The sequence below is a fragment of the Saccostrea echinata genome, unplaced genomic scaffold, assembly GCF_033153115.1.
Source record: "Saccostrea echinata isolate AGI-Se365-2 ecotype Australia unplaced genomic scaffold, CSIRO_AGI_Sech_v1 ptg000009l, whole genome shotgun sequence".
NCBI lineage: Eukaryota > Metazoa > Mollusca > Bivalvia > Ostreida > Ostreidae > Saccostrea > Saccostrea echinata.
The window spans coordinates 28711145-28846104 of NW_026889758.1; the positions used below are offsets into that span (position 1 = coordinate 28711145).

A 134960-nucleotide genomic window follows, 5' to 3' on the forward strand; every position below is an offset into this window, starting at 1 on the left:
TGCTGGACCCCTGACGTTGTGAGGATGCTGCTAACACTCCTTGGACCATCTAATATCTGAACAATTTTCATGCACAATGAACAGTTTTCGACTTATAAATAAGTTTAAATAACCATTGAAGCTGCATCTACTGTCTCAATATTCAATTTCAACAAAACAAATTTATCATGGTTTGGTTCCATTGATATATTCAAAAAACTTCCTTAGTTAAAGCTTCATCTAAAATCATCTACGTAATTCTTTAAATATCACTTTAAATGCATTCTCAATTTATACATTTCCTTGAAAAGTGGTACCAAGGGAAGGAACGATTAAAATAATTTGCGGGAAGTTAGACACAAGTTGCATAATAAACAAAACTTTGGGCTAAAACTATATTTATTAATCTTTGAAAAAATAAAGACTGTAACTAAATTTCGAATTTCTCACAATCAGGGACCTTATTCACCAGTGGCGGATCCAGAAGCTCATGTGGGGGGGTTTTGAGGCCCGCAGGGCCGAAGGGGGAGGGCATGGGAGGGGGTGTCCCCCTCCCATAGGTGGGGGTTCGGGGGGCCTCCCCCGAGAAATTTTCTTTAAAAATGGCTCAAAATGGTGCATTTTCCAGCATTTTAGATTGAATCAGTAAGATTTTGGCCACTTTTTTTTCTAGTTGTTTTTCAAGACCGACCTACCCAAATTTTCAATAATTCAAACAAAAAAATTAAAATTTTGGGATTATTTTTAACTTCCATGTAAACATGAAAAATGAGACTTTCCTAAAAATAAATGTAAAATCTGATAAAATTAGAAATATCGCCATGCGATATATAATATCCAATTCTTCATTTTAAAATGCACGTCCAATGAGTCGCATGTGAAACTCTGACTACCAAAATACAACTGATGTGCAATTTTCCAACATTTAGAAAATTTGGATTCTGTGTAGAAACCCTTATTACTCTTTTCAACTACTTGACAATACTGTTCATATAATTTGCAATATAAACAAATAATGATATTTTATATTGAAAAATAAATATAAATTATTTTGGGAAATTGTTGGAATTATTGCTTATTCATTTTTTTTTTTGGGGGGGGGGGTTAATTATAATTTCTAACATAGATGCACTCTTTAATTCTATTTTTTCTTACCCACTTACCAGACCAATGTTTGAAAAAAAAAGTTTTGAAAACTAATCAATAAAAAAGTGACCAATTCTTGTTTTGACAGGACCTCTAATTTATACGTATCAGTTTTACCACAATTCATTATACAAAGTTGTAACCGTTAGATGGGTTTTATTATACATCATTCAACTGTAATTAAAAAAATGCAGTTTTTTTGCTTTTTAAAATTGCATTGTAACTTCCATCTACAAAATGAACACTTTCAATGTGCTTTTTGGTACAGGTCACAACGTAAACAACTAGTATAGTACGTCCTTGATGTATTATTTTTTTCTAAATAATTATAATAATAATCACAGTTTATTCACATAGTTCAATTAAGTATCATTCAATTATCGAAGAAAAAAGAAAATTCTTGAAAGAATGTTGCTTTAGCAATACCAAAACAATACCGTAACTATGTGCAGTTTTGGTTGTTAGTGTATGACCTTGTGCCATCACTACATGTAGCTGCACGGACTATCACGATCTCTGTACTGTTGATTACTTGTGTATTGTGTGCGTTCAAGCGGAAAGGGTTTTCTCATAGTGGCTGTATATTTCACCTCTTTGTGTAAAACAATGGGCTTGGATAGAGTCTCTCTAATTTATGAAATATATTGTTAAAATGACACTTGTGAATTTTTTTTTTCATTGGGCGGGGGGGGGGTTCCCGAACCCCCCCAAACCCCCCTGAATCCGCCACTGTTCACAAAGCCTCCGTAAAGTTACCGGACCCCTCAAACAATGCGGAAACGTTCCGGATTGACAAATTTGGTATTCACGAAATCACCGTAAATTCCGAATTCTTTAAACGTTGCGGAAAATCTCCGTAAAACGTGCGTTTATTTTACGGGAGGGTATGACTATCCGTAAAGATTCCGAAAATGAGCACCTGCTAAAATATTTTTATGATTAATTAAAATCTAGTCTTTTCATGTGAATTCAAATATTTAAAAATGCACTTCATTTCCTGAAAGGTTTTTTTTTTTATCGCCAAACCCCCTACGTCTCTGCTCCGTCACTACCCTAACTCCATCACTTTCGGGAAACTCCGCGCTGTTTTTAAACGAATGCGACCGTCACGGTAGCACAGTCGGTAGAGCGCTCGCTCCGAGATTGGAAGGTCGATCGTGTGTTCGAATCAGGGCCGCGACTGACCTAAGTCGATAAAAAAAATAGGTAGCAACCGTTCCTTCGTCAAGCGCTCGGCACTTTGAGGTTAAAGTTGCGGGTCCTTCGCATGGCCGTAGGAACCGGCGGGGGGGGGGGGACACGGGGGGGCCGTGCCCCCCCAATAATTTTGCCGATATATAGAATACTATAGAAAACTTAGGTACTATATACTTGTGCCCCCCTCCATAATAACATCTTAAATCTGATGCCTTTTATTTTTTTTTTTAAATTTTTTTATTTATTTATTTATTTTGTTTTGCTTGACAAAGAATTTTGGTAGTTGATAGTGCCCCCCAACTGAAATTTTTTGGCTGTGCCCCCCCCCCAACTGAATTTGCTTCCTACGGACCTGCTTCGGATGAGATCTTTAAAACCGAGGCCTTGTGTCATGGTAGGCGTTGGCTAGATAAAGAACCATTACTCTCAATGGCCCTGAGTGCCGAGTAAACTGTAAAGGTCTAAATTTGAAGCCCTTTACCAGTATAAGGTGACGTTTGTTTCTATTTGAGTGAAAAATTCTCGAAAGGGACGTAAAACATTAATAAACGAATGCGATTGTGACGTCATTTTTACATGCTGAAGATCTACAATCAAATGCCGAGAAATTGTTACAGTCAAGTTCAAGAATGCGTCAAAAATAATATAAGGCCATCTTTAAAAATTTGTTTGGTTGTCCAACCGACTGGCTAAAAATGGACCGAATCAATTTTTTTTAAACCTCCCGGAAACAATTATTTTTTTTTATGCAATCCGGAAAATAGATTTTGAAAATTCAGCATGGATTTGAAATTTTTCTGTGAAAAAAAATTTCCCACCTACCTACCGACCCAAAATTTTCAGCATGAGTCTGGAAAGGGCAAACAAACATTATTTTTAAGTTGGCCTAATATACATTTAATGCATGATCGTGAGGGAAATATGAAGATTTATTCAGCTAAGAAAAATCATTTCCCCGAGGGCTTCGTCCGAGCTCGAGGAGAATATGATATTTCTTGGCTGAATAAATCTTCATGTTTCCTGAACATTCATGCAATAAATTGTTAACTGTACTGAAACAAGCAAAAACTTTAAAAATAAACATAAACTTTCAAATTCGGTACCGCTCTTAAATTCACTTTCAATGTTAACTTAATGTTACTGAAACAAATTCCAGAAGTCCATCAGCAATTTTGTGACGTGAGCCAGGCTCTTTTCCACTACATGTAAGACTGCGGAGGAGTAAGTAGCATTTTAAATTACATGCTATTTAATTGAAAATCATAACCAAAACATAACAAAGATGATTGAAAATCACAAGGCAAATACATTTCGATGTTTTGAATCAGATATTTTTTGTGTGTTCATTTGCGATTATTGATCTTCCTGTTGAAACATTCATCTAATCCAATTCCAATGTTTTCAAGGAGGTCCGCTCTGAATCTATTCCCGTGTCAAATCTTAAATTTTGACTGTAACAGATGAAACTGACATATGCTGTGCTGTATATTATCAATCTTGCCATGCAGTTAATAATTTTTGGTCCTTACTTTAAAGATAGACCATTGACCATTGCACTTCAGACTTCAGTGTATTACGTCTACTGCAGTGCTTCATAACATATGTGAAAGGCAAGGGTTCCCTGTTAAAATGCTGCAGGATAACGACAACAATGATACCGACGAAAGAGTGGACAACGATGTTCAGGATCAAAGTGGACAGCTGATGAGAGCCATGATTATAAAGAAAAAGGTTTTAGGTAGTACGTCTCTTTAATATTTCAAATTCGAATTCTCTCTCTCTCTCTCTCTCTGCAGAATGTGATAAAAATAGAAGCACACATAATATCTTCTTTTTTTTTTTGCATTTAATTTTTGTAGATTAAAAAGAAGATAGAGATAACTACGCTGTCTAGAACATATTTGATCATTTATTTTATTCCTTTTTCTGGTAAAATACATGTATTTACCAGTTACAACTTACGTGTTGTATAATGAATCATTGTCTGTTACCACACCGGAAATTATATATTATATGTTTATGACCATTTGGACCCTGATTTGGTAATAAATACTTTTTTATTCTATTCTATGGAACTTTTTTCACTCATGAGACAGGATTTTTTGAAATTTTCACTAGTGATTGGCATCGAGAAAATAATAATAATAAAAAAAAATCTTGTCTCACTCGATCATTCAGCAGTGAAGGAGTATCTTCAGATTTCAGAAGTACTGTACAACAGTATATTCGAGAAGTGGTGTAAATCAGATGTGCATGGATACTTAAAAACTCCAAGGAACTTTTAGAAAATTTGAAATCACAAAATTTAAACAAAATCAACAAGCATCCTGAGAGTACTGCATTAGCAATACTAGTCCCCTACCGGGATTCCCATTAAAAATTGAAAATGCCACAATTCCGTCAAAAATCAATGAAGCGCAACGAAATGCGAATTTGATCTATAACTAATCAAGGTAAAGTCACATGCCAAAAATCAGCTCAATATCTGCAAGCGTTTAGAAAAAAAGTGCAGAAAACCAAGTGTGACAGACAGACAGACAGAGGGACAGACAGACGGACGGACAGACTCAGAGGAAACCTATAGTCCCCTCCGGTTTCACCGGTAGGGGACTAATGACATCAAAACGTACGACTTTTCAACACTTCATACAACCATTCCCCAAGATAAATTAAAGTCCAGTCTTTTTGAACTCATAGACAGTTGCTTTTCAATAACAAGAGACCCAAGGACCTTGAATCGTTCTTCTGATAAACTGTACAACCTATCACTTCTATTTGAAGCCTCTAAGTATTCTGTATATTTAGATAAAGCCTTGAAATTCTAAAGGTAGGTCTTCATGACCTACATTTTAGATGAAACACTCTGAGATGATTCTAAGCCAGTAAGTACCTGAGAGTAGGTCATGGTGACCTACTTACATGTATCACTTGTCATTCTCTGAGGACACAAGATGCATCAACTAATTTTGATGATTCTAAGCCAATTAATACCTAAAATATTTTTAAAATTATATCCATAAAATTTCAAAATAGGTCACAGTGACCTACTTTTCAGATGACACACTTTGAGGACCCAAGATACATCAACTGACAAAGTTTGATGATTCTAAGCCAATTAGTACCTGAAATATTTAATTAAAGCCATGAATTTTCAAAAGTAGTTCATGGTGACCTACTTTTCAGTCGACTTACTCCAAAGATCCAACATGCATCAACTGACAAAGTATGATGAATCTAAGCCAATTATTAACGGAAATATTTAATTATAGTCATATGAATTGAAAAGTAGGTCACGGTGACCTTCTTTTCAGTGGACCTACTCCGAGGACCCAAGATGCATCAACTGACAAAAGTTTGATGATTCTATGCCAATTAGTACCCGAAATATTTATTTATAGTCATATTAATTGAAAAGTAGGTCACGGTGACCTACTTTTCAGTTGACATTTTTCGAAGACCCAAGATGTATAAACTTTTATAAAGTTTTATGATCATAGGCCTTAAAATGTCCAAATTATGCCTCTTTGAAATCGAATACCTGCAAAGTTCAAAAAGTAGGTCACTGTGACCTACTTTTAATAAATATGATTTATGGCCCCAGATTGCATAATCTTACAAGATTTAATGATTCTAAACCTCTCAGTATTCGAATTAATGACCTTAATTGTTTTGAAAAAGATTAGCCATAAAATTCAAAAGGTAGGCCAAGGTGACCTACTTTTTAGTCGACGTACTCCGAGGACCCAAGATACATCATTTGACAAAGTTGGATGATCATAGGCCTTAAATTGTTCAAAACATGCCTCTAAATCATTTTGAAAAATGGCCGCAAAAGTTAAAAGTAGGTCACCATGACCTACTTTTGAGTCAACATGATATGAGGATCTTAGATGCATCAATGACAAGATATGATTATCCTAGTCCTTATAGTAAGCAAAATATCAACATTTTAATAAAATGTAATTTTTGGTCAACTTTGAAATGCCTTGAGACCACGCTCTTTGCCCCAGGGTAAATCCCCGTGCAAATTTAAATCAACAACATATCCTAAACCTTTTATGTAAGTTTGGTGATAATCTGCCCAGTGGTTCTTGAGAAGAAGCAACCAGTACTTTTGGTTTTATTTATCTAATTATCTCCCCTTGTTTAAGGGTCACAACCTAACTTTTAGTAAAAACGTAATGCCATTATTTACACATTGAATTGTCTACGGATTTTCCCGTTTTTCCTGATCAAGACAAGGAGCACACGGCGGGTGTGACCGTTCGGGAGGGGATGCCCTCCATTGCACCTGATCCCATCTCTGATGAGGAGGTCCGTTGAGGAGCTGATTTGGAGGTCTGTGTTTGCTCCCGATTTGTTTTGTCTAAATGGACTTTGAGCTTGAATACTGTTCGTTATCTCCATATTTCATTTCGTGAAATAAATTCCATATATAACTACAAAACATTGAATATCCTCTATCTATCTTGAAACTGTAGGAGGCGTTTTCCGGGCAAATGATGTACCCTAAGTTCAACAACTGTTATTTTTATCATTATCAAAAATCAAAGTCCAAGTAATATGCACATCTCTGATATATTTACAATTGATCTGCAAAATAAAAAAAATGTTCCTATCTTGAAAACTGGAGGAACTATCCGGACAAATGATGTACCCTTTTGACTGCCGTCCGTCGTCGTTTTCACCATTTCAATAACAGGATTTTTTTCTTACAAAACACTTGGTTAAATATAATAGATACTGTCATAAACCAATAACATCTGCACCTAATTGTTCTAAAGTTATCCTCCTTCGTATCTGGGTAACCAGCAAAGTAGACATAATAGTAATTCTAAAATAAATATACGAAATCTTTTTTGCTAACCTATGTCATACCATTCTGTTACATCTTACGCAGTGGCCAAATCATCATTTGGAATATGAGTTCAGGGAACATATAAAAAAAAAACATCGTTTTTCAGTCCTCCCCCCTTCCCATTGGCCTCCGGATGAAAATTCAAAAACCTTATAGCACATCTATAAGACACCGTCAAGCTTATTATTTGAGATAGTTTGACTACTGACTAAATGTAAGAGGAGTTCTGGGAATCAAGTTTTTGTAGAAAACGATGCCCCAAAGTGTCCTCCCAGATTAAAAAAAAATGCAATTCTGAAACCTTATTGCAGATCTACAGGACACACGCAATCATATTCCAAAAGTTGACTTTGCTATTGAGAACAATGTTAGAGTTCTTAAAACCAGGTTTTGTAGGGAAAGTACCGTTTCTCGACTCGCAAATGGCATATCAATTTCTAGGATGATAATGGAAATTCCAAAAACTTTATTACATGTGGGATCTAATCTATTAAAAGAAATCATCAATATAAACTTATACATTTCTACAAGACGCCACAAGTCATAATCCTAAAAGATGATTTGGCTACCAGTAATTAAAACAAACAATCAGAAGTCTCCTACGAGACCGTAGCTCTACTCCTTTGTAATTATGATAGTCCTCGTTTGGACTCAATCTTTTGAATCGCATCAAAGCATAGTCTCCATGTGTACCAGTTTCATTGATATCGGACAAAAACTAAAGATGGAGCAGTGTTTTAAAAGAATATCACAGAAATTAACCCATCAATTCTGATGATTTTAGCCCAAACCTTCAGACCCCAGAAGAGCGGGGATCATGAGATTCGTAAATTTTGTTCCCCTTCACTCAGAGATGCCATATGCTAAAATTGGCTGAAATTGGTTCAGCGGTTTTAGAGAAGAAGCTGAAAATGTTCAAATGTTAACACAGGACGCACGACAGACGACAAATACATGTACATGTAGCAATAGGTCACCTGAGAACCGGACGGATATGAAATTAATGTTTCTTATGGAGGGATTCTTGTCTGGTTTCTAACTAGACGAAATATTCCAAGTATATTTGCTTATGTGTCTTTTATACGTAGCTGTAATGTACTTAAAAGATCATATTTTTCTTTACTCATCATAATTGTACAATATTAGATAGAAATGGTAAACTGAGTTTGAAATCCAGCAGGGACTATATTATTGGCGCAACTGCGGCATATGAAAATATCTCTTCTGCCAATCAAAATCACTTACAGAACAATACATTTAGTTAATTTTTTTTTAAACAATCAAAGACTTAAAGAAAGAGGGTGTTGCAGAAATCCGTGATTATGCCCTATATCGAGAAGGACATTTAAATACCCACGACGTATGAAGAGTTATCTCTAAATATAGATAATGCTATACGTAGATGACTTTATTTATACGACGGGTATGTCCAGCTTGTTATACATGTAACTTCACGTTTATTTCATGCATATTTTTTCCTAACATAGACTAGCTACCTGTAAGTAAACTTTTTTCACATCTATGGTCACTGTCGCCATATTACACGAGAAAAGTTAGAACGATAAAAATCACAATTAATGGCAAGTGCACCTCGCACATCATTTTGAAAGATGTACTGTAGACTGTGTGCGTTAATATTTTTCAGTATATAAAAATGTGTCCAATAATCACGCCGTTGATGCAATATCCAAGAATTCCATTGAGTCATTTCAATTTTAGTTGTTTCAAGTCAAATCTGAGCCATTAATTAACAGAACAATAATGAAACGAAATGCGTATGAAAAAAATAAATTATTTAAATTGATAGTACTTTATTTTTTAAGACACCGCCACTAAATAATAACATATATATATGTCTTATTAGTTTTAGATCACAATATCAAGGAAAACAATTTAATTCTGCATGCATTTAAAATATTACCCATTAATTTTCTGACATTCTCTCCCTCTCTCTCAAAAGAAATGTTACATTGTACTTCCAATATATAAGGAAAAAAATATGAATATATATACCAGCCATTCCAGGATTCAAACCCCATTCTCAGGTAAAAAAAAATCTTTGGATAGAGTCCACACGCTTTACCACTAGACCAGTTCCGACTGTGAAGTATCATGTTGTATTTTATGTGCACATTTTGCATTTCGGATGGATAATAATTTTCATTCGATTTTTGTGATTTTCAAAAATATGCCTCTTTGAAACAAAAATCGGAAATGGCAGTTTTGAAGAAAAATCCTGTATCTTAATGCGTATATCAAATTTATTCTGTTTTAAGGAGGCAATTTTTCAGAGCAATGGAGATTCCCTATTTGAAAAATAGAAAACTTGACTTATTTTGCTATGTGACTAATTTACACTTCATTTAACGGCAAATTGGAAGTCGATATGCAGTTTCTAAATATTGTTCTACATTGTGCTATATATACCGTTGTATCTGAAAAAAATTAAGACCGTTTTCTGTTACTTAAAATTTTCTTTTAAACTGCTACAACTTTAGGGAAAATAACAAAAGAACTGCAACACCCTCTTTTGAAATTAGCTAAAATTAATAATAATGCCTTCAAGTTTTAAACTATAGCAAATAATAATGATTTTCTAAACAAACTACAATCTTGTTAGCTTTTGAAAGTGTCCATTCTAAAAACAGATTTGAGCAAAAAATCAGTAAAAAGTGTTTTTCTCTCTTACTAAACGGTCAAAGCTTTTTGTTTTAATATCATTTTGTATATTTATATGACTATTTTACCATATCTGAAAATAAATATTTAAATATAAGAAGTACATAAAAATAACTAATATATTCTAAAAAAAAAAATTAAGAAAAACAGAGGAAATTCGGATTAGCCAATATCTCTTTAGTTAAATTATGTCAATAAATGATAGAGTCATCTGATAAACCCGATATGGTAACATCTTTTTGTGCAATAAGAAAAACATTTTAACTTTTAAAATCCGAAGTAGGCGTCACATGATTAGAAACAGTAATTTTTTACTCTAAATGTCAAGGGAAAAGATAATGACCTTGACCTGACCTTGCTTCTAAAATAAAAAAGGTCAAATTCAATCTAACTTTTATCATTACTTAGTAATAATATCTTCTTGTATCTATGAAATTTCATTAATTTTCAAATATAAGAAATATAAGAATCCCTCCTTAGGAATGTTTTTAGCTTTTCGGGTGTTATTATAGTGTGTAAATCACACAGACTTGTCAAGTAGCATATTTAATAAATATATATATATATATATATATATATATATATATATATATATATATATATATATATATATATATATATATATATATATATATATATATATATATATATATATATATATATATATTTTAGGGATGTCAAATCGGTCAATATTTGATACTCGGTTACTCCGAAAATTTTCCGATCGAGTAGCCGGGTACTCGGAAAAAGTACATGTAAAAGTTTGTTGATTTAATTGAGACCTGTTTACTCCATCAATTTTTTTTTTCATTTATAAAGCATGTACATAAATATCGAGCCCAACGAAAACGATTTCTGGTACGTAATTTATGTATCAGACAAACACAAAATGACATGATCAATTAATACATCAATAATAACAAATGCTAAAATACAGTTCTTGGTAAGAAGACAGTTTGATCCGTTCAGTTCACCCAAAACAAAATATTGGTACATGGGGTACATTAACAAGATATATACAAAACTGGTCAGAGATACATAGGCCAATACTAAACCATAAACCAAAAAAAAAACAAAAAAAAAACCAACAACATCAACAAAAAAAAACAACAACAAAAAACAAAAAACAACAACAAAAAAAAAACATGACAGAAGATTGAGGAAATAAATAATTAATATCAGAGGGGGAAATATATCAAGGAGGACAGACAGCATCATTAATTTTTAAGATAAACTACATGGTTTTTTCAGCACTCTTTCGTTTTGAGTTTACATTAATTCCATGAATTTAATAACATTCGGTCTGTGGGAATAATAATTGCCCAAGTAATTTTATCTTACATTAGCTAAAGTTTTACATTCTAAGATATAATGAAATTCATCAGCAGTTTGAGTATTATTACAAAGTGTACATATTCTAGATATCACACAGAGTTATACCATACCATCTTCCAGTCTCTACTGGTAGATGTTGAAATTTTATAAATATTTTTTCTAAATTTAGGAGATAACTTATCAATGTAATTTTCAAATCCAAAGTTTTGTTAAAATATTGTGTAAACTTTTCCTTTTGAGGAATTATTTACATCACTACACCATTTTTGAATAAATTGATCTTGTAATATTTGTTTTACAGTAGCAGTTATCAACTTGTAATTCATATTGACACCCTGTTCGTACCATACATTCGATAAACCACACATATTACATATTTTCTGTATGCAATCTAATCATGGGTTTGTTAAATTTCCAACACAGTACAGTTTTAAACATATGTTTGTATAAGACAAATACAATTTTATTTTGCGGGCCTGAAAAAAGCTTTGCACAATATGAAATCATTCTACAACATACCGAGATATACAGAGGAAAGCGACCTGTTTCACCATAGACCATGTACAATGACATGGAACTTTTCAAATTAAATACATGCTTTAAAAACTTCAAGTGCAAACGTTCAATAATTTCAAGATTTTCATATCCCCATACTTCAGAGCCATATAGTAAGACCGGTACTACAATCCTATCAAAAAGATCAAATTGACAGTCAACTGGTAATTTAAATTGTCTATTTTTTCTTATAATGCCATACATCGCTTTTCGTGCTTGTTTATATAAGTGGTTTTTTTTTTGTTTTACAAAAGGAACCTGTGCGTGAAAAAACAACGCCTAAATATTTAAATTCTTTAACATTTTCAATAACTAAGTTGTCGTAATAAAATATTCTTTTTAACAAAGGACCCTTTGAAAATACTAATATCTTTGTTTTTTCGACATTCACTTTTAACTTCCATTGTAAACAGTATGTCTGAAATTCGTTAATTGCACTTTGTAATTAATCGGCTGAATCAGCCATAATAACAGTTTCATCCGTTTAAAAAAGAACCAGGAGGTTAAAATACATTAATAATTCTTTCTCAATGGTACTTGAAATACTTTGTAAGCCTATTATATTCTTGTTGAGTAAAAAATCTTCAAGATCATTAATATACATTGAAAATAAAAATGGTAATAGATTTTCTCCCTGCCTTACTCCTACATTACAACTAAAAAATTCTGTGGACAAGCCATTCATTTTTACCATAGACTTAACACCTTTATACATATTTTAGATATATTGGAAACATTCGCCCTTTATTCCGCTAATATGTAACTGGGTCCAAAGCCCACTCCGTCATACAGTATCAAACGCTTGTTTAAAGTCAACAAAGGCACAGAATAATTTTTTCTTTCTTTGCATTAAAATATTTGATAGAAACTGTAATGTTAAAATATGATCTAGTGTAGTATAGTTTTTCCTGAATCCCGCTTGATTTTCTTTCAATAAATCAACTTCATTTGCATAATTTTCCAGTCTGCTATTTAGAATACATGTGAAGACTTTTCCTAAGCAGCTAAGTAAAGTTATAGGACGATAATTAAAATTTCATTAATTTCTAAATATAAAAAATATGGGAAGAATCCCTCCTTAGGAATGTTTTTAGCTTTTTGGGGGTTATTATAGTGTGTAAACCACACAGACTTGTCAAGTAGGCATATTTAATTTTATATATATATATATATATATATATATATATATATATATATATATATATATATATATATATATATATATATATATATATATATATATATATATATATATATATTAGGGATGTCAACGAGTACCCGGTTAACCGGGTACTCGATCAAACGTCCGAGTATCGAATACTAAAAATGGTACTCGGTTACTCGGATGTGTATTTTTTCTTATTTCAAAGTACAATTTTTTTTTTATCAAAAAATAACTTAAATATGCATGTGCGTGTCGTCATCTACACCTGTAAAACACCCGTTATCGCCTGTGGCTGTGTATATACAGTAAATAGTGACCAGTCACCCAGCTGTTCTCACCTATTGTAGTCCTTAATTTTTGGATGGCTTCAATGATTGTTTTCAGTGAACATCGATGGTCTATTATCTTCAAATCATTTTAAAGTTATTTAGTTAATATACGGCAGCAAAATCGAACATGCATAGAAATGCCGCTACCCACTTCAAAAGTGAAGAAATATTTTGAAATAACTAAAGATTCAAAAAATGTTGAAAGTCAGTATTCGCTGTAAGTTTAGTGTATGGGAAACAATCAACATATGAAATATTAGACTAGCGATCCACTTCTCTTTCGCTAGTCTAAACAACACAAACATGCTTAACAGATTGTCCTCCTTTTGGAGAAATAGATCCTAAACAAGAACTGTAAACAATTTGTAATTTTTGATGTACTAATTGTGTCTTTTGTGTTTGATAAATAAATTTAACACCAAAAAAATCGTTTCCGTTGAAAACACTGTTTATATATATTTATAAACGTGATAAAAACAGCTTTGGGGGTTTAACAGAGCTTAACGGGACTCAAGAAAACTAACACACTTGTATTTACATTTTTTTACCGAGTACCCGGGTACTCGATCGGAAAAACGTCCGAGTAACCGATTATCAAAAATTGACCGATTTGACATCCATAATATATATATATATATATACATGTATATATATATATATATATATATATATATATATATATATATATATATATATATATATATATATATATATATATATATATATTACCACTTATACGAGCCTGGTCTCGGATAAGTGAGTTTATTTCAGTAACCTAGTAATAGTTATCTATTCCGGATAAGTTACGTCATTCGGATAAATGTAAATTTTCACCCTTAGTCACAAGCTATTATTCCGGATAATTTAGATCCATTTGTATATAGTCTAATAATAAGCCTTTCTCGAAGAATCGATTAAACGGTAAGGTCATGGAAAATATTGATTGTTGATTGTGGGGCAGCCCTGTGGTAGCCCCAGCAAATTGATCACCGCGGCCAGAAGCGCCAAATTAAACAAGCAAAATAATATCTGTTGTTTGTTTGATTAATAGGGAATCTGCAATAAATTAGGGATGTCAAATCGGTCAAATTTGATACTCGGATACTCCGAAAATTTTCCGATCGAGTAGCCGGGTACTCCGAAAAAGTACATGTAAAAGTTTGTTGATTTAACTCAGACTTGTTTACTTCATCGATGTTTTTTTTTTTTCGTTTATAAAGCATGTACATAAATATCGAGCCCAACGAAAACGATTTCTGGTACGTTATTTATGTATATCAGACAAACACAAAAGACATGATCAAATTAATACATCAGTAATTATCAAATGCTAAAATACAGTTCTTGGTTAAGAAGACAGTTTGATCAACGGAAGAGAAGGACGCAATTAACTTTGTTATGATTAGACTAGCGAAAGAGAATATCTTTGGGAATGGCCGTTGTCGTAATTGCGACATTTATTTACATTTTCAAATGTTTCTCTGTGATAACTCTGAAAGCTAAGTATGTTGATTTCTCCATATTTACAACTTCACCCGTTATGCATAAATTATCCCACGTTTTCAACTGCCGTTGATGCTCTGGAAAACCCAACATACTGAAAAATGATTCCTTAAATTTACTATGCACGGGTGACTTTTAACATTTTTCTAATTTTCGGTTATTTTAAGATATTTCCTCGCTTTTGAATTGGTAGTGGTACATATTTCTATATACACTGTATGCCCGATTTCGCTACCGTATTCTAATTAAATAATCTATAAAATGGCATTCATATATTTCATAGTTGACTTAGTTTAAAAAAAAAACAAAAAATAATACTTAAGTAAGATAGTGAACGGATTAATATACTTAATAAGTATGCATCTTATGATACATATGAAAGTCTTTTTATCACATGCTTTGAATACGAATTCTTTGTTCATCAGTTTCTAGCATTGTGCACACTGCATTCCTCAGAGAATCCAAGTCAGCATCCCCAAACGCCTCAAAATGATGAATAATGTACTCATCACCTATCAAGATGTCATCATAAAACACTTTCAAGGAGTGATAAAATGATAAACATTTTGTTTTTAATATTCACAATTATATACAGAGAGAGAGAGAGAGAGATTACACACCTTTAGATGTTTGCTTCAATTCAAGATATAACAAACGATGGTTTTCCCCAAATTTCATGCAAAGAGTGGTCAGATTAATGGCGTTAACACGGATGAATAGCACTTGGAGATATACCAAATTTTTATGCAGAGAGTGGCTCAAAACAAGAAATTTTAGAAAATCCTCAGCACTGTGTAGAGATTCTTTATGTGTAACTTCAACACCTGTACAAAAAAGATATATTAGAAGGTTGATATCTAATAAATCCCATCGGTTCAGCTAACAAATACAGAAATGCTACAAAATTACCGAGAGCAAGATTTTTTAAATCTTGTAATTTATCCTCCCTGTTTATTTCTGTGGACAGTTCTGTGACGAATCTATTAAAATGAAAGAATTCTGCCGACTTTTTGAGTGCGGATAGTCCCGGCAATTCAATGCATTTTCTAACACCTGAGACGAAAATAGAAAGAAGACATACTTAAGAATACACACACACACATACACACAAACACACACACATATATAATTGCATGAAAACCTGTGTCATATTTCTAAATATCATTTGGTAAATTGCTAGTAACCTCTCAAAAAATATTGTTACAAGGTGTGTTGCCAGTAGGCTTAAATTCATCATTTATGAATACTCTTTCCAAAATGTTTAACATTGAGGACCATTAAGCAACGACTTAGGTTCTTTCTTTGTACATTCATGTAAAAGATGAAATGGTGTAGAACTTTCAAAAGTAACAAGATGTGTTTGCCCCCGTATGGCAACTTTTAGCAAAGGTTAAACTTTCTCAAATGCAAATCAAATATGTTGGTACCCAAAGTAAGGTCTTGTCCCGAGGAATATACCTGTGAAATATGAAAGCCCTAGCACCATTGAATAGATATGGAAAAGGTTAAAGTTTTTTCAAAAGTATGTCAAACATCAAGGTCGAGGTCAAATGGTCAAAATTAATGGTGCCCAAGGAAAGGCCTTTTCACAAGAAATACACAGGTGAAATATGAAAGCCGAAGCACCAATCGTTCAAAAGTTATGACCAAGGTTAAAGTTTTCCACAAGTAGGTCAAACTCCAAGGTCAAGGTCAAAGATGTTGGTATCAAAAGAAAGGTCTTGTCACAAGGATTACATATGTGAAGTATGAAAGCCCTAGCACCAACCGTTCAAAGGTTATGGCGAAGGTTAAAGTTTTCTAAAAGTAGGTCAAACTCTAAGGTCAAGGTCAAAGGGTCAAAGTTTTTGGTATCCAAAGAAAGGTCTTGTCACAAGGATTACACATGTGAAGTATGAAAACCTTAGCACCCATTGTTCAAAAGTTATGGCCAAGGTTAAAATTTGGTAATATTTTGCAAAACTGGGTCAAACTCAAAGGTCAAGGTCAAAAGGTCAAATATGGTGGTACCCAGAGAGAGGTCTTGTCACAAGGAATACACATGTGAAATATGAAAGCCTTAGCTCCAACCAATCAAAAGTTATGGGCAAGGTTAAAGTTTTTGCGGACAAACAGACAGACAGACGGACGGACAGGACAAAAACTATATACCCCCGAATCTTCGATACGGGGCATTAAAAGGGAACTTGCGTCCCGAAACTCTAAAGGGATCGTAAAATCAGAGCCTTATGTTCTTCATTTTTCAGGAAAATCCTTTTAACCTTAAATCTATACAAACCTCTCATGTCATCGTCTGCTACTGGCAGCAAGGGGCAATTTTCTTCTTTCTCTGTATTTGAGAAATTGACACAGTTGAAAAAGAATACTTTTTTCACAAATTGATTTACAAGATTATATCTATATCTGAGATCCACGGTTGATTTTGTAATATTTAGGTTTATTCAATTTGGATAACGGCAATGTTATATATTTACACTTTAAAACATTTTTGTGACCTCATCTTTTGTTTAACCTGGTCCAGTAAATTTCTTATTGTCCTACACTTCGTCCAAAAGTTACATGTAGACGTCTATAACATTCAACTTATTGGACAGCTACAGGCAACAATGGAATGAGAACAAAAGGGCAATGCAGATAAACAAACAACATTGAAAAACTTTGATAAATCAAACAATTTAATAAACCAATGTAGGAAAAAAAAACCCGGGTAAATCAATATTTACAATTTAATAAAATACTCCAATTGTCATTGGCAGTAATAATCCAGGTTGAACTGAATGTATCATGGGAAATGTTGAAGAAGAATCCGTGGCACCCATCTTAAATTTCATAAACTCACATTGATTGATCCACTGAATTGAATCAAGAATATTTGCAGAATCTTGGAAACATAAAAGACGAACCATATGCATTTGTTTCCTTACACTCATCTTTTGGCTTTTTACTGGGTTGAACATCAAATTTTTCTGCCTTTAACTAATTCGCCCACCAAACTTCAATTTATTCTCGGATGTAAGTCTATATTTTCGTGTGGTGGTATGTGGCCATTTTTTCTGTGAATAGTTTTTCGTCCACCCCGTGTTGTTTGAGCGAGTGTCTATCGTTGCTTTTAAGGAGTAAAATCTAGCTTCAAAACCAACCGATAAACTTTGTTCCGATTTATTGAGAAATAATTTCAAAATTTCACAGTAGAAAAAGCCAAGCTTAAAGAACGGTTGGAGTAAATTCCTTCAAATTCTGTCGTTTTGCACAATCGAGAAACTGTTTCTTGTAGACTTCAAAATTATACATATATCACAGGGCTTCGAGGGTGATAATTAAACAGCACTGAAAAGGATTTATTAAATCGAACAATTTAATACAAGTATTGTAAGAAATTAATATTTACAATTCAGCAAAACCCACCAATATGAAATTGGCATAAATAGTCCACGGTGAATTGAAGGTATCATAGGAAATATTGAAGGAGAATCCGTGGTACCGATCTGTTTCAAAAGTCACCGTTCATTATTTTTAATTTTACATTGATTGATACAATCATATGAATCAAGAACATTAACAAAACATTTGGGACACAAAAGATTAATTAGATGCCTGAGTTCCCTCATACTCACTCTTTCGAGTTTTTTGCTGGTTTGACCATTCATTTGTCTGCCATCAGCTATTCCGCTCATCAAATTTCAACGGGCTGTTAGCCTGTATTTTCGGTTGGTGATTTCTGGCAATTTTTCTTGTGAGTACGCAGTTGCACGTCTACTCCCACGTTATTTGAGAGAGGGACTGCATTTGTTCTTGAAGGGTACCGGTAGTAAAATCCCTTAAAGCTTGCGCACAATCGAGAAACTGTTTGTTGCAATTATCATTCTTATAATCAGCATTAATTTATTTCACCTTAAAAATTTCAAACTTTAAGAATGGTTCAAATCCTATGGTTTTTGCACAACTGAGAATCTGTTTCTTACAAACTTGGAAATATATCCGGATTTCACAGTTAGAAAAAACTTCAAACTTACGATTGCGTTTTGGTGAAAATATGAATCTGAAGATGTTACTGTTTTAAAATGTACGTCGTCATCCATGGTGTTTCGTTATAAAATGAATAAATTGAAAAAGGAAATTTAATAGAACTAACTTTTATACATGCCTAGTATACTTTAGAAATGTCGCAATGCGGATAAATACCACGTTAGGACTAAACAAAGTGTATTTGTCCATAAAAAAACAGTGGCTCGATGATTCCTATTATTGAAAAACTAGACACAGTAGTAAATTCAGAACTAGTTCTCTTTGGCCTAACTTAATAAACAGTGCTAGGTAAAGTTATCCAAGTAGAACGAGAAATTTTACCTGTTGTTGTCCAAGAAAATAACAATTGGAATGTTTGACATTGTTGAAAAGTTTTAAGTTAGTTATAAGCCTCAAACTGATCATTATGTCAGATATTAGACTAGACCGGATATCTGACATAATGAAACAGTTTTCAGCTTATAACCATTACATATAAAACAGTGGTTAGATGATTCCTATTATTGAAAAAAAAAAAAACTAGACACAGTAGTAAATTCAGAAACTTTTCTTAAGACTTACTTAATGGACAGTTCCAGGTAAAGTCATTCAATCAGTACGAGAAAAGTTTACCCCTAGATGTCCAATAAGTTAACAAAAGAAGTGTTCGACAATGGTGAAATGTTTTAAATAAATTATAAGCCTCATACTATATAATTCCATATACGTCAGTTAACTGTTTACTGCCTCTGCCAACTGCTCACTGCCACTGCTTGTAGAAGATATTGCCTATTGTGCGCATGCTCGAATTATCTCTATGATAGCAACAACATAACAATGATTTAAAAAATGAGAATTCATGAATTTTTAAACGGGGAATGCGGAGAAAGGATTATTTCTTTTTGAAACAAAAACTGTCAGGGAAAAAAGGAGGAGAGAATCCAAATCTCAGTTTATGTATACATGTATCTGTAGGTAAGGCTATTTCTATGGGGTATTCAAATACGCTAAATGCTTAATAGGATCATGGGTAAGATTTGCCATCTATTTATTCATGTAAGAAATAATACGGGAAAAAATCATACATACATTTTCCTAGGGTAAAATCTCGTGATATTTTTCAGTGTTTCTTATTCTCAAAATATTTCATAAATCAAAAGACATTTTACTTTATACTATTCAAAGTATTTGTGAATTTTCAAAAGTGTGTCTTATTCAAATCAATGGCTAATTTCAGACCTGTAAAAGCCAAAAGAAACCCAAGGGCCTTAACGGTCACCTGAGTATAACACAACAATTTAGAGGATCCCTATATAAAATAAACTGATAGATGAAGCTTTGTTGCCCAAAAGCAAGAGAAATAGGATGATAGGACCAAAGAAATAATTAGTCTAGTATTCAGTAACAACTCATAAATTAAATTCTAATATATCCCCCATTTATTAATATCACCATGCAGACTATTAACAAATTATTATAGTTATTCTGTACTACTTTTAACTCCATATTGTGACCTTTCACAATGGCCTCTCTTGGTCTTTGAAGAACATTTAAAGAGATAAGTTATTTTTTCTTATTTCTATTTATGTATTATTTACAAGTCTACCTGATCATTAAAACTATGAAAGTACTTTTTGTATTATACAATAATTTTTTTTTGCATAATTCTCTTATTCTATTAACTTTCAAATACATTATTTACAGTGATTAATTATCAAAAGTGAATGGCAAAGGGGAATAACTTCTCTCAGTAGAATACAAATTAATAGTGTCCTGGCCAGGACCAGAACACTTGACCAAATGGTCCTGATATTAAAATATTTGGTAAAAATAATTATCCTTGCTAAATTAAACTTTTATTCTGTTTGCCTTCGATATGCCAAGGAGCAGAGAAGATTTTCAAAGAAATAATGCATTTTCACTACAGCTTCAACTCAGTCCTACCCTAACACTATAACCCATGGACGTCCCAAGGTCATGAAATTCATTAGCTGCAGAACTGTAAATGTAGCTCTCTGCTTCAGAAAATTCGGACAGATAAAGCAGAGAGCTACAGATCCAAGCGTTGTAAAAACCTTCGATTTAAGCCGCCGCTTTTTTGTCGCTCACTTCGGGTATCATTTCTTGTGTTTTTTGCTTTCCCCCGCTTTAACAATGGTATCTGATAATTATCCATATATTTAACTCCTAATCTTGATACTTTATTCACCTTTTAACGGTCCCAAGCAGCCCTTTATGGGTTTTGAATGCCGGTTTGAAAAATTCCATTTCGACGTCCATGCCCATATTTTAGTGTCATCCTAAAATAACACGCCCGAGTTTTGTTTATCTCATTTCTGTATTCTTTTCAAAGAAATAAAGCACTTTCACAATATGATCTAGCCCCGCCCTAGCACCAGAACCCCTGACCCTGGGGCCATGAATTTCACAATTTTGGTAGAGGGCACAATGGTTATTACAATCATGCCAACAGTTTGGCTGCTTGATGTCCAGGAGTAAAGAAGATTGCATCAATTTTGGTGGTTTTAGCCCAACCCCCTCAGGCCATGAAATTCACAATTTTTGTTCCCCTTCACCCAAAGATGCTATATGCCAAAATTGGTTGAAATTGGTTTAGTGGTTCTAGAGAAGAAGTTGAAAATGTTCCAAAGTTAACGCGACAGATAAAAACGGATAGCAATAGGTAGTGTGACCGGAGTGACTCAGGTGACCTAATAAAGAGGGGAGGGGGTCCCTATAATTTTGCCAACATATACTATACAATGGTAAGAAAAGCTAATTTACGGTTGTGTGCGATGATTAATAACGTCTGTGACCTTTTTATTACTTGTCTAGAGATTTCTGTTGGGTTGCCCCCATCCTCCCATTCCAATGAATGCTACCTAGGAAAAATCATTTTTACATCTGGAGTAAAATATCTTGTGATTTTTGACGAGTACTGGAAAATAAAATGCTTAAAGGTTTTTATAAGACATTTTACCCAGTCAAACTTATTTGTGATTTTCCTCAGAATTTCTTATTATATTTCTTGTCGACTAGGGTCATCCAACATTCTATAGCATATGACCCCCAAACCCAGCCCGCCTTATGAATTGCCGTCATACATGTATAGGAAACTTATAGAGGATTTTCTTTTTTGATATTATGTTATTGAGAATACCCCTCCCTTTGTCAAAATAGATTTTGGATTATTTTACTAGTCAGGAAATATTAGAGTTTGGTTTTCAACAGATCTTCTTCCTCGTATTAACATTACCTGGTCCGCCTCTTGTTGCAATTTTGCATTCAAGCCTGCGTGTTAAGAATAACATAGCAAGCAATGCCGCCTATAAGCAATGGCAGTTAGCAGTTCGCAGTAAGCACAGATTGACCCTAACAACAGTTTCATCAAAAGTCGGTGGAGGGAGCAACTTCCCCCAAAAAATTCTGAAAATGTGACAAGCAAAAAAAAATCCTAATTAACTGTCCAAATCCTGGAAGTTGCAAGTGCTCAACCTTACAGCAACAAAAAGGGGGGGGATAGCATCTGAAAGATAATTTACCATAACAAAATACTCTATGTATATATGTATACTCTGCAAAAAAGCCCCCCCCCCCTTCCCGCGTTCTATGGGCCTGAAGCAGGTGCAGTTGCAGAAAGCAGTTGACAGTAAGCAGTTGGTTGTCTTAAGTGGAATTCCATATCAAAATATCAAATAAATTAATGTTTCAGATGTTACTCCTCGGCGCTTACGCGTCTCGGACCGTCCAAGAAATGAACAGTTTTCGGCGTTAGGCCATTACATATCACCTTAATTACCCAGCTAAATGCAGATAATTTTTCATCTTCTAAGCCAATTATATTGGCATACATGTTCATCTTCTGTAAGAGATTCATGGAGAGAACTGCCAACTTCTATACTAGTTCAAATAAACATCATAAATACCGAAATTCTAACCACTTTTAACAAGTTTTGGTATATTTTCTCATGACAGTATAGAAATATAATGTAACATTGATAAGCACACACACACATGAACGAAGAACTTGGATATTTCATGAACATTGGGGGGGGGGGGGGATCCTCTGAATATTACAATTACTGAGGCAGAAAATGTTACCTAATTTTAACAAACTATTAAAACGCTTTTCAATTTTAATAGAATTTTGAAGATTATATTATGAATATTCACTTCATAACATGTAGAAGTAATAACACACATGTAATATTTTCATTCCTATTTAAAAATGATGTCACCTACCTCCTTTATTCCTTCTCTTCCTTTTCTGTTCATTTCTAACGTAGATTGTGATCAAGCTGATGGTGAGAATTAATATGATGCTCAACAAAGCTGCTACCGCGCCACAAATACCTATACATCTAAAAATGATAATTAATATGATTAAAAGAACTCTCAAATCATAACTTTTTAAAAAACATTTTATATAGGTTGAAAATTTAGTTAACTTGACTAACCAGTTAATCGTCCAGTCGTTCACCTCTAAATACGGGTAATTAACCATGCTAAATCTTGCAAATGTTTTTACATCAATTAAGTTTTTAAAAAAATCCCAACAAGCAATGAAATGTACAGTACTATGATGGATTCTACACTGACATGGAGATGTATAGGATATTTTCTCTGATCTGGAATTTTTTCACTAAAAACATATTACAATTGTCATATTGTAATTTTTGAATTTACTGGGTGGTAGTAAATACAAAAATTTTGTCATATTGTAATTTTTGTATTTACTACTACCCAGTTAATTAAAAAATTACAATATGACTCGATGCATCTTAATGTAGTTAAACATTGAAAATTTCGTGGTATGTATGGTATCTAGACAGACATCAAAGTTACTATTTTCTGAGATTCAGTGCTTTATTAAAAGAATATAATACTCAGCGGGTTATGGAATCAAAGGAGAAACGGTTCAATGGAATGTAAATATTGGTATTAATGTATGGTCGTCATCAACTAAAACGATAGGATATAAAATAATGATGAAAATAGACTGTCTATGTCTATTCAGAGTAAATAAAGAACTACACAGGTAGATCAGCTTGCATCTGTACTTCAATGTTTTTTATAATTCTTTTAAAGTTTTTTTTAATTTTTTTAAAACAAAATTATTAAAATATTATATAAAGCTGAGAAAGATTATTCTGTCAAATAAACCACAAAGGATATATGCTCACACATCATTCATATGTCATATGAATGCTACCAACATGTTGCTATGTAATCTACACTTATAAATATATAAATAAACCAAGTTTTGCAAAATTAATAAACTCCGAAAAGCCTGCTCCAAAGTTCATGCTTACTCCTCTAATAATATAGGTATACTCTATTTGGAGATGTTCGTAAAATTTACTTTATTTTCATAAATTTTATCAAAAGTCTACTTTTGTTGTGAAATAGCAAAGAAAAAAAAAACAAACAAACAAACAAACAAAAAAGCCCAGTAAGTTGGTGAACACGGTTTGGCGGATTTAAGTTCCTGGCAATTTCCAATGCTATGGTTTAAAATTTGATAAACCGTCAAGGGTGAATATTTCAAACCGAACTAATTTAAGTTGATATAAAAAAAAAAGAAGTAAATTGTGACAACTGATTGATAAAAAATTATATATTTTTTTGTTTTGCCTCGGAGTAGAAAGACATTCTTTCATTGGATAACAGACGTCACGTGCCTGTCTTCAATAATTCTTTCGGCGGCCGAGTTGCAAAATTTGGAAGGCAACATGATAAATAAAACGAAGTTTTGTCATCTATATTGCAAGGAAATGTGGACAGTAAGAAACCTAATAAATAACATTGTTTTGCCTCGGAGTAGAATGATGCTCTGTCATTGGATAACATGTCACATGATTTCATTGGGCGTAGCAAAATTTTGACAGCAAACGACGTTATGTCATCTAAATTAAGAAATTAAAGTGCAATTTTGCGCTTAATCCACTGTTCCTTCTGGCATTGCTGCGAGTAAATTTACCTTTTCAGAGACATACTCAGTTAACAAAAAAGTGAAGGAGGTTTGCACAGAAAAAATGCTTAATTGTAATTGAACTCGATAGGTTTGTTAACTTGTTATTGGTCCTCGACAAACAAAACATTTTTTAGCTTGTTACTAAAAATCGCGCCACAGAAAGTGCAAAGAAAGTCCATAGAAATATTACGGGTTGTTCAAGTTCATGAGCAGCTAGTATTTAAATTAGGTCGCTCACATGCAAAGAGAGAATTCGAATAATGAATACCGAGTATGTTATTTTTAAATATATTCAGTACATCCATGCATTCTACTTTTTCACATTTTACTAAAGACGTACGTTTTCTTAACACAATTGTGTTAGATATAGTACAAAAGCAAAATAAAATTGAAGGTGTAAAAAGCAAATATATTCAAACAAAACCAAAAAAACCCAAGCAAACAAACGGGAAAAAATAAAACAAAATATTTAATAAAATAAAGCGTGTATGTACTTCTGCACCTACAGTCACTACGGGATTTTGAACAAATGACAATTTGTTTGCACGGGTTTTTGTCTAGTGATAGGAAAAAGATAATCTAAGGAAAGCTTACGTGTTTTCTGTATCACAATCCCGATCATCAGACCTAATGCTGAATACAAATAAAGTTTTAGTAAAGCAATCATATAATAAATGCCTGTAAAAAGACATTTTTTCATAAAAGTAATTGTATTAATGACTTTAAAGTGACTGAGAAATTCAACCAAGATAACAAGAAGCTCATATGTCAAGCAACCACCTAAGACGTGGTACAGAACTTTTCCTGAGCTATATGATGCATGTTTGTTTTCCAGCTTGAAACCTGAAAATCCTAATGCTTCTTCTCTATCCAACTGTCGTGGTTTAGTCAAGTTTGAATTCACACTACATGAGAATAACTACATACACTGAACTTTAATTGAACAATTTGAAGTCTTGTTTCAAGAATATTTTTCATCATAAATTATTATAAATATTAAATACTATTAAAAGAGTTGACCACCCCTCTCCCTTACTTGATTCAGCACTGTCAACTGATATCTTGTGTAAATTTGAATAATATTAATACCGTATGATTTAGAAATCTTTAAGCTTTTGTTTTCTTTATTTAGTTTTGTAAAAAAGAAACCCTTACTTTGTGATCCAATAAACACCGTACATGTATACTGACATTCTTGAATGTACATAATATGTGTTCTTGGTATTTTCGACAGGAATATATATATATATATATATATATATATATATATATATATATATATATATATATATATATATATATATATATATATATATATATATATATATATATATACGAGGGGTGATCAAAAAGTTCGCGAACTAATTGAATAACTTCCTTAAAAGACATAAAATGAGGTTTCAGTGTTTAATAATTAAAGTAGTCCTCTCCGATTTAAATGCACATCTGCCATTGTTCTGCCCATGCGTGATCCAGGCAGTCACGTGACATGCTCCGTAGCAGTCTGTTCAAAGAAGCTAAGAGATTTTTCCGAGTCTTACATTTCTTACCATGCAAGTTATTTTTTTATAACAAGAACAGTCCATCTGTCAGAAATGGCCAAATGTCGGCAATAGGATGGGTGGATAAGGATATCCCTTCCCATAGTATGGTGACCCATCATAACCCGAGTTCTTTGTCTCGAGAGCGTCGTTTACCCAATGTGGATTAAGTATGGGCGCATTCTTTTTATCACATATCATATGTTTAAAGTCTAAAGTAAACGATATTTTTGGGATTTAATGATTATAGTATTGTTAAGATATTCAACCATTTTTCTAATTGTAACTTGACGATGTTTCATAACAAATTGCTCAGCTAAGGACACATCTTTTCCCCGGCTTGCTTTCGCTGGGCAACATAACAAACATCATTTTTAACCATCTCCCTGCCTTCACTGAAACAATCAATCCAATTAATGATTGAACGTCTGGTAAGTCTTTTGTCTTCGTAAACCTTGTACAAATTATCATCTTCTGCTGCAAAAGAATTTCTAAGATATACGTTAAACTTTACAGCCGTTCGTTGCTAGAGTGCGACTGAGTCAACCATTTTTCGTCACAAGTGACCTACATATTGACGTCATTTTCACATTGTGACGTCACAAATACGGAGCAAAACATTATTTAACATCTGTTATTTGTAAAACATGTGTATGACTATAACGTTATGTGTGCGAAATTTCATTCTGATCCGAATTGTGGTTTTGTAAATATAGAGATAGTTCGCGAACTTTTTGATCACCCCTCGTGTGTGTATATATATATATATATATATATATATATATATATATATATATATATATATATATATATATATATATATATATGTATGTATGTATGTATGTATGTACGGAAGCCCGTTGAGGCTAGTTCAGAGAAAGAAATATTTTTTATTGCGTTTAAACGCAATAAGTATTGCGTTTAAACGCAAACAATTGCGTTTAATCGCAGTAATCATTAGTTTAAACCATATTTTATTTGAAAAATACAAGCAGAAAATACAGATACAGATAAGTAGTACAGAAAAAAAAAAATCAAAAAGGATTCGGAAACAAGTTTGAAAACTTATACTAATCCGTTTCCTTATTATTATGATTAAGATGACAGACCCTTATTAGATAGTTACATAACACGGTTTGAAGCTGCTTAAAAACTAATATTTAAGAAATAAACAACAATGTTAAAAAGTTCTCTGGGAAATGAACTTGGTTGGTCACGTGATCAAATCCTGTGAAGCCCGAAGGGCTTCTCAGAAGATTTGATCACGTACCAACCAAGTTCATTTCCCAGTGAACTTTTTAACATTGTTGTTTATTACTTTTATTTACATTTGAGACGAATATTCTGAGTAGAACTGCATTTATTACACAAACGGCCCGCCGTATTGCTATGTTGTGACGCGCAATGACCTAGAAGCTGTTTGTTCTTCAGAGTTCGCCTCGCTCCAACATTTGAATATTTACATGGATGTTAAGCCGTCCAGTTCAGGAAATAACTGTTCGTAATGAAAAAACAATGATCGCTACTGAGAATAATCTTACTATTATTGTACTAGTTCTTTATATATGAAGTCAAAAGCGGTGCTATATCGTCTTCAGTTTACATACCTTCAAAGGAATTTCGGGTTAAAAAGGTAAGCGTGATTTTAGGCTAATTAGAAACATTCTTCACACCAAAGAAAGATCTAACAATCATTTGTTGAACGAAAAAAAAAATATGTTTCAATAATTTTATCTTTTTCATCGCTTTGACGGTTCAGAAGTTTTGAAACCAGTGTCACTGTGACAGAAATATGTAGACAAGATATCGTCTCGCTGTGTGATTCGGTCACGCCATGACCTCTGACCCCCTAATAAGTTCATACAGAATTGAACATATTTTCTCTTCTATAGGTTCATCTAAGAAAAATATTTGCAAATGTAAATAATTGAAAATGACATACATGTTACGTTAGAAATCATATCGATTCACACAAATGAATGACTTTCTAATTATACAGAAGAAGTCTAATGGATTTGTACAATATGTATGTATGAGAGAGAAAAAAACGACAGAATATGGTTGAATTTATAGGAAAAATAATAAAGAACAAATACAGGAGATTTACAGCAGTAACAGATATTAATTCAGAATTGAGAAGAAAAATAACAATGAGAAAAAATAAATAAAAATGACGCTTGCTACACACACTTAAGAGAATATACACAAGAACATACTCACGGGAGGAGGAGTAGTGAATAGATACTAAGGAAAAACTGATTAAATAAATCTCTTGGTTGCTACAATATATTTTTGGACAGATTTAAAGATTGCAACATTTTCTGCCAGTGGTAGATTTTGGTCACCAAATAATAATATATTTGTGTTGATGTAATGTGGAAGTGTATATAAATCTATCTCTGAGATTTTCAAAATAAGGACAATGTAGGAGGAAATGTTCAGAAGTTTCAATCTCGCCACAATTACAGTTTGGGCTGCTGACAATATTTCGAGAAAATAAATGACTTTTTAGTGAGCTACAATCAAGTCGTAGTCTTGTGTGTAATATCTGTTCCTTGCGTTTACCAGTATAATAATATTGAGGGGGTTTACGATTTGCATTGTTGGCATTTAAATAACGTTTTAAATTTGACAACGAAGGGTTTTGTTTGATAGAATCGGGCAATTCGTTCCAGAGCTTGATAGTTGATGGGATGAAGGAGTTACTATAGTGGTCAGTTCTATACATTTGACTTGCTTGATGTTACACTTTTGTCTAGTGGAATGATTGTGTATATCTTGATTTTGTGGTGGGACTAGATCCGAAAGGTATTGAGGAGTTTGGTTGTAGAACATTTTGTGGAACTGTATAATTTTATGTTTATATCTCCTATCTTTTAAAGATTCCCAACCGGTCTCCTGATAAAGACTATGAAGACTTGCAAGTTTCGTAGAACCGGTTACTATGCGAGCGGCCTCAATATTGATATGTTCGATTTTATTGACAAGATCACTGGACATATTATCCCATATAACGTCACCATATTCGAGTAGCGGTCTAACGTAACAAAAATACAATTTTTCAAGCGATTTTCTATCAATAAAAAATTTAAGTTTTCTTAGTAGATGAAGACGTTGAGATGCTTTCAGAAGGGTTGATTGTATGTGCAAATCCCAATGGCCATTTTTTGAAAAATGTATTCCAAGGTGTTTGTGACTTTCCACATTTTCGATTAATTGGCTATTCAGATAAAGCGGGGGATGTGTGATTGGAATGCGTTTATTGCTAAATAATAAACATTCGGTTTTTGAGGGGTTGAAATCGACCAACCACTGCTTAGCCCACGCACTTATCTTATCAAGGTCATTGTTTAATATCTGACTGGCTGTGCAAGCATTATCAACTACTATATACAGGGTTGTATCGTCTGCAAACAATTTAATTACACAATTAATTCCACATACAATATCATTTATGTAAATAAGAAATAACAGAGGACCAAGAATAGATCCCTGGGGTACACCAGCTTTGATGCTACCCCAGGCTGATGAGGTGGAGTTGAGTATTACTCTTTGCTCCCTATTTGTAAGATAACTTTTAAACCATTTAAGCAAATTCCCATTTATCCCTGCAGTTCTTAGTTTGAACAGGAGACCCTCATGCCATACTCTATCAAAGGCTTTACTTATATCACAAAAAACAGCTCTTACTTCTTTTCCGGAATCTAGTGCTTTGCCTATGTCATTAGATATATCAAGTAATTGATTTATTGTAGAGTCACCTGGAATAAAACCTGACTGGTTTGAACAAAAGAAATTATTGTTGGATAAGTATAGATATACACGATTGTAGATACATCTTTCCATTACCTTTCCGGTTATGGAGATAAGTGATATAGGTCTATAATTAGAAACATTATTCCTGTCACCTTTCTTATATATTGGGGTAACGTTTGCTCTTTTCCATTCCATCGGAAATACTGCTTTTTTAAGAGACATATTGAAAAGTTTACATAATGGTAATTTTAATATAGAAGCTGCCTCTTTAAGAAGACGGGGATTAATAAGATCTGGGCCTGTAGCTTTGGAAATATCTAATGATAGAAGAACTGTTTCGATTTCGGTTGCACCAAGAGTTAAGTCAAATAGTGTTTCGTAATTACTAGAGGAATGTGTATTAGGTAATCTGTTTGAATGATCATCAATTGATGACTGTTTTAGGAAAAAGGTATTTAGTAATTCGGCTTTGTCATTGTCATCTTCATATGTTTTACCTTCGAAAGTAAGAGGAGTATTTGTAAAGGGTTGTTTAGAATTTAAATTTATTAACTTGTTTACAATTTTCCACCATTTTTTTGAATCATTGCACACGTTAATTTCAGATGAGAGCTTACTGTAGTACTCATCTCTGAGTTTTCGGACAAGACCGACACACTGATTACGAGTACTTCTATAGTTTTCCCAGTCATTATCTCTCTTAGTCCGTTTAGCTTTTTTATGGAGACGACGTCTTTTCCGAATGAGTTTTCTTAAAGTGTTGTTGAACCATGGTGGGTCAGATTGCCGAATGATCACTGTTTTATTGGGAATTGACATTTGTGCGCATTCGACTATAATTTTATTTAAATTAGAAACGCTGTTGTCTATGTCTGATTCAATAAGTAAATCATCCCAGTTTACGTTTGCTAAATTTTGTCTGTAGGAAGTGTAGTCACCATTATCAAATAGTCATATTTTCCGTTTGAAACAGTGAGATTCTAGAGGGGGTTGACTGAGGAGCCCGTAAGTAGGACAATGATATCGAACATACTGGTCTAAGAAACAATCACCAACCGAAGACCTCACCACAAGTGAGGTGTTACTTACAAGTATAATATCAAGAAGTGACGACGAATGCTCAGTGAAGTATGTAGGTTCTTCAATAATTTGAAACATGTTATAAGTCTGTATAATGTTTAATAAACGATCGGCTTGTGTGTTTGGTGAAAGTAGATTGGCATTAAAATCCCCAACGATGATTATTTTGCTTATATTAGTATTGTAAGCTTGATCTATTGAGAATTCAATGTCATCCCATATACAGTACTTATAGGTGAACTTGGGGGACGATAAAATGTACCGTATAAATAGATTTGTCCACGAATAACTATTTCAAGCCAGACGCATTCAACCGTGACAGGTTCTAAATCCGATCGACGTTTTGCAAGTATGTGATCTTTGACATACACGGCTACGCCCCCGCCTGTTTTGTTTTTCCTACAGTAACAAAATGGTATTTGGAAATTTTTTAATGAAATAATCATTGCGTTTAAACGCAAACAGTTGCGTTTAATCGCAATGTATATTGCGTTTAAATGCAAAACACTCTGCGTTTAATCGCAAAAGGTTGCGATTAAAGGCAATCTTTTGCGTTTAAACGCAATAACTTTGCGATTAAACGCAATAGCTTTTGCGTTTAAACGCAATAATATTTTTGCGATTAATTGCAATGATTTTTGCGATTAAACGCAATAGTTTTTGCGTTTATACGCAATAATATTGCGATTAAACGCAATACTTTTGCGATTAAACGCAATAATTTTTGCGTTTAAACGCAATACTTTTGCGTTTAAACGCAATAATCTTTACGTTTAAACGCAATAATCTTTGCGCTCAAAGGCAATGATCTTTGTGTTTAAAGGCAGTCATTTGTATCAAACCTTCCAGAGTACAATGGACCCACGCATACTTATGTCTTTTATTTCTTTCTCTTTTCACTTATTAGGAAATTGTGTATTGTCCAGCTTTATAGAATAATAAGAATTTATAGAGGAGAAAAAAATGTCGGGTGTAAAAACAAAGGCAACCTAAGAACGAGACATGTCTTAAGCTTATTATTCTCTACATTCTTAATGAAGTTTTGGTCAGTTGCTCTGTTAAAAAAAAACTGTCCCCTACGTTGCGGTCACCATGTATTAAGGGATTTTCGGAAAGGACTGAGGAAATGTTGGAATAACATACAACATGATGGAGTATTTAGACTTAAATGTACATTCATAACCCTTCCTATGGTTGCATACAGTAAACACAAGAACATATGTGATGAATTTATACGAGATCAAAATCAAAATCAAATGAAAACAGATTGATCGATATGTACTACATGTATCAAAGTGCTATTAATGCAACTGAAACATTCTCTATAAGTTGTGATATACGTAAGCAATTGATCAGAGACTTCATTAAGAGTTTTGGGTTCTAATACATTTAAGGCACTCAGGTTGTTAAGATGCCATTGTTTTACTACAATTTTCAAAAACTGGAAAATTTTGCAAAAAGACACAAAACAAATCGGGTCTTCTTAAAGTTGAAGTGTTGGATCCTAGTACATGTTCATGTAATTATAAGCTTTGACTAATTCATGTTTGATTTTGAAACTACAGTATCATTGTGTTTAAATGCAAAACAAATTCTTATTAGGAAGGATTATTGCGTTTAAACGCAAAGATTATTAATTAACTGCAAAAATTATTGCATTTAATCGCAATACTATTGCGTTTAATCGCAAAAATTATTGCGTTTAATCGCAAAGATTATTGCGTTTAAACGCAAAAATTTTATTGCGTTTAGACGCAAAAAGTATTGCGTTTAATCGCAAAAGTATTGCGTTTAATCGCAATCTTTTGCGTTTAAACGCAAAGTGTTTTGCGTTTAAACGCAATATACATTGCAATTAATGTTTTGCGTTTAAACGCAATAAAAAATATTTCTTTCTCTGAAACTGGCCTCAACGGGCTTCCGTATGTATGTATGTATGTATGTATATTAATTTTTATTTATAAAGCACATTTTACAACTCTTAAACTAACATAATTAATTTCATTACAACGTGTATTGGTAACGATCCTCTAATAAAACTAGTGTCCAAATAACTGCATCTCACTTCCACTCTCAATGACCGTGTGGTGTAGAGCAGCGCTAGCGCCGCGAGAATTCCATCGGCATCGAAAGCAAGTTTTTTGACTTGCCTAGATAGCCGAGCGGTCTAGCGCGCTGTTCCTGTACTGCTAGGAGACAGATTCCGTAGGTCGAGAGTTCAACCCCGGGCTTGGGCGGAAGTGGGTATCCTTAAAAAGTGAATTTCTTTGTGCTTTCTATATCAATATTTCTTCACTTAGGGCAGTTATGTTAGTTTAAGAGTTGTTGTAAAATGTGCTTTATATATATATATATATATATATATATATATATATATATATATATATATATATGACTTCAGTAAACTTAAATCTGTACCATGTGATTGATTAATTGATTTTATGTTGTTTTACGTCCCGTTCGAGAATTTTTCATTCATATAGAGACGTCACCATGTACCGGTGAAGGGCTTCAAATTTAGACCTTTACTCGGCACTCAGGGCCATTGAGCAGTGAGGATTCTTTATCGTGCCAACGCCTACTGTGACACGGGGCCTCGGTTTTTTTAGGTCTCATCCGAAAGACCCGCAACTTTCACTTCAAAGTGCCGAGCGCTTGGTGAAGGAACAGTTTCTACCTATTTTTTTATCGACTTAAGCTAGTCGCGACCGTGATTCGCTGTACCATGTGAGCATACTTGCAATTTGTAGGCTTCTATTTCTTTAGAATTTCAAAGATTTTTCTCAAGACATATCTATAAAAACTTTGGATCCTTTTTTCGTGGCCTCATCACTGTCCCAAGAAGACAAGGTTTGAAAAAAAATCTACACGATAATACTTCTAGTAAGTTTATTACTTGTAGCATCATAGATAGATTATTTACAATAATTTGACCATTAAATTTTGATGTAAAACTAGATATCCTTTGTCTCCCCATACCTGCTCGAGGGGCAATGATTCGAACAAAGTTAAAGCTAACCCTTATGAGGATGCAGGCATACAAGTTGGACGATTTAAAGTCGAGGAGTCCTTAAGAAAAATTACAGATTTTCTACATATATTTTCTGTACAAATTATTCATATTGCATAGCAATTGAAGTGATGTTTTTGAGAATTTTTAAAAAATCACAATGTTTATTGTATACCCAATTTTAGCCCCGAGGACCATGATTATAACCAAAAAATGGTAAATTTGACCAATTAATCAGTATGACTAGACGTATTACTAATTAAATTCGGATATTAAAATATCTCAAAAAGAAATTATAAAAGCAATTGGTTAATTAAAAAGAAACTAGGGTACTGTGAGCACTGAGCTCACAAAACTATACCCTCTCTCCCATATGAGTATAATAGCAAAGTCCATTTTTGCAACGAGAAACCCTAAATATTTATCCAATCGAAACAAAAAATAGGAGGTGCAGTATGGCAATATGTAATAAAGATTCTGTGAATGTTTTATTTAGTGGTATAGGCGGAGTTGTGGATATGACATGGGTACCCCCAATGTTAAAGAAAGAATGGCAGTGTCAGGGTTTTGACACAAGAAATCCAAAAAATCTGTCTAATGGAAATGTTAAATAGGAGGTGCACAATGTAGCAAAGATTCTTTGAAAGTTTCATTAAATTTTATTGTGGTATACGAGGAACTGAGGATAAAAGATGTGTATCTCCAATGTTATAAAAAGAATGGTAGTGTCATTGTTTTAACATAGGAAATCCAAAATATCTGTCTGATCTAATGTAAAATAGGAGGTGCACAATGGTACTATGTAATAAAGATTCTGCGAAAGTCTCATTAAATTGTATTCAGTGGTAAAGGAGGAGTTGTGGATAAGAGATGGGTACCCCCATTATTAATGTCTATAAGAGAGGGGTACCCCCATTATTAATGTCTATAAGAGAGGGGTACCCCCATTATTAATGTCTATAAGAGATGGGTACCCCCATTATTAATGTCTATAAGAGAGGGGTACCCCCATTATTAATGTCTATAAGAGATGGGTACCCCCATTATTAATGTCTATAAGAGAGGGGTACCCCCATTATTAATGTCTATAAGAGATGGGTACCCCCATTATTAATGTCTATAAGAGATGGGTACCCCCATTATTAATGTCTATAAGAGATGGGTACCCCCATTATTAATGTCTATAAGAGAGGGGTACCCCCATTATTAATGTCTATAAGAGAGGGGTACCCCCATTATTAATGTCTATAAGAGAGGGGTACCCCCATTATTAATGTCTATAAGAGAGGGGTACCCCCATTATTAAAGAATGAATGGCAATGTCTATGTTTTGCTATATCCATTCGATTGAAACTAAAAACGGCAGATGCACAATGGCAGTTTGTAATAAAGATTCTTTCAAAGTCTCATCAAATTTTATAGAGTGGTATACGAGTTACGGATAAGAGAAGGGTACACTCACTGTATAGAAAGATCGAATGACGGAGTTCTGGTTTTGCAGTGAGAAACCCTAAATATCCGTCTGATCAAAATTTTAAATAGGAGGTCACAATGGCACTATGTAATTAAGATTCTGTAAAAGTCTCATGAAATTTTATTCCGTGGTATAGAAGGAATTGTGGATAAACGATGGGCACCCTTAAGTGCTACAGACGAACGGAAGGACGTACGGACGGACACCCCTAATACTATATATCCCCTTTTTTCAAGCCGGTGAGAGCAGTGGTGAGGACCTTATCCTTAACGAGTTATTGATAAAGTATGTAAATCTTATTTACTACCACACATAACAAACATCATTAGGTAATCAATGATTACATAGCCCACCTCAACGAATGTTAAGTATCTTTAAGTAAGGTAGCAAAGTCCCACACTAAACTAATAATCTAGTAGTGTGCATCCTTAGATACATTTATGCAATTTAGGTCTGATAGGGATTGGAGTTACTTGGAAATGGACTCGTTCTAAAACTTTAATCTAGTCCCTCATCCAGAAAATGTAGGTCAAATCCAGCAATATACCAAATATACCGACCAACAGACAGCAGCAAAGCAATATGCCCTCCCTTCTTCGAAAGGGGGGGGGGGGGCATAATTATGAACCAATACCATAAATAATATTTTTGTAAGTCAAATAATAAACTTATCTTCCATCCAGCTGAGAAAGCTAAATTGACCATCTCTCTGAATATGAATTATTATTACATGTAAATGGTAGACCTAATCATGGACTTAATATCAATATTTAAATATTTGAAGCCAGCCTACAAACATTTATAGCAACAACAAGATGATTTATGTAAACACTGTCATATATATGTAACATTTTTTGATATTTCCAAACCGGTACTAAAACAGGCTGAGCCTGCAGCACAATCCCATTCACTTCTGTTAATAAAATATTGTTTAAATTAAAATATCCCTTTTTGATATGCATGTTAGTAGTTTTCTTAATTAGACCATTCCAAATTTTTTTTATGTTTAGCGTCCACTCATCTTTCAAAAACCTACCTACCTATTTGCAAAAACACAAGCCAAAAAATAAAACACAGACTCGTATAGTCTTTAAAATGAGTCATTCTAAGCATTTGATTTCGTTAATAAACAAGGTATTAATTGCTTAAAATATTCCTAATATGACATATTGTAGACAAATACCTAAAGAAATTGACAGAATGGAGAGATTTTGACCAGAATAATCAATTTTATGATTCCTGATCTTGTTTGTTTTTTTTTTTCTGATAGGGTGTCAATAACCAAGGCGCACTCGGACGCTAAACAAACAAAAAAAAAAACTTTGAATGGCCTTATGCAGCAGAGATGTGGGGATTTCATAAAGCTCCAGTCAGATGCAGAGAAAATACATAACCTCTTTGTAAAAATTTACTTCGTGTTAAAAAAAAAACAATCTCGTGTATTTTGAACTAAAAATAATGCCTCTTGGGGAATCTGTAAAATTGAACCATATTAGTAAGTGCCTGTCATTATAACTAATTACCTGTTTGTCGTAGTACTTATAGGCCTCGTCGTTCTCTTGTCTTCATTATCACTGGTAATATAATAATAATAATAATAATAATATATTGCCCTTCCATGATGAGAAAATAAGAAGTGACGAAATATTAAAATGAAAGCAAACCAGCCACGACGGGAGTCCGTATTCTTATATGTTATTTAACGGATGCTTATAATTGCATTATCTAAGTTGCATATATTCCGTACCCTCATGTGAACAAAATAAAGTTACAATATAATTAAAGCCCCTTCACACTGTCAAAATGAAAAACTGAAATTCGATTGGTTATTATTATGAGGGCGATTGATTGAGGGTGCAATACTATGATCGAGTAACGTACGTTACTGAGCTACAAGTTAGTAAGATAAATACATAATGTATACTTAATGATAAATACACTGAATGACATATATTCAACACATGTTTAACCTATGACAAATATATGTTAAGTATATTGCTTAATACATGTACTTCATATGTTCGACATGTTGCTAGTTTTATTGCGTGGACCCTGAGGTCCACGCAGAAAATATATTAGCGGAGTTAAACCGGATGCCATGGGCTTACGTCAGGCTACGCATGCGCGAGGATGCTAGAGAGTTAGACTGGTACTCTGACATTGGTAAACGGGCGCAAGCGCCCTGAAAAAAAAATCCTAGCGGCAGCGACTGGAATCAAGGGCAGAGAACCAGTGCTACTAGAGAGTTCGCCTCTAAGACAACTTGCCCGTAGACCAATTCGCCCTTTTCGAATGAGAATATGCCAATCATTGGCAAACCTCGCTCTAAAATCTGCACATCGTATTTATGTATTCTTTGGCGTAACCAAGATCTGAATTTCTCTTTAATAGATATATCCTTATATACAAACTAAATTCTATGGTACAAGCATTTTAAATAAGTAGGAAGAACTTATATAGATAGCTTAACAGCTTGAACATGTTGAATTAAAACCACTAGGTTTTAAAAGACAGTCTTTACCATGTTTACCAGCATTAGTTTTGTGCATCAAGGTTTACAAAATAATTTGATAGACAGCAATCCAAACATAGCTTGATAAAGGCATGTAGCAATGTTTTTCCATGTGGGGGAAACATCAAAAAAAAATTCAGCGTACTATAGATCTGTGCTACAACGTGTACCATCTATCTTTCCAGTGATAGGATACTTCTGTATAATTCTAGTACAGATGTCAAGTCCCAGCCGTTAAGCATTACATGTATCGAAATAGCCCGATTTTTTTCAGTTAAATGACAAAACTATAGGCCAATCGAGAATAAATTTTAACAACTTTGCTATGAAAGTACAATCACTCAAAGTAGGCAGATCATTGTAGAAAATGTTAACGAAAGGTAAACCTGTGCCACCTTTCAGAGTAACCAATGAACTCGTCCATGGATGCATTGACGGTCGTTGTAACAAGAATAGATATGGGTTACCCCATATCCAAAATATTCGACTTTTAATTTACTCCAATTTTCACTAGGAAAAAAAAACTGTACATGTTATGAAACTGGTATGTAGTTCTTCATGTCTGTAGCAAATACCGTCACCAGTCTAAGCGTCACTAGCAAACAGTATACACACCTGTGCTTGCAAGACCAAATAGCCTAAGTCTACACACGTGCGATGAGATTGTCAATCGCATCTTCTTAGAACTTCTGCCGAGAAGTTACGATTGCAGGTGTTGTATATTAACCATTCCGTTGTTTAAAAGAGACGGAGAAAAACACACACACACACACACACACAAAATTAATCTTTTTTTGTGTTTTTAAATTGATCGAGTTAATCGATAACGTAGCATCGTTTAAGATAACTCGAGACCCTTTAGTAAACGGGGGTTTCTCTTCATTGATTAAAATATCCCCAAAATATAAGGAGATAAATATTGTCCTTTACAAAAATTTTGATATTTCTTATGCAAAATTTGTACATGACAATTAATTGTCATGTACAAATTTTGGATAAGAAATATCAAATTTTTGTAAAGGATAATATTCTCTTATGGATAATCCCTTTCATGACTTTTTATGCATACTTCTTAAAGTTATTTCTTTAAAAGATGGTCCAAAAATGGCATAGCCGGACGTTCGTTCGCTGGAATCTTCCGATGATATCAAAGTGAAATTGTTGGTGGTCGAGGCCCGGTTCCGGTATTGTGAAGGTACACGGAGGAAGCAATAAGTAAAAACTCTATCTAGAGAGCAGAAAGGGCAGAGATTGAAGTACTTAATATTTTGAAAACACTAGATGTAAAAAATATATATTACAGAATAAACATTCTCTCTCTCTCTTCCTCTTTCTGCAAAAATAAAGGGGGTTCCAACATCCGAACCCCCCTCCCTGGATACGCCAATGTAGATTACGATACCTGCACGCTTAAGCCTCTTTTAATTCTGTTGTTAATTATAAAGGCTAAATTACAATTGTGATAGATACCTTGATCAACATTTCATATTCATATAATTTCAAGGTCATGATTTTTTTTTTATCATTACAGCCTAATTAAGCAGACTTAAAAACGATGAACATTAGAAAAAAAAGATTAAACTTAATTACACCTTTGTAAACTCACTAAATCTAGAAATTTTCTTTGAATTTCGTTTCGAAACACATGCATATGGTCCACGTATTGCAGTCCTTTTTTAAAGGACAGCAACTTGTACCGTAAATATATGATGTAATTTTACCTGCGTATTACATATGATATGGATTGTAATAATCTTGGTATTTAGCATTAACAACTTTTTTTTTTACAGTCAGCTCATAAATGCCAAGATTATTACATGCTAAAATCCAGTGTATTTATCATAAAGTATACATTATGTATTTACCTTTAATACTAACTTGTAGCTCAGTAACGTACGTTACGGCAGGTGTGACCAGTCGACAGTTGATGCTTATTTCTCCTACGCCCTGTTTACGATGTGAAGTTCATAGGATTGCTGCTCTTTTACGCCCCTTTCGAGAATGTTTCACTCCTATATTAGACGTAACCATGCATGTACCGGTTAAGGGCTTAAAAATTTAGACCTTTTCTTGGCACCCCACTGTGACTCAAGACCATTTAGCAGTGAGAGTTCTTTACCTTGCCAACGCCTACTGTGACATGGGACCTCGGTTTTTAAGGTCTCATCCGAATGACCTGTGACTTTCAATTCTAGTGCTGGGCGCTTGACGAAAGAACAGTCACTAACTAGGTTTGAGGCGGAGCGGGAACGATCAGAAACCGACCGCCCTACCACTAGGCTACCGCGACCGGTTGTTTATAGGATATCGACCACCGTTTGCTCTCTTCACCATTTTTCCCAATCATACACGAGATTGGAGTCTGTTAATGCAGAAGTTCGGTTATTATTTGTACCTCATGCCCTTTCTGTACCATCTTAGCAAATGCCAAATTACACACCTAAATCTCTCAAATGTTTTAAATTCAGTTATTTGGATATAAAAATTAATGAAATACAGGATATAACAGTATTGATATAATATCAAATGTCACATGCATTAATCAGTAAGTTATCGAGAGGATATAAATGTGCAATGTAACGTACTACTGAAATCTAATTCAGGTAAATATGTGATTAAAAGTATAGTTCATTTAAGCAAAATGATAGACTTGATTAAATGTCCTGATAATGTATTTCTATATGAAAAGTGAATCTATTAATACAGCTACCTAGAAACTGTTGTTGCTTCAAGGCATAACATGGAACTATGAGATAGAACTTGCTTAAAGCTTATTATAAAAAATTAAAGATAGTTGAGGCGCAGATTTTAACAGCAGTATTATATCAATCTGATGATCGATTTCACACGCCACATAATTTATATCTCCTTATCTCTTTAAGGTAGTCCGATCCTCAGGTACTGAAAATCAGCTTTAAAGTAATTGAAAATGCTCACAAAAATGTCTCTAATTTCACATATTAACGTGATTTTACCCATGGAATTTCTTCAAAGTTCATCATTATAGTTAATCATATTATATAGGGAAAATTATCAAATCTCAAATATATTTTCGGGAAATGCCAATTAAAACACCAGCTATGCATTTTTAAATTGAAAATTGATCAACAAATATAATTTAGGATTAGACAAATATAGGTATCCAGGCATTTGGAGAAAATTGCATCTTTTTTATGCTTATACAGTATTTTAGTTGTTTTTTTTTTTAATTTCAATTTTCATATAATATATAGTGTAAAAAGCTTGTGCTATCATTGCTAGACATCACATATCGCGTCTAATTCCATATCATGCTAATAAGCATTGGTATCTAAAACTAAAGGAAATTCAATTTCTCTAAAAATGAATTAATTATTTTCTTTTATGGGTTACAAATGTCGAATTTTCACAAGACCGTTTCCAAGACTTCAAAGAACCTTGAATCATATTAAGATGCATAAAATGAAAATTGTTGCATGAAAAGATATTAATTTCAAGCTTTATTTTGAGACTTTTTAAATAAAATAATAAATTTAAGAGTTATCCTTCATGGCTGCGGATCGGATTTCCTTAATGTGCGTGAACAAACAAACCAAAGGAAAAATAAAATGATAAACAAATAAATAAATAAACACACACACACACACCCTCACACACACAATAAAGGCTTGTGCATGCATAAATATACATTATTCGTAATTAAATGCCGCTTACCCAATTCCTCAACAAGAACATTTCGGACAAAAAAAAATGACCAACCATTGATTATTTAATTTCCACCAAAATCAGCTAACTTTGATTTAATAAAATTATCTTAATTGACTGCATGTCTTAGATGAAAAATTAATCATTTGGTTTCTTTTCGTTTCATGATCATCAGTGTATTTAGACTTAACCTGATTTTGGATAATGTAATTTAATATAAAGAAATTCTGAAATTATAAATCTTGACACATATTATATACAATTATTGCTGTTTTTTTCGGTCAATACAATGATTTAGACACCTGAGGAGTACAATATTGTACTTCGAATACGGCTAAATCATCATATTGACCGAAAAAACAGCAATAATTATTTTATTGATTGATTCAGTGATTAAACATTTACTGAAGTACTAAATAAACATCATGAAACGCGGTAAAAAAAAAACGCAACCAGATTGTATTATTTTGGATTTTTTAATTGTACTGTAGGTGCAATATAGAAAAACATAATCAGTTGTATTATTTTGGAATTTTTAATTCTACTTTAGGTCCAATGTAGAAAAATAAATGTCAGGCACAGGCACATATATAGGATTGGGAAAAAATTGACAACTTACCTGAAAACAAATCTTTGACTAGCCGCCCCCCCCCCCAAAAAAAAAAGAGAAAGGAATTCTCCAAACTCCAAATTCTTTTTATTTGGTGGGATGTTCAGGTCAATAATGGAAGGGATGGGGGCTTTCATTGAAAATTTTTATCCTTAAAAATTAAAACTTTACATTCATAAAAGGTGGGGAGAGGGGCAGGCCTCCTGCACACCCCCCATCCCACCCCTCACCCAAGATTCCATGTGCCGTAATGTAATGTTCATATGAGTGGAAGTCAGGTGCAAGTGAAATAACTTTCCAAAACTATTTGTGTAAATTTGGTTCCAATCTATTTTTAGTCTAATGTGGAAAAAATAAATCCTAACATACAGACACATAGAATCTGAGGGAGAGATCAATGAAAGGCTGGTTGCCCCTCCCTCTTTTTGATACAGTTAAATCCCTCCAACGTTAATGCACCATAAGCAGCAATAGGTCACCTGTGACTAATGTGACCTAAAATAGATACAAAGCTTTGTTTCCTTGTAAACTGTACGTATTATATGACGTCCTGCACTTTTTTTTTACGCCGCTTGGTGCCATTTGGGTTAGATTATTAGTAATAGCAAAGGTTACAAAAATTACAAACCTTATTTGGCTGCAGATCTCGGCAACATAACATTTTTTAGTCACATCAATTTCGATGCATTCTTTGTCTGAACAAAATATGATGATTAAATAAAGAATTATTGAAATATAGCAAAGCATCTGTTTCAGAACATTTTTTTTTTTCAAATTATCCATCAATCTGTTCGCACTTAAGTTATCAATTAAATCTCAGATTGGCAAACTTCACCTATCCAAATTTCTTCATACCGCTCAATTTCTTTTTTTCAAGGACCTTTTCATAAAATAAGCAACAGGGACTCGTGTCCCTTCACTTGACTAAAAACATAATTTGTAAGAATACCGCGACTGAATTTATATATATACAGTGTACAGTGTATACGAAGTGAAATGTATACTAAGATGTCTTACAATCGATCATAAATCTCGTAAGTATAGTAAGCAAAATTAATTATATACAATTATTAGATCTATGGCATACATCACAAGTTATTCTTAGAATTGCATGCAGGTAATATGATCAAATTATATTCTCGTTATATATAGATACACACATCTTGCATTGGGATATGAATGTTTAAAAATATTAAGCTTTTTACAAGCTAAGTGTCATCAACTTTCTGAGGGTAAAAAGTAAGTCAGATACAGGAGGATCCAATGCAACTGACAAATGAAATGAGATAATAAATGTACAGAAACATGTTTAAATTTCCTTCAGAAGAGTCACTCGCCTATGAAACTGTGTGTCAGAAAAAGACAGGAGGACTAAGACAAGCAGAAAATGTACATCATACGCGGCACCAGAAGCACACGCATCATATGTTCAAGTTTGGTTTGGGGTATCAATTGTGATAAATGGAAAACAGATCGAACAGATGAACACTAGAGCATAAAATCTAGGTCAGATGCAGCAATTACATGATGTTGTGCATCTTTATGAGTATCCAAAGATCACTGATGCACCGCATACCGATTTAATCATTTCATACAGACAGACACAGTAATTTTAATATATCCTGTTTACCTTGTTTTCGGAGAACATTTATTTATTGTAATAGTTAAGAGAATAAGTGTCTCTACTACAAACTTGGGATTCCAGTAATAGTAGTCAACTATCAAACTACACAAAATTTGCAATGTTTTTAAAGGTAAAAACCGATATTATCCTCCTTCGCAAACAAAGAGAACTGATTTAATTTGACAATATGTATCTGACACTGTATTGTATTTACTAAGGAGTGGACTTCCTCTTACAACTTTACAGGGACGCCGACGATGAGAGTTTTTTGACTTTGTCAAGGTGAGCTAAAATCCAAACAGATAACTGCAATGATAAATCAGTCCAAGTAGAGTCTGACACATTTCTTTCATATTTGGATATTTTACTAGAAAGAGATGTTAATGGTAATCTAACAACCAAGCTTTATGATAAACGTGATGACTTTAACTATTCTTCGTCAACTTCCCTTACTTATACAGCAATATACCTTCCTCACCTGCATACAGGGTTTAATATCTCTCAGTTTATTCGATACGCAAGGGCATGCTCTACGTATGATCAATTTCTAAAACGAGGTAAGTTATTGACTGTATACAAGTTAATGAAACAAGAATATTAGTAATCTCGTTTAAATTCGTCATTTCGTAAATTCTATGGTCGATACAATGACCTTGTCAGCAAATACAATTTAATATCAAGTCAAATGCTGACTGACGTTTTTCATACTAATTGTTAGGCCATTATTTAAACACTGAATTGTCGACGGATTTTTCCTTATTTCCCGATCATGACAAGGAGCACACGGCGGGTATGACTGGTCGGCAGGGCATGCTCACTCCTCCATGGCACCTTATCCCACCTTTGATGTTTTAGAGGTCCGTGTTTGCTCTGCTCCAAACCTTGTATTGTTTAATGGACTTTTGAGTTTGAATACTGTTCGTTATCTCTATACATTTCATTAAAAAAAAACAAAGCAAAAAACAAACAAACAAACAAACAATGAAAACAAAACAAATTAAAAAAAAAAGGAAATCAATAACGGTCTTTTACACTTGAATAATTTAGTATTTCTTTAAGTAAGAGGCACTTCGGTTATCATAATATACAAACCATTTTTTATGTCTTTTAGAATCTGTAAATAAGTTACTCCTGTTTCAGAATAAAAGCAAATGTACATGTAGTAGCACACAACACATTATTTATTAACTCAAAACTTACTGTAAAATTTTAACGGTTACTTCATAACACAGATGTAAAACGAGGGACTTACGTTTGTAAACATCTTTTGAGAAGTACATTTTGGAAGGACAGCCTGAGGTAAATTTTGTACAATTGTAGTAGCTTGGTGAAGTATTGGCCGCGTATCTGTAGTTGTAAATCGGACAATTCCCTAAAGAAAGAAAAAAAAACACAACTTCTGTACAAAAAGTTAAAGAAGAAACCCCAACAACACTCACCTGAATAACCTGGGTCTGCTGTTCTTCATCAGAAGATTATTTTCCTTGTTATTTTCATTAAAACATTTGACCTACATTATGACCCGATCCAGAAATTGAATTCACACAACATTCGAATCCTTCAAGAAGTTTTACCTGTATACTTGCATTATGTAAAATTTAATCTCCAGTGTTTGCCCAACCTAACCCCAGAGTCCATTATTTTGGATAAAAATTTAATCTAAACAATATATAAAAAATCTTTGCATATTAATATGATTTATGGCCCATTTACCCTTGAAAAGATTAAAGTTTTATTTTCTACATAACTTATTTTTGTGAAGCCCCACCCCAGTTCCAAGTTTAACACAAAACTTGAATAAAATCCAGAATACCAAATCATCTGCACTTACAGATAATGAAATAAAGAATAAAGTGCACCGCCACGGCGTATGATACGCCCGTCAAATTTTGTTTAATTATCATAAATAGTTTAGAGTGCAACATAGTGACCTACTTTTAATGTGCGACACACCTTCTATCCAAGATGTATCAGCTGACAAAGTTTGATAATTCTAGGCCTCATAGTATTGAAGTTAAGAGCTGGATACGAAAAAAGCTAACAGACAGAGACTTGGACAGACAGATGGATGGACATGAGCGCCAAACCATAATAGCCCCGTCTTAATAAGTATAAAAATTCATAAACTTACTCCTATCTTTAAACATAAAGGAAGTGCACATGATGTTAATAACTATCGGCCAATATCAATAAATCCGGTTGTTTGTAAAATTTTAGGGGCTCGGCGCTCGGCACTTTGAAGTGAAAGTTGCGGGTCCTTCGGATGAGACCTTAAAAACCGAGGCCCCGTGTCACGGCAGGCGTTGGCACGATAAAGATCCCTCACTGCTCAATGGCCCTGAGTGCCGAGTAAAGGTCAAAATTTGAAGCCCTTCACCGGTATATGGTGACGTCTCTATATGAGTGAAAAATTCTCGAATGGGACGTAAAACAATATACAATCATTTTAAAACTCTGCAAATTTATCAACTTAGGATCAAACATTGGTCTAATACATGGGCGGTAGAATTTAATCCAAGTAAAACAGTTAATTTAGATTTTAACAAGAAAATTTAAAATAATGAAACACGTACGTATTTAATAATAATATTCAACCAGGATGGTAGTTGGAGAACTTACATACTTAATATTCATTCATATAAAAACATAGGATATCTTAAGAGGAATACTTTGAAATATATTTTGCTTTCGTTCATTCGGTTCATACTCAGTAATGTTTGTAATAATTGCACTTATAGAGATGCAAAATTACTTGAAGATGCAATAATAGCAAGCTTGAGGATAAGCATTCTTGTCCAGTGGTTCTTGAACAAATTTTTAAATATTTTTCCTATATTTGAATGTAAAACTTTAATTCCATATTGTGGTCCAACCTACCCTAGGGGCTATGATTTGAACAATTTGAATCTACATTTCCTCAGGAAGCTTCCATATAAGTTTCACCTTTTCTGGCCCAGACTCTCTAGAGAAAAGTTTTTAATGACTTCACCCTATCACTGGCTTTTCTTGATTATCTCTCCTTGTAAAGCGGCTTGACCCCTCATTTTAACATTTTAGAATCCCATTTACCCAAGGACATTTTGTACCCACATTGGTACTCTTTCCTGTATACAGGAAAATGTTTTATATTCTATTGTGCTCCCATCCTGATCCTTAACTATGATTTTAAAAAAAAGATGCCACAAGACAGTGCAATTTTCTCAAATTATTTTCCATTGTCTGTGAAAATTGAAAACGTTAAAAACGTAAAAAAAAAAAAAATTACTCCCTAAAGTATACCGTGAAATCACTATTTTTCGTCAGGGGTTAATTTTTCGTTGTTGTATTCCTCTATGATATAGCCCGCGAATTCATGTTCTCACGATGTAATATTTCGAATAATAATCAGAAAAGTTTACCTAAGTCTATGCCTTAAGATAGCTTATAAGGTTAGAGATAGAAAAATGCAATACGAGATGTACCTGCTTGTATTGGTTCATTTCTTCCACAAAACTCCACCGTCTCATTGAGAAACACACTTGGAATACAATGATAAACTCTGGTCTGCTCCTTTGGATCTTCAGATGTCAAATTATGAAAACAGTTGAGTCTCTTTGAGGCTTCAAACCATGCTGATAAATTATTGTGATGAGGACATTCATCAACACGATGAACCTACACAGGTTTTTCACAGTTCACACAATTCTGCAGATGAAAAATGGTATAAAATAAAAATTGGATATGCTTTCCCAAAAAGCAGTTTTTTTCCCGAGTGAGAAGTACACAAGCGAGGAATTTTTAGTGCTTCTAAAGCGAGTTTCTAATATCAGTGGAACAAATCTAAAGCACCCTCTTTTAATAAAATTTGACATAATGTAGATATTTGGAAAGATTTTAGTCAGCAAAAAATAAATAAATTTTATTTTTAATTGTTGAAATAAGGACATACTTAATCTTCTTGACCACACCCAGACAACAAGCTTTGTAATTTTTAATCAAACTTAAAAAAATACTGCAGTTGTTTATCGTACTTAAGACACGGCACAAATTATTTTCTGAACGTTTCCCTTTAAACTGGTCATAAAAATGGACAAAAATTTCAAAACTGGAAGAAATATTTTTTTTAAGAAATGAACTTTGAGACGGTCCGTGAAATAAACCGGATGGTGACTTTCCATTATTATTTCATCATTTTATAGTCATTTTCAAGAGCTTTCATATAATTATTCAACTGAAAAAACAATCCCTAGGGCAGAAATATAAAAACAAGAGGCCCACGGGCCACATCGCTCACCTGAGTAACTTTGGCCTTGCTGTTCTTTACCAGATTTCCCCCCTTGTAATACCTATTGTGGCCCCACCTTACCCCTGGGGGTCTTGATTTGAACAATTTAGAATCTACACTACTTGAGGATGCTTCCACATAAGTTTAAGCTTTTCTGGTCCCGTGGTTCTTGAGAAGAAGATTTTTAAAGATTTTTCCTATATATTTAAGTATAAAACTTGGATTCCCTATTGTGGCCTCGTCCTACCCCGCGGGTCATGATTTGAACAATTAAGAATCTACACTATCCCAGGATGCTTCCACATAATTTTCAGTTTTTCTGGTCCAGTGGTTCTTAAGAAGAAGATTTATAAAGATTTTTCCTATATATTTCGATGTAAAACTTGAATTTCCTAACGTGGCCCTGCCCTACCCCCGGGGTCATGATCTGAACAATTTAGAATCTACACTACCCCAGAATGCTTCCACATATGTTTAAGCTTTTCTGGCCGAGTGGTTCTTGAGAAGAAGATTTTTTAAAGATTTTTCCTATATATTTCAATGTAAAACTTGGATTCCCTATTGTGGCCCCGCCCTAACCCCGGGGGTCATGATTGGAATGATTTAGAATCTACACTACTTGAGGATGCTTCCACATAAGTTTCAGCTTTTCTGGCCCAGTTGTTCTTGAGAAGAAGATTTTTAAAGATTTTCTTATATATTTCAATGTATAACTTGGATTCCTTATTGTGGCCCCGCCCTACCCCCGGGGGTCAAGATTTGAACAATTTAGAATCTACACTACCCTAGGATGCTTCCACATAATTTTTAAAGATATTTCTCATATTATTAAATGTAAAAATGGGATTCCCTATCGTGGCCCTGCCCTAACCACAGGGATCATGATTTTAATAATTTAGAATTTTTACTACCCTAGGATACTTCCACATAAGTTTCTGCTTTTCTGGCCCAGTGGTTCTTGAGAAGAAGATTTCTCAAGATTTTTCTCATATATTTAAATGTAAAAATGGGATTCCCTATCGTGGCCCCGCCCTATCCCCGGGGATCATGATTTTAACAATTTAGAATCTACACTATCCCAGAATGCTTCCACAAAAGTTTCAGCTTTTTTGGCCCAGTGGTTCTTGAGAAGAAGATTTTTTTAATGACCCCACCCTATATTTGTCTTTTATTGATTATCTCCCCTTGTAAGGGGACTTGGCCCTTTATTTTAATAATTCAAACTCCCCTTTACCCAAGGATACTTTGTACCATGTTTGGTTAAAATTGGCCCAGTGGTTCTTGAGAAGAAGTTGAAAATGTGAAAAGTTTACAGACGCACAGACGGACGGACAACTGGTGATCAGAAAAGCTCACTTGAGCTTTCAGCTCAGGTGAGTTAAAAATGGGAAAAATATGAAAATTTGCCATTTTTTAATAAAATGCCATAGGGTCCAATAATGAAAATATGAAAGTCCTTGAGAAGAAATCAAAATGGTAATTGTCCGATTTTAAAACCGTTGAAAAGGTGGTACAAATCTGTATTAGAAATTCTATTAAAATATCTAGGGTAGAAATAAATTAGACTTGGCCTCGTTAAATGTTAAACACAAGTTGAAAAGGCCACATATTTAATCATTCTTTCTCTGAATCCGTGCTATAATAAATTGATTTACAAATGAGAAATTTTAGTTAAAACTAAAAAGGGTCTTTCAGTACCATTCTATGACTGAACAGGTGAACTTCAGTGACCTTTCAGTTATCTTTCAGTCACAATTCAGACACATTTTAGTGACCATTCAGCGAACATATTTCAGTTATCTTTCAGTGGCCTTTCCGTAACCTTTTAGTTACCATTCAGTTGCCTTTCGGTCGTTCAAGAACCCCTCAGTTGCCTATAGAAATTGTTTTTTAAATACATTTTATTGATCATTTAGTATAATTATAAAAATCTTTAAAGGACTTTCCATTATTATTATTCTGGACAGAAATTCCAGATGTTATAATTTTTACATCAATGACTGAATATTTTATTCGGTTTATTTACTGATTATTTGAAACTTTGATTTTAGACTATCAACTTTCTAAATTAACTATGATATTTATATATGTAAAATGCACATGAAAGCTTACAATTAAACTAAATAAAACAAGTATTCTGAGAGTATTGCTTTAGCAATACTAGTCCCCTACCGGCAAGTGTAATCTGGTTCCCGTTAAGAATTGAAAATGCCATAATTCCGTCAAAAATCAATGAAGCGGGACGAAATGCAAACTTGATCTATAACTAATCAAGGTAAAGATACACTCGCATACCAAAAATCAGCTCAATATCTGCAAGCGTTTAGGGAAAAAAGTGCGGAAAACCAAGTGGGACAGACAGACAGAGGGACAGACAGACAGACAGATAGACGGACGGACAGACTCAGAGGAAACCTATAGTCCCCTCCGGTTTCACCGGTAAGGGACTAACTAGTAGACTAATGAATTAAAAATATTTTAGAATCTGATTTGTCTCACTAAAATGTATTTAGAAAATAGAATTTTTTATTATGAAAATAACAGAATTATAATATATTTGTATCAGACTTTAATTAATTGACAGAGAATTTGCTTTACTCCCTTCCGAAAATGTGTTAAAGTTTCTCACAATAGTTTAATCTGAAAGACGAAGAATGAATTAAAAAGTCAAAGGTGGACGGTTCTAGATTATCGGTGAGATTGCTTGTAAATAAGAAATGCATTTTTTTCTTTTTTCAACTCAAATACAAATATGTAATTATATCCCGCATTTTTCTGAATTTGGTAGGTTTTCATGGAATTTCTCTGAGTAGAAGTTATATTTAAAGTATTCCAGATTTATTTAGAATCAAAAATAAACACATAAAAAGGGCATATACTCTATCACCGATATACATATATATCATTATCCCGATTAAGGGCGAGTACTGATCTATCCTCATTCGAAAATCCTCACAGTTAACATAGAAACTACATTATACATGTATATAAATCGCCTTAATCCTTGACAGGTAACATGTGACTTTCTAGTAGGTAAATGGATATATTTATTAACAACATAATAGCAGAAGTGAAAAAAATGCACAGGTATAAATTAAGCACTTATAAAGTAAAATAAAAGACAATTCAAAGATAACTGAAATGCACCAGTTATTCAGTTGACTTTATGGCCATTGACAGACTCCTTTCAGTGACCCTTTAGTGAATCAGTGGTCATTCAGTTCAGCTATCATTCAATCGACTGAAAGGTAAAATTTGATCTTGTGGTAGGTAAACGTTAACAGACTGGTGTGGTGTTAACCATGAGGTATTTTAGTATTATAAGATTTCAACAAAGTTAAGAACTATGCAACGTAATCCCTTCATATTATTCTTCATATCGAAATACCACGCGATACACTAGCCTGTTGATTAATGAAAACATGTATAATACTAATATTGTATACTGACACTGAATAAAATATGTGGAGGTAACGAACAGTATTCGAGCTCAGAAGTCCATTAAACATTTCAAAATAAGAGCAGAGCAAACACGGGCCTCTAAAACTTCAGAGGTGGGATCCTGTATGATAAGAGGCAAATAAGATTGTATCGAGTACAAGAAACTTGTTATGTGATATCATTTTTCTCTCTCGTATAAATGCTTTGATCATTAAGTCTTTTTTGCATACCATATTCCTATTTTTAAAAAAAATGAAGCAGATAAAGTAAAGTTATCATGGATTAGTTGCAAAGAAGGGGATAAAGTTAAAGAAAATGCATCGAATGTATTCAGCAAATATAATTCACTTCATCAGACTGATTTTGCCAAGCTCTTGTGAACTTAAGAATAGAGTTTGGTATTTGATGGAGAATTGAGTGAGCTTTCATACAGGATATTATCACAGGATGTAGATATATAAATTTTGGTAACTTCTCTTGACCTGTTTGCACAATTGCACTATACTGAAAGTATTAAATCTGGCTATTAATGAGCATACTCACGTTAGGGGTCATCGTTTACTACGACATACTGCATGGAATGACAAATATATAAAGATGATACATCTAGTGCCAGCATACTTATCCTCTAGCATTGGTGTCATCAAATTAAGCATAGAAACATGGATGGATTAATTTTTTGTTTTCAAACAGATTTGTCAAAAATGATAAAACTAATCTATTTGCGCCAGGTGAGTGAAGTGTCCCATGAATCTCTCTTTGATACACGTTTTGAACTTTATATACAACATACATACATGTATAATTTATCCTCATTATATTTTTTCCATGTGTTTCATATAGTTTGCAGTTTTTATCTTTCCTTGCGTCACACATATCATAAAAGTAGTAATTTAATTTTAAAGAACATACTTACTCCAAAGATACTACACATATACAGGACAATGAGCCATGCGTTTTCTTTTCTTTGGTAATGAACTGCAATTGCAAATGATTAAGTTCAGGATGTTCTTAAAACGAGCTTACATCTCATTCAAACAGTCATTAGAACGTTTATATTTATATAACAAGATAGACAGTGATATAGAGAGTGATATTTTGTGGCATACGGATGTCAAATCAACTGCTAAAGGTAAAAATATTTAAATTGAGAGCCACAACTGAATAATAAGTAAACTATTCAAATGGAGAGTGCTCAGTTGATATGCTTTTCTGTGAAGTCGATATATCTATGGATCGACATCATAAAAGGGCTATATTTATACAGAAGAGCAGAAAGGACTGTCATATGCAGAAGATGAAAGCGCCCCTTCTAAAACAGACGAAGATACAGGCATGGTGAACTTTTTGATATGTGGGTCAAAGTTGAGGATCAAGGTTACAAACAAAGAAAAAAGGTGTATCTAAAGATAAAATTCCATTTATAAAGCTATGAAAGTTACAGGTTTAAACAAATGCAAATACTTAATAAGAAATTGCTTATTACTTCTAATGATTTTTTTCTTGTATTTAATCAGTAATTTGTGCAAAACTAGCAAAGGGGGAGTTTCGATAAGGCCGCTTATCGGCCCACTTATTTTCATAAAAATAAATTTCGTTTTATTTTTTCAAAATTGGTTTAGAATTCAAGATATATATGTTAATTTTTGTTATTTATATTCCAAGAGTTTATATGAGATGAATTCACACCGTAGTTGGCACATTCTTAGATGTACCCTCAAATGATTTAACATTAGGCTAATGGGAAAATACAAGAGGGTGGCAATTATAAATCGATGGTTAGAATATGAAGTGTATGAGGGACACTCACCTATTTTTCTTCAGTAATTAGATATACTCTGCACACTATTATCTTAAAATATGATGAGTGTCGCGTGTGCACTTCATATCCAAAAATTGAAAATTGTCTAAAATTTGCATATCTTAAATTAGAAGCTCCTGGTTACTTGATCTGACGCCGTGTAAAAATACAAAGCCAAAAGTAGCATATTTTTTCTAAACCAAAGAGAACTCTCGAAAATATTAACATAAGAAAACATAATCGTATCCTATCGTTATTTCCATACTTATTTCGTCGCCCGCGTATAACTATAACGTCACATATTTAGCTCACCTACACGAAGTTGGGGGAGCTTTTGTAATACCATCGTTATAGGCGTTCCAGGTTATTAAAAGTTTTTAATCATTTTCTTCATATCATCAGAGTCGCCTGATCTAGTGTGTTTTCTTGTCATCTGTCGGGTTTCAGATGCTGCATTTTCAGTTAAAGAATGTCCAGGTTAATGTTCTTAAAGCAGGTTAATGTTTATGGAGCAGTGCAGCTATAAGCACTTGTTGAGAAGACGTGCTTTATGATGCATCTTCGGATGCACACTGTCAGACTTGCTTCAGACGCTAGATCTGACTTACATTTTCTTGATGAATACTCAGGGTATATATTTTGGAGCATGTCTCATTTTCATGTAACTATAATCCCTATCTTGAAGAAATATGCACCGATCATGCTACAGATGCCGGATCTTACATTTTCCGAATGACTGACTGAACTAAAGAGAAGTTTGAGGATTAGTCCATTCATTAACTTTCCTTATCAAGGATATGTTTATAGCCATTCCTTTGAATAGAAACTCTCCTCGCTTCAATCTGTTAGAGAAGGTTCACATATAATTCCGTGTGGTCTACATGTAGGGAACGTAGATTACTTTTAAGACTGGATGTTGATTTGAACGTTTCTGCAGGATATGATTTAACACATACATTTGGTATTTACAAATGTATTTTAAATTGCGGCTATGGTCTAACAAATCAAATAGTGACTAGAGTTGGTGAAACAACATAAGCATCAAAAGGAAGTTGGGAAGCGCGAGGAATTACATGTAGGTCCTCGCTTGCCTGAATGTCTCTTTTTTGCTGAAAACATAACCTCTTTATGTGCGTAAATACTTTTAAGTTTAAGAATGAATAGAAGACATGCACTCAATGTATTTTAGTTTTTTTATCATTTGGCTATTTATTCACGCATTCTGTAAGCATTAGCAATAATAGTCCACTATCGGCACACCAAGTATAACCTGGTTTCCATTAAAAATTGAAAATGCCCTATTTGAAAAATCATTGAAGCGGAAGAAAATGCAAACTTGATCTATAACTCAAGTTCAGCACATATACCAAAACAAAAATCAGCTTAATGTATGCGATTTTTTTTTTTTAGAAAAAACAAAACAAAACAAAAAAACCCACTTTTTTTAAATTTATAAATAAATATTCCGTCAAAAATCAATGAAGCAGAATTTCACACTCGAATTCCAAACTGTTTCTCATCAGGATACACTATAAATACCAAAGCCAGCTCAATATCTGCAAGAGTTTAGAGAAAAGTGCGAAAAACCAAGTGGAACAGACTGACAGATAGACAGAGGGACGAACGGACAAACAGGCGGACAGACGATGAGGAAACCTATAGAATCCTCCGGCTTCACCGGTATGGGACTAATAATTACTGTCTTGATAAAATATTTTGACTGGTAGTAATACGCTTGGTATTATTAAATACAATGTACATTGCAGACTATGATTTTTTAAAATATACTTTAAAAGTATAAATAGCTGCATTTTTTAATCGTACCGAATTCCGAAATCTACTAATTTCAAGATTTTTTTTTTAAATTCAATTTAATGATATTACGGTACATTTTTAATACTATATTTAGCACAATAACTTTAGTTGACAAAAATGTGTTGCAAACAGTGTCAAACACCTGTCAATGGCAGTTTAAGATTATCTATCTCTTGTCTATATATCTTTACACTTGCTTTTCTACGTACGGGAAAATGTTATATATTGATTATTAAGTCTAAGTATAAACTGTCGATTAATTCATGTTTTGAAAATTCCTGTCTTTATTATTCATATACGTTTTATATGTTACATTGATCCTCTTTGAAAGAAGAGTTACAATTAAAACACGAGAAAAATCTTGCACCTTAAAACGCATTCAAATAAAATAAATATCATTAATTTTCTGTAAAGAAAAATATTGAAATTGGTTATTTGATGCCTTTATTCACATTTGTAATATTTCATTTATGATTTTGACGTTAAATAAACTCCATTACCCCCTTTAAATATGACCCCTCCAAAAATATAGGGAAGAGGGTATACTTAAATTTTTAATTATCACGTGACCAGAAAATGTGCAGTATAAATTTTTTTCATAATTTTAGGAAGATAACACTTATATCTACAACATATCACAATTTCATTACATTTCTTGAGGGGCCGAAAAACAGCCTTATCGAAACTCCCCCTTTGAAAAATGCAAAATCCTTAATAAGAAATTACTTGTCACATCTAATGATTTTTTCCCTTCTGTTTAATCAGTAATCTGTTCAAAATTGGTTTGATGTAGAACTGTATAAAGTTTTGGTATATCAACATTCTCTATAAAGTAATTGTAGCAGTAGTGAAAGCAAGATTGAAACTGAGGGGGGGGGGGGGCTTACTATGGGGGAGTCGGACTCAACAACTAGTGGTGGACTATGTCTTCTCCTAGAAAAGTGTGGCTCTAGACTGTGACTTCCTGAAGGGTTCTCCTTTTCTGAAGTCAGATTTCCCCCAGAGGGAAGTCTCACTCTAGAACAGGGCTTCCTGGAGAAGTCTCACTTTAGAGCATTACTTCCGAGGGAAGACTCATTCTTGAAGAGGTCTCACTGTACAATATATATATTGGAAATTTAAACCTTACTTATGTTATACATCCTCCTCTTTTCTCCTGGCTTGGAACAGGCAGGCGAACCTGGCAGAGTTAATGATTCGACAAACAAAACTGCAAGTAAAATAAAACATAAGATTAAAAGCATTTCTTGTAAACATAATGTATATTTATACAATTACTGTGGAATCATCAGTGTTTGTGGGGGACCAATGTTCGTGGGTCACTCTTATCCACGAATTTACTTCCCCATTTATACATCTGTATACGAGTTACCCACGCTCTTACGTCCCCACGAATCGACAAAATTTTGCTTCCCCACGAACAATTGACCCCCCCCCCCCCACCCCCGAATAAAAATGATTCCACAGTAACTAATTCTTATACTCTCTTAATTTGATGATTAATTTTTCAAAATCCTTCGACATTCTAGATTAATAAACATAGATAATCAACTCAACGGATGAAATCTATAAGCGAGATAAAGTGTCTCATCAAACCAATATATAATAAAATATAAATGAAACTTTATTTTTATAATGTTTCAACTTCTTATTTAAAAATTCACCAGAAGTCAGTCTGGATCAGTTTGCCCCCTAAATGCATCATCTATGCAAGCTGCTTCAGGTTAAACTTTAAGTTACATATGAATTTACCTGCATTAAAACATAACATGTCACTTATCTTGAAAATATAGGTAAGATGCAAAATCAGAAATAAGCATGATTGGTAGATTAATGATCCTGTATATAGTGATTCTTTTCTCATTAAAACGACTGGTTTTTCAAGCAGAAGGTGATTAAGATCAAGAAATTTATTTCACGCTTACTTATTGAAAAATAATTAAAATATACAGTTTGAAAAGATTATGTATCCTCCAATATGTAATGGTTATATGCGAATTATATATTAAAAATAATAATAAATAAGACTTAACACAGTTAGTGCACTTATTTATCGATATAAAACATGTCCATTATGTTAGATATTAGACTGTCCGAGGCGCGTTAGCGTTATCCGCTTATCGGTACTATGTTTAATAATTTGAAAACAACTCACTAAATCCTCAACTGATTTGTTGATATAGGTAAACATACTCCTCGGGGTATAATTATCATACATGAGCCTCTACAAAAAAAATTTGAATTATTTGAAACTTCGTCACAAATGCCCGTATTCACACCTGTGTTTAAACCAGGTTTACCACTAAGAACAGCTTACATTTTTTAAATCCGTTTCATACCTGTTTCTCAGAAGTGAGCTAAGCTCACAAATTAAGCTGAGCCTAAACCTGGTCTAGGGTAGGTTTAAATGTTGATTTATTGTTCTTCTAACACTGGAGGACTGCAAAGATTAGATGAAGAGGCTGGATCTCATTGGAAAAAGATAGAAGACAACCGAAAATTATCTGTGACAGATTGATGATCTTGCACAAATTCTCTAATGCAAAAATGCTATTCTGCTTATTATGGACATGCTGAAGTGTGTTACATCAATGTTCAATGCCATTCCCAGGTGGAAATTTAAAGGTGATTTTACATTGTCTCCGATTTGCAACTTCGCACCCTATTGTGTATAATTGCAAAGGCAAGTTGTGTGTGTGTGTGGGGTGGGGGGGGGGGAGATTTGAACCCATGCATACGTGTACAAGTAGAATGAAAGTGACCAAATAAGTATTGGTGCTTTTTATTCCTTTAAAAAAAATAATGAATTTTATTTGGAAGATGTTTCTTTTTTTTTTGAGTGGGTATGCCCGTGCCCCTAAAGGAGAAAAATTCCTGAATCTGAATTGTGTCTTTTGCTCGCTTAGAAAATTTAATTATAGAGTAAGTGGAGGTCTTTGTTATATTGAATTAATTAATTTATTGATAGTAATGGTGAGAACATTGTCTCTTCTCAAAATAGGAGGTCGCTCCTAGTAAAACATTTTCCATGAAGGAATGAAAGATTTTCTATGAAGATATATGTTGTCTTTTCATTTTCCTGTGTCTTCGTTTCTTTCTCTGGTTAATATTATACCAAATGCTGTCAAAACAAGAGATTGTCTGCAGTTTAGGTAAAACCAGTTTTATTTTCAGTGTGAAACACAAGTGAGGTTTACGTGAGCTCAGCTCAAGTGGGATTTAAACCCAGTTTACTTGACTCTGGCTTACTTAATAAACCTAGCTTACCTGAGCCATAGGTATGAATACGGGCAATAGTTTCATTTTTTCAAAATCAGATTTGGACACGCGATGTGAGGTATTTAGATTTCTGTATGCGCGGATCCAGGTAATTAGAATAAATTTCTTTAACTCAGCATATGTCTCTTGATATTGGCTAAATACGTGTCAAATATCTCATTGATATTTCAGGACAAAAAAAAAGTGATGCCAAAAAATGATGCTAGAATGTCATGAGTGCAACACGTTTTTTTTTAATATCTGTGAAATAAATAATAATAGTTTAAGACTTTATATTGGAAATTAATACTTTCTTAATAATATTCAATGTATTGAGTTTTAAATGTTGATTGTAGTAACTTTTGTTTGACTAAATTATGGTCGTGGCTGACGCTGAAAATAATTTATTCGATGTCAGGAATGCATCATAACAAATGTAGTGTTGCAAAAAAAAAAGCAACAACAACAACAAAAGAAACACTGATTTTAAAAATCTCCTTGAAAATTTAGTCAAAAGAAGAATTTTCAAAGTGTAAAATAATATCTGATATACGATTTTAAAGTTAAAATTAATGCAAGGAAAACGAAACCATTGCGGCTGCGGAGCATCACTCATTATTCATTCGTCATAGAATATAATCCGATATCTTTGAATATACAGACATTTTTCAGATAAGCTTCATTTTTGTATCTAGAAATGTTTTTCTTTGAATAGAAACTGTTGCGGCTGTGGAGTATCACTCATTATTCATTCTTTATAGAATATATTCCGATATCTTTAAATAAACAGATATTTTTCAAATAAGCTTCATTTTTGTATCTAGAAATGTTTTTCTTTGAATAGACACTGTTGCGGCTGCGAAGCATCACTCATTATTTATTCTTCATAGAATATATTCCGATATCTTTGAATATACAGACATTTTTCAGATAAGCTTCATTTTTGTATCTAGAAATGTTTTATTTACACAAATGATATATTTTCGTGTTTTGTAAGCTGGGTAAATTACGGAAGCCGGTAGGTGCCAGGTAGAGAAATATTTTATTTGGCGGCCGCCAAATAATTATCTGGCGGCCGCCACATAAATAGTCGCCAGATAAAATATTTTTTCTACCTGGCACCAACCGGCTTCCGTAGTAAATCGATAACCTATCATCGTTTTAGATAACTCTAGTCCCTCTAGGGCTTGAGTAAAAAACTTTAATTTGCCGGTCATTATTTTTTAATTCATCCTATATTTTATTAGCCATCGCATGTACAATGTATATATGCCGGTTCTGAAAAATAAAAACATCAATAAATCACATCGTATTAATAATTTTAATTAGATATGAGCTATTATATAAAAAAAAAAATACTGCCTGATTTATACTTATGCCAAGTAAATAGATTTTCCGCTTTCCGTTCCGTTCCATTTTCCGTTCCGCGTTTTAGCAACGCCCTATGCACACAGGTCACGTGCTTCCTACAGTCATGAGTGCCTTCAACACACCCCTGTCATTAATTAGTTCGATAAATATATAATAGTATGTTTGCCATTATAAATAGATACTTGCTCTAAGGTTTGTCTTTAAAAGCAGCTATGTCTAGAACTCTACTTTTAACTGGAGACGTTCTTGTAAAATTCATTTTTTTTTTAACCTGTCTGAGAGGATCAATAGATTTAAAGTTATCGGCCTTTCAGGTGGGCGATAATAATAGTAATAATAATAATAATATAGTGTAAATAACAGCAGGCAAGAAGCGCTCACGCTTGGCTAAATCAGCATGACGTGTTCAATTACATGGCGGATTAGAGAGTGACCATAATACTAACCTTGTTTTTTTCAGTCTCTGTTTAGTCTCTGTTAATTAACGTAGCCTATAGTAACGACATGGGCACGTTATAATTTTAGAAGTGGAATGGAGCACTCCATCACGAGAATACACACAGTAAGTAGATTCGAAAAAAAAAAAGCGAATTAATTCGAAATATTTACATTTGCTGTGTTTTTCTACCAAGCCAACTGTGAAATTGATTTGAATGCCATTTTCGTGTATACTCACGCGTAGACATATGCACGGAGAAACTTGCGCTAAAGTTACGTCACAATGAGGCTACAGAGACGTTAATAAAAATGTACCGATATAGGGCAGCGAATAATTCAAACATTGAGTATATTTTTGGTGCTTTTAAACATGTAAAATGTAAATATAAGAAATATTTTTAAATTTTGTATGAATTATTGGTGTGTAAATCACACAGACTTGCACGTACAATATAGGCATATTTTTATGAAGCTAGCGCGCTTCATGAAATATGCCTACGTGACAAGTCTGTGTGATTTACACACCAATAAATCACACAAAACTTAAAAACATTCCTTATATTTACATTTTACAAGTTAAAAAGAACCAATGATATACTCAATATTTAAATTTCTTGCTGCCCTATATCGTTACATTTTTATTAACGTCTCTGTAGCCTCATTGTGACGTCACTTTAGCGCGAGTTTCATCGTGTATATTTCTACGCGTGAGTATACACAAAAATGACTTTCAAATCAATTTCACAGTTGGCTTAGTAGAAATATACAGCAAATGTAAATATTTAAGGAATGAATTAAATAGCTACCCAAGATATACTGGTATAATCTGGGTTGGGGCAGTTTACGCTTTATAAACCGCGAAGCGGTTTATAAAAAAGCGTAAGCTGTTCCAACCCAGACCAGTATAACTTAGATAGCTATTAAATTCATTCCTTATAATTTAATTTTCCATCATTAAGTGTAAAAGATAAGACAATTTCTCCTTCAAAAATGCCTTCAAATTGTACGTATATTAAATGTAACGTCAAGCGGATTAATACGTTTTTGACGTAAGTCATTGTGACGTAGGCAACCCAGGTTATACGCTACATTCTAATTTTTTTATCCAATCAAATGACGCGTTACAACCAAAATTAAATTAAACACCAATAACTCACTCAAAACTTAAAAATATTCCTTAAATAAATTTAATTCGAATTAATTTACTGAGAATCAAATTACTTTGAATTGATTCCGTGTGAACGCTAAGGGTGAATTAAAAAAAATGACCAAACGCATATTTATCAACCCACACTAAAAATACAGGCAATGAAAACAGATTTCTATGTCTCAGCATATGTCTTTAGATAGTGTCTCAATTAACAAAAAAGTTATGCCCAAAAATGATGCTAAAATTGTCAGGAGTGCAACACCTTTTTGTGACATTTTGAAATTTCAATATTTTTTGGAGATCTGTGAAATAAAAAATAATGCTTCATGTTGAAAATAAAGATTTTCCTGATAATATTCAAAGTATTGAGCTTTAAATGTGGACTGTCATAACTTTTGTCTAATCAGGTTGTAGTCACGGCTGATGTTTAAAAAATGTTATACCATGTCAGGAGTGCAACAGAAAAAATGTAGTGTTGCCAAAAAAACATCAATTGCAAAATTCTGATAGAAAATTAAGACAAAAAAGAATTTTGGAAGTGTAAAATAATAACTGATATACATTTTAAAACTTAAAAATGTTATATGAATCACAAGCAGCATTAATGAGAGTCAAGTATATGTGCATACCCAAAAATGTCATTTGATGTTTTGCTCCCAAGCATGAAAAAACTGTTATCATTATATGATTTTCTGATTTTTATTTTGGAAAATAAAGACACAAAGAACATTTTTACCAAATAGATTTATCAATTACAGGATCTGTCTGTGTTTCAGATCCATATTTTTCTATGGTCAGGAGTGCAACACATTTTTTTAAAGATTCAAGTTGTGTGACGAAAAGACTTCTATTCATGCTTAGAAGTATTCATTAATTAATAATGATCTTTTTGTATAATTTAATGCTAAATTATTGACAGTTTTATTATTAAAATCCTTCCTTTTTCAATTTCATCAATTCAGATGTGTTTTTATCTATTTTGTGATTTTTTTAATGAACGTTAAAAATAAACACACTAAAACATTGTCATAAAATTCAAGTAATTCCTCCTCAACTTCACTGAAACAACAGAACAAGTTCTTATGTAATATTCACTTCACAATTCTACTTTAAAGGCCCCAATGCTTTTGGTCAGGAGTGCAACAAATATGTTAGAATTATAAATCATCCAATAAGAATAAAAATAAAGAAAAAATGATGAGTAGAATTTTTCTGGTGGGTTACTGTGTTTGTCTTCTCAAGGAAAATATGCTTTAAATTATATTTTATCTTCTAAATATATATTTAAGCTAGTTTTTTGGCATAAAATAGGGTATAATTCCAGATAAAATGCGAATTTTAAATACTTTCATCTGTTTTAATTATGAAGTATTGGACTATAAGTATTGCACAATTTCATTATCACTTGATGTTGCCCACACTTTTTTTTTAAACTTTACTGCAGTCAGGAGTGCAACAAAACTGATTCATAATTACCGATGCTTTTTAACTATCTTTACTAAAAAATAAGTTGAAAAAAATGCTTGATACTATTTGATGTTCAAAACACTATGTCTATCAACAAATTACAGAAATTTTACAGTCAATTCAGGGAATAGTTTTCATCATTTCAGATATATTTTAAATACAATTTATATATATTACACTTTGCAAATAATCATGTTTTAAGGTCTTCAAAATATGAAAAACCTGCTGTAAACGAGGAAAAATATCAACATGACAAATTGATTTACAAAGTAAGAATGGGTTATTGTGTGTTATAATTTTTAAAACAATGTTAAATAAAATACGTATCAGATGTCAGGAGTGCAACACAATAATGTAACATAGGGTCACTTCAAAATCTAGTATTTTTCGTAAGAGAACTCGTATATAACAATTCTTTTTGGCTTAGATTTAAAGAATTGATTTGAACGGACAAAAAAGTGAATTTTGGGGAATTTTATTGCTTCATATTTTTTTCTTATTAAAACTTTTCAAACCAGAGTTGAAAGAAAAATGTAAAATAACAATCAAAAAGCCACTTTTTTGTTACATGTACAAGAGAAGATACTCATTCAAGGTCTAGATTTAATAATTTATACCCCTTTTACCACTTTGAAGCATAAAAAACTATAATTTCTTGTGATTATGTATTTTAGAAAGTCTTTTAAGGTGTAATGATATTTTCTTTTTTCAAAAGAAATTTTACTAATAAAAATTCTGAAACTTTTTAATCCAATTGTCTATTCTATTGCCACTTCAGGATTTTAAACTAGAATGCATTTACAATATGATGATATAAGTGAAAAATGTTATAAGTAGTTGAATTTTGCCAAAAAAAATCAGTTTGGTGGTCTTTTTTTTTTAATTCACCCCTAAGCGAATGCGTAATAGCAAAATTAAGACCCCTTGCTGCCACATGGCCAGATATCAGTACGTATGCTAATTTTTCTGTGAAAAAGAAAAATGAAGTTTATCACTTCAATTTTATAATAATATTTAACGTTACACTATGGCATTCACGCATCCACGCTCCGCCCACCGATGGCAACGAAAGTCACGTGGTTGCAGACTCCGACAAACTAACGTAAACAACATGGATGCGAGTTACAGAAATCGCACAGAAAAACTTTTCAATCGGCTTGTTTGCTCACGAATTTATACAGAAACGTTTGTCAAAATGTAAGATATGTTTCAGAGAGATTTCAATCACAAAATTTTAGTAAGTAGAAGAATAATTTTAACCTTTACCTATCTAGATCGGTACTGCATCCGATTTGAAGGTCATTTCAACTGTCTCCGAAATATTTACTGTTCTGATACGTACTGCATAGTAGATCAGGGAACGTTTTTAATTTTCAATGTTTACAATAAAATTGACACTATTTGTTTGTTGTTTAGTTAGCTTTAAAACCTCAACCGCCGAGAGATCCCCCCCCCAATATATTCCATGTATCTAACTGTAGATCTAATCAAGAAAGTGATATGCAGTGTATATGTGTTCATCGATTCTGAAAGGTTGCTTATGCTAGCGCTGATCCTACCCCTTGAAATTTTCAGAACTCATATATTTGGACCACATCCCCCTGTTGATATTATTTTTTGTCAAAGAATTCTGAAATATGTAGCAACTCATTCATCACCAACCCTCTCTCCCAGATCCCCCAATCGTTTTGATTTGGACAAACTGATTATAGTTTATTATTATATTTTTATTTCTTTCATTTTTTGTCCTCTCTGCACAGCACACTTAAGAGTTCTGATTCTGTGGTATTTTTATGCAATTAGAACATTCTGTCCCTAGATCTAAAAATAAAAGAATTTGGAAACTACAATTTGTAATAAATTTCTTAATATTTTAATAGGCCAAGATAAATTAATTGAATACTTCATGATTTTTCAACTGGATGTATTTTTCTCAAATGTTATAAAGTGAACAATAGAATTTTTTGTTTGTCAATATTATCATCTATTAACCATTTTTCCTGGGGTAAATGCAAGGCACCCTTGTTGACAATGCATTGGGCATGCTCAAAATTTACACCTTCATACAATTTTTCTCAATGTCTAAAAAATATTCTGCTTAAGTTTATAAAGGGTCCTTAAAACTATAAATGGGATACAAACTTGAGTTAAAAATTCAGATATTATTTCACATAAATTTGAAGGGAAAAAATCTTCCTGTGTTTGTACGTTAGTACAAAATAAATTTTCAAGATTTTAGTCATGTTTAAAATAAACATAAAGATATTCATTCTAAATCCAATGCAGACCCCCGTCTTTTCTCAGTTTATGGTTCTAGGCATGGACTTTGATATATATTTCAGAAATCCTTAATGGTTCTATGGTATCATAAGTAGAAATTACAATGTAAAAGACTGTTTAATGATCAAAACAGTCAGTGTACTTCACTAGTGACACACAAACTTAAGGGGTTAAGGAAAATGTTCACATATTGTTGTACAAATAAATTGCATTCAACAGTTCAAATTGCTAGATTTGAAGAACAAACATAAGTCTTCCTCAGCATTGCATATTCCAAGAGGAATCAAAAATCAATTCTGTATTGATATCGTAGATGTCAATCCAAAGATACCCATAAAAAGATACAAGGTGTTCAAAAGAAAATAAAGACAAGGTACGAGTATACAGAAAGTTTAATGATATTGTACATTTCATATATAAGTAATAATAAAATCGTTTATGTCAAATTCAAAAAATATTACTTTTCTTCTATCAAATTTTCCAAGGCAGTAATATACATTTATAGGGTTAGATGTTTGAATATTTAATTTGTATCAGTTGTTTCTCATTGTATGAGCACATCACTGTATAAATCATTTACTTATATCAGTATGACATATATTTTTGGGAATTTCATCTACATGTATGACAGTGCTACACATTTCATGTTATTCGTGTTATTCATCACTTTATAAATTATACACTTGTTTATGCTATTCAGCACATTGTGGATACCATAAGATTACATAAACAAGCATGTATTATGCTAATGGAGTTCATTAGATAAGTGAAAAGTCTGCTTCTCCTGAAATTAGTGAAGTCAATGAAAGTCAATCACTCATCTTTAAACCTAACATATTGCATAAGGTCAACACATGCACATAGTCAATCACTGACACACCAAACATTGATGCTACACCTTTATTCCAAAATTGTGCCTTAGCCTCATCAGTGTTGATATACAATTATGGACTATTTACACAAAAAATACCTAAAGTGACCGAGACAATTCTTTTGTCATTAGTATTGCCCCTTTTTTTCTACATACAGTTGAATTGTTTTGATGTCAAAAAATCTAATAAATTTTCAATAATGTTTCATGTTGGTATAAATAATACACACATTACTGACATATATATATATATTTTTACTGTTTTCTTCATGGCAAGTGGGCCTTGTTTTTCTCCTGCTGCTATGTGGAGTTGTAGACGATTACTTAGTCTGTTCTGTAGGTTCTCTCTGTTTTTGTTGTAGTTCTACAACATGGTAAAATTAATCCAAATATTCCTTATTAATGAAAAATAAAATTCTAAAGATCTATGAGTATAACACAAATAAAGTAAAATATAACAATATCTAAAATGTGCTTCCTGATTAAATTAGAAAGAGATTTTAGAAGTATTGATATACTTCAAATATTACTTCAAGTATTGATTTACTTGGTATTTAACTGCATAAATAAATTTAAGTTTACTTAAAATTTTTTATTGTAATCAATAAGTGTCCTCCTTGAATGTTCAAGTCTGATATATTGTATCATGATGTATTATAATGGTCATTTTGTTTCATGTCTTAGGAGAGGCAGAGATTGACCAATCAAAATCAAACATTTAACATTTCGGCCACGCGGTGCGTCACTCTGCCTCTTCTCCCACCTACAGGACGGACGTTTTTTCAAGTTTGTTATTTATTTTATCAAGTACTTGGTGAGTAAAATTATTTTATCATGTCTTCAATGTGCGAAACTTCTGTTGTCATTCTCGGTCATTCAATTGTGCGTCGTTTTCACGAATTCTTGAAACATGGTGATGACATTAGATATTCTGCAAATCTTGGTCTGGGAAAAACGCATTCCGTCTTGTACAGGGGTGTGGGTGGAAGGAAGGTTCGTGATAAAATCTAAGGATATGGAGAGTGTATTTGCTTTAGGTCCAGAGGTAGTTGTTTTAATGATCGGGGAGAACGACATCGTTCCCAGTACAGATCCTACATTGTTGGCCGCAGAAATTGAAACTGTGGTATCGGTGATGCATCGCCGCTATAATGTTGCGAAAATAATTGTTTGCAAATTATTGCCAAGATTTAAGGTTAATTTTGGGTACAATGATGTAGCAGACAGAGTGAATGCAATATTGAGAGGTGCATTGCCATCACTAGGTTATTGTGTGTTTTGGGAACACGGGAATTATTTTGTTTCTCCCAGTGAAGGAGATTGTAGTCGGAAATTTGTATGCGACGGAGTTCATCTGAACAAACAAGGGAATGTACATTTATATAGGAGTATAAGGGTAGCGTTATTTTCAGCGAGAAAATAGATTTTCTAGAAAATGGAACAAGATTGTCACTTTTTTCCTTTGTTCAAAATCATTTGGATAGGGTATATGTAACATGCTTATATTTTTCAGTTTTTGTAAATTAATTATATATTTTAATAATAATAATACATGTAATAATAATAATAATAACAAAAAAAATTAACTCTGCTTACCAGATATTGGCTTGCCAATCATTGCCCTTTTTCATTTTAATTTCAACCTTTATGTGTGAAATTCATTATTAAAAAATTGTGACTTTTACAGTACTATAGGCATGACCTAGGTATGTGTTTCAGGCATTCAATGTGCTTGCCAGTTTAAACCCGTTTGGGTTTTTTCATTTTAGTTTCAACTTTTACCCTGGCGATTTTTCCATCGATTTTATTTGATTTATCTAGAAATGTATTTTAATTAATGCGTTCCGGATTTATCCTTTTTTCTGTGAAAGAAAATCGTTGGAGAAATGTCTGCCAATATTTGTTTGTTACGGTATTAGTTGACTACTAAAATATTGTGAATTTTTACAGTACTCTAGGCAAGGCTTAAGTACAAGTTTCAGGCAGTCTTTTGTACTTGCCATTTTGTACCCGCTTGGGTTTTTTCGTTTTAGTTTCAGCTTTTACCCTGGCGATTTTTCTATCGATTTTATTTGATTTATCTAGGAATGTATTTTAATTAATGCGTTCCGGATTTATCCTTTTTCTGTGAAAGAAAATCGTTGGAGAAATGTCTGCCAATTTGTTTGTTACGGTATTAGTTGATTACTAAAACTGTTTAATTTTACAGTACTCTAGGCAAGGCCTAAGTTGAAGTTTCAGGCAGTCATTGTACTTGCCAGTTTGTACCCGCTTGGGTTTTCGTTTTAGTTCCTTAATTATCCTTTTTCTGTGAAGAAATCGTTCGGAAAATGGATGTTTGCCAATTTGTTTGTTGCGGTATTTGTTGATTACTTAATTAAATTCCGTTCTGTATTCGCTGTCCCCTTTTTACATTTATAATATATCATGCACATGTTTTTGTTCCATCAATGATTCACGGTTTTTTATTCTTAGATTTATCGTAAAATATGCCTATCACTCGTTTTCTTTAAAAAAAGAAAAGAAAAAAAAATACATTTAGGTTTATTGCTTATAGATGCTTTATATAAAAGTATTATTTTGAGTGTTTGGACGGCGTTTCTTTGTGAATTAAATCTGCTTCGATTATTTTAGGACCACCATGATCAGTTTTATTGCTTGTTTAAGAAACAATTAACAATGCATAGTTGTCTTTGGTAAAGGCACTACAGCCTACTTTGGAATTTGACACGGCACGGGGTGAATCGACTTCAAAAGTGGTGATTTATTACTGATGTCAGCGTTCTGTTTTATGTGGCTGCTAGTTCTTACTGACTAGCAGCGATTCCAGAGACTTCTGCAGTCGCAAAATGGGTGGTGTGATTTGCTATACAGTAGTGCGGGAAATGTTTGTCTGTTTCAGAACAATATTGGTTCTATTCTTTATTGTGACATTTCCGGGATAAATTTTGTCATCAACTGTAGATAAGTACAGGGTGTAATTTAACGGAAAGAGTCTCAGGTTATACAACTTTCTCGTTTGTTTAATAGGATGTTCACTTTGTATTCGATGCATTCAAGTGGTTATACAATCATTACTATGGAACGCCATAGCTGTCTTAAGGAGGTTCGATCCTGAGCTTTTGAGCAGATTTTGGTCAGGACCTTTATTTCTAAAATTCTGCATCATTTTTATGTTCTAACATTGAATCTGGATTCTACAATGCAAATTAAACTATATCCAATGAAAAAACCGCGATGAAATTCCATTAAAATAGGATTAAGCCAGGAACTATATTTTGTGGCAGAAGGTTTTTTAGGAGAAAATGATCAATTTTTCCCTTTTGAAATATATACAGTACTGTTAAGTTTAAATTACTATTTTTCCATGCTGGTTGCACATAGAGCTGTTTTTTGCAGTGAAATGTTTTATGCTGGCTCTGAAATATCTAATAAATTATTTCATATGAATTCTTTCATTATATTGTGACAAATATAGTAAATATATTCTGAAAGTCCAGGAAAAAATTGAGCCAATTTTAACATAAAATTAACACTTTTTTAGTAATATCTAAAAATTTAGATCATAGACCCCCACTTTTGTTTTTCTTTTCTGAATATATAAGATAACTTTGATCAATCTGCTTAAATTCAGCAAAAGTTTAAGACTTTAAAATAATTCTCTTGCTTTTTAAATTTTTAATGCCAGAAAAATCACATTTTGTGAGTGCAGAAAGGTCAAATAATTCATTATGCGAAGCAATTTGAAACTTTTTCTTCATCACAATTTTAATGCGTCTTTTTTTAAATAGACTAATAGTTTATTTTGTCCCATGATTTATTTGGATAAAAACTTTGGAGGGAAAACGACGAAGATGTGATTTTTGATTAAGACACAAATATCAGTGCAAAAAGGTCAAATTAAATGTATTGTAGCGACGAAAGAAGCATATTGACCCCCATTTTTTGTTTTGATTTTTAATTAAGCTATGTGTGTAGAAACTAAAAATATACTTGACAAAAAAAGTTTAAGACTTTAAATATCAGGATCCAACCTCGTTAAGGTATAGTACATAATATTACATGGTGTGTTCTATATAATAAAGGGTTGAATCAGTATATTAAATGGTCACCACTCCATGTTAAAGGGTAAAGAGCACTTAATACATGGTGCGTTCAAGATAATAAATGATCGATTCATTATGTTAAATGGTCACCACTACTTGTTATACGGTGAAAAATACATTATACATGGTGTGTTCAATTTAATAAAGGGTCAGTTTAGTATGTTAAATGGCCATCACTCCTTGTTACAGGGTGAAAGGTGTATAAATGGTGCGTTCAATATAATAAAGGATCATTTAACCATGTTAAATGGTCACCGCCACTTGTTATAGGGTGAAACGTACATAATACATGGTGCGTTCAATATAATAAAGAGTCGGTTCATTATGTTAAATGGTCACCACTACTTGTTAAAGGGTGAAACGTACATAATAAATGGTGCGTTCAATATAATAAAGGGTCGGTTCATAATGTTAAATGGTCACCGCTACTTGTTAAAGGGTGAAACGTACATAATAAATGGTGCGTTCAATACAATAAAGGGTCAGTTCATTATGTTAAATGGTCACCGCTACTTATTATAGGGTGAAACGTACATAATAAATGGTGCGCTCAGTTTAATAAAGGGTCGGTTCATTATGTTAAATGATCACCACCCCTTGTCATACGGTTAAGGATGTATAAGAAATAGTGTGTTCTATATAATAAAGGGTCGGTTTAGTATGTTAAATGGTTACCACTCCTTGTTATAGAGTGAAAGGTACATACACGATGTGTTCAATATAATAAAGGGTCGGTTTACTGTGTTAAAAGGTCACCGCTACTTGTTTTAGGGTGAAAGGCACATAATAAATAGAAATTAACACGTTTAAAAAATGCGTTAAGTACATATAATCAGTGTGCAGCTAATTTCACATGATTTAAAAAAACATACATTAAAAGTTAGCTATGATGATTCAATTAACTGGTGTTTATGGAGGGATTTCCGTGGCACAGTTCTCTTTTAGTATTCTTACTTTAATTTATTGATTTTCCAATTTTATTTTATTATTTCATTTATTTATTATCTTAGTTCTAACATCTTGTTTTTATGTATGGAACGCCATAGCTGTCTTAAGGTGTGATACATCATATTGCATGGTGTGTTCTATATAATAAAGGGTTGATTCAATATATTAAATGGTCACCACTCCTTGTTAAAGAGTGAAGAGCATATAATACATGGTGCGTTTAATATAATAAATGGTCGGTTCATTATGTTAAATGGTCACCACTACTTGTTATAGGGTGAAACGAACATAATAAATGGTGTGTTCAATATAATAAAGGGTCGGTTTATTATGTTAAATGGTTACTGCTACTCGTTATAGGGTGAAAAGTACATAATACATAGTGCATTCAATATAATAAAGGGTAGGTTCATTGTGTTAATTGGTCACCACTACTTATTATAGGGTGAAACGTACATAATAATGGTGCGTTCGATATAATAAAGGGTCGGTTCATTGTGTAAAATGGTCACCGCTACTTGTTATAGGGTGGAACATACAAAATAAATGGTAAGTATTGCATTACAAAAGATACGTCAAGTACATTACTTGGTGTGCAGCTAATTTTACATCGTTTCAAAAAAAATAAGACGACTTAAATGGTGTCTTTAGAAGGTTTAAAATGCCACACTCTTTTTTTTTGATATTCTTATTTTAATTTTGTGTGTCTGTATGTGTGTGTGTGGGGGGGGGGAGGGGTACCCAAACTCAAAGAATAAGGGGGATACGCAAACTTGAAAAATCTAGTTTAGTAAGGGGGTTAGGTACGGTCTAGGTCAGATTATTTATTTTCTCCCAAGTGGGAGACAGATTATTTATTTTCAACATTTTCATGGACAGAATTTATTTATTTCCAAAATCTTCCAGGCCTACCCTACCTCAGAATCAGTCAAGTTGATCTGACACAATAAAATAAAATATCAATTAAGAATCGATGTAGGCCTGTGGTTCGAGGGGGAAGGTGCACCGATTTGATTTAATATGAAAATTTTCAAGTCTGCTTGCCCCCCTCCCTCCCCCCCCCCCCCATTTTGTAGCAGCATGGTTGAAATGTGTCCCACTTTAATGCATTGATTTAAGAAAATGTCGAAAAGTTATAGAAAGATACGACACCCCCCCCCCCCCCCCAATAGGTTTTCGACTTTGAGCCTATAATTTTTTAATGCTTATCAATTTTTTTTATCCCCCTTTAAAAATGTTGCTATGGGAATAATTAAAATTAAAAGCGTTGTATACTGTATAGACACGACCCCTCCTCCAATTTCCACACATAATGCAAATGTCAAAAAGGGGGAGGATAATTTTTATACGAAATGTTGGAGAGGTATAGTCTTTCTATAAACAATTTTTTTAACATAGAAAAATGATATTTTTACAGAGGAGGAAAAATTAAGTAATAAGTGACTGTGATGTTCCTTAGAAGACTACACATTACGTACGGCAAAAAGAAGATGACACTAAACTCTCCCTCCCTCCCCTTCCATCAGCCGTTCTTTTTTTCAATCGTACTTGATAACAATTTACATTTAAGGATACGTGACATTTGTGTACTATAGGCAAGTACTGAAAAGAGTACTGATTCACATCACATTTCTTATAGAATTAAACGAAAACACAGAAGAATACTATGGAAAGTAAGGGGACGTCCATTTGATTTTGTGTTGTTGGGGCTGGGAGATTCTAGATATAAATTATACTAGTATTCCCCCACTGCGAAGAAAATAAATAAATGGACCTTGTTGGGTGGTACCACTTTGAAAATATAGAGTTTGGGTACCTCCCCGCAATGAAATATTTTTTGGCTTGTCAATCTTAATGAACATGAAGAGGAAAATTAAATCTGACCCAGATCACCTTTGAAATAAATTATCCATCCTATACCGACATAAAAATAAATACCTGACACTGAAAAATTTGCCAGCGTCCCCCTTTCAAATGAAATGGCCGGCTCCTAAAATGTTCCAGGAAATATAGTTTTACGGTACGTTTCATTGATAGTACGCACAAGACCTCAATGTATACTCAACATTTGCATAAGAGGTCGCAGCGCCCCCTTTCGTCCTAATTTGCTTAGAAAATTTCACCCGGATTACTAATTCTAACTTTCTTATTTTAACATATTTACTATTACTTAATCTTTCTTACTCCGCCTTTACACATTTTTTTTTACTGAAATAAAGGAAGATGTATATACTGAAATGAAATTTTGAAAGTTCTTTAAAGAATCAAGTGTCTTTGGAATATAATCTTTCAATTTCAGCCTCATAAAGTAAAAAAGAAGCTGTACGGTTTTTCCGGTGACCAAGTAAATATTCAAATTTAGAAAGTCTGTAAAAAGGTCAAAATGAAATGAAAAATTGAATTGGAAAAACAAGATGTTAGAACTAAGATAATAAATAAATGAAATAATAAAATAAAATTGGAAAATCAATAAATTAAAGTAAGAATACTAAAAGAGAACTGTGCCACTGAAATCCCTCCATAAACACCAGTTAATTGAATCATCATAGCTAACTTTTAATGTATGTTTTTTTTAAACCATGTGAAATTAGCTGCACACTGATTATATGTACTTAACGCATTTTTTTAAACGTGTTAATTTCTATTTATTATGTGCCTTTCACCCTAAAACAAGTAGCGGTGACCTTTTAACACAGTAAACCGACCCTTTATTATATTGAACACATCATGTATGTACCTTTCACTCTATAACAAGGAGTGGTAACCATTTAACATACTAAACCGACCCTTTATTATATAGAACACACTATTTCTTATACATCCTTAACCGTATGACAAGGGGTGGTGATCATTTAACATAATGAACCGACTCTTTATTATATTGAACGCACCATGTATTATGTACGTTTCACCTTATAACAAGTGGCGGTGACCATTTAACATGGTTAAATGATCCTTTATTATATTGAACGCACCATTTATACACCTTTCACCCTGTAACAAGGAGTGATGGCCATTTAACATACTAAACTGACCCTTTATTAAATTGAACACACCATGTATAATGTATTTTTCACCGTATAACAAGTAGTGGTGACCATTTAACATAATGAACGGCCGATCATTTATTATCTTGAACGCACCATGTATTAAGTGCTCTTTACCCTTTAACATGGAGTGGTGACCATTTAATATACTGATTCAACTCTTTATTATATAGAACACACCATGTAATATTATACACCTATTTACTGAAAAAATCAGTAAATAAGTGTTTTATTATACCGAAGCAGTCTTTACTTGTGTTACGTCACAATCTGTATAAAACCAGAAGAGTTCCGAGATGAAAAGCGAGGGAAACAGAATGCTGCCGGTGAATAGTTTAATGACTATTTCACCATGGGCAAATAGCACAAAAACTATTCCACGGTAGGGGCTGTTTGGAAAAAATAGCATGTTTATTCGTAATATTTTTATATAGAAAAAATTGACAGAGGTATAATAATATGTACTATACCTTAAGACAGCTATGGCGTTCCATACATTACAATGTAATTTTAAGTATTAACATGATCGTATACGTGGTCAAGGTACTTATACATCTGATTTGACTCGCGCAGTCCTGGTCAATATTGATATTTAGGCATATATTACTTTGTATTCGATGCATTCAAGTGTTTATATAATGTAATTTTAAGTATTAACATGCTCATATGCGTGGTCATGGTACTGGTGTATCTGATCTGACTCGGCAGTTCCGGTCAATTGACATTTAGACCTATATTATGTTAAATATTGGAAATATACTTCTGCCTCAATTTTACAATTCTATAGGTTTACCAACATTATGCCAGGAAAAAGGAATAAATCCCAGCAGCCCAAAACAAGTCAGGCGAAAAGACCACGTCGTGGCCAAAAGGAAACAAGAGGGCCCACCACCACTGATGCTGTGGCAAGCGATACAAGCACTCCACCCCTCAGTATACCCCCTGAAAACTTAGCTGAATTAACCCAAACCATAACAAAGTCAGTCACAGAGAACATGTTAGCAGAGATAAAACCATTGCTACAACATCAGGGGAGTATTTCTGTTCATAATATGGGGGGGGGGGGGTAAACGGGGTAATAATGCTACCACCTCTGCAAGCAACAGCTTAACAGCAAGCCCTCCTGGGTTGGAGGGTCACACAATGAATAAGTCAGGGGATGCAGGTATTTCAGGTTTGGTATCAAATGTTGTAGCCGAACACAGTTCACAGATTGTGGGTACTGAATCCCCACCTGTAGAAAATGCAGGTAAGAAATCGGGATTTGTGAGCTCCTCAGTGCCAATAGAGGCAAGGGTTTCTGACAAAATCATATCTAAAATTTGGTCAAAACGATATGTTGAAATGGCTTTGTTGTTAAAAAAGGAAAAAGGAAAAAGTAAGTATTCTATCAAAGTGGAAGAACAAGATCAGACAGGTAAGGTGGTAATTCACAATATGCAGTCCACAGATGATGATGAATTTAGGGATGGCTCATTATCCCTGCATGACTGGGAAACTGCATGGAATAGGTATGCGACAATTTATTGCATTAAAGATACACTTGCACAGCCATATGGAATCAGTTAGGCAAATTGCAGAGGAAAAGGGGGATTGGAGAAGATATGATAAGGAGTTCAGGGAACTCATAGAACAAGGTGAGGTAAAATGGGGTGATGTCCATATGGAGATATATGTCAATGCTCGCCTCAAGCAATCTGAAAAAAAAATTAAGCAAAATAACATCAGACCGGTCGACATTTAGCAGGTATGAGGAAGTCCCTCATGGAGTGTGCTTTGCATATCACAAAGCTGAAAAGTATTGTAGGCTAGGTGATACATGCAAATTCCAACACAGATGCTTTAACTGTGGTGGCATGCATCCAATCTATTCATGTAAAAAAACTATTCAACAGCCATTTCGTTTCTTGGACAAATTCAGAACCCAGAAATTATTTCAGGGAAATGGGACATCAACCAACACAGGTAATTCTAAATCCTCAAAAGCAACTTATCCCACAAAAGGGTCCTACGCCGGTAAATCCCAATAGGTTAGAGTACTGGTTGGTGGGGTATGATAAAGTAGAAACAGAATTTTTAGTTAATGGATTTAAATATGGTTTTAGCATTGGATACACAGGGGAAATTAGAAATATTCTTTCAAAAATCTTAAAATCAGCACAGGACTTACCAGAGGTTATCAGCAGGAAGTTAGAGGAGGAGATACATTTGGGTAGAATTATGGGTCCTTTCAAAGAAAAGCCAATGCCGGTTTTACATTGTTCCCCTTTAGGTCTAGTTAGCAAGAAAATAGAGGGTGAGTACCGTATGATACATCATTTGTCATATCCAGAAGGTAAGTCTGTCAATGATGGCATACCTGAAGAGGAGTCATTTGTTCAATACTCTTCTGTAGAGGATGCTATTCAAAATATTAAACAGTGTGGGAAAGGATCATATTGTTGCAAAACAGATATTTCTAATGCATTTCGAATTATCAATTTACATGCATCACTGTTTAAATACTTTGGTTTCACATGGCAAGGTCATGGTATTTTGATACATGTCTTCAGATGGGTTGCAGTTCTTCTTGTCGTATATTTGAAAGGTTTAGTACGGCACTTCAGTGGATAGCTCAGGAAAAATTAGGTATTAAATTTATGACTCATGTATTAGAAAATTTTCTAATTGTTGACAAATCTGCTACAGGATGCCACAAAACACTTGAGGCATTCTTAACAGTTTGTGCTGACATAGGTATACCAATGGCTAAGGATAAAACATTCGGTCCTCACAAGGTAATGACTTTTCTGGGTTATGACTTTTCTGGGTTCTGAGATGATGGAGACAAGACTACCTATTGCTAAAGTTAAAAAATGTAGGGATACAATTGAGGAGCTTTTACCAAGCAAAAAGATTACTTTGAAGGATATGCAATCAGTAATTGGTCTTCTTAATTTTGCTTGTAATGTTGTCTTGCCAGGAAGAGCATTTCTAAGGCGACTTATCAATACTACTATTGGCATAACAAGACCATATTATCGCATTAGACTAAACAAAGAGGTAAAAGCAGATTTGCATACTTGGTTAGCCTTCTTGGAACAATTTAATGGTAGGTCAGTTTTCTTACCAGATACGTGGGTAGATTTTAATGAGTTGAAATTGTATACAGATGCTTCAGGATCCATTGGTTATGGGGCAGTGTTAGGTGGGCACTGGTTCTATGGGACTTGGAATGATAATTGGAAAAAATCTAATATTACTCTCTTGGAATTTTATCCAATAGTGTTAGCTCTTAAGGTGTGGAGTCATATTTTGAAAAATAAGTGTATTTATTTTTACATAGACAATTATGCCCTTGTGCATATCATTAACAAGCAATCGTCTAAGGATAAACGTATAATGTATCTCGTAAGAGAGTTAGTGCTCATTTGTTTGCAGTCTAACATTTTGTTTCAAGCTAGGCATCTTGGTACCAAAGAAAATATTCTATGTGACTGCTTGTCTCGTTTGAAGGTGCAGCAATTCCATCAACTGGCTCATTGGATGGACAAAGAACCAATGGTGATTCCTCAGCTGCCAGCATTACCTCCATAGAACCAGTCTTGAGGAACCTGTTGACTTCAACATTGGCACCAGCTTCCACTCAGGCATATAAACGGGCATGGTCTATTTATAGAAATTTTGCGACCAAATTTAATATCAGTAATGATCTTCCATTGTCTCAGGATACTTTGGCTTTGTTTATCTCTTATTTATTTGCTGAAGGTTATGTAGCCTCCTCCATTGTGTCATTTATTTCATCAATAGCATATATACATAGAATTAATAACTTGCCTAACAATACGTCATGCTTCCTTGTTCAAAAACTATTAAGTTCTTGTCGCAAAACGAGACCTTCAATGGATATTCGTTTACCAATAACCATAGTAGTTCTACATAAAATTTGTGATGCATTAGAACATACAGTATCAAACATATATAAAAAAGTATTATTTCAAGCAATGTTTTTATTGGCTTTCCATGGCTTCCTCAGAATAGGAGAAATAACATCAGTTTGCACTGCTAATCATGTCTTACAAATGTCACAAGTTACTTTTCAGATAAGTAAGGTTTTGATTCACTTTCAAAATTATAAACATTCAGGCGGTAAAGTTTTTACTCTTACAATTAATTCCTGCAATTGTTTAAAATACTGTCCTGTCGAGGCATTAGAACACTACTTGAAAATGAGAGGGAGGGGTGATGGGCCCCTTTTTTGCTACCCCCCAAACATTGCAGTCACAAGGCAAGAATTTTCAAATGTACAGTACCGAACAGACACAACCTAACAGAAAGCGAACCCAAAGCGCACCCCGGGTTCGCTGCCTGGGTTCGCTTGGGGTTCGCTATAGCGGACCCCGAGCGAACCCGGAGCGCACCCCGAGCGAACCCGCAGCGGACCCAGAGCGAACGCCGAAAGCGAACCCCAAATTCAGTAGCGAACCCAGCAAGCGAACGCGTGTTCGGTGTTGCGTAACTGATCTGTCAATCAGGATTAGCGATAAGACGTGTTAACCAATCAGCGCGTCGACCGATCAGCATGCCAGTTTGTCATTCGATGTAAATAAAACATTCTACAAGCAAAGCTTGTTTATGTACAGTGTGAAATTATTATTAACACGATTAAAAAAATATTTATATTTATAAATTAATATCTAGGTAGCATGTTATGTTCACACATTTATTTTCTTTATTTTTTATTTTTAAAATCCATTTATTTATATTGCGTAAATTTATCAGACATAAAGTTCTTTAATGTATAAAAGAAAATAATGGTTATCACAATTGTTACTAAAAAAAAAAAAAGTATTTTGACAAATTATAACATTTCATTATCTCAAGATACTGCACAAGAGTATGTATATATACGTGCTTTCATTCAATTATTTTATTTTTATAATTCTAATTTACATTTTTGTTTAAATCCAGATCAACATCAAAATTATTAATCTTCTTAATTGAAAAAAAGTAAAAAATAAATAAATAAATAAATAAAAAATAAATAAATAAATAAAGAACAGCATAAAAGTACATGTACAGTATGTCCAATCGTAAACTACTATGGTATTATTTTGATTTATCTTTTACAAAAAAAAATAATGTAAAGCTTGATTTACCTTGTTTTTTTTTTTTTAATTATTATTAACTGAAATAAAAAGAAAAAAAAATCAACGCGCGATTTACATGTACATTATTGAACGAACTAATTATCGGTAGTAAATAAGCAATATAATAAGTCGTACAGTATTGTATTCTTATAAATAGCGTAATTTGAAATAATAAAGCGTATTTAAGATGTTTAACGATTTTTTTTTCTCTGATGATGGGTCCCGTTAACTTCTTATTGTGGTCATGATATTTTTATACCAAAACATCAGAAATGTACATTTTTGCAAAAAAATTATTAATTCCCAATACTTACATAAATAATTAGTCGACAAATGTACACATGATTGTCGGGGTTACTTTTTATCCCTGATACTTATTATTAATGTAGTTTCTGCAGATGAATGAATTTTTAAAAAAAAATGCTGATTTTTGAATTCATAAATGGAAAGATGAATATAAGTATTCATTCATTATTTAGGCCACTTTTAAATTTTTTTTACCCCCATACTGCATATTATAAAATCCAATAGAATCAAAACTCACAGTCAACCTATATCATATGATAGAAAATGCTGCATTCGATCATAAATTACATTTTTACGTATCAAAAAGATAAAAAAAAAATTCTAAGTCGGAGAATTACATTAATAATTATTTGTAATCTAAAATACCTATTAAATCTTATTTACATGTAGTTTCAAAAATATTTTTCTATATTTTTTTTTCAGTTATCCAAAGTCGATTAATTGCAGCAGTAAATATTTTTAATCTAAAATATCTATTAATAAGTTTTTTGTTGTTTTTTTTTTTTAAATATCCAATCCTAAATATTTTTAACTATTTTGTGTAAAACGTGATCGTTCGTGTATGTTGTCAACAATAACATTGCAGCCACTGCACATGCACTTGTATCGATCGCCACAAAAACAACAATGATCGATTTCACTCCTGTATTTGGAATAAACAAGGGGCGGAGCTTACTGGCGGCAAGATTAAAGCGGGGTCCGCTTCGCGCATGAGTGCGTAAAGCGAACCCAGAAAGCGAACGCCGGGTTCGCTCTAGCGGACCCAAAGCTGACCCCGAGCGAACGCAGAGCGAACCCGAAGCGAACCCAGAGCGCACCCAAAATTTCTGAAAGCGGACCCGTAGCGGACCCCGAGCGAACCCAGAAAGCGAACCCGGGGTGCGCTTTGGGTTCGCTCTGGTGTTAGGTTGTGTCTGGTCGGTACTGTATTAAAGCAAAGTCTCATGTTTTGTAATTTAGATGTCAATAGATTCAAAGGACATTCCTTTCGAATTGGGATGGCCTCTTACTGTGCATCAAGGGGGATGAGTGATAGTCAGATTAGATTCCTGGGTAGATGGAAATCTAGCTGCAATAATGTAGCCCTCTCCGATTTTTTTTAATCTGATATTTTCAGGAGAGGGCTACAATTCCACTGCATCTCCGTAATGGTGCAAATATATTTTTTAGATACGGGCGACTGCAGGCAAAATAAATTGTTTTTGCATTCAACTTACTTCCAATAAGACGGAATTTTTATTCACTATCAACATCATACCCCTTTATACGCGAAAACCAAGTAAAATAAATCTCCGTGTTTCCAGTCGTTCTCCTCAGCAGCCATGACAGTTCTCGCGTGATGTAATGAGACTTGCGCTTGAAATTTAGAATCACTTGGTGATGTAAATGTCGGTGTCGATAAAAGTTTGTGTTGTATGATATCATAAATATCGATAAATAAAAGCATTCCATGTGATATTTTATTCATATACAGTGATATTTTTGCTTAAAATAAGGGAAATCCATACAGATCCGCTCCCGTATATCCCGAATTCTCATTGGTTGTCCCAAAATAAAATCGATCAAGGTCAGTAAACATGGCGGATAAATTCAAGTTGTGATGTTGACATACACGAAAAATAACCGATATACGGAGTGTTCTGTATATTTTTGGATCAATTCATGTTCTGCATAACTACATTTTATGAGTTCAGGTAAGATATGTTAATAAAATACCCACTTACTGATAATTTGAGCCGAAATCTGTGCGGTAGTGCATGAATCACTCCCGCACTTGCACCATTACGGAGATCCTAAGGAGTTGTAGCCCTCTCCCAAAAAAAAAAAAATAAAAATAAAAATAAAAATCGGAGAGGGCTACATTATTGCAGCTAATGGAAATCGGATGCATTTAAATCTTATATTAGAAATGTGACACCATGTTGATATATGCTTGAGTGGAAATGGAGCCTCAGGGCAGATCTTTTGTTACTCATTGAGGATCTTGTTTTCAAAGTGATTTTCAGGAATATTAACATATGAGGGCATACGACTATCCCTCATCCAGAACAATAGTGCTTAAGTCATTTGTTAATACTTAGGCTGTTAGGTGACAAGACTGCGCACATATAAACTTTGGAAAAAGACAGCAATGAAATTTACAGTGTGATGTATTTTTAATATGTGGGCATATGTCTATCCTTCACCAGGCACATTATTGCTTAATAAGTCAATTATTAATACTTCAAGCTGATAGATGAAGAGTCTACACACGTGTGAACTTGGTAAAAGACGGTGAGGAATGTGATGCTTTGTGAATATTGGGGCATATGTTTATCCCTTATCAGGCACATCAGTCCCTGAGTCATTTGTTAATACTCAGAAGGGCATATGAAATGCATCCCTTTTAACAGTTATCTTCAGATTTTGTTATTATGGGGGCATATGTCTATCCCTCATAGAACATGGGGAAAATTATTTTTTTTTATTATAATTGAATTGTAATAGATGATACATTATCTTGTCCTATAAGTCTCATGAACAGATGGGGTTTTGTTGCATTATGGGACATATGTTTATTCCCATATTGGAATGCGCAGATTAGGTAAATTTTCTCACTTCTGGTAGGATTAATGTTTGATGTGTGTTGCCATTTTTCTTCATGGGTCTGAACTTTCCCTAGTGCGGTCAAGTCAGTGGCGTTTTCAGACCCATTTTCATGATTTTTCTGTTAAGTCGAAGTTGTAATTACTGGAAATTTGGATTATCTCCCTTTACAAAATTAGTTTATTTCTCATATTTATATTTTGTGTCAGCTAAAATTATATGCCATTGTTAATAATACTTTTGAGAATTTCAAGCAAATTATTAAACGTCACAAAGGTGGCAACACACGACAAACTGTTTTACAGACTTTTTATTCATTGAAGGATAAGATATGGTGTTCTAGTGATGAGAAGATTATGGAAAGAAATAAGCAATTTAATGGGTAATTGGGCTATCAAAATACTTATTGCATTAATATAAAAACATTGATGTCAAGAATAAGTGGCTTAAGAGATTTTAATGCATTGTGGAAACAGTTACTTTTCTTTTGCAGTTCCCTTTCTCCATAATCATGTCTACATTACATACCTAACTGGAAAACTAGGGTGTACCGATGTTCCTTTTGTATATACATACATGTAACCTGTTGACAATTCATTTTCACTTTCTGTTGACACACGGGTGAAGATTCTTTTCTGTTTCCTTGTGTGCTCAATCATTGATCCTGAATGCATGTAATATATTATTAAAATACAAATACATGTAATGCATTTAACTTGGAATTTTTTAAATGCTTTTAAAATCTTGTTGATCTCATAAACAATTTGTAGTTAACTATCCTCAGCAGTTTCACCAAGACTAAATATCAATTGATAATAGTACAGAAATGACTATTCATCTGTGATTTTACTATGTCAAGTTTTCATGGTATAATGATATCTTCACTTGAATAAAAACATACTGGCTTTGTAATTAAGTTTCTTCATAACAGATACTTTTCTTAACATAATATCAGTAAGCTTACAACTCGTCTCGATAATTCCAAAGAAGCCTTTCTTGATGACTGTGACCCATCTGGGGGAACTGGACCTTGCTGTATACAGTCAGTATTTCATGGCCCATAAAAGCTACAATTAATTTAGATTCCTAAAGCTATATACAATCACAAAATGTTTCAAAGATAAAGCATGGTAAAATTACCCACAAAAATGTTTTGCAGCATTCTCATTTAATATCGAGAATTATATTTAGTTCACCGAGATTTATAGCTTTGAACGGTTGAGTCATTGTCTGAGCACGTTTGTAAATCACTATTGTACGTCATAGAACATAATCTAAACATTGCTCTCTTTAATTGACAATTATATTATCACTAACTTTTACATTAATATACCCGAATATCTTAATTTTTAACAGACAGTTGTGTTTCGGTCTTTCGCATGACATGCCTTTATCAGCTGTTTATGCAACGTAAACACTTGCTTTTCCGACTTTTGGACTTAGGAAATGAATAAATCTCACCTTGTGTATTCTTTCCGGGTACCTCGTATCATTATTACATCTATCCCATGCATAGGACCTCACAATTTTTCGTTACACAGCGGATATGTTGCATTAAACGATGTCATCTCGCACCTCCGACATCTGTGTGTTTTGTCGGAGGTAATGGCGGACAAAGTTTCCGCGATTCTGATTGGCTGTGCGGAGATGGGAACTGCATCACCCGTGACGACGTGGAAGCTTGAATTATGTCAAATGTAGATCTTCTCTGCATAAGATGACGTGATTTGCAAATGACGTCATAATAGTGTAACGTTTTTACTACGCACAAATGATTAGGTTTTCTTCCTAAGAATCACGCTTATAATGTAAAATCAAAACAGACTTCAATAGTATCAATGACACTAAAATAACAACTGAATGAAATGCACTATATATACTTTTTCTTAGGTCCTATCTGGATAATTATTGTCAAACTAAATAAAAACGAACTATCACAAAAGAATCACCTATAAACAAACCAATGATGCCAACCTAACTCTATAAACTTATCTTTATAGCTGAAGACTAAGTGGAGTAACAAAAATTCTGTTGTTTCCCGACTCAACCTGTAACTACCTAAAACACACTATCACAAAGAGACAGATACACCTTGAAGTCGCAGAGACACGAGCTTAATCACCAAGACACCATAGCTAGTCATCATGACACCGTATTACCTTTGGTTACAGACACAAGCTAAAGTCATCGAAACACTATAGCTAGTCACAAAGACAAGTAGGGAACTAGGTCCCTGAGCTGAGTGGTCTAACTAACAATTCTGTTGTTTCCCGACACAGCCCAAAAACTCAAACAATGAGTTATACCAAAAAGTAAACAAAAGATAGATTGATTCCTGTATTTATACTATTCTGCATCTTCAATTAGTACTGATTTGTTAAGGATTCTAAATATTTGATTCTAAATATCTCGTTGGCTGAAATGTCAACTTTGATTAGTTACATATAAAATCATTTTTAATGATTCGATCAGATGATTCAATATCTATTTCAATCCACTATGCTTATTTTATGTCATTACAATAGCCTTACTACATGTATTAAAGAAATAAACAACAATGTTAAAAAGTTCTCTGGGAAATGAACTTGGTTGGTCACGTGATCAAATCCTGTGAAGCCCGAAGGGCTTCTCAGAAGATTTGATCACGTACCAACCAAGTTCATTTCCCAGTGAACTTTTTAACATTGTTGTTTATTACTTTTATTTACATTTGAGACGAAAATTCTGAAAAGAACTGCATTTATTACACGAACGGCCCGCCGTATTGCTATGTTGTGACGCGCAATGACCTAGAAGCTGTTTGGTCGTGAGAGTTCGCCTCGCTCCAAGATTTGAATACTTACATTGATGTTCAGCAGTCCAGTTCAGGAAATATCTGTTCATAATGAAAAAAACCATGATTGCTACTGAGAATAATCTTACTTTTATTGTATGAGTTCTAAATATATGAAGTCAAAAGCGGTGGTATCGTCTTCAGTTTACATACCTTCAAAGGAATTTCGGGTTAAAAAGGTAAGCGTGATTTTAGGCTAATTAAACACATTCTTCACACCGAAGAAAGAACTAATGATCATTTGTTGAACGAAAAAAACATATGACTGCCGTCATGAGAAAAGGGCCCTTAAGGTCAAAATTTCACAAATTGACTTTTTGGTTAATTTTCATAGCCTGACTCTTTCTGAATGCAAATTTACATAAATATTTAAAATATCTCACTTTTTCAGTATTTTATGAGCATTTTAGTAAGGCGCTTCAAAACAACGTTGACGTTACTATCTGAAAACGTAATGACGTCGCGTGCGTCAAATTCAGATTCCAATCATTTTTGATTTTTTTTTAAATAATCTTATTCGTTTTGATACATATAAACTTGAGAAAATTATTTTTTTTTCTTTAAAGCAACTCGTATGTAATTCTTCCTAAGGAAAGTCTAGTTCATATATTTTAGAGCAGATCTAGTAATTTCGTAAAAAGGGGGTGGAGGTCTAGACAGGATCTAGAAATGGTTTATATGCAGTCAAAAAAATAACACTTGTTCAATTCCACAAATGGTATTCTTTTTATATTTAATACTCTAGCTCAATTTATAAAATATATAAAGAACTTGTAACATTAGAACATAAAAAAAAACACTTCACAGATGCCCCATAGAGAAAGGAGAGATCCAACCCAAAGAAGACACCGTGCGCAAAACGGGGCATCCCCTCGCAATAAAGCACATTGATCCCGATTTAAAATATATATTATTTTCGAGTATAAGCACGCATTCACTCACCTACACACACGCCGCGTTACTTTATTCCCTCTAACTTTGTAACGAGAGGATAACACCCCTATTTTCTGTATCACCGAATAATTCTAATGGGAAATTAATTCCAATACGCCAAGATGTGTAAAATTTTTTTTTTTTTTTTTTTTTTTTTTTTTTTTTTTTTTTTTTTTTGTTGTTGTTGTTTTTTTTTTAAACATTTAAACCGTTCATAAAAAGTCATAAATAAAGAAAAGAGTTCGTTACTACAAAGCGGATTTTTTTTTAATAACTTTTTTTTTTTTTGGAAATACTTTCATAAAAAATGTTTAAATAATTAAGTTTCCATTGTCCATACAGTTCAATTACTTCGCCTGTACAGTTATGGAGTAGAAAGATTAAAAAGAGGCACATAGTAATCTCAAAGGATTGTCTTATAAAAGTTTATTCAGTGAAATTTGAACTTTTTGTCAACTTCTTTTTTAAGTAAATCACAGTTAATCAGAAGCATTTATAAATGTACTTTGATCTCTTTTTTTTGGGAGGCACCTGTAGCTTCGACGCTACTGCTGTATCACTTGGACACAAGAATCGTGCATCATTTCTTGAAAAGGGCCGTTACTGTTATCTCAATAAGAAACATTATTGAATTTTTTCCTGTAAAAAAGATTCCTAATGAATTGGCAAAGTTCTCGCCATCATATTGCCAGATACTAATTCTCACTTGCTGGACATACAAATATAGCCGGCAGCTGTTCCGTGTCATTTTTAAGTTTATTAAAGCTCGACATTTCAATCCTAGAAAAATGAAATTCCTAGTAATATTGCGCTTCATGTGAAATAATATCCTTCTGGATTCCTGAAATTGATAAAATCTCGTCAGATATTAACAACTTATGTTATTGCAAGTCAATAATTACAACGATTGTCTGGTTCCCAACTCAGATTTACGGAAAGTTCTTTAAAAACATTGTAAAGTTTGTTCAAAGAAATGGTTGTACTGCCCATGGCTCTTTTTTATATATGCACACTAAACGGAGCTGAACTTTTCTGTGGGAATTGAAGTACAGTTGCATTACAATTTTGACAAAATCTATTTGAAATTGAAACTGAATATCTTGCGAGACTTGAATATATTTTTACGCAATTAAGGCCATTTATTCATCTTCCTCTGTGACATCAGCTATATCCTGACACCTAAGCTTTTCATATTTTAAACTCTACCGGTCCGCACTAACTTGACTCTCTTCACAGGCGACTAAGTATCTGCTTTCGTCCTGAAAGCTAAAGGTAAATAGGCAAACCATTTTTCCTAGTTATTGGATTTTTTTGTCTTTAAAAGCAGAAAGGTGTGTGTGTTTGATTTTAAAATCATTTTCCTTAAAGTCCTATACAGGTATAAACTTCAGTATCCCGGCATCAACAGAACTTCAGAAAATGTCAAAATATCCGGGGTATCGAGATATCAGAGTTGAGACTCGACGTCCAAGATTTCAATGCGAAACGTGACCAATTTATTACATACATGAATTCTATATAGTCGGTACAAAAAAATTTCTTCCTTACATATTTCACGGTCATCAAAGTTTTACATGAACCTCCGTTTTTTTCCCGTTCTAAACATCACCAGTGCTTTTATGTTTGAAGTTCATATTTCTCAAAATGTAGATTTCTTGATTGTCTTTGTTGTCGTGCGATTGGTGTTAATGTGGTTGATGACATCTGAATATGACACTCATATCCACTTGTTACTAGTACTTTTCCTCTATCAGTGATTTATTCTCAAAAGATGTCGCCAATTCAACATTTATCAGAAGTTTGTAATTTCTTTACAACTTAATCTATTGTTTAATCTGTTGTTTCCTCTGTATGTTTCATAAATACTTTCAATCATAATATCACTGGTGATGGAATTGTTATTATCTTCAACATTGAGTATATACATGTAATGCTGCTAGAAAAAGTCCACGTATTACCTGTTGTTAATTTAAAACATATTGTTGCAGTTCAATTTCAAGCCGGCTTTTATCGGAACAATTTAAGAAAATTGATAAAATAGTAATTGTTATCAAAGACTACTTTTTAATGTATTTGTTTGATTATTGCAAAATTGTTTTTTAAGCAAATTTTTCGTGGCACCCACTTCCTCCGTTTTTTCCTTAGCATATTCTCTTGCTCCTTATTTGTTTTAGTAGGAGATTCGAATCTCCTATGTTACCGGTATCTGTATCCAAAGAAAGATGGGTTCACTTTTTTAATTTGAAATTTTACCGGTTGCCTTTTCATTCAGAGATTTTTTTGACTTGTCAATTACACCCCCCCCCCCACACACACACACACACAGAGAGAAATCGGCGCTTCACACTGAGCTGGTCTAACTGTGCATATCAATATGTTTAACTATGGATTAAAATTAAAATGGCTATATACATTTTATATGAAGGTATTTTTCAGAATAAAGAAACACTTATAAAAAACGCATATTATTGAATTGATTTCTCTCTCTCCCATTCTCTTTGAAAAAACATAAACGTTTATGTAGAATACTTTTTTAATATTAAGTCTACTTAATATGAGTCAAATTTAAGCATTTGCAAATTGCTCAGAAAACAAATATACAGCATCTTTAGTTGTGCGTAATGTACAGACATCGCTATAAATCGCTCTACGTAACAATGTGTTCAATGTCGCGTTGAGATTAATTATGTGATATCAAGTTAAATACTTAAACAGAATTATGAATGAATGCATGTACTAAATAATAACAATACAATTTATCAAAAATGTCCGTATCAAATTTCATATTATTTGACTGGGGGGTGGGATACGCTTGGAAATCCAATTTTATTTCTTGTTCACGACGCAGTCAACAAAAAATACTTCCGTGTTTTCAATACTGCAACTTTGACGTCGTTTTCTGTGCATTGTGACGTCAAAAGATAAGGGCCCTTTTCTCATGACGGCAGTCATATATGTTTCAATAATTTTATCTTTGTCATCGCTTTAACGGCTTAGAAGTTCCGAAACTAGTGTCACCGTGACAGAAATGTAGACAAGATATCATCTCGCTGTGTTATTCGGTCACGCCATGACCTCTGACCCCCTAATAAGTTCATACAGAATTGAACATATTTTCTTTTCAATAGGTTCATCTAAGAAAAATATTTGCAAATGTAAATAAAAAGAAATAAAATTTTAATTCGCATTAGTTTATTCGCAATGACTGTCGTGTGAACGAATTTAAATGCGCATTCTTGTGAACAGGACATAAATTCATGCGAATTAAATTGCGTTCACACGAAAGTTACTGCAAAGCAAAAATGCACATTTTTTAATTGATAATACTTATTAAGGATATTATGTGCATAGAATTAAAGCCACAATTACATTTCTATATAGAATCGGTGTAACTGACTCAAATCTATAGTAGTTTTTCTAAAAGATATCCAGAGACCTTTTGTCATCTTTTTTTGGGAGGGGGGGGGGTGAAGCGAGTTTGTTGCAAAGATTTGGGAAAATGTTTTGAATTGGATAAAAGAACAGATTTAAATTGATATATATCGAAACAAAGTTGATCTCGTTCATCTGTCTGTCCGTATGTCTAGCTGTCCGTCTGTCTGTATGTCACAAAAACTTTAACCTTGGTAATAATTATTGAATGAGAAAAGATAGGACCGGACTTTCACATTTCAACATGTGCATTACTGTGATAAGCATTTCCAAATGTACTGATTTTTAACCCCATGACCTCAAAGTTTGAACAAATTTTCAAACATTTTAACATTGCTGATAACTTGATTGAGAGAAGATATGGCATTTGTATTTGACATGTCCATTTCCTGTTTCAAGATATTTCTGACTGTATAATCTGGTTTTTGGTATTTTTTTTTCCACATGTGCATTACTTGTGACAAGACCTTTCGGATTGTATTATGATATTTGACCTCATGACCTTAAAGTTTGATGTAGTTTTGAGAAGCAATATTCTTTGCCATAACTGTTATTAATTCAATAATGCATGTCTTTTTTGTATAATGCACAGACAAGACAGGGAACACAAACAAGACAGTTACAATATGATAAAATAATGGTATCTCATCCACTAAGACAACGAAAGCGGGGGAACACAATTCTTTGAATACTTTGAATTTGCTTGTTGGGAAAATATTGTAAATATAACAATATAATTTAATTTTGTTTGTATTCTAGCCTCTGATTGGTTAATATCCAAAAAGGAACACAAATTATTTCTGTATAGATCTAACCTGGTTTGGTATGGGGACACCCCCCTGACAACCAGCTGAATCATCTGTATGCATACAATCCTCTCATTTCCAGTCCTCGAGATTCATGGAAAATTCCAGATTTAATAAATATACCTTTAACTTCAAACAATAATTCGATCTTACCACATGTAAACAAGCTGCTAGTCTATGTATAAGTTTTTACCTCCCCTCGCTTCCCATCACTTCCGTTACTTCCGTTACTACGGTTGTATTATTGAGCGGCAAATTTGAACTAATAAAAAGCAACGAAATTTTACACCCATAGTTATTTAATGATTTTAAAATTAAATTATAAGGAATGACTCTAATTCTTGGCCAAATTATTCGAGTATAACCTGGTTTGGGTCAGTTTACGCTTTATAATCCGCGAATTCTTGGCCAAATTATTCGAGTATAACCTGGTTTGGGTCAGTTTACGCTTTATAATCCGCGAAGCGGATTATAAAGCGTAAACTGACCCAAACCAGGTTATACTCGAATAATTTGGCCAAGAATTAGAGTCATTCCTAAAATATTTAATTTAGTAGTGTGTATAATTAAAAAGTATACTGATAGAAACAGATGTATAAAATGTGTACCATATTTTGAAAAGATCAAACAAGAGATTATACAATACTTTAATACTTTAATTGTAAAAAATATACTAATTTGAAAAATGGAGAGACGGACAATTGAAAAAGCAATGGAATTTGATAGGTTTAAATATGATAAACATATTTGTATGTAAGATTATTTAGTACAAATTATACTAGAAAATAGAATAACAGTTAAGATGCTCATCAATTTTTCAATGACTATATTAATATTGCATTTGTTAAATATTGCTGTTAATGTAATCATATGCATGTTATGTCGCATATTATGTTTGAAAGTGGAAGAAAAAAAGTCCTCTCATGGTGGATTGTGAATTTGTATTATAATTATGTAACTTAATGAATCCAGGGCCTCAACCCTGGTACTAAGTTTAACCTTGACATTTGATTTGGCAATAAAAGAAGAACTAGTTAATTTCTGCTAGGGTAGTGTAAAATGTAATTCTATCAAGTTTGCTCACCATTCTCGTATTCATTTCATTCTCTCTTAGTACAATCATAGAAAAGGATTTCAATTTATTAGATACATTGTAAATAGTGTTTGATTTGATTTGTAATTTTTCTGAATATCCATTTTTAAATTTAAGCATGCTCATAAAATATGGAGATAAAGAACAGTAAACAAGCTCAAAAGTCCGTGGAAACAATACAAATCGGGAGCAGAGCAGACACGGACCTCTAAAAAACATCAGAGGTGGGATTGGGTGACATGGAGGTATAAACATCCCTTGTCGACCTGTCACATACACCGTGTACTCAATGTCATGGCCAGGCAAACGGAAAAATCCGTAGACAATTTAGTGTTTTAAAAATTGCCTTATAATTAATATGAAAAACGTCAGACAGCATTCGACTTGCTGATAGATTGTATTTGCTAACAAGGTCATTGTATCGACCTTAGAACTTGCAATATGATGACCTCAAACGAGACTGTTGATATCTTTGCTTCATCAACTTGTTTGCTTGACAAACAACTTGTTTGCCTCGTTATAGAAATTGCTCTTACGTGGAGCATGCTCTCGCATATCGAATCAACTGGGAGATATATATCCATATACAGGTAAAAGGGTATTTTGCCACACAAGTAAGGGAAGTTGACGAAAGAAAACTAAAGTATTCACGTTTATCATAAAGTTTTGTTGTATAGGTTATTAACGTCTTTTTCTAGTAAAATATCCAAAACAGGAAACAGAAATGTCAGACTCTGAGGTATCTTTTAAATCAAGTTTACTGGGATATATCGAGTCGACATATAAATGAAAGTAATTATAGTTTATTGATGATATGTCGCCGATATATCTAAATGTCGAGTTGACGCCATATGTAGAAATTTTTGAATAAATTCTGCTTTATATGAATACAAAAATATGTCTGCTAATACACCCCTACTAATGTTATTGTGATTTAAATTCAAAACACGTGGTGTACGTTGACCCATTCTAGGGTTATAGGGTAGGACCGGTTTTATAAATAAAATTGGCATAAAACAGGAAATTGCTATGGCCTGTTTCTTTTAAAAACATGTCCAATGAAAGATCTGTTTCCAGATTTTTCTGAAAGATTTTCATGATATTAAACAGAAAAGAGTGATTAATCTAATTAATCTTCGCTTTTGTGATAATTTACGGCAAGAATTGGAGCTTAGTAGTGACAATTTTTCGAAAATTGCTGGTAAAAAAATGTGTAAAATGTCTTCTACAATGACAAACCTTTATTTACCTTATATGGCTATTGTTATTAATGTGCACAGAGGATCTTACCACGAACAATTGACCAATCGTTGAATGAATAACAACGTTTAATCGACAACTACATGCTTGTATTTACTTCGAACACGTGGTTCAGGTCAATCCGCGGATTCGTAACCAATTCGTAAAAAACTGTTTTATGAAAAAAAAAAAATACAAAGATTACAAACTATAAAAGATATAAAAGTGTTTGTATTTTTTTAATTTTTTTAACTAGAAAAAATATATAATAAAACGTAGGCTGTACAACGTTAAGAACACTAGCGCTTCAAGGAAAAGGAAAACGATCGGGATCCCTTAAGCAATTAAATGGACAAAAAAAATTTAACATTACAATACTCGTGATCACATGTGTTTTTGGTCCGGGAGCCCACTTAACAATTGTATTCACCGATTGTACAACAAAGGAATACAGACGCAATTAAATCGCCTTACAGTATGGCTTTGAGAAACCTAGAATTCCACATTTATTTAACAATAGAATTGTTTGTAATTCATCTATGAAATGCATGGGAAAAAATTTCTTTGTGCCTTTTTGATCGCCTGTATATTTGTTATGTTTTTATTCCAAGCGTTAAATTCCTGTAGTATCCATAATAATCCACAATGCAATTCAACTCATTAGCTGAATTGTCAGTTTAAGCCATGCTGGTACCTCATTTGTTAATATGACGCCAAAAAATATAGTTCCAGTTCCCATTCAAATATGTTTGTCCAGAAAAGAATAACTGCAGAATACAATGACAAAAAGAATACTAATTGAAGTTTGAATGAATTCAAGAGAGATTGAAGTACATATCTAGCTTCAGATATTATACAGTGGTGAAAACTGAAACGCAACATAACTTTTCTGTTTACCATGTCTCCACGTGCTAGTCACTTCCTAGCCACATTTCCGTGAATATTTTTACCTTATCTCGCTGTAGTCTCGCTAAATCTCGCCAGAGCTACTGCGAACTCCTCGGGTTTTATAATTTGCAGAGCACAGAAAAATAAAAGGTTCCGAACACATTAGTAGAGGTGTAATAACAGGATAACAATCGATACCCATGGGAATTCCGATAGATTGTTGGAAGACATGATTTCCAAAAACTACATAGATATTTTCAATCAGAAACTCAAGCATCTTTTAATATCAACTTCGAAGTACTTGTGCGTACAATAAGAATATTCTTGAACAAAATAATTGTGCAAATGACCAATTGCAAGGTAAGTAAATTTACAGTTCCATTTTCATTGAAAAAGCAGCCATTTATGATATCAAAAAGAGAGGACTTTAATTCATCGTGGGGAATGGTTGTACAAAGTGTTGAAAATTGGTACATGTACGTTTTGATGTTATGGATTTTGGTAAAATTTTGTGATTTCCAATTTAGTTCCTTGGAGTTTTTAAGTATCCAGTTCTTATTTACACCACTTCTTGAATACTAGTACACTAGTATTCTTGTGCAATACTCATTATTTAAGAACAGAAAGAAGCTCGATAGAATATTAACTGCAACACGCTATGTATTTTTGCAAGGATTTTTATGGAGTTTAGGAATCCAGTATAGGTATTTCACATTCACTTAAGACTTCTTAGTTTAGGACGACCCTAAGTCAGCTTTGCTTAACATACAAAAGTTCAATGTTTTTCCTATAACAAGCAAGAGCTATTTATCTGTGTGACTTTGTTGAACCCACCTGTGGAATTATTGTTGAAATAGTCACCTGAGTTCTACCCAATAAACTTTCCTCAAAGGTGCTCACCGTAAAACGGCCGTTTCGTCAAAATCGTGTCGTTTTAGAGATGTTTGCATTTATTACATTTTCAACAGTGATCTACAATGATTTATTTATTGAATAAAAGTGATATTCTCTCACAGTGTGAAAGGATACCAAAGCGATATTCTGTCACAGTGTGAAAGGATATCTAGTAAGTAAAAATAATTTTTGGCCTGTAATAAGATAGAGATAGTAACTAAGCCATTTTGATAGAGACTAAAACTGCCAATTTCTTCCCAAATATGTTGCTAAAATCCATGTTACAATGTTTTCAATCTCACAACTGCTAAGCTATGACATCTCATCTGCTCAGCTATGACGTCACAGCCTATGAAACTGTGTTAAGAAAGGCAGAGGCAAAGGGAAAATCACAGGGACTTGAGACAATCTTAGCAAAATCGGGTATATACACATGTAGTATAATAGGGGAGAAGGGACCTAACGAGCCGCCATTAATTCCTCGGTGCCTCGTTTCAAACTCTAAAAACTTCGAATGAAAAAGTTTTGCCAGTCGAAAGGCAGAATGTTGTCCTTTATTGTCATAAATTGATCATTTACCTTACTTCATTAAAGCTTAGAAAAAAAATATTCGAACTTCCGAGAATTTGGTCGCCGTCGTTAACCCTACTCCATTTTTCCATGCAATTTTCGTGCATTACTTTAATTTTTCCGCATTTGTCATCTTAGAGCAACGTTTAAAAATATAACTGCTTTTGGTCATCCTCACAATATTTGAAAGACCGTTCTCGAGAGATCAGCTCCATTTTCACCTTCGATTAGCCTCTGAGTTCCATCGGGTCAACCATATTGAATGAAATCCGCACTGAATGACTAAAGTTTAAACGGTGAAAGACGATAGGATAATATTACTAGTTGTTTACGGAATCAAATATGAAAATATAAAAAAAAAAATCCTGTCCTACTTCTGAAATAAATTCCATATCCAACTACAAAACATTGAATATCCTCTATGTATTTGGTTTTATGAAAAACGGGAGGGTATATAGAGTTAAGTGTCGTTTAAAATGCCATCATACGTAAAAAAAAAAAAAAAAAAAAAAAAAAAAGTCAAACATTTTTAACATTAATGAAAGACGATGGTACCAGTATTGAACGCAATAGTTTTACGCAGTAATGAATGAAAGCAATAAATTACATATATCTGATATCAGGTTAACCTATTAAAGCTTCAAAGTTTGTTTCTAATTGGTTTCTTAAAAATACAGATGGAAAAAAAATAATCAATAACTATTTTAAGTTAATGATTACAACACTAAATGAAAATGATTTGCACAAACTTTAAGACTCATTGTTACTAATATATTCAGCTCTACTGGTTTTAAATAACATCGATAACTATGTTTTTAAATGGTAGTACAGTAGTACTCTATACAGTTCACTCTATACACCTAAATACCCTTTTGTAATTTAAAAGTGGTTAAGAAAATAATGTGAATATTTGTTATATTATTTCAAATGTAATTTAGTTTGACCACTATGGCTACAGGCAACTATACAACTTTATTCGATTTTTTTAATAGATAAAATAACGTAAGACGTATTATTCTGCAAACGTGCCCGTAGATGATCCACCCACCAGATTGTTCAAGTGTCTATTTAAATGTCTCCTCCTCCTGATTTAAATAGACGAACTCAAATAGGTTCGGTACGACTTTTCCGGATTTAGGGTTATCTATAGGCATTTAAAAATCTCCAATTGTTTAAAATCCATGCTGAGTTAGGTGATGTTTAACGTGATTTTATATCAGAAATATCCACCAGTGTTTGACTATTACAAATTGAGAAAGATTTGGTAACTAATAAAGGGACCATTCTCTCTTACTTAAGGACTTTGTCCTTGGCATTAGTGGGAAGAGATTTGACGCAAAGGACACATTCCCTACTAAATTGCTGTTGGAAATAGTTCAAAATACAAAGAAAATCTATTAATATCAACATACCATTTTTTCAATAAATATGCCTCCATTTTATTATAGTACACGTAGAACTGATTCCTAGAGAAATCAATTCTCTCAAGATAAGCGTTTTCGTTACCCATTATGCAATGTGTGCATTACTGTCAGTAGTTTCATCATTAGTAGCTCATATACAAGTATACTTCATCAGTATGGCATTTTAAACGTAGCAATGTTCGATCTTTTCCATTTGTATTGTATAATTTTCTTTTCATTTTTATTATGTAAATTTTCATCTGTATTGTAGGTATTTTCATTTGTTTTGTGTAATTTTTCATTTGTAAATGTATATTAATACATCTTTATTGTTTGATTTTCCTTTTGTATTCTAAAAGTTTTCGTTTATATTGAGGAATTTCACTTTGTATGCAAAGTACAATTTTCAATTTATATTGTATCATTTTCCATTTGTTTTGTATAAGTTTTCATTTGTATTGTATAATTTTCCTTTTGTATTTTTTAAGTGTCCATTTTTATTGCATTTTTCTATATATCTGAAAAAATATACGATGCAAATGGAATTTCATTCAATAAAAATGGAAAATTATGGAATACAAATAGAAAATAACAGAATACAAATGAAAAAGTACACGATTCAAATAAAAAAAAAATTATACAAAAGAAATGTAAAATTATAGAAAATACAAATGGAAAGTTATTTCCATTATTTGTATTTGAAAGTTATTTTCATTATTTGTATTCTATATTATAGAATACAAATAGAAAATCGTAGAAAAAATTAATAACAAGCAAATTAAGACTTGTGGCCCCCGCTTTTGGGGTCTTAGTGGTTGGGATGCAATTATATATGGCATATGGTAACTGTCTTGTTTGTTTTTCCCTTTTTGTCTGTCCATAATACAAACAAGAGGCCCAAGGGACTTAACGGTCACCTGAGTATAATACAACAATTTAGAAGTTAAATACACTGATAGATGAAGCTTTGTTGCATGCCCTAAACCAAGAGAAGTAGGAAGATCAGGATCAACAAAATAATTAGTCTAGTATTCAGTATCAACTCATAAATTATGTTCTAATCTGTCCCCCACTTAACACTATCACCATGCAGACTATTAACAAACTATTAGTGTTTTTGTACTATTTTTAAACCCATATAATTAAGACCTCTAACATTGACCTCTCTTATGGTCTTTGAAGAACTTTTAATAAGATAAGTTATGTTTGTCTCATTTTTCTATTACTTACAGGTCTACCTGATTATTAAAACTAAGAAAGTACTTTTTTAATTATACAATAAAAATTCTTGCATAATTATCTTATTCTATTAACCTTTCAAATACATTATTTACATTGACTAATTATCAAAGGTGAATGGAAAAGGGAATAACTTCTCTCAGTAGAATACAAATTAATAGAGCCCTGCCCAGGACCAGAATGCTTAACCAAATGATCGAGATGTTCAAAAATCTGGTAAAAATAACCCTCCTTATATCATTAAAACTTTTACTCAGTTTGCTTCCGATATGCCCAGAAGCAGAGATTAATTCGTAAGCTCAACACTGAGAAGCAGACAGGATTAATTAATGATTAATTAATAGAATTAATGCTTTCTCACTATATAATCAATAGAGCCCCCCCCCCCCCACTCCACAAGAACCCCCAAACCTGAGGCCATATATTTCAAAATTTTGGAAGAGGCATCCTTGCCTATCATAATCATGCACTGAGTTTGTTTAAATAATCTCCAGTAGCAGAGAAAAAGATTTTCAAAGAATCAATGCATTTTCACTATATAGAGCCCCACCCTAACACCAGAACCCCTGACCCAGGGGCCATGAAATTCAGAATTCTGGAAGAGGATCCTTGCTCATCATAACTATGTACTCAGTAAGTTTGTTTAATACCCAGGAGCAGAGAAGATTTTTAAATGGGCCATGACTTTCACAATTCTGTAAGAGGCCCACCTCCTCATCATAACTATGTCTTAGCTTATCACCTTAATGCCCAGGAGCAGAGGAGAAGATTTTCAAAGAATTAATGCATTTTCACTATATAGTCAATAGAGACCCGCCCTAACACCAGAACCCCTGACCCTGGGGCCATGAAATTCACAATTTTGGAAGAGGCTCTCTTGCTCATCATAACTATGTACTTAGTTACTTTATTTAATACCCAGGAGCAAAGAAGATTTTTAAAGAATTTATGCATTTTCACTTTATAAACAATAGAGCCCCGCCCTAACACCAGAGCCCCTGACCCTGGGGCCATGAATTTCACAATTTTGGAAGAGGCACTCTTGCTATTCATAACTATGTAGTTAGTTACTTTATTTAATACCCAGGAGAAGAGAAGAAGATTTTCAAAGAAATAATGCACTTTCTCTATATGATCTATATAGCCCCACCCTAGCACCAGAACCCCTGACCCTGGGGCCATGAATTTCACAATTTTGGTAGAGGGCTCAATGCTCATTACAATCATGCCAACAGTTTGACTGCTTGATGTCCAGGAGTAAAGAAGAAGATTTTTAAAGATTGCATTATTTTTGGTGGTTTTAGCCCCACCGCTCAAGCCCCAGGGGGGCAGGGACCCTGACACTCACAATTTTTGTACCCCTTCACCCAGAAATGCTATATGCCAAAGTTGGTTGAAATTGGTTGAGCGGTTTCAGAGAAGAAGCTAAAAATATTCAAATGTTAACAAACGACGCACGCCGACGGACGGAAACGGATAGCAATAGGTCAGCTGAGTGACTCAGGTGACCTAAAAAGATATAATTTTTTGGATTAATAAAAGTAAAGGTAAAGATTAAAGCTTCTCAAAACTGCATAAAATTTCAAAATCAAGGTCATGAGGTCAAATAGCATAATACAACTAATGCACATGTGAAAATAATATGAAAGCCCCATCTATTCTGTAGCATAAGTTATGGCCAAAGCAAAACTTCTAGGTCAAAGTCATGAAGTCAATTGATAGATCTTTCTGAAAGATATTGTCATAGGTACTAAACATATAAATTATGAAAGCCGTATCTTCTCTCATTCAAAAAATTTATCAATTTTAAGAAAAAAGTAGATTAAAATTCAAGGTCAATGGGTCAAAAATCACAGTATATCTGAAAAGATCTTGTCACAGATAATGCACACATGCAATACGAAAAAGTTATGATCAAGGTTGAATTTTTTGTGTCAGACTAACAGACAGACAGACGAATAACATTTTAAGATTTAATGTCCCCTCGCATTCAAGAAAGTGGGGGACAACTGTACACTAAAAATGAAAGACTATTTCGTTGTATGGTTTCTTGAGTAGTAATCATTACTTATTGAACTGACGAACGAACGAATAATCAATCGATCGATCGATCGATCGATCGATAGATAGATTTTTTGTTTTTACCAATTAGATATATTTTAATAATCAATCATTTACTTTTAAGAAAAGGGATGAAAAGTATCAAACTGAGAATAAAAAAAATATGTATTCCCAGTTCTATTCATAACTACAAGGTTTTCATAACTGCAAGGTTTATTTTCTTTTGTTGTCTTCTTTTAAATATATATATGCATTACTTGGCAATATATTGATAGACTTGCTCATTTGAATAATTTTTTTTAATTTCTCAAATGAGAATGACAAGATGAGAACAGATTACAATTAAGTCAATGCTATCTTGATGTTCACTTAAACGCAAATGTTCATAAGCAACAAATGAAATGTATGACCCAGCAGACTTTTTTAGAGAATGAAATGATACTTGTAAATCTAAACATATGAACAAAGACTTACTTATCATGGATAGAACTACATCACAGAAATGTTATGCACATGATAACACCCCCCCCCCCCGCAAAAAAAAACAACAAATGTGCATACGCATGCAATAAGGACAGACAAAATGTTTAAGGGGCAGATATGTTAAATCATAGGTTGGTAAAATTGAAATAAATGGAAGCAGTTGAAGTATGTTTTCTTCCAAAAAATGAAAATACAACTTTAAAAAGATATGTTTTGACACATACTAGTACATCATGGTTATAAGACACACCAAATGTATGACGAAAACGTGAAAACGTAATTAGAATTCATTTTTGGGTTCTATATATATATCCAAAGCTTTTCAACTGTAATATGTTCAAAGTTAAAACATTTATATATTTTCTTTGCCCAATGAATTATGAACTTGCACACTTTCTCCATTAACCTTTCAAATATTAAAAAAGATCCAGTCGAATGTCCTGTATATCATACACTGATTGCCTGCATTGGTGTCAAAGTCACTAACACAAGAGTTAAAACTCCAACAAAATCAATCAGCATTGCAGTGCAAATTAAGTTTTAACACAGTCCTTAAAAAAGGTGTGTGAATATGTACAAACTTAACTACCAATAGAACTATACAAAAAAAATCCGCAGTGTTCATCTGAATCAATTTTTAGCATTTGAATCTTCCAAATTGTCATCCCCTCCCCTGAATCAATTTCGTTTTATTCCTGTTAAAGTTGCCATTTTTGTATGGTAAACTACGAATAAAGAAGGTATAAGAAGAAGTATCTACAGCTATATAAACGAAAAGTTAAAAATACATAAACAATACATCACTTCAATAAAAATCCACTGAAATATTTTATATTAATTTAAAAAATACACAAAATGCCTCATTAAAGAACGATTTCTCATTCATATTTCTGGCGATGATTCCAAACTTCTGCGAAAATCTTTTTATGATTTCCTTCGATAAAGTTCAAAAATACTTCTGCTCTGTTTCTGCGACTTTCTCCTGAAGCACTGTTACATTTCTGTTGTATTTCTTCCGGTACATTTCCAATTTTTGCAAAAGTTTCGGTCATAATTGATGTATCAATCTCTTCTAGTAATTCTTCAAGACTTGGTAGTGCCTCTAGAAAAGAAGTTGATAATTCACGTAATATATAACTAGGCTCCCAAGAGGTAAAATTCAGCGCATTTGTAACCTTGCATCAAGATAACGTTTATTGGCATGAAATATTTATAAATTGTTTACGCCTCTATAAAAAAAAAAGCAATTTTGTTACATGCATGCAAAAACTTATACAATTAGTTTGAAACTTAAAAGCCGACACTAATATATTTACACGTTTTTGAAACGTTAGTTAATTATACATGTAAATACAAAACAAAATAAAGCAATTCATATAAGGACAAAGGATAAACAAAAGAATTGCTTTCTAAATTTGTAAAAGAGCTTGTGAAGGTTTATATTGATGCTACCAAACCAGTCTTTATTATTATTATTTCCTTTTTTTAGTTTTATATTTCAATGCAAAAACATGTAAAATCAAATCCCCAAATAGACATAAATTAATTCTAACTTTACAAATTAATGTGAATCTAAAAACAACAACATATGAATAAAAACCCAACCTTCTGTAAATTTCGGATATCCGTGATCTTTAATTGATTTCGTTTAGAAAAGGTGACCATGTTGTTTCTAGTACGCATCAACTTAATTTACTAGAGAAATAGTATTAGTAGGGAAGACATACAACGTTGTCTTGATTATGTTTCCTTTTCTTCCCTTAGGATGCACTGCAGCTACGTAAGTTAAATACCACTATGTACAATTAACTGCATCAAATAATATGCTTCCTTTGCGTGAAACACATTTAATATTTAGACTTGTTATATTAGAATACTGGTAAGCAATAAATACCTTGGTCTTTATATACAAAAATGGAGCTTCTCTTCTCCTTACATGGGTCTTTCGGACATTGCATGTGTTCTGATACCATCTTCCACAATTCGTCTCTTTTCTGCTTAGGAAAGGTTTCTACAGTATCTAAGAAAGTGGTGATTTTTTCCTTTCGGCTTTGACCTGACAATATCTTCGTGATATCCGTCTTTCCAAATGTTTTTCTTATTTGTTTGTCATGCAAAAGTTCCATGGGTTCCATTTCCTCCAGTAAGAATGGTCGCTTTAGTATGCCGCTGTCATTTGCAATTATGTCTGATAATAAAATTATGTAATAAGAATAAAAAATTATGCTTAGAGGCCTAATACCATCGCATATACCACAGTAAATTCTGTACCCTAAGTCAAGAGCATACTTCGTATAGAGTATGAGATTATGACTTTCTATAATCCTAACATTAAAAAATAGCTATGAACTATAACCGCCAACCGAATATCAAGAGTTACTAAGGCTATGACTAACTCAGTCCAACGTCGGGCTATAATCATCTGTATTTAGACTAGGAACATATTTTTTGTTTATTTTAACATTGTGCCATTTTTTTTAAACTGGGGAATGTTTCTTTTTTTTTTTTTAATTTTTATCTAAAGATCAGTTCATTTTTTTTTTAATTTTACTGCAACCATAGGAATATTTATATTTTTTAATCCATCCTGCAGATATTTCATATACTCTCTCTCTCTCTCCATTTTTCTCCCATTCAATATTTGAAATACTTTTTAAAACTTTTTTAATATGAATTGGTATTAAGATATGTAATAAAATTCTTATTTAAAAAATGAATGTGCAGCATATCAAAGAAATTATATTGTTACGTTTTCGATTGAAAGGGGTTTAACTTTATTTTTAATACATTCATGATTGATATTTAAAAATTCATTAACTGGAGTGATTTTTTGTGGATTTTTTTAAACTTAAATCAATTAAGCAAAAGAAATTAAAGTAAAAGAAAGTGTTACGTAAGAATGAAAACAAATCTTTGCATTAACGCAAGTAAAAAAAAAATGAAAAAAGTTAAGAGATTTTATCTCTATAGAAAAATATAGGTATATCTTGAGGACTTATCATTCTCACCCTTATCTATTTGTTCACTTGAACTGCTCAGTATAGCATTGATGTAATAATCGGTAGTATGTACAGGTCTTTAAGAGTTAAATGACAAGAAAATAATTTGTATCCAGTATAATATCTGTGGTCATTTACCAGATGTATTGCATGATTTACGTTTAAAGCTGGAGCATACGACCCCATATTGCTGTGGAAAACTACATCGGGGGGGGGGGGGGGTATTACACTTTTCCCCTTTAAGTATAACGATTTTAATGTGATTACGATAGTTATCAAAAATGCAAGACGACTAAAAGCTCAATCTCTTTCTCATGAAAACCTGGAAAAGTTTTAAAGATATTCGCAACGTACATTGCATGTACTGTACAATGACTTTGGAAAAGATATCAAATGATGACAACCCTTGTGTTTTTTAAAGAAAAATTAACAAAATTATAGTTTTAGCTGGTATTTACTCAAAATGGACTGGGCTGAGTTGGTCATAAATTTAAAAATTCAAAGACACACAATATCTCGCTGACTGTGAAGGACTATATGACTTCTGTTTAAATGTTATCGTGTCTTTATAAATACTATGTGCGTCTGTTAGATGTCTTTTAAAAACATATTTTATTGAACATAATTCATTGCATTGGACAAAAGTTATTCCAACTCAGATTGCTGTCTTCTTAAATGGTATACTATTATAACACTGCCCGCAAGCAGAATAAGTAATAGACGAACGGTTTGATTTTATAATAATTACTTGAATTTTGTTAGCGGATTAATTGGGGCATGCATATGGAAAAATGACTATAAAAGGGGAAAACATTTTGAGGACAGTATTTTGACAAAGCATTTATTTGAAACAATTTTATTATTGAAGATCAAGCAAAATTTCGAAATTATGATATTAAAAAGCTGTTGATAATTAATTTGGATTTGTGGAAATACTTGTAGTCCTAATATCATAGTCTCATGAAATATATTAATATTAGTAGACCAATGGGCCTATATTTCACAATTATATGAGCAAAGTGATACAACTCTATTGATGCGCAGTCTCTGTTTTTATTCAAATGTTCACCACTGGTTTAATCTTGTTCGAAGGACTAGTAACTTAAATAAACTTAATTCTACATAATAAGAAGATAATATTTTATTCATTGAACAAATAAGATCCTTGTTTCCTTTAACTGGATTTTAAACAAGTAGCCCATTGATGCCCCCACCTTACCCCAGGGCTCATGATTTAAACAAATTAGAAACTACACTATGTAATGAAGCTTTCACGAGAGTTTAATTTATTCCTTTTGTGGTTCTTGAGAAGATTTAAAAAAGATGCCACTTAATTTTCACTAATCCTTTTAAAGTTAATTATCTCTCTTAGAATGAACAAGTGGCCCTTCATTTGAGCAAATTTGAATCTCCTTTGTCCAAAGATGCTTTCTGGCAAGTTTGGTTATGATCGGCCCAGTGGTTCTGAAGTTCAAAATGTGTAAAAAGTTTACAGATGGACAAATGAACAGACAGACGCCGTTCAAAATGGGATCAGAAAAGCTTACTTGAGCTTTCAGCTCGGTTGAGATAATAGATATGACTGATGCTGGCTTTGTTGTTACGAATATTTTAAAAGATTTTTCCTACATACATGTATTGCTATTTTAAAATTTGATGACCGATTGTGGCCACGCCCTAGCCCCGAGGGTCATCATTTGAACAAATTTAAATCTTCACTGCCTGAGGATGTTTCCATATAAATATGACTAATAATGGCTTTGTTATTAAAAACGTTGCGCTTGAGAAGAAGATTTTTTTAAGATTCTGCGGCTTTGAGAAGATTTTTAAAGATTTTTGCAATATATTTCAATGTAAAAGTTTGATACGTATTATAACACCATCCTAGCCCCGGGGTCTTGATTTGTACACTTCCTGGGGATTCTTCCATGTAAATGTGGCTTATCATGGCTTAACTGTTCTTGAAAAGATTTGTTAAGAATTTCCCTTTATACTTTGATCGCCTATTTTCACCCTGCCTTAACCTCGGCGGAGGTCATGATATTTGATCAAATTTGAATGTACAGTATGTAATGAAGCTTTCACATAAATTTCATCTATTCTGATACAATGGTTTTCGAGAAAAAGATTCTAAAAAAGATGCCAATAAATTTTCATTAATTCTTAATTAGCTCCCCTTGAAAAGGGCGTGGTCCTTTATTAGTCCCCTACCGGTGAAACCGGAGGGGACTATAGGTTTACTCTGAGTCTGTCCGTCCGTCTGTCCGTCCGTCTGTCTGTCTGTCTGTCCGTCTGTCTGTCTGTCTGTCCCTCTGTCTGTCTGTCAGTCTGTCCCACTTGGTTTTCCGCACTTTTTTCCTAAACGCTTGCAGATATTGAGCTGATTTTTGGTATGTGAGTGTATCTTGATGAGTTACAGATCAAGTTTGCATTTCGTTCCGCTTCATTGATTTTTGACGGAATTACGGCCTTTTCAATTTTTATGGGTTTTCCGCAATTTTCTTCTAAACGCTTGTAGATATTGAGCTGATTTTTGGTATGTGGCTTTACCTTGATTAGTTATAGATCAAGTTTGCATTTTGTCCCGCTTCATTAATTTTTGACGGAATTATGGCATTTTCAATTCTTAACGGGAACAGAACCAGATTACACCTGCCGGTAGGGGACTAGTATTGCTCATGCAATACTCTCAGAATGCTTGTTTAATTAAACTGAAATTCCTTTTACTCAAGTGCTTGGCAAGTTTGGATGAAATCGACCCAGTGGTTATTTAGAAGAAGTCAAAAATATGAAAAGTTTACGGACGAAACATGACAGACGACAGATGTACGCTGGACACCCTTCATACAGGTGAGCTAAAAGAAAGATTCTGTAAACATATTTTAATATTTTTTCCATCGATCCCATGTGTTTAGGCATCGGTTTTGGATGATATCTGATTGGGAAAAAAATCTACACAATAATCTAGCTTATTTCTTTTATAACCTTGCTTGAAATAAAGATATTTTTGTGTACCTGTTGGCTTTGGCTTGTATTTAGTTCGAAGAAACACTTTTGGTTTATCCATTGAAATCTTCACTTTGTGTAGTACTGTCGAAAAAGCTGTTTTTACATTTTTTAAAGTATTTGCTTCTTGCGTATTAATCAAGTGGAGATGAATGAATTCCGGAACCTTTTCTACAAAAACAAAAGAGATATTATCCAAAAAATATTTACAACTGTTGGTTGTGATATCGTTTATTCTTCGACAATAATTATTGATTGTATTTCGCTTATGATAATCCTTACCGGTATTAATTGTTCTTTGGCCACATTTGATTCTTCGTACTCCCTTTCGAGATAAATGGACTAAAAACTCATCCGTTTCATTGCTGATGTGTGACATAAACTCTGTGGTAGGCGTTTCTAAAAGTCTAAATACAATAGTGACAGACCCTTTCTCTAGCCCAACAATGACCATTTCACCACTGTCCACATTAAGTTCTTTAGCCAACAAATCTCTGATATCGTTCACTTCAGTCTGACATTTTTCCAACTCCTTCTCAACATACACTCTGATGCAATGTCCTTCAAAAACCAAAAGTTAAGATGCAACAAACAATTTGAAATACCAACAAGAAAGGAAATACATGTAACCATTTTTTTTATATGATAATATGTAATTTAGTTCAATTTTTATCATTTTGCCTTTAGTGAGGGATGAAAGTCTAAGTGATTTTTTAAATGCAAAAAATTATTTTCTGAGTGAACCAATTTGCAAAACAGATGTACATTGTGAATAGCTACTAAGTTTGGTGTTGACATATGCAAACTTTTTTCTGAAAGGTTATGACAGATAGAAAATCAGAAAGTAGTAAGTTATTTCTACACTATTTCTACATTTCTTTTATTAAGATGGGAGACAGATTTAAATCTGAGCTGGGATGGGATTTTTTTATTTGAAAAAGTTCATTACTTAAGGACTATACATTATCCAGAAAAGAAATTTTTGAATTGTTTGAAATATAGAGGGCTGTGAATGAATTTTTTTTTTACTTTTCATATAATTCTCTTCATGGGAGGAATAAAATACATATATTATTTAAAGTTCTGCAGAGATAGGAGTAATAATTATTTTCCTTCCTTTCAGAGGAAATTGTGCACTTTTCCAAAGTCGAGGACATTGTTAAACAGTTCCTAAAGTTCATCTATCCATGATGATTTAGAATGTTATCAATATGTAAGCGTACAATTACCATTATTGTGTTATTCAAAGATGTTAAATTACACATGTGTCTAAGCTCACTGAATGCTGAAATGGAGGGGGGAGGGGGGGGGGTTGTTTAATAATTCCAAAATATTGTTGTAAAAATATTTATATATTTTATTTACTTCCAGGAATGAATTAAGTTATTTTCTATCCAAGTGGTTTGAAGTCACTCTGTTTCAATTTTTTTTAAAATTCTTTTTATAAGAAATGCACAATTACCATTGAGTAAGGCATGTTAAAGTGGAAATTGCACTAGTTAATAACAGCTTCTGATAATATATTGCTTTTAATATTAGGTACCAATGCGTTCTTTTTTTATCAAACGTAAAATTCCAGTTTAAACGTGAAATTCAAATATTTCGGATTTCCATCGATTCGGCATGAGCATCACTGAAGAGACATAATTTGCCGAAATGCGCATCTGGTGCATCAAAATTGATACCGTATATGATTTACATTAAGAAACAGATTTCCTCTTATGGTACTTAGTATTACACTTTCTTCATCGCTTTTGACAGTCAATGGGAGTTTGATTTGAAAATCATCCATGTTTCAAATATGTATGGTCAAAACTTACTGAAACTTTGAAGTTAAAACCATTAAACAGTACCGATGAGAAAATATACAGTAATATTTCATCCTTCAACATCCCTTGTTATACATTGAAAGCCTTAAAATGTTTTAATTTTTTTTTTTTAGATATTTGATAAATGAAAATATATACTGTGAAATTACTCATTTTCAAGGGGGTTTGATGTCTGTTGTTTCCATGGTATTGAAAGAGCCATGAATTCATCCCCCCCCCCAAATGTTTAAATCAATACTAAAGTATAATATATTATGACTTTTGTAATTGCAAACAGCTTGACCAAGCGAAGTACATTTAGTTACACCTGCCTACATATGAAATATGCATTATGTTTACTGAATATTGTTTGTACCCTTCCAAAACTGATTTCAAAATAATGTAAGCTTAAAGACTTAATGATGAACTTTGCTACATGTATATTTATTACGTAACGTGTTTACATGTGTTTGGTAATGTGCATTCTATTGTATTAACATATTTAGTTGCTTCGTGATTTGTTCATTAATAAATGATCATTCGATTCCAAACTTGTGTTTTCATATGTTTTTAAATTGAGCACCGCCTTATCAGGTATTCATAAATGATTTATTGGAACCCGCACTTACTCTCATCTCCTTCTTTTTCTGACAAATCTGAATCGAAGTAAATCAATGGGAAAAGATGTTGACGCTTTGATGCAAAAACAGAACATTTAGTGCTCAGTTCATGCGCGGAGCATTTCTCAAATATCCATTGCAGGAAACAGATATTATATTCGATTTTAAAATCCTCTTTCAAGTTGTTCAAAAGTCTCTGTGCATTTAATCCCTCCATCACTCCCTCGTCTACAATACCTACATCAAAACAAAAATAAAATGAAGAAAAAAATTCAAAATCAATTCATTGATAGGTTGTTATCAAGATAATTACAATTAAAGTTATATTCTACAGCCAATCACATACCCTTTAGGACGACTTTCATTGAAGCCAAAATATCGTCAGTTATTGAACCTGCCAATTCCTCTAGAAAAGACGTCATCGACAAATTTCTTTCATGGTCTACGTGTTCTTCTTTGACATCCGCTGAATAAATAATGACATTTATTTAAAGACAAAATTTTTTGGCAATGATACACCAGAATTACAATAAACAATATAAAGTCAACTCTAATTCTAATACCGGTACCTGTGCATTTTTTGCTTTTGTCTTCGTCAGCATTCGCTTTCTAAAATCATATTTAGCTAATCGTCACAATACATATCTTTTTTTTTATTGAAGAGTAAATATTAATATAAGAGTATGTCTTTTCTACAAACGGTTTGATATAACAAGTTCATATGATATACAAAAAGTATTTGTTACTTTTGAAAGTATTACAATCTAACTGTCATTATTACTGAATACTGTAAATCTTTTTTACCTCATCTCTGCCTTCTGAACTTTTATCAAGCATCATTTCTGGGTTCACATCACGCAGCTGTTTATCCGCTATTTCGTATAACATTTTAACATTTCATTGAATTAATTTTTTGTCAAAATTAAATAACCACAGCATTAATCACAAAATATTTCAGAAACTGAATAAACGGGAAGTCTGAGTAATTAAAATTACCTGGTTCGTAAACGATTTCATTCGTGATAAATACTTTAAAAACTCTGAAGGTCAGATGCCGTAAAATCAGCATTCGATATGTTATGTACTTCCATGAATTTCTCTCACAAAATATCGACCTCAGGGTAGGTATTAATTTATCCCTGATCATAAATGTGAGTATAATGCTTCCTTCTTGTATACCAACAAGTATCACATCATCTGGTTCAGCTCGTAGAAATGTAGCTAAGTCTTTTTGCAGTGTATCTAGATCCCCTCTATTGTATGAAGCGATATTCTTACAATCAATATGAAACACCACTCTTTCATAGCCTACAAAAATATATGCAGTACTAGTAAGTAAAGTAATTTATAAATCCAATAAAATACTTGAAACCTGTTTATATAAATAAATTTAAAAATCAAATTAAAAAGAGAACTAAATACTTACCTTTCAATTGAGACTTAAATTTTTCAAAGTAAAACACTTCGTCATTTCTGCTCTTTGAGTACTGCAAACATTTTTTGTACATGTTTTCATCAGGGGGTTGAATTGCCAAGGCATATGCTTGAAGAATTGATACATTATTGTACAAAGAGAACTTATTATCCATGTACTCTAGTAAACTCTTTGGTGTCCTCACGTCATCTAATTCAGGATCAGGATCACACATGCGGTCTACGAGAAACAAAGAGTATGCATGAATTTTTTTTTAACATACATTTGTAATAGTATTTAAATAATGTTTTCCTCGTAACACTACAAGTTAAGTCAATCTCGTGTCTCGGTAAAAAGTTGCGGCTCAGTAACTGTGTAGCTAAGTTTAACCTTTTTTTACCTTTCATCTGAATAAATAATAATTTCCCTAAATAGAAAAAAAGTTTTCATTACATTCATTTTTTTTTATTATTTTTCTATTGACCCTTATTGTAAAAATAAGAGTTCTGGAATCGCTCATTTTGCTGATAAATAAAAATTTGATCATGAAGGAACCAGAGAATACTGCTGATTTTAGTTCATGTATTTAAAAAAAAATGGCAAAAAAGAATCGCTTCAGGAGATCTTTACAAATTAGAAGTTTTAATGAAAAGTAAAAAAAAAAACAAATGGAAGAATTTCAGTCAAAACATGAATAAGTGAAATTTATCTGAATTTTTTTTTTGTTGAAGATTTTTTTTTTTAAATTTGGTATCTCTGTTAAGTTTCCAATTTTCTACATAGTAATATAAGTGTTGCGTTTTAAATGATCATGGTATTTTCTTAAAAATCTGAAAAACCTTTTAAAAGTTCTTTCATTTTTCTTGTCGTTTCAGCTGACATATCTTCACTCATATCCTGCAAGAAGTCACTGAATGCTTTGTTACAGGAGAATCTGGTAAATGCATTTAGGCCTCTGATGGCTTTTCCAGATTTACTTTCCTCTGTAAAATAATTATTATTTTCAAATCATTTTAATGTATCGAAAGGGTGATGGATCGGATTGAACATATCTATTTGTTTAAAAAAATCTTAATTAATATGAAACATTTCTACCAGTCTACATATATATATAGTTTAAGAAAGAAATTTTACATATAAAATACATCCGATGTATTTATGATTGTATGCATCCAGATTCAACAAGCAAGACTGGTCAAAGTGGGAATTCAATTTACTTTGGAATGTTTCTTGATTACTCATCATGAAAATGTAGACCACATACAGAATGTGAATCATGATTGATAGAATGCATCCTTATTGTCTTCGTCAAAATTTTAAGAACCGGTCGCGATAGTCTAGTTGTAGGGCGTTCGCTTCGTGATTGGGAGGCCAGGGTTCGATTCTCGTTCGCCGCGCCGCGTCAAACCTAAGACGTAAACATAGGTAGTGACTACTCTTTCGCCAAGCATTCGGCACTAGAAATGCAAGTCACAGATCTTTTGGATGAAACCTTAAAAACCGAGGTCCGTGACACTGCAGGCGTTGGCACGATAAAGAGCCCTCACTGCTCAATGGCCGTGTCGGTTAATTCCAGCCATTCCCACTGTTTAAAAATCAGGTTGGAAAAGGTAAAATTTTATGTGGGAATAGGTGGAATACTTGTATAAACCAATAATTAACTGTATAAACTAATTTATAAACGTATAATTACTTGTAAACAGTGAGTAATTCTGTTTGGATGGAAGACAGGTAAATGGACTTTTGCATAATATTATTCAAAAAGCAGAAATCTAAGTGAATGAAATCACATTTTTTCTTAAATCTATTCATAATATTTTATAAAATTCTTAAATCTCTGTATTATTAGGTGTGTATATTCTAAAAGCATATACATAAGTGCCTCAAATATTTTCCCCGTAAATCTACTTATTTTATTGTCTAAAATCCAGATATTTAAATTCATTAAATCATATTTTTTCTTAAATCAATTTATTTTATTTCCTAAAACTCTTATTTTTCCCCCTGTCTTAGAGTGTAAAAATACAGGTAAATCTGAGGAGGGCTGTAATTAACCAAATTGCTATAAAAACAAATTTACTATCACAACACTTATTGTTATTTGCAAGTAGGAATAGGTGGAATTGAGATTTTTAAAAAGTGGGAATAGGTGGAAGACACCCCTGTGTCGAGTATAGGTCTACATTTGAAGCCATCCGCCAGCATACGGTGATGTCTCTATGTGAGTGAAAAATTCTCCAATGGGACGTAAAACAACATACAATCAATCAATCAAAATGTTAGAATATTAGAATTATAGCTACTTCGTAATGGTATAAAATATTCTGACATAATCACTCATCCGAATAATCTAGGTTCCTTACACCCACCAAAACCTTGTATAACATCTTCACCTTGAGCATCGTTACTAAAATTGCTCTACTGATATAACACTATCTTCCTATCATCATAAACGATCTGGCAATAACAATCCTATGGGCATGAATACATGCATTTGGGTTTTGATCACCAGATTGGTGTATCATGGACGACTAAATCTTCTTATAAGGATCCATTTTGGTTTATTATATCATATCAAAAATTAAGTGAACTTGAAACTTTACCATTTTCAATTTTGATGTCACATGACTTTTGGTTAGCTCTTCTTTTCTCATCTCTTTCTTTCACCTTGTTTGAAATTCTTCTCTTTTCTTCAGTTTCTTCGTGCAAAGCTATTGGATCACAATTATCTTCATTTTTCTCTGAAGTATTGATACATACCTTAGATCAATTTATGACACTATTTACTAGTTACTGGAGCAGTTTTTTTTTCATATTTTCAGTTTTACTCTCTTAAATATGAAAGCAGTAGTTGTTGTTAGATTGATTTTCCAAGATGCTAATATAAATCTATTCATTCAATTTTAGGATGTAAGGCACAATTAAGGTAATACAAACGATTCCTCTTTACAATTTTTTGTACAGGTTAGTCATAGACTCATGTTTATAAAATGATGAAAATTAACACAAAACATGGGTTTTCTAGGAAAATACAGAGCAATATTATTCACATCTTTCGAACAACTTGAAATATGTCATTTCATGACCTTAGTTTTGTGTTACTGAACACATACAGAGATATTTTTGAGACCTAATTTCGTGATTTACAATTCAAACGCCGGAAATTGCGTTGTATAAAAAATGTGTGCTTCTATGCAGTTTATTATTTGATATGTATTACGCATCTTTAAATTCACAGAATAGTGCTGTTAAAATCTGTGCATATCAAATAAAAAAGAGCAGTTTTTTTCACATCACGCACGATATTTTCGTTGAATTTTCGGTGATGAAGGAAATAGATGAAATTTAGAGAGCTTATCTAGAATGTGAGTTGATATTCTTTACCTGAATCTGAATCCATTGTCGCTATAGCAGAGTCGCTTCCCTTGCTGGCTGTATTGTCAGTGTCGCTGTCATTATCTGTTGGATTGTTGTTCGTCATCTCTATGACGGGCACTTTAAAAATGAAGTTAATTAATTTTTTTCAGTATACAGTTTAAGTTCAGATTTCTTCGAGTACAAGTATTCTGAATCAATAATATATTTTTTTTAATAAATGTACATTTATTCTATTTGAATAATTTTGCAAAAAAGAACTGCAGTGTGTCTGAAAACGTTGAATCTCTAGCAACTGGTGCCAAATATCAAACACATTTGGAAAAACAAATATCTACTGCTCGTAGCACAAAGACTTACAAGGTTAACTATATATCTCTCTTGGGACTCTGTGGTCTCAGTATGAACCCAATTTAATTAAGAAAATATTATTCTAGATAAATTGAAACGTTGCATTTCTTGAGAAAACTTTTTTAATAGTTCTTTGTAAAACTTTGAACCATGATATGGAATCCTGTTTTTTCAAAATGCTCACTAAAGAAAAGATAGACATTGTCGGGACATTTCTCTCAGAATACAACCTACCCGAAACATTTTTGCTTTAAATACATTCCCATATATGATTCCTATGTATCAAAATGTTTTGCACTAAATTCGTAGCTTAGATTTTAAAAAAAAGTCAGCAAGAGCTAAATAGAAAGGAAAAAACCTACGCAATCAAATATAAATTAAATTTTGGGAAAACACATTATATAATGCATCTCATAATTATAATTATTTTAGATACCTGCACGTCCACCTCACTCGGCATTTCAGTTGCGATTGCTAAAAATGGGGTACTAAATCAACTTTCCGCAAAATCATCTGATTGGTTGAGAGATATATACCCAAATACACATGTAAATTAGCGAGGTCATAAGAAAGGTCATGTCACAAGTCATTTAGAATACTCGTTTCCTACCGTATCGGAGATACAGGGCGGGGCCCGGCTCGAGCTATTGCTCTCGCCTTAAGCCCCGCCCTGTATCTCCGATACAGTAGGGAACTCGTACTCTAAATATAACTTAAGTTCCACAGCGCAGCTAGATTTGTCATTTAAAAAAAGCGGAGATGTAGCATATACATGTAGTTACCCCAATTTCACGGATTAGGGACTAAAAAAGATACGTAGCACAAGTGCATGTACATGTATCCTCTGTATTCAGCATTAAATTGCTTCAAAAAAATTTTCAATCATAAGATATAAAACACCGGACTAGAATCCAACATGCATTTCCTCTCCGTAAAGGAAATCACTTCGTCAGTTTTCTAGATTTATTCATTTTACATATACCTTTGAAAATTATCTAAGAATTCACTTAAAGTATATCTTTAATAAGAATTTCCATTCTTGGCTCGGTCGGTGGAGGGCTCGCTCCCTGATCGGTTCAAACCCCGGTCGCAACTAACTTGAGTGGAAAAAAAAGGTAGCAACTGTTCCTTCGCCAAGCGCTCGGCACTTTGAAGTGAAAGTTGCGGGTCTTTAGGATGAGACCTCAAAAACCGCTGCATTTCATTTCCGGAATTTTGCATAGCATTTCCAACATTTTTTAATTTCATTTCCGACAATTTTTATTTTCATTTCCGACATTTTTTTCATTTCCGGAATTTTTGCAGGGTACCTCTTTGGCAATTTAATGTTAACCAAGTAGGTGGAAATGGAATTTTTAAAGATTTTATTTCAAACCACATTTTCAAAATATGCCTTATAATTTCCATCCTAACATATTTAATTTCAAACTTAAACTGAACATTTGAAAAGGAGAAGAGCAAAAGTTCACAACATTTACAAGTGCCTCAGGGAAAGAAAAAAAAATCTTTTATTTTTCACTTCATTGATAGCAAGGCAAAATTCTTTATTTGGATTTCAAAGATACATTCATGATTTGTTCAAATTTAAAATGTTTGTAAGTGAAGTCTTCAATCCTGCTTTCAATGCCAAAAAGTACTACCTGAAAAATGTCGGAGATGAAAGCTTGAAAATGTCGGAAATGAAAACTATAAAATGTCGGAAATGAAAAATTAAAAATTTCAAAAAAATCCGGAAATGAAATACAGCCTTAAAAACCGAGGCCCCGTGTCATGACAGGCGTTGGCACGATAAGGATCCCTCACTGCTCAATGGCCCTGAGTGCCGAGTAAAGGTCTAAATTTGAAGCCCTTTAAAACGTAGTCTTTGATGGCGTCTCTATATGAGTGAAAAAATTCTCGAATGGGACATTAAACAACATACAATCTTATGAATAACATAAATATGCTTCAAAGTAAAATAAGATAAACTATAAGAAAAGAAACTTACATAATTTCACTTGTGTTGCATCATCATTATTATCAACCATGCGTGTTTTTTTCATCCGAATTGTTTCTAAAATGGTAATGCTGCAGTTCAAACATCTTTAAAGAAGGCTGGTAACCTTAAATATTCACACTACTTTATAAATACATACTGAAAAACTGTATTAGTTTTTTTCTTCGGGTAATAGTTACAACAATGCCTGTAATAATAACTCCAATAAGACCCCCGACCGGTAACATCCAGAGCATGTCTCTATAAAGAAGAAAAAAATCTATTAGTAATACAATCTGTTATAATAATTTATTATACTTTCATGTTAAATACTAAAATCTGATTGGTTTAGAGACATTTAACAATCCGTAATATTACCCTCAGCGTTAGCAACACACTTGACAACGGGTAACATTACGAAAATATCACATGCGTTCAAATCATGCGCGTACGGTTCACCGTAGAATTCTCAAAACGTCGGTTGTGCGTTTGAAAGAAGCCGAATAAACGACGTCAATAAAAGCTTGCGTCCGATGTAGCTTACTTGAAAAAGACAAACGACAGACGAAACATCCTTGCGAGTGCAAACTTTAGGTGATAAAGGACTTCTGAGTAGCAAACAAATAATAAAGAGGTTGGTAAATCTTTTTACGAAGCTTTCCTATTGAGAAAAATAGAAGCGGGGAGTTTGAAAGCTTTCTAACCGTGAAGTTAACGACGATCTCCGAATTTTTTAATGACATCCGAAATCAATAAGGCATTCAGTATAATAAAATAAATAGTGCACGTTTTTGAGGGTAACAGTTGAAATTGACACCCCTCGGAAAACCATTGTCAACCTCCGCTGACGCGTCGGTTGACAATGGTTTTCCTTGGGGTGTCAATTTCAACTGTTACCCTCAAAAACGTGCACTATTTATATAATATTATTAGCAGTTATAAAATGAACGTATTTTCTCAAGGTATATTATTTACAAAAATACGTACATTTATTACATGACTACTAATAGTGTATTACTATTGTATATACTGTAAGCTGGCTCTCCTTGTATGGGAAAATATTACTGGTTGGTTACTGATGAAAAGTACTAAAATATTCACTTCTTAATTAAAAACTATCAAAGATTGATAACGAATTGAATAAACTTTTAATCCTATTTCTTATCATCATGAATGATCACTTAAATATGAAAGAGATACATCGAAGTCATTTTTTTCTTCCTGAAATTAGACAAAAACAACAGCAGAAGAGAATTAAGGTTAATCTTTTGTGTTACATGTCTCTTTTATGGATATTAAAATAAGTTATTTTATTATATGATTGAATAATTCTCAGCTCTCAGTCTAGCCGAGATCCAACATTTTGAAATCATACTAAGTTATGTTAATCTGTACGAGATCTCAAAGGTTCCTTCGGCTGGGTGATCATTGCACTCCTCTGAATGCTAAATCATCGTATTAATTCTTTTTAAAAATAGCAAGAATGGTATAATGTTCAATACTCAATCGCGTACAGCTTTTTATAGCAAGGATCAGATTAAATAAAAAAGGCTCTACTTTGGCATTATATGGCACTGTTACAACGCACTTTGAAAAATTACGCACTTCTAATTTTTTTTTTTCAAAGTGCGTTAAATTTTGGACCCAGTTAACGCACTATGAAAAATATATATATCTTTTCAACGTGCGTTAATATCGACCATATTAGGGCACTTTGAATGAAATATGAAGATAACGAACAGTATTCAATCTCGAAAGTCCAATGAAACGATACGAATTTGGAGCAGAGCAAACACGGACCTCAAAATTTAGAGGTGGGATCAGGTGACATGGAGGAATGAGCATCCCCTGCCGACCGGCTACACCCGCCGTGCGCTCCTTGTCTTGACCGGGAAACAAAAACTGGAAATATCCGTAGACAGTTCAGTGTATAAATAATGGCCTAACAATCAGTATGAAAAACGTCAGTCAGCATTTGACTCAATGACAGGTTGTATGTTCTGACAAGGTCATTGTATCGACCGAAAAACTTGCGAAAAGATGACTTCAGACGAGATGTTGATATCCTTGCTTCGTCAATTGGTACCCATGGGAATTACAAAAGATTGTTGGAAGACCTGCTCTCCAAAAACTACATAGATATTGTCAATCAGAAACTCAAGCATCTTTTTAATATCAACTTCAGAGTACTTGTGTGTACAATCAGAGTGCTTTTTAACAAAATGATTTTGTAAATGACCAGTGACAAGGTAAGTATATTTACGATTCAATTTTTATTGAAAAAGCAGCTGTCTATGATGTCAAAAGGCCTGGACTTCAATTTGTCGTGGGGAATGGTTGTATAAAGTGCTGAAAAGTCGTACGTTTTGATGCTATTGATTTTAGTAGAATTTTGTGATTTTAAATTTTCCAAAAGTTCTTTGGAGTTTTTAAGTATCCACATCTGATTTACACCACTTCTCGAATATACTGGTGAAAAGTACTCCTGAAGTTTCTCCTTCATTACAGTGAATATTTTAGTGAGGAGTAAAAAAGAGGCTTGGTAGAACATTTACTGGAACCCACTATGTATCTTTGTTTGTAAGGATTTTTATGAAGTTTAGGAATCCAGTAAAGATATGGTAATTCAATTCATTTTGGTTGTTGGAAATATTGAAATAAAATGTGCACGGCTTGGTCAATATTCTTGCAAATTTTAGGCATGATAAATAATTATTTGAACCTGATTGGACAATTTTTCGGTGATGACGTCACTTCAGGATCTAAGATATAGACGTTTTAAAGGTTTTGTTCACAAAGCTTCTCGTAAATGTTATAATAGGGAAATGGACCTTTTAGAAATAATGGAGGAATGATTGTTTAATAGCACTATTTCGTTTCTTTTTTAATTTTATCAAGTCTGTAATAAGTTCGGTAGATGTAGGGGTATTAGTGACTTAAAACATCGCTTTTTGGAGGGAAAAGGGAGCAATTAAAATTTTATTCTCTCTCTCTCATATTCATCTATCTATCTATTGATCAGTAGTAAGAAGTATGGGGGAAAATATGGATTTCATACAAGTTTTTCCCCCTTGATTTGTATTTGATTTTGTTAAGCTACTTTGGCCAAAGCATAGTCAGTTGGCTATTGTTGCTTAGATCAGCGATTTGGCCCCTGAGCATTTCTTCCTTAATATAATATAGTGCGTTTTTTTTTTTCCAAAGAAAGCTTATCTCAATTTTTTCATCTATTGTACGTTAACTCAAATTTATTGAGAGAAAGTATATCAATACCAGTTAAATACATATATTTGGGTAGAAGGATTAAGAGTTGGGCTGAGGGACCCTCTACCTGTCTTGTCCTCGTTCTCAATGAGGGTAGATCAATCCATAAGTTTTTCGAAGAAATATAACAAAATAATGCTGTTTATTACTAAAATCTAAGTCCAGGGGTTTTGTTTTATACATATTTTTTTCAAAATGCGTTAAGTGTAACGCACTTTGAAAAATAATGTCAAAGTGCGTTGACTTTGTCCCCAACTTTGACGCACTTTGAAAATTTTGTTCCAATTTTAACGCACTTTGAAAAAAATTTTTAAGGTGCGTAATTTTTTCAAAGTGCGTTGCCACATAGCACCAGGTATAAATACAATTTAGAAATAATCGGTCTCTCATACTAATACATTCTCTTTAAATGTAACGGCATCTTTAAGCAAAGTTCATACCATTTACACTTTAAGACATATATGTTAGTGAATACAATAATAAAAGGTCAATTTCGCACATGGATTCGGCACAATCATTTCAAAACCGACTTTTTAAAAAATAAAAAAAAGTTATTCATTATTTTATTAGTTGCTATGTTTCTCTTTTATTTTAAAACATATAAGAAAAATTATAATGACTTTAACTTGCCTTTCGGGCACTATATGTTCTTTTTTCTCATCAGGTTTTGTCTCGTTTTCCAATGATCCAACACTGTTTAAAATTTAATTAAAAATCATACATAAATTAAAATGGTTTTGCAGCAAACAGACAAACATGAATACATGTATAGGAAAATTTGTCTATGTACCATAAAAAAAATACCGGTACAATGTGTAATGCTAAGGTAATGTTATATAAATGTATTCAAATGATTCGTTTGATCATACTTTACTGAACATCAGCAGCTGTACAAATTATCTGTCTCAATAATATGTAGTAGAAAGAGAAAAATCACATGACAAGAGTGACTATATTAAAAAGTTTACTTTTCTCAAATTCATCAATGTTTTTAAGGAAAATATTTGTATTAATGGTGTATTCTGATCGCATTTAGCTGGGGAATAAACCAAGCTTAGACAGAAGGAGGATTAATTTATTTAAGCAAACATATTTCCTATTACATGTAAATGTAATTCAAAATAAAATCTTTCACCAGAACAGTGTATTTTTTTCGCCTTTGACAAGCCATTCGGTTCTTACATGAAAACTGTATCATTCAGTGTAGTGTCTCCTGTTTGGTTTGTTATTGAAAGAGCAGATCTAAAAAAGAAAGAATATTTGTAATGTATTTAATGAAGCATTGGACAGGAATTTTTCGAAGTCCAATCATAGCCCAATGTAAAGAGATTTTATTACTTGTTTTTTGTTTCCTTTTCGCAATTTGCATCCGCACGGAAACATTTCTTTTCTGGATTAATACTCAGACAATCAGGGTCTACAAAGGAAACAAGTTATCAAAACGTTTTGAATCAGTAGCCTCTGAATGAAACTAGAAATTATCGCCCACATGTTCACGATAATTGTACTTACGTTTGTAAACTTCTTTTGAATGGATCATCTTATTTGGACATCCGTTCAAAAATTTTGAGCAGTTGTAATAACTAGGTGCTTTGTTACTTGAAAACATGTAGTTGTAAATTGGGCAATTTCCTGGAAACAAAGAAAGTAATTGTATTTGTACTGCACAAGGTACCTAATATCGGACTTTCTAACATAATTTTCAAAGATTTATGTTTTTCAAAGCAGATGTGTATTTACATGCAGAATCAAGAAAGTTAGAAAAAATATCCATGAATAGTTTCGAATGATTACAAGAGAAAACAGTCTACCTGGTGCAATAGGCACACTTCTTCCACAAAATTCCACAGATTCATTGAGATAAGTACTAGCTAGACAATGGTAGATCATCCCTTGCTCTTCAGGTTTTTTTGAAGTCAAATCATAGAGACAATTCAATTGTTTGGAGGCCTCTATCCATTCCGTTATATTGTTTGGTTCTGGACAGGATTTTACTCTGTGTACCCATTTTGGTAACGGGACGGATAGAGAACTCTGCAATAGGACAACTTAATAAAGTATCGCTACTAATAATTAGATTTGATGATTTCAAAATGTGTGATTTAATTGAGGAAGGTATCAGTATATCTAGCTTATCATTATCAGAGAAAATACATATTAATATCTGTAAAGTGCAACACACTTACCAAGAACAGTAGCGTTATTATAAAAAGTCCTTCCATTGGTGTCGAAATGTGTCTGAAGAAGAGAAACTTATTTTCGGTAACTTTATAATAAGTCAATGATAGCAGGCAAATAAGCGGAATGAAAATCAAACGAACTTTTTAAATGAGATACATATACATGTATACTTTGTCAGGTAGATTAAAGGAAATTAAGTACAAATGAAGATGTAGGAATGTTGCAACACTAATTTTAGATTTATTAAAAAAAAACTTCACTTACTACATGTTATTCCTTTTCTCATGTGCCTTTCTTTATGTCTTTCATGTGTTGAAAATTATCAATTCTAGAATGTCAATAATAATGAAAGTATAGCCATATGTCTATTTAACCATTGATCAATATTCAACACACAAAAAGATCGAAATGCAAAAAACAAATCAAACTACTATCTCTCTGAATAGCAGAAAACAGATCGTTCAAACAAAAGGCCCACAGGCCTAAGTTGTCATCTGGGTTCCAAGCATTTTATATCTTTCAAAACGTTTTAGATTTTTAGAAATTTACAAGTTTGATTCAAACACTCAAACCTTAAATAACCAGAACACTTTTTACATTGTGAGTTTTTAGAATTTTACTTCAAATATTCAAAATATCCCGATTTGATTTTTGAAACACGGTCGATATAAATTCAAATTCTAAAATTCTAAAAGGCATGCTTTTTCCTGTCCAATCCAAAAGTCCACCAAAAATTTTTACCTTCTACAATATTCACTTCTAATATAGCGATAAGATATTCTCTGTATAGATAAAATCTGATCTAGAATCCGCCCCTGATTTAATTCAGTTATTAAGTTTCTCTGTTAAAATAACGAAAAAATTCTTGGACCCTCCCCCCTCCTTACCAGGACACGCGGGCCCCTCTTAAAACGGTGACGAGAGTCGTGCATTTGGAGAAAATTGACTTAGAAAGTGTCGTATCCTTAGGGCTAGAATGATATAAGGTCGTGAGTGTTTTCGAGTAAGAAACTAGATATGCTAGTAATTATACAAAGGAAGTAAATCAGGTGAACCCATCTTCAAAAAATTGTTTGTTTGTCGGTCGCCGACATACTAAAAACGCCCCGACTCAAAACTTTTTTTTCAACCTCCAGGAAACATTTCTTTTTCTCATTCCGAAATGTCCTCATCATAATAATTACTATTTTAACTTCACATTCGTAAGTTAAAAAAAAAAAAAAAAAAAAATTCCTAACATTTTTTTAAAGATGGTCTGAGCTTGTTTACTTTGTTCCATGAAAATGGAAATTTCCGGTCAAATTGGAGAGTTTTAAGAGCCCTCTATACACTGCACACTAGAAAGTTCTAATTTTGTGGTATTTTTATGCAGATAGAGTAATCTGCCCATTGACCTAGAACAAAATAAATTGAAATGTACAGTTTATTACTTCATTTATGATCAAATCAAGCGTTCTGACATTTAATAGGCAAGATGAATAGATTGAACACTTCATTTGCAGGTATTTGCCCACTTAAGTAAACAACAGTGATTTCTGTTCATCTGTACTTCATTGTCTTCGAACATTTTTCCTGGGGGGTAAATACAAGGTACCCTTTGTTGAAATATAATAGATAAGCACAAAATTACAGAATCTTTAAACAAAACTTTGGATTTGAAAATTTTTTTTTTTAATTATCCCCTAAATTTAGAAAAATACTTTTGAAATTTCGCACTACAAATCATCATTTACCAATAGAAACTGGAAGATGGTATGGTATACCGTTATCTGAAAGAATTTGTACACTTTGTAATAATGGTCAAATTGGTGATGAATTTCATTATATTCTAGAATGTAAATCTTTAGCTAATGTACGAAAAAAAAATCTGGGTAATTATTATTCTCACAGACCGAATGTTATTAAATTTACGGAACTTATGTCAACTCAAAACGAAAAAATCCTAAAAAAAAAAAAAAAAATTAAGTTTGTTTATCCTAAAAGTGTATGACGCTGTCTGTCCTCCTTGATATATTTCATTTATTTTTTTCTTTCTCTCTCTTTTCATTTTGTATCATATTTTGTATTGTAAACATATAGTTTTTGCATCTCTGACCAATCTGTTTGAAATGTATATATGTTATTAAAGTACCCATGTACCAATATTTTGGTTTGGGCGAATAAACTGAACTGGAAGAAATTCTTCAAAATCATATGTCAGTTTTGAATATTTTTAATATTCCAAACAACCAAAATGAATTTAAATTACCATATCTATATTGGATTCGAAACTTCATAAAAATCCTTCCAAACAAAGATACATAGCGGGTTCCAGTAAATGTTCAACCAAGCATCTTTCTTTACTCCTTACTAAGATATTAAGAGTAGTGAAGGAGAAACTTCAACAGTACTGTGCAACAATATATTCGAGAAGTGGTGTAAATCAGATGTGGATACTTAAAAATTCCAAGGAATTTTTGGAAAATTTGAGATCACAAGATTTTACCAAAATCAACAGCTTAAAAACTTACGACTTTTCAACTTTATACACAACCATTCCCCACGATAAATTAAAATCCAGGCTTTTTTATATCATTGACAGCTGCTTTTTCAATAAAAATGGAACTCGTAAATTTACTTACCTTGTCATTGGTCATTTGCAAAATTATTTTGTTAAAAAACATTCTGATTGTACACACAAAAACTCTGAAGTTGACATTAAAAAGATGCTTGAGTTTTTGATTGACAATATCTATGTAGTTTTTGGAGACCAGGTCTTCCAACAATCTATTGGAATTACCATGGGTTCCAATTGCGCCCCGTTATTAGCAGACCTGTTTTTTATATTCATATGAAGCAGAATTTGTCCAAAATCTTATACGTGAAAAGAAGAAAAACATTTGCTGTGGACTTCAACTCGACATTTAGATATATCGACGACGAATTGTCAATTAACAATGGTTATTTCTATTCTTATGTCGATACGATTTATCCCGGTGAGCTTGAGATAAAAGATACCACAGAGTCTGACACATCTGTTTCATATTCGGATATTTTACTTGAAAAAGACGTTAATGGTAATCTAACAACCAAGCTTTATGATAAACGTGATGACTTTAACTTTTCAATCGTCAACTTCCCTTACTTATGCAGCAATATACCTTCATTACCTGTATACAGGATTTATATCTCTCAGTTGATTCGATATGCAAGAGCATGCTCTACGTATGTACAATTTCTAAAACGAGGTAAATTATTGACAAACAAGTTGATGAAACAAGAATATCCGCAGTCTCGTCTAAAGTCATCATTTCGTAAGTTCTATGGTCGATACAATGACCTTGTCAGCAAATACAATTTATTATTGAGTCAAATGCTGACTGACGTTTTTCATACTAATTGTTAGGCCATTATTTACACACTAAATTGTCGACGGATTTTTCCGTTATTTCCCGATCATGACAAGGACCACAAGGCGGGTGTGACCGATCGGCCGGGGATGCTCACTCCTCCATGGCACCTGATCCCACCTCTGATGTTTTGGAGGTCCGTGTTTGCTCTGCTCCTATTTTGTATCGTTTAATGGACTTTTGAGCTTGAATACTGTTCGTTATCTCCATATATTTCATTTTGAACAATATTTACCTTCAACCTCTCTGTAAGAATAAATTACACAGATTATAACAATAAAATGTCTTTCTTTATTAATGTGGGGATTAATGGATGAACCATTGCGGGTTATCTGTTTTTCTACAATATCGCAACTGTTATCATTAACGAACAAAGAAAACGTTACCTACATCGAAAAGATTTTTAGGGATATAAAGGTTTAAAAAAAAATCATATGAAACCGAAAGTAACAGGACTGCGTTCCTCACTTCTAAACGATGTTCATTTCTCTTTCTCTACATTCTAAGTACTATATTATTTAAGCAAATAACATCTTTGTGTAACTTTTTTCTCATTTTAGTTCTAATATGATCAACAAAATTCGACTTACTTTCGATGCGCATCTGTCCGCCATTGCATAAAGTGTGCATATAATGAGATTTCTAAAATTATCTACACGTAATGTTTTTGTTCGATAGTCAAGGTAGTTGCGATTAAAGGTACAATATGTATATTTAAAGGTCTGTATTGACTATCTTGTCGTGGGTATTAAACTCCACTATAGAATATATATGTCCTCGTTAACACCAGATTTGATTAGTTTTCAATTCTCTGACGAATTCAGAGGGATTGTGCTTTGGGGAGGTGTCCCCCGCCTTATTTTTTGGTTGTCAAGTATTTTGTTAGTCGGCCCCTCACTTGAAATATCGATTCTACGTGCCTACAATTTGACCAAGATGCAAACATTTAAAAAAAAAGAAAAGAAAGATTTGATCATGTGCCAAAGGATATGAATATCTCACATGAACTTGTTTGAAGTCTGAGGGCCGCACCAGTGCCTTTTTCTTAATTGTTTTTACAATGCAAATTAGAAATTTGAAAATACAAATTATAAATTGGAAATTACAAATTAGAAATTTGAAGTGGCAAATTAGAAATTTGATATTACAATTCAGAATCTGTATTTACAAAGTATATTGGTTCCACACACAAGTCCTCATAATATGACACATAAGATGATATTTAAAAGATGCTTGAGTTCCTTTCTAGTCTTTGAAGATTAGTTATAGTATCCCAACCATTTCGCTTGATGTCTTAACTCTGACATTGTCCCTTGATTAACAGACTTTTCTGTACTCTTATAATTTATTCAAAATTTTCTACATGAAAAGAAGTATCTTGCTGTGACCTTCAATTATAAGATTTTTTGATACATCGACGTTTTATCGATCGACAATATTTATTTTCATTTAGACGTTAGTCAGTGTTGGCTTGATGACGCGATCTCTGTCACCGTGTGTGTACAAAATGACAAATAAATGTATATAATTCTGTCACCTTAATTCAACTCAACATTTAGATATGTAGTGTATAGGAGATTTTACTAGTGTCACCTACCTTAGTATAAGGTGAGAGCAAACAATAAACAAATGAAATTGAAAATCGTACGCAAAAATATTAGCATTTTGAAGTATTTCCATATGAAAGAGTCCAAAGTACGAAAACCCATTGAACTCATTTTTGTAGTTATAACGCGAAAATTCGCTAATAAACGCGTAACTTTCGCGTTATAAATCGAAACTTTCGCGAATAAACGCGAAACTTGGGCGTTATAACGCCGACAGATAAGAAACATGAACGCAGACGGGGACTTCTATAAATTTATTATATTATATTTATGACATTTCTTCAGAAGATGTTAAAGAGAATTACTGCGAGAAATGGATAGATTGGTGTTGAGAAATTTGCATTTAATCTCAAAACCTTACTAATTAATAGAATGAATATTCTTTTGTAAAGTAAAGATTTTCTTGTTTCTCACTTCTTGAATCCAAGAAATTCTTTAGACTGATTTTTTTTCAGGAAGATTTCCACTCGTCACTTTCTTTTTCAAGGTTGTTTTTATCATTAAAGTTCACCAAAACTTTTCCACTAGTCAAGAAATCCATCATTTTATTATAAATTATACACTGTAGAAATCTGACTTAAATGTGAGGGGACAATGTATCATTTTATGAGCTTAACGTGCTTCTTGATTTTCCTCCATAATTTATGCATATGAGGGGTTATTAAAAAGTTCATAGAATAGCACTATAAATTAAAACTGCTAAGGTATACAGCAAAGAGTTTGCACACATTTATTTAATAGTGAGGAAAGACACATTCAATGGCGAGAAAACATAAAATTTCAGTTTGTGGTAATCCAAGTTCAAAATTATATTTATAGCCTTTCGTTTTTCATTGTTATAAATAAACTAGATCATTAAATTAAAAGAAAATGGAGACTTATGCAAATGTCTCTGTTTTACAGGGAAAATTTCGCGTTTATTCGCGAAAGTTACGCGTTATAACGCGAAAAATACTATTAACATTAAAATATCATTATTGTGTAGTTTGAATTTATACATGTATATACTAAGATTGTACGACAAACTTTTGGTTAAAAAATGTATTTAAGAAATCACTACTAGAGTAGGCGACAATGCCTCTCAAATGTCCTATAGCTCTTTCACGTGAATGGTCTTCAGAAAAAATGTTTTAAAAAATATTATATATTAAAAAAATCTATATATTGTAATAAAAGAAAACTAGAGGAGTCTTATAATGATTGGCAGGTATTATTAGAAAATTTGGAAAACTGATTTCAAAGCAAAACTGTATATATTAGCCCTAAAACATGTTTATTCATAATTATAAGTAAAATGTATACATTTAAACATATACATGTATTAGTAATATTGTATATCATGTTCTTTTGTAATGTAATATGTATGTTTTTTATCGTAATATGTAAAATGTAAGAGCCAATTAAAAAAAAATACAGTCTCATCAGAGACTTCTGATTATCATTTCTAAGAAAATGGGTTTTAAAATAAATGCAAACTAATTTGCAGTCAAGACAAGACCCTCAAATGGCCTTCTTGCCCGCAAACCAATTTCTCGAAGCTGGTTGTGCACCGTTTGTGTACTGATATGAAGTTGGTGGTGAGGGAGTACCGCCTAGTAATCGTCCAGTGTCTTGCAAACTATAGTTTACGAATACTAATCTAAGTTTATATGTCTGCAAATAAACGTTTACAGATTCTGCATGTCGATATAGATTCTGATATGTAAATTATAATTTACATTCTGTAACCATAGTTACGAGTTGTTAATCATAGATTCACAAATCATGAAACTATATTTATCAGATAAAATATGTTTTACGTTCTTTAATTATAGATTTCGGTCGTAAACTATATAGTTAATTAATCATCACTGATACTCATTAATACGGAACCCAGTTGGTACCAGGTGGAAAAAATATTTTATCTGGCGACCGCCAGATAATTTTCTGGCGGCCGCCAGTTATTTATGTGGCGGCCGCCAGATAATTATTTGGCGGCCTCAGATAAAATATTTTTCTACCTGGCACCTACCGGCTTCCGTACATTAACGATATTTTATTAGACGTAAACTATGATTAACGATCGTATGCTATAGTTTTGAGAGATAAACTATGATTCACATTTGTCAACCATAGTTTATCGTCACAGACCATAATTCACACTCTGTAGACTATAGTTAAGAGCTGTTAAATATAGTTAATGAATCTAAACACCTGTTAACGATAGTTTTCAATTCAAAATCTCGCGGAACCAATGGCAAGAGGCATTTACAAAATATGTGTCGTTGCTTAAGTTCTGTATAGGAAAAAAAAATCATAAAAGCAGAATTATTTTTTAAATGTCAGGCTTTCGGCGACTTGCTGGATACCAGCAATCCTCAGTCATCTTTGTGACAAAGAAGTCTGAGCATTGATGATATCAAGGGAGACACTGAAAGACTTTGTCTGATCAAGGACGCAAAAGGTTGGAACGACGGCAGGGAGAAAGTCAAGGGGCCCATGGGCTACATTGCTTATCTGAGCACTTCGGTTAGAGATAAACAATAATCAGTTCAGTACTAAAAAGTTTAAATTTATACAAGTAGTCCACCCTCACTGAAGATTTGAACAAACTTGCTTCCATATTAATATGACTAATCATGACTTTGCTGTTCTTGAGAGGATTTTTAAAGATTTTTTTCCCCCTATATATTCTAATATAAAACTTTGATTGCCTCGTAGCCCCGCCCCTAACCCAGGGTCATGATGTGAATAAATATGAATCTTTACCTGAGGATGCTTCTGTAATAATCCTGCTAATCATGGCTTTGCCGTTCCTAAGAAGATGATTTTTTTAAGATAGTTCCCATATATTGCTATTTATAACTTTGATCCCCTGTTGTGACCCCACCCTATGCCCTGGCGTCATGATTTGAACAAACTTGAATCTACATTACATGAGGAATGCTTCTGTCAATCTAACGGAACTGAACTGAATTTTATAAATCTCTTCACAATTTTACAATTGTATGCAGAGATAAAAATGTAAACAATGATGACAAATAAAAACAAAATTTTAGCATGCGTGAGTATGAGGATAGACAAATACATGTAGTACAATTATATAGATATAGATCTTTACTACTTCGGGGAGTTTTCTAATAAATGTACACAGTTTTCTTAAAAAGGATTTTCTGAATTCATTATTTCTCTGAATGTAATTGTATTTTTAAACCGTAATTGTTTTTACGATAAACGTTTATTTCTTTCGTGTATCAATGACATACAGTTTAATATGTAATGGAATTCATCGCCTATTTCATTTAAATTACATTTCTTACATAATCTTGTTTCTCTTGGTTCATTTAGCCAGCGTCCACTTTCAATCGGTAAATAATGATTACAAGTACGAAATTTGCAGAAATTAAAGGCATCTTTTCGGGATAGAATATCCAAGTATTTTCAAATTTTAGTTCGTCTTTGTATACTCTGTAATTTAGAGTCTTTGATAAGTTTTGAACATCCGAATTCCATTTTTGTTTAAATTTATTAATTAAAATCAGACTTCTTAGATCCGTGCCGTATACACTCAACGCAGAGTGTATACGGCGCGAATCTAAGAAGTCTGATTTTAATTAGATTTTAATTAGATTGATTGATTTATTGTGTGTTGTTAAACGTTCATTAGATTGATGCTTCTGTACTAATATTACTACATGTAATCATGGCTGTGTTGTTCTTGATGAAGATTTTTAAAGATCAAGATTTTAAAGATAAAGATTTCCATTTTGTTTCTGTGTGTAACTTTGATCCTCTGTTGTGGCTCCACCCTACAATGTATCCCGGGGGTCATAGTTTGAACAAACTTGATTCTACACTATGTTATAAAGTTTTCACATAAGTTTCAACTTTCTGGTCCAGTGGTTTTGAGAAGATTTTTGCAAGATGCCGTTAAATTTTCACTGATTCTTACAGTTCTTTGTAAAAATCATGCAAAATAGGCATGTAGGTGATATATGAGGTTCTCAGAATTTGATGATTTTCCACACATAGTTTTCTTTTGCCCTATGAACCATGTATGCAAAAGAAAAAATGTTTTGATTTACGGTTACCATGGAAACATGGGTAGAGATATTTCCCTAGCAACCAGCTAACTTCCAGCTTCGATGGACTAAAAAATCTCTTATCTTTCAGGCTCAAATTAAATGTAAATACTTAAAGAATTTCTTTTTCATTGCTGTTATTCTCAAGATAATGATCTTAACAGTTTTCACAATCAAAAATATAGAAATAAGATTTAAAGATATATCTGTGATAGATGTGGGAATATATGCATGTTTTTCCTTTTTTTGCTGACTCAGCATTTTCCTTGATTTTGGAATTATTCGATGCCTAATTACTCCAGTGATGGACCTTATACAGACATCCTGTGCATATAACATAAAAGCAGAGGATTTTGTCTTTTAGAATTTGAATTCAGAAGCGTATAATTTTTTAACATTCCTATCCATTGCCTAGCAACAAAAATGGATGTTTTGATGAATAAAAAGAGAAAAAATGTAACATGCTAAAGTCATAAATCACATAACTTGTTCTCTTTGAATACTCAAAACAAATTTTACAATAAATTTAACTTTTTGAGACCTCTCTGCAAACTATGGAATGTTTTACAATTTGTAATCTCCATGGTAACAGCAATTTTCCCTTAGCAACACATCATAGAATAATACTTTTAACATGTTCACGTACCTGTCGTAAAGGATTTTTCAAAGCATGCTGTAAAATTGTGAGTAGGCAAGTTTTACAATGCAATTAGCATCTTATTAAAGTTTTTTTTAACTTGATTAACCCATGGCATTGATTCTGCGAACATACATACAACCAATGTAATCTACGAAGAGTTGAGAGTCATACTCTTAAGAACTTCAACAGTTTTGTTACACTGAATCAAGACTACAGAACATTGACAATTAAAATGATTGCTGGTAGATAATATATATAAATGGTATACATTCTGCAATCAAGTCTTAAACCAAAACTAAGAACGTTACCAAGGAAACTGGTGCTAATATTTTTGCATAGATATATAACTTCAGCCTGTAATGCACCATTTGATTCGTTAAATTTTACTTTAAAACATAAAACCTGTATTGAATTCGTACAATATGACCAACATCAAAAAATCTATCAATCATCTAGATGTTGCTTTTTAAGGAATGTTTTTAAGTTTTGTGTGAGTTATTGGTGTGTAAATCACACAGACTTGCCACGTAGGCATATTTCATGAAGCGCGCTAGCGAAGCGGATTATAAAACAGCGTAAACTGACCCAAACCAGGTTATACTCGAATAATTTGGCCAAGAATTAGAGTCATTCCTTATAATTTAATTTTAAAATCATTAAATAACTATGAGACTAAAATTTCGTTGCTTTTTATTAGTTCAAATTTGCCGCTCAATAATACAACCATAGTAACGGAAGTAACGGAAGTGATGGGAAGCGAGGGGAGGTAAAAATTGATACATAGGCCTAGCAGCCTTGTTGTTTGTTTACATGTGGTAAGATCGAATTATTGTTTGAAGTTAAAGGTACATTTATTGAATCTGGAATTTCCCATGAATCCCGAGGACTGGAAATGAGAGGATTGTATGGATACAGATGATTCAGCTGGTTGTCAGGGGTGTGTGTCCCCATACCAAACCAGGTTATACAGAAATAATTTGTGTTCCTTTTTGGATATTAACCAATCAGAGGCTAGAATACAAACAAAATTAAATTATATTGTGTATATTCCCTCGGAAAACTTCGGGAATATACACCATTTCAACTCATTTGATAAAATACTGTACCAAATATTTTCTTAACCCACAGATCACTTAGCTGTAAGCGTCATTTCATATATTAGCTCCTTATCTATAAGCATGTTTTTTTCTGTATTCCTTGTATAACTTTGATCATTATTGTGGCTCCACACTACCCCTAAGTGTAATGATTTAAACGATAAAAAGATGCTTGAGCTATCTGCTCTGCTGAGCAAAAATGGACCAAAGAAACTCGAAACCTGATTTGTAAGTCAACAATATCAAGAGACATACGAAAGTCATATCAGCTCATTATCTACCGGTCTTGTAGAGTAGGATTTCCCCTCTACAGTCTCCCCCTTCCCCGGAAAACTGGCTCAAGAGTAGGATTCCACCCCCCAGACAATAGACTCTAGAGTAGGATTCCCCCCCACAGAAATCCCACATCAGATTTAATTTCCGGTATAAACATAGGAAAAAAAGTACAGAAAATTTACTATGCAAAAATGTGAACATTCATTTTATAAAATACTTTAATTAAAAAAAAATGAATTTATTTCTTTCATGAAATAATAATTAACGAAGTGCAGTAATATTTTTTTTTCAAAACTTGAAAACCCGTGCTTGTATATTTCTTTTTTTTTTTTAATTTAGAAAGATCAATGAGCTCTGAATGAAAATGGAGAAAAAAAACTGAAATGATATAAACAAGAGGCCAGTAGGCCACATTGCTCACCTGAGCACTGTGGCTAGGGAAAAAAAATCAGTTCAGTATTGAAAAGCTTTAACGCATAAGTGGTCCCAACCTTCCCCTAAAAAGGGGAGGGGGGCTATGATTTGAACAAAATTGAATATACACTAACTAAAGATACTTTCATATTTCTTTGACTTTTTTCACTACAAGTTTGAACTTTCATTATGGTCCCACCCTATCCCCGGGGGTCATAATTTGAACAAAATCTGAATCTACAGTATCTGAGGAAGCTTCCATATAAATATGACTAACCATAGTTTTGCTTTTCTTGAGAACAAGATTTTTTTTAAAAAAATGTCCTATGTATTCCTATGCATAACTTAAATCATCAATTGTGACCCTACATATCCCCAGGGGATATTTATATATACCAGGGGGTCATGATTTTTATCAAATATGAATCTACACTACCTTAGGATACTTCCTAATAGTTAATAACCAAACATGGCTTTGCTGTTCTTGAGAAGATTTTTCCTATATATATTTCTATGTAAAATTTTGGTCGTCCATTGTGGCCCCACCCTACCCTCGGGGGTCATGATTTTAACAACCTTGAATCTACACCACCTAAGGATGCTTCCATATAAATATGACTAATTATGGCTTTGCTGTTCTTAAGAAGATTTTTAATTTTTTTCCTATATATTCCTATGTAGACCTTTGATCGTCCACCCTACCCCCGGGGGTCTTGATTTGAACAAACTTGAATCTACACCACCTGAGGATGCTTCCATATAAATATGACCAATTATGGCTTTGCTGTTCTTGAGAAGATGATGTTTAAAGATTTTTCCTATATATTCCTATGTATAACATTGATCGTCCATTGTTGCCCCACCGTACTGATTTTAACAAATTTGAATCTACACTACCTGAGGATGATTCCACCTGTGTTTCATCTTTCCTGGCCCAGTGGTTCTTGAGAAGAAGATTTTTAAAAGATGCCATCAATTTTTCACTTATTTGTAATTATTTCCCCTTGGAAGAGAGCGTGGCCCTTCATTTGAACAAACTTGAATCCCCTTATCCAAGGATACTCTGTGCCAAGTTTGGTTGAAATTGGTCCAGTAGTTCTGGAGAAGATGAAATTGTAAAATGTTTACAACGGCCACGACAGATAACGGTTAAATTTCGATCAGAAAGCTCACTTGAACCTTCCGCTCAGGTGAGCTACAAATGTTTATAACCGTTACCATGGTAACATTCTTAGTTTGAATTTTAAAATCTTGATTGAAAATGTACATGTATATATTTATGTGTATTTTGTACCAGCAATGATTTTGCATAACAATGTCCTGTAATCTTGATTCTGATTTTGCATAACAATGTCCTGTAATCTTGATTCTGAGTGTCAAAACAATTGAAATTCCTACAGAGAATGACTCTTAACTCTACATAGGTTATTTTGGTTGCTATGTGCTCAGAATCGTTGCCATGGGAAAATCAAGTGAAAAATAGAATTTTATAAGATACTAATTGCATTGTAAAACTTGCCTAATCACAATTTTACAGCATGCTTTGAAAAATCCTTTACAACAGGTACGTGAACATGTTAAAAGTATTATTCTATGATGTGTTGCTAAGGGAAAATTGCTGTTACCATGGAGATTACAAATTGTAAAACATTCCATAGTTTGCAGAGAGGTCTCAAAAAGTTAAATTTATTGTAAAATTTGTTTTGAGTATTCAAAGATAACAAGTTATGTGATTTATGACTTTAGCATGTTACATTTTTTCTCTTTTTATTCATCAAAACATCCATTTTTGTTGCTAGGCAATGGATAGGAATGTTAAAAAATTATACGCTTCTGAATTCAAATTCTAAAAGACAAAATCCTCTGCTTTTATGTTATATGCACAGGATGTCTGTATAAGGTCCATCACTGGAGTAATTAGGCATCGAATAATTCCAAAATCAAGGAAAATGCTGAGTCAGCAAAAAAAGGAAAAACATGCATATATTCCCACATCTATCACAGATATATCTTTAAATCTTATTTCTATATTTTTGATTGTGAAAACTGTTAAGATCATTATCTTGAGAATAACAGCAATGAAAAAGAAATTCTTTAAGTATTTACATTTAATTTGAGCCTGAAAGATAAGAGATTTTTTAGTCCATCGAAGCTGGAAGTTAGCTGGTTGCTAGGGAAATATCTCTACCCATGTTTCCATGGTAACCGTAAATCAAAACATTTTTCCTTTTGCATACATGGTTCATAGGGCGAAAGAAAACTGTGTGTGGAAAATCATCAAATTCTGAGAACCCTCATATATCACCCTTTGCATT

General features: G+C 33.0%; 2 protein-coding genes and 1 long non-coding RNA gene across 3 annotated transcripts; all 3 read right to left on the bottom strand.

The window, feature by feature from the left end:
- Positions 1-15089: 15089 nt before the first annotated feature.
- Positions 15090-56552, bottom strand: LOC133183556 (uncharacterized). The gene is made up of 12 exons (XM_061318498.1): positions 56467-56552; positions 52638-52699; positions 47478-47700; positions 45269-45388; positions 43021-43087; positions 37110-37160; positions 25320-25358; positions 22994-23112; positions 17025-17075; positions 15656-15799; positions 15367-15570; positions 15090-15258 (listed from the first exon to the last, which is right to left on the bottom strand). Exons 4-12 carry the CDS (start codon positions 45294-45296, stop codon positions 15137-15139), a joined length of 825 nt encoding a protein of 274 aa, XP_061174482.1. The 5' UTR covers positions 45297-45388; positions 47478-47700; positions 52638-52699; positions 56467-56552; the 3' UTR covers positions 15090-15136.
- Positions 56553-65675: 9123 nt separating this feature from the next.
- On the bottom strand, positions 65676-83885 carry LOC133183557 (uncharacterized). The gene is made up of 4 exons (XR_009720672.1): positions 83756-83885; positions 83259-83361; positions 82871-82958; positions 65676-66536 (listed from the first exon to the last, which is right to left on the bottom strand). It is a non-coding gene; the product is annotated as an uncharacterized LOC133183557 (long non-coding RNA).
- Positions 83886-100227: 16342 nt separating this feature from the next.
- Positions 100228-121446, bottom strand: LOC133182628 (uncharacterized). Its single transcript, XM_061317475.1, has 22 exons — positions 121426-121446; positions 121167-121218; positions 120792-121014; positions 120493-120612; positions 120319-120397; positions 120163-120222; positions 119611-119673; positions 115877-115977; positions 115729-115794; positions 113400-113510; positions 112619-112756; positions 110855-110998; positions 110028-110255; positions 109598-109909; positions 109406-109473; positions 109171-109210; positions 108948-109067; positions 108611-108838; positions 106456-106734; positions 106183-106344; positions 102063-102356; positions 100228-101270 (listed from the first exon to the last, which is right to left on the bottom strand). Exons 2-22 carry the CDS (start codon positions 121200-121202, stop codon positions 101047-101049), a joined length of 3096 nt encoding a protein of 1031 aa, XP_061173459.1. The 5' UTR covers positions 121203-121218; positions 121426-121446; the 3' UTR covers positions 100228-101046.
- Positions 121447-134960: the final 13514 nt, after the last annotated feature.

Bases quoted from the DNA above. Each gene is read 5' to 3' on its own strand.
- LOC133183556 (XM_061318498.1), bottom strand. From the start codon at position 45,296: ATGTACTTCTCAAAAGATGTTTACAAAC. The intron at 37,161-43,020 runs GTTTGTAATTTT...TTATATTACCAG, and splicing joins GAGATCTGCAGCCAAATAAG to TGATAATGAAGACAAGAGAA. The intron at 15,800-17,024 runs GTTTGTATAGAT...TTTTCGTCTCAG, and splicing joins AGCAGACGATGACATGAGAG to GTGTTAGAAAATGCATTGAA.
- LOC133182628 (XM_061317475.1), bottom strand. From the start codon at position 121,202: ATGGAAGGACTTTTTATAATAACGCTACTGTTCTTG. The intron at 120,613-120,791 runs GTAGACTGTTTT...CTTTGTTTCCAG, and splicing joins AAGTGTGCCTATTGCACCAG to GAAATTGCCCAATTTACAAC. The intron at 110,256-110,854 runs GTTTTTCAGATT...TGTTTCTCGTAG, and splicing joins AATGAAAGAACTTTTAAAAG to ACCGCATGTGTGATCCTGAT.